The following is a 101,391-nucleotide window of genomic DNA, read 5'->3' on the forward strand; positions in this document are numbered from 1 at the left end:
CTCTCCCTCTCTCTCATTCTGCCCCTCCCTCCCTCATGCTTGCTCTCTCTCTCAAAAAAAAAAAAAAAAACTATAAAGAAAATTACAAAAAAAAAAAAAAAAGAAAAGGAAAAGCTGTCAGTTGACCAATTCCTGGCCTTCCAAGGGTTGAGTTGTATCCAAGGCGGGGCAGTGGTGGGGGTGGTGTTGCAAAGCAGGGGGCGGATTCTCTGGATGAAGGCAGAGAGGGCATCCCAGGGCACCTCTGTTGCCCTGCAGTTTGTGGTTTACAGATCTTTCGAGGCGAAGATGGCACCTGAGCTGTCTTTCAACTCTAGACTCCTGAGGGAGCTTTGCTTATTTTCTGGTCTGTTCTTAGCTACCCCATGTTCTTTCAAAAGAGAAGTCATGCAGAATCACACAAATAAATAACTAAGAGAGGAAACATTCTGATCTCTTCCTTGGGAGCTGCCAAGGGCAGAGGCGTTGTCTTGCCTTGACCCAGGCCCCAAAGGCAGAGCTCTGCTAAAGCCTGCCTCTGCTGGTTATTCTTCCTGCCCTGTCCTCAACTCCAAACACCTGTAATTTAATTTTCAACACCTTTAATCATCTGGCTACTTAAACCACCCCCTCACAACTTCCCAGCCTGACTCACATCAAGGCAGGCATTTCCGGTGCCTTCTCTTTCCCCTCCTACGGCTTTCCTTCCTATTTATCCCAGACAATGCCCTTCTGCTCAGCCTCATTTTATTGATGAAGAAACTGAGGCATATAGTGGCAGAGCAAGTCCCTTATTGATCTTCAACACTGGTTCCCAGGCTTTTGGCTTTTGGAATTACTCTTGTGTAGGGAGAACATCCTGAGACAACCTACACTTACTTGCATTTGCAGTAACTTCCCACTTAATGGAGCCTGGCCAAGGTGGGGAACAGCCTTCTGTGGCTCTAGGCCAGGACCTGTCCGGATAATGGGGAAGGAAGTATCAAGGGTGAGGATATGCATTAGGAAAGGCCTCTGGGCTGCCAGGAAGTTTTGTCTGCCGGCATTGTGAGGTTCTTTACTCTATCAGCCCATTTTCTAGATGAAGAAAATGTGGCTCCAAGAAGATTCGTGATCCGGCACCTGAGAGATGGCAGTGGGATTCACGGGTAAGTCTGTCGCCAGAGGCAGATTGGAGGTAAGAAGTACCTCAGGGGAGCTGTGGATGCCTCACCGAGGAGAGGGAAAGACTGGGTGCCCTGCCCTGCTCCTCGTTTGTTCCCAAATGACACCCTGTGAATCCTCCCCGGGTTGTATATGGACTTCCGCAGAAGCCATTGGAGCAGGCATGACCCCTGAGCCCACTGGTGATGTGTTCTCAGAACACCACAACTGGCTACTTTGGTAGAAATCAGTACCACTACTCTATAGTGTGTGTGTGTGTGGGGGGGGGGGGGGGCTGGGTGGGGATGGGGGTGCTTCAGGGCTCCCCAAACCTCGCAGAGCCTCAGAATCACCTGAGATGCTTAAAAAAGCATGTTTCACTGGGGCCCTGCTCCATCCTGGGAGATGTGACCTGCCTCCCTGAGCCACTCTGCAGGAAGACTGGCACAGGTGGGGCGTTTCCTAGCACCTTCTGCTAGCCCAGTGAGGCAAGTGTCACCCTTGTCCTCTGAGCGACAGTGGAGATGCAGGTCTGAGTGGCAGCCAGTGGCCACGAGAGAGAATGTGACAGAAGGGGACAAGCAGGGCCTTCCTGGACAGAGACTCCTGGGTTTGGATCCATTCACGTCACCTGGGCCTTAATTCCATCATCTCAATAATGGGTCCAGTAGTCCCGATTACAGAGCATTGAGGTGTGGTGCCCACTTCAAAGCAGGATTGAATTCACCAACCTGAGTGGGAGGCTGGCCCTGCGGGTTCTCACAACTGACAGCCAGTGACTGGAGGCCGCGCCAGTTGTGGGCGGACGGGCCTTTTGCTTCTGGGCTAGGTCCTTGACTCTGACAGACGTTGATTGCGAGGGACGTTCCCAGGGACAAGAGTGGTTTTCAGACTGGCGGGACAAAACTTCCGGATGAAGTGCCACACACCGGGGACCCGCTCTATGGCAGGAGTTTCTCACACAATTTCATCTCACGCGGACCCCCACCCTCGCGGTAGGCGTGCTGGGCCTGAGCCCGGAGCCAGGTCTGTGTGGACAAGAACCACGCCCTGGGCTCCATTCAGGGCGGCTTTTCCTTTGGTTTACGCCAGAAGCAGCCAAAAACTGATCAAAGCAGATAATCCAGATAATAATAGGTGTGTGGCTATAGCTCCCTACTGCCTCCCTCAGGGATCATGGAAGCCTGGGAGTTCTGCGGCCTTGGTGGCTGGCACCACCAGGCTGGTGCAGGGCAACCAGGTGGGAGAAGAGCAGATCTGTGGGCCTCCTGCCCCACATGCCCTCAGTCCCATTAGCGCCCAGGGGAGACGTCCACCTAAATGGCATCGCTACTCAGGAAGTCACTTCGCTCCAGTTGCACGGCTAGGCTTTGGGACTTTGACCCCGTGGGGAGCAGGTTCCTGCCTACCCCTGAGCTTCTGGGCCTAGTTGTCCATGCGCAGGCTGGGCTGGAACCGGACGGTCACCGTTCTCAAAACCCACTGATGTAGTCAGATTCACGGAACGCCTCTGACCACATCTCCTTCCCAGCAGCCGCCTATCACATCTGATGACGGTCAGATTTTGTACTTTTCAACTTCATTATCAAGACTTCTCACTCTCTAGTCCCATTTTCCATCGAAGGTGTGCCGTACTCCAGCCATATCAGACGGTTGCCCTCCTTGCCGTTCCAGCACGGGTCACGCCTGGGGGGCCACCTTGTGTGGTACGGGCACCTGAGCCAGGGAGACGTGCACGTGAATGCTGGCTCTCAGATTAGTCACCAGCGGAGTGACCTTGGGCAAGTCACTGTAACTCCTGTTCTTCTGGCTGAACCATGTCTAAGACCAGGGCACAGGCTTTGGAGGGAACGGAGAGCTGCTTGGCCTCGAGGAGCTTCTCCTTGATTTCAGCCTCCGCAGCCACAGCTGCATGATGGGAAAACCCCAACCTTCCTTGCAAGACCGTGGAAATGAGTGGAGCAGAACATCTGGTGAGGAGGGCCTGCCAGCTGTCTCTTTTTTTCTTTTCAGCAACCTACACCCGCCAGGGTCGAGCTCCAGCCTTTCTTCTCTGTAACCTTAACCCCTGGCCTCCGGGGTCCTGATCTCCTTCTTTCCCTGCTAAGCACCCACACCACCCGACTCGGTTATGCCCGCCCAGCTGCCTGTGAGCCTGGGGCTCTGTGGATGCCCCGTGGCAGGTACAGTTCATTCCTGACAGGGGCCTCTGGCCTTGTTCACTTGCTCTGGAACCACGGACTGGATGGACCTCAGACGAACCTTAAATATTTGTCAACCCTGCTTTCCTCAGAGCTTGAGGCCAGCAATGTCCCCAGCACAGGACTGGCAGTCCCTGCGGCCTGAAGTCTCAGCCAGCGCGTGCAACTGATGTGGCTGGAATGGGGAGGAACAAGGAGTTAGGAAAAGCGATTTCTCTAATTCTTTTCCTCCCCATCAGAGGTGTGTGCACTTCAGGCTTAGACTAGGTGGGTCCCCTACCTCGCACCCTAGCAGAGTGGAGGCTGAGCGCCAACGCTTCCAGACAAAATCTTTAGAAAAAGGAAGTGAGGAAGAGCCATTAGAACGGAGGAAGCGATTTCAAGAACTCTGATTACCAAAGACTTAAAGTAACAAATGCACTTTTAATTGATCTACAGATAAAAATTACTCAGAGCACGTCAGTAACCATTTCAGCCCCTACTCTGTTAGGGCCGTATCCTGTAGAGTCTTCAGGATCTAGGTTAATGGGCTATTTTCATCATTTCTCGTCATCCACAGCATTAGAAAAACAAGGCATTGTTATCAGTTTAGATGAAATGCATCGCCGGCAGCCAAATCCAGTTCCTTATATTCCATATTTTTTCTTTAGCTCTTCTACTTTGTTGATGTAAGCTTTCATGGCATCTTCCTTGGAAGTCCCTGGAAGGAGTCAACAGGGTTATTGGTCAGAGAGGCAGCACGGTAGGAAAGCAGCAGACTGGAGCCCTAGACAGCCCCCAGTCTTAATGCTCTGAGGCTCAATTTCCCTTGTAAAGTGGGGATTCCACTACCTGCACCTCACAGGCTTGGCCTGAAATACTTAAGGCGCCTGGCCCACGGTGAATGCTCCACAGAGCCCTGAACCCATAACGTGTATACAGCTGTCCTGAGGCTTGTCATTGGCCTGCCGGCCATGTGAGTCCCCCACTGCTGGAATGAGCGGTCAACCTGAGCCTGGGGAGAGAGGCTGGACACTCCGGACAGGCAGGAAAGCCTAACACGGGGAGCTGTAGTGACTTTAGTCGTCCTGCTTCCTCTCATGGTTGGCTTTGGCCTATCAAGTAGCCCTCTGCCGGGCTCTTATCTGCCAGATGTGGCCATGAAAAAGCAAAGCCAGATGCCCTCTTCTCCCCAGAGGGAAGCTGTGAGTAAAGTTTCATGAACTCTGAGTGAAAGCAGCTGGCTCACGGAGTGGAAGGAGGCAAAGTTTTGCCTTCGTGCTGCGGTCCAAAGGGCACTGACCGCAGCAGTAACACCCAGTTTCCTGGGTTCTGCGGCGAAGGGGAGATACGCCGGGAATCTGAGTGCTTTCTGGAGCATTGGAGAGTACACGGACACTGGGACAGAAATGCCCAGTGACAACGGGCAGTCAGACGGGCATTCCTGTCCCAGTTCCTTGCAAATCCTAGGAGTGTATTTATTGTATTCTGGCCCTTTTTGAATTCAAGGGTTTTCCATTTGCAGGAAGACAGAGGGCTTATTCAGAAATGAGCTAGCAAGAACACAAAAGCTGGCAGGCACTTCACTGCCAACTTGTGGGTCCTGCTGCTGCAGGTGGCACGTGATTAAGTCGGAGCCGGGCTCCTTCTTGGCTGCTGTTGCTTAGCATATAATAGCTCCATTCAGGGGCCTACGATGTGCCAGCAGCCTGCCATGCATTAGCTCATTCCTTTCTTTTATGTGCCTTTCTGGCTGGAGGGGAGCTGGGGAAGGCTGCTTGGGTAGGGGGTCACTACCCGGCCTTGTCGGGGAGAGGAAGGTGCGGGAATATACGGAAAACCCAGGCCAACTAATTACCTCCCAGCCTTTTCTCAGTAACCTGGTCCCCAGCCCCTCCTCTCCCAATGATGCCATTGCACAGAGATGGTGCTCTTGGAGGAGGCATACATGGTATTAGAAGAAAAAGTAGGTGGCCCAGTTTTTTTCCATTCTGGCTAGGTTAGGCCGGTTTCTAGCATGGGCCTCATCCACTTTGTTTTCTCTCCTCACCCCTAACACTTCATAATGAAGAGTGTTTCATTACTGGGCTTCACAAACCGGGGAAACTGATGAGAACAATCACCTTTCAGCTGATTCCAGGCATCCCACTTGGCCTTGCCTTTGAGATCCAACAGTCCAGGCCGTTCTGAAACAAGGGAAGAAAGGACATTAGATCCGCTTCAAGCCTTTTTAAAATGTTTTATTGATTTTTGAAAGAGTGCGTGTGCATGCGTGGGGGAGGGGCAGAGAGGGGCAGGGGCAGAGGATCTAAAGCAGGCTCTGCGCTGAGAGCAGACGGCAACCTGATACAGGGCTTGAACTCATGAACCGTGAGATCACGACCTGAACCGAAGTCCAAGCCTCAACCGGCTGAGCCACCCAGGTGCTCCGGATCTGCTTCAAGTTCTAACGGAGAACATTATCGATGTTCTTGCACTGAAAGCCATCTTTCACTTCATCTGTTCCTTCCAGGCTCTGTTATGGAGTTAAATGGGTCTAGCATAGTGGGTTCTGCCTTTAGAAACCCAGATGTACAGAAACCCAAATTTATGATCTAAAGAAAACAGTAAGAAAACTTTTCATTACTAGATGGTCTTTGTTTTAAAAGTTAAACAACTCCAAGATTTCTTTTTTCTTTTTATTTAAAAAAAATTTTTTTTAATGTTTATTTATTTTTGAGACAGAGAGAGACACAGCATGAGCAGGGAAGGGGCAGAGAGAGAGGGAGACACAGAATGTGAAGCAGGCTCCAGGCTCTGAGCTGTCAGCACAGAGCCCGACGTGGGGCTCGAACTCACGAACTGTGACATCATGACCTGAGCCGAAGTCGGACGCCCAACTGACTGAGCCGCCCAGGCGCCCCTCCAAGATTTCTTTTAAAAGGCATACTTAAAAACATTTTTTTTTTTTTTAAACAAGTACTATATCCATTTATATGGCTTAAAATCTGAATGCTATAAAGAGGGCTACTATAAAGTTTCCCTCCCACCCCTGCTCTCAGCCACCCGGTTCTTCTCCTTCATGCTATTATTGCTGTCAGTTTTCTGGGAGTCCCTTCCTGTGAACAGTCTGTTCATATCCTTGCCCCATTTTTCTACCAAATTGTTAGTCTAATTCTTGATGATTTGTGGGCAGTTGTCCCCCCCCCCGAAGGCAAAGCATCCTTAAAGTTATACCATGATTTTATGCTCCCAGGCCTGTCATCAGCTGCACGTGGGAAACACCCTCGCCACCTCCCCGCTGACCTATTTTACTGCCAAGCTGAGAGCAAAGGCAAAAGGAGCAGTGGCAGTGCTCACCGCCGGGACCACTGTGTCTGAGAAACATCAAGTCTCCGCAGGTGCTTTCAGGGAGGTATTCCCAGGGGTACCAGGAGGTGCACCTGCAGAGGGCGCACTCCAACAGCCCTTTTTGTGCGGATGGAGACATACATTTGCACTGACTCAGGGCCACCTGCCTCTTGTGGCACCTGATAGGTGACTTGTGCGACTGAGGACTGAGCTTTGGATTTTTTTTTTTTTAACTCTTTCTAATTTAAATTTAGATGGCCACACGTGGCTAGTGGTGACTGTATCTGGATGGTGCGGCCCTAGAAGGAGCCGAAGCCTCCGCAGTCAGGAAGTGAGAGTTACTCAAGCCAGTCTATGTGTGCTCCTGCAAAAGAAGGGCAGAGGCCAGTGTCTGTGAAAATCCTGTCTGGCAGAAAAGCATCTCAGCCCCTCCGGCCACCCCCACTTCATCTCTCCCCCCTCTCCCTGGGAGGATAGAGAATTTATAAACCTAGCATAAAACTCATCTTTGCTCCTAGACCTCTCTCAGCTAAGCCCTTCCTGTGAACTTTGATTTGGTGCTGCTCATGATCCTTAGCTCTGGGCACCATCTCCTGCTTCCAGATGGCTGGCAGCCACCGACTTGCTCCACCCTCCACCCCAACTGCAGTGGAACTGGGGGCCATGCCACCCTCCTGAACAGACAAGGGGGTGACCTCCTTTTGGGCTGCCATGGCCACCGCCTCTGAGCCCTTGCATAGAGTGAATCGTGCTGTTGCCTCAGTATACAGCTGGGTTTCAGGGACTTAGGGGCGGAATAAAAACCGTCCAAGGGGGGAAAGGCTGTCTTCAGACTATGGTAGTCTAGACTATGGCCTCAAAATCTGTACCAAGATTTTTTGATAGGTGAGAAATGGTCATCAGGGCTGTGGTCAGCAAAACGGCTTCTGACCTGCCACAGGAAGCCAGCTGCTTCTCTGCTCCCGATATCAGGCTGCCAAGTGCTCTGACTTCTGTCCTGACTGTCTGGGGAGGCATGCTACTGAAGCAGTGTGGTTCAACAAAGCTACTACTGAGTTGAGACCAAGTCTCTTCCAAGCTGGGGTCTTTGCTTCTTCCCAAATAGATGGAAAATGCTGGTGATACCCCGTAAAGTCCTCCCCAAACTCGGGTTTGAATTCTGTGACCTGAGCCACTGAGAACAGTGCAGGGTCTGTGAGTCCCATTCAGGAACGTGATCTTCATGAGGAGCGGGGGGAGCCCCATGAACTATTACCATGTCCCACGTGAAGAGTAGGGCTTCAGGCAGTTTTGAGAGTGCAGTTCCCACAGATTAGAAGAGCTCCAGCACCCATCAAGGCTGCTGAGCCTGCTTTGACGCGGGGCCTTCCCAAGCTCATCTCAGCATACCTGTGTTTATGTCACCCACAGTTGCTTGTTTGTAGTGGCCGTAGATGAACAACATCTCATCATCTGCTGGCTTGGTCTTGAGGTGCTTAACATCCTCAGCAGCTTTGTCAAACTCAGCCTAAACCGTGGGGGAGAGGAAAGGCCTAAATAGAGCTCAGTAATGGGGAGAGACAGTTTGGAAATGCAGCACTCCTGAGATGCCCCTGAGGAAAAGCAGTGTGTCTTCTCATCTCCCCAAGAGGGAAGCCAGAAAGATTCAGCAAAACAAGGAAGGGAAGCACATTGGTTCACTCATTCGATGGACAACTATGTACTGGATGCTCTCACTATTTATCAGGTGCTAGAAACACAGCGGTGAAGGAGGAAAGTTAGGAGTGCCTGCAGTAGGCATTCACTTCATTGAAAAAGCAGCGTGGCCAACTGCCTGACCACCCCTGGGCCAGGCCGGGGTCCCAGTAAAGCCTCGACTTGTGGATAGGACTAGCACAGCGTGTTTGAAACAGCTGAGATGGGTACAGTTTTGAGTGCGGCTGGCCAGAGGCCATTGGACCCCTCCCCCCCTGGGACCAGGCGTCCAGCGCCGACCTCTCTCCTGGTGTTCCAATTGGAGAGAGGTGATGAGTCAGAGGTCATTCCACACAGCTCGGTCTCAGAAAAGAGGCTACATTCCAAGGAGGGAAAGGCCTCTGGGTCACCTCTCCCCTTCTCGTACGTTGGACACTCGGCCCCTGAGTCCCCTGACCTCTAAACTGTTAACAACCACTTCCTTGCTTTCCCATTCTGCATGGCTTCCCTACTCTTGCCCTGACCTTCCGGATGGGGAACTCGGTCCCCTTGCTCCTTCAATCCATGCAACCCTCTACCTGACACCTTTCTCCTTAGGACCCTCTTCTCCAACTCCTGTTCCTGCCTCACCGCGGAGTCCACCCCACGGGCAACTTCCCAGCAGTTACCGGTGGGTAGCTAAGTCCAAACCTGGAAAGTTCCGCTCACAAAGCTCTGTGCAAAGAGTCAGAGCTGGGCACGGGTCCAGGAGGCACAGCGGGGCCGGGACGGGAAAGACTCTGCGGAGTTCTGCTTACGGGATAGTACCCCCCCTCGACCCCCCCAGTTTCTAGCCCCGCCGCACCTTGGCAGCCAGGCTAGGCACGCGCTATACCTGAGACATGCCGGCGGGGTTGCAAGGATTCCAGAGACTGAGCGGAGGCGGCCAAGAGCAGGAAGCAGTAGCACAAGACTCGACTGGCAGCGCCTTTAGAGGCGCAGCCGCAGGCGGCTCCAACCGGGCCAGGCCAGCGACAGGCAGCCAATCAGAAGCCAGCCTCACGCGGGGGGGCGTGTTCAGCCTCCGCCGCGCGGCCAACCTCTCCCGAACCCACGTGGGTTTACTCGCGCAGGCGCAGAGAGGAGCCGAACGGGACGCCGGGAACAGGTCTGGCCCGCGGAAGTCGGGCGTGCTTGTGGGTCCGTGCAGGCAGGTCCGAGCGGGGTTCAGCTCCGGGCCGCCGTGGGGGAATGCAACGCGGGGCAGAGAGGAAGGGGCGGTGGCTGAAGAGCAGAGGCTTTTAAAGTTGTTTTATTAAATCGTGTATCTGGAGTGAAGAGCCTGGAAGTTGCGGCTCTGGACTAGCAACCTCTCAGGCCTGGGGAGGGCGAGTGCGCTCCGCTCCTCTCGGGGGTCTAGAGGATACCCTCCGGGATCGGTCCGTGGAGAACTGCGCCGTGGGAAGTTGGACCGGCCCCAGAAAGGCGAAGCCGAGGCCTCTCCCTCTGAGCTTTGGGCGTGTCTGTGACCTTCCCGTGGCTTTAAGTTTGCGGTCCTGCAATGCACAGTTTTGTGTTGCATTTCTCCATCGGGTGCATTAAAAGCTTTGCCAGTGTCTTATTTGCCTTAACAAACCCGGCCCGGACCAGGTACCCAGCAAGTGTCTGTCAAGTGAATGACTCTTCATTGACAAATGTTTACTGAACTCTCTGCTACCTAACTTGCGCTCTTTTAGACCTTGAGGATACAGCAGTGAAGGAAACAGATAAATTCCTGCATTCCTGGAACATTGGGGATGCTGGTTAACAAAATAAGTAGAAAGTTTGTTAGGGGGATAGGGGGTTGGAAGTTTAGTTTTACATGGGAGGTGGAGGGCAAGGGAAGGTAACATTTGAGAAAGCCCCTCAACAGAATTTCCAGGCAGAAAGTAAGTGTAAAGGTGTGACCAGGGAGTGGAGGGAAAGAGAAGAAAGAGAGGAGACTGGAGAGTTGAAAGAGGTGGCAGGCTGGCTAGGTGACGGAGAGCGTGGCCTTTATAGGTACTATATGGTACTTTTATTTTGAGATGGGAAGTCAGGCTTTTAAGCAGAGGATGAGACTGAGAGGTCAGGTCTTTACAAAGTTAGGGTGATATTCTCCATGGGAACAGAAAGGAACAGCACAGGTGGATGGCAGAGTTTGAGGATGATAAGAATTTTCTGGTAGTGGTTACAAAGCTGGCTGAAGGGAGGGAATTGATGGAAAATTCTCATTTAAAAAAAGATGGGGCTCCTGGGTGGCTCATTCGGTGAAGTATCCGACTCTAGATTTTGGCCCAGATGATGTTCTCACCGTTGTGAGATTGAGCCCCATGTCCGGCTCGGCGCTGACAGTGGGGAGCCTGCTTGGGATTCTCTTTCTCTCTCTCAAAATAAATAAAAATAAACTTGAAAAAAAGGAAAGGAGATGATTCCTCTTCAATTCCTAATTTGTGTCAAGAGGACTAGACAACAAATCCACACCCCCCCTCCCCAATTTATGGCTATAGGAGTTTAGAAAAAAAGGTGGGGTGGAAGCTTTCGGAGGTAATTTCCTAACTAGTGGTAGGCCAGCCTTTATAAAATGTTTGGGAAGAAGTGGAGGCCAGTAGCAGAGAACAAATCTGGAGGCTTTATTTTAGTCTCTGTGTAATTTTGGTAGAGAAAGCAAAGCCAAACAAATTGACAAAAAGTTTGGAGTTACACTGGGGGAGATTACATTTGAATCTTAAGAAGTACAGTTTTTTTCCCAAAGTGACAATTCAGAGCTGTTTTTGGTTTTGTTTTTATTTTTATTTTTTTAAATCCCCTTCTGAGGCACAGATGAAGCCTGGATTCATTTGTGTTCCATCATGTAGTGCTTACAGATGGGCTAATGGGAATTCAGATTATTGCCTGTGTGGGTCAGATTTCTAGTCAAATGTATCTTAAAGTCACTAGGTTTTAACATTAAGTTATTATGTTTGGCACATTTGAAAAGATTAGGTAGCTCTGAGCATGTAACTTCGTATTCCTCAGAGATTGGTTGATGTGATTGAGTTTTGACTGGACACTGTAGAAAGCAGGGCTAGTGTTTTAACATGGTAGTCTCCAGTTTATCTTTTATTTTTATTTTATTTTTGCTAGAGCGTAAGCGGGGAAGGGGTAGAGAGAGGGGGACAGAGGATCTGAAGTGGGCTCTGTGCTGACAGTAGAGAACCTGATGCGGGGCTTGAACTCCCGAACCGCGAGATCATGACCTGAGCTGAAGTCAGACGTTCAACCCACTGAACCACCCGGGTGCCCCTCCAGTTTGTTTGTTTGTTTGTTTGTTTAATTTTCAAAAATTTCTCATTTTTTCCTTCAAATTTTTATTTAAATTCTGGTTAGTTAACATACAGTGCATTATTGGTTTTAAGAGTAGAATTCAGTGGTTCATCACTTAATATACAACACCTAGTGCTCATCATAACAGGTGTTCTCCTTAATACCCATCTAGCTCATCCCCCACCCACCTGCCTCCATCACCTTTGTTGTTTAGCGTTTAGAGATCTCTTGTGGTTTGTTTCCCTCTCTTCCCCCCACCCCGTATGTTCATTTGTTTCTTAAATTACACGTGTGAGTGAAATCATATGGTGTTTGTCTTTTTCTGACTTATTTCTCTTAGCATAATACACTCTACCTCCATCCATGTTCTTCCAAATGGCAAGATTTCCTTCTTTTTGATGGCTGAGTAGTATTCCATTGTGTATATATACCACATCGTCTTTGCCCATTCATCAGTTGATGGACATTTGGGCGCTTTCCATAGTTTGGCTATTATTGATAATGCTGCTGTAAACATCAGGGTGCATGTACCTCTTTGAATCTGTATTTTTGTATCCTTTGGGTAAATAACCTAGTAGTGCAATTGCTGGGCCATAGGGTAGTTCTATTTTTAACTTTTTGAGGAACCTCCATACTGTTCTCCAGAGTGGCTGCACTGATTTGCATTCCCACCAGCAGTGCAAGAGGGTTCCCGTTTCTGCTCATCGTTGTCAACACCTGTTGTTTCTTGTGTTACTTAATTAAAAAAAATTTTTTTTTTTTGCATTTACTTATTTTTGAGAGACACAGACAGCATGAGCAGGGGAGGGGCAGAGAGAGAGAGGGAGATACAGAATCAGAAGCAGGCTCCAGGCTCCGAGCTGTCAGCGCAGAGCCCGATGCGGGGCTTGAACCCATGAACCGTGAGTTCATGACCTGAGCCGAAGTCGGATGCTTAACCGACTGAGCCACCCAGGCGCCCCTGTGTTACTTAATTTTAGCCATTCTGACAGATGTGAGGTGGTACCTCATTGTGCTGATGATTTGTGTTTCCCTGATGATGAATGATGTTGAGCCATCTTTTCATGTGTCTGTTTGCCATCTGGATGTCTTCTTTGGAAAAATGTCGCTCTTGTCTTCTGCTCATTTCTTACTTGGATTCTTTATTTTTTGGGTGTTGAGGTTGATAAGTTCTTTATCGATTTTGGATACTAACCCTTTATCTGATATGTCATTTGCAAATCTCCTCCCGTTGTGTAGGCTGCCTTTGAGTTTTGTTGATTATTTCCTTTGCTGTGCAGAAGAGAAGCTTTTTATTTTGCTGAAGCACCAATAGTTCATTTTGCTTTGTTTCCCTTGCCTCGGGTGATGTGTCGAGTGAGAAGTTGCTATGGCCAAGGTCAAAAAGGTTGCTGCCTGTGTTCACCGCTAGAATTTTGGTGCTTTCCTGTCTCACATTTAGGTCTTTCATCCATTTTGAATTTATTTTTGTGTATGGTGTAAGAAAGTGGTCCAGTTTCATTCTTCTGCATGTTGCTGTCCGGTTTTTCCAACACTGTTTGCTGAAGAGACTGTCCTTTTTCCATTGGGTATTCTTCTCTGCTTTGTCAAAGATCAGTTGACCATATAGTTGTGGGGGCAATCTCCAATTTAAGTGGAGTTGATTTGTTGGTTGCTTGTTTGGAATATGCTCCACATTCCTAAAACATAGCACTTTTTCACATGATGGTTTTGTGCCCAGGTGAATCCACAAAAGTTGCTTAATGCAGTTGAACTATGGAACTAGTGAGGATTGCGGATCCCAGGGAGCAGGGTGCTAAGTGGTTTTTCGTGTTGCGGAGCCCCCGCTAGGCCAGGTTTGGAAACAGGTGAAGGCATGCCCTCCAGCCTGCTTCCTGCTTCCTTCCCTCAGGGACTCATTTTGGGTAATTTCTACCTAAGGAAATGGTGTCTTAAGGCCTCCACTTACCGCTTCTAGTCTATGCAGTTGGAATGACATTTAACTTTTAACCTAAAGAGATAATAGCAAGCCGGTAAATTTTAGAGTATGTTTGGGGGTCAATAAATTATATGAATTTTTTAAATGTTTTATGTATTTTTGAGAGAGAGCGAGCAAGCATGAGTCGGAGAGGGGCAAAGAGAGGGGATAGAGGATCTGAAGCAGGCTCCGCGCACTGACGGCAGCGAGCCTGATGTGGAGCTTGAACTTGCGGACCTTTGAGATCATGACCTGAGCTGAGGTCGGATGCCCAACCAACTGAGCCACCCAGGCTCCCCTAAATCATATGAATTTTTAATTCTAAATTTGGGTAGCATTGGAAGGGAAATTGCTTTGCACATTCCCCAGAAAGTGCAAGTTCCTCAGCTTTGTTTATATCCTTGCTAGCAACTAGCACACTTTGTAATTATTTTATTTACAGTCATTTTTAAAAATTTTTTAAATTAAAAAAAATTTTTTTTTTAAATTTTTTTTTTTTTCAACGTTTATTTATTTTTGGGACAGAGAGAGACAGAGCATGAACGGGGGAGGGGCAGAGAGAGAGGGAGACACAGAATCGGAAACAGGCTCCAGGCTCTGAGCCATCAGCCCAGAGCCTGACGCGGGGCTCGAACTCACGCACCGCGAGATCGTGACCTGGCTGAAGTCGGACGCTTAACCGACTGCGCCACCCAGGCGCCCCTTAAAAAAAATTTTTTTACATTTATTTATTTTTGAGAGCCAGAGAGGCAGAGCACAGGTGGGGGAGGGGCAGAGAGAGAGGGCGACAGAATCTGAAGCAGGCTCCAGGCTCTGAGCTGTCAGCACAGAGCCCGGTGCGGGGCTCGAATGCGCAAACTGTGAGATCATGACCTGAGCTGAAGTCGGACGCTTAACCGACTGAGCCACGCAGGCACCCCCATAGTCATTTTTATTTATGTATTCTTCTGTCTGATCTCCCTCCTCTACATAAGCCAAGGAGAATAGGGATTACCCTGTATTGGTCAGTTCTGTATCTCCAAGTGCCTGGCACTTCTTAGACACCTGAACAAAATGGCAGGTGAATGAACAGAGTCATTTGCTCTTTAGGAAATGTAGTCATTCTGATTAGCTGTGAACTTGGAAACTATTAGAACTGAATGTGCAACTCTAGGCTATGGTAAAGTAGATTAATTCTGGTAAAAGGACTATGTAACCTCTTTGTATCATAGCCAGCTGGAAACAGAACACCTGAAATATTAAGAGAAGATGGGGAACCTGATGAGCCAACTAGTCAGCCTAATCGGCCTTCCTTCCCACTTAGCGGAGAGGCTCTTGTCATTGCGCAGCCTGCCCTCACATCCTTGGGGTGCCAGTCTTGAGTACTCACAGGCTACCCTTGCTGGGTCTCAGCGTAGAGGCAGCCGGGCAAGATGCCTTAACAGAGGTTGAAAGCAGTGCTTGCCCAGTGGGTGTGAGTCGTAGTTTTATATTAGGTGTCTTGATGTAAACTAAACCTCTAATTTCTAAAAGGAACCTAGTTATTTAAAAAAATGGACTACAGTTACAGGAAAGCTTTGCTAGAAGGCAAAGGCTAGAGTGCTCACAAATGATGAATTATCTCCATTCAGTATTTATTTTCATTTCTTGGTATGTGATTCCTGAGGCACGGCTCAAGCAAAGCTGGGAGGAGATTAGTGTGTTTTAAAGGGAAGGAAGCACTTGGGAAATGCTTCTGGGGTAGGAGGTGGGCAGAGTCGGGGCGTTTGTTTTGTGAAGGTGGAGGAAGGAGGTAAGTGCTGAGATGGGGGGATAAGAATGCAGCGTGGCTTTTCTCTCTGTTCCCTCTGTTTTTTCCCCCCATTCTTTTCTCTTTCTGTGTCTCTCTTACTCTTCTGATGGCATAACTCGTTTTTGGTGTCCAGGCAGCTGGAGGTGTTAGCCAGTCCCTCCCCTTTGCCATTCTCTTGTTCTTGTGAGTGTTCATGTTCAGAGGAATTGTAGCAAGCTGGATGTGAGAGAAGAGTGTGTGTGAAACCTGTATGTGTATGATTCGCTCTTTGTCCTGTGTCTGTCCAGCTAACATGGTGGGGTGGTATTTTGGGCTGAGTTGAGACTAGGAGACCAGGGCTTGCGATCAGGGGGCTGTGGTAGGAAGTGTTCTACGTTGTCTAGGAGTAGGGAAGACTTTCTTAAGACTTATTTAAACGTAAATAAACACTGCTGAGATATTGCCTGTATCCTGTCTAGAAATACTTATGACTGGGGCGCCTGGGTGTCTCAGTTGGTTAAGCGTCCGACTTCGGCTCAGATCATGATCTCACGGCTCGTGAGTTCAAGCCCTGCATTGGCCCCTGTGCTGACCTCTCAGAGCCTGGAGGCTGCATCAGAGTCTGCCTCCGTCTCTCTCTGCCCCTGCCCTGCTCACATGCTGTCTCTCTCTTTCTCAAATATAAATAAACATTAAAAAAAAGGAAGTATTATATTTATGACTAGGGATAGGAATTAGAAATACTAAAATATGATGACAGGTGTTTTGACTGATAATTCCTTTGGAGACAATGCCGATTTTTTGGAGATTAAAAAAAAATTATTTATTTTGAGAGAGAGAGAACATCCATGCACGCACTTGCAGAGAGAGAGAGAGGGAGAGAATCCCAAGCAGGCTCTACACTGTCAGGGCAGAGCCCGATGTGGAGCTGGTTCCCATAAACTGGGAGATCATGGCCTGAACCGAAATCTAGACTCGGAAGCATAACCGACTGAGCCACATAGGCTCCCCGAAACAATGCCATTTTAAAAAAACAAATACTTTATTTTTATTTTGAGATAATGCACTAAAAAAAAAAAATCCCTAATTTTTATTTTGAGGTAATCGTAGGCTCACACGCAGTCGTTAAATAATGCAGAGATCCCTTGTACCCTTTACCTGTTTTCTCCCAATGGTAACATCTTGCAAAACAGTAATACCACAATTGAAATACTTAAGATACAGGACATTTCCATCATCAGGAGCCCTCCTATTATTCTGTAATAGCCACAACTGCTTCCCTTCAGCCCTAACCCCTCCTTAGCTCTGATATGATTGTGATTTTTCTTCTTTAGCCTTCTGCTGTGGTAGATTACACTGATTACTTTTGAAATATTGAACTAGCTTTGTTTCCTTGGAAGAAACCCCACTCGGTCATGGCATGTAATTCCTTGTATATATTGCTGAGTTCCATTTGCTAATAATTTAAGGATGTTTATGTTTGTATTCTTAAGACATGTTGGTTTGTAGTCTAGAATGATTCTGTCATTCATAACAAGTCTGGCCGGTGAGTTGATCCTGACCTGAATGTGTTGCGGTGCAAGGTGGTGTTACTAATCACTTTAGCTACAACTGGGGACAGATTTCTCAAAATAAGCCAAGTGAAAGAAGCTAGACAAGAAAGTATAATCCATTTGAGTCCATTTATTTAAAATTCTAGAAAATGCAGATTAATCTATCATGACGGCAAATTAGTGGTTACCTCGGGAGAGGACCAGTGATTATACAGGGGCATGAGTAAACTTTGGTCGGGAGGCAGGGGAATGGATATTTTCATGATCTTGAATGTTGTAATGCTTTTACAGGTGTATACAGGAAGTCAAAATTTAAATAATTTTGTAATATTAATTATTAAAGTTAAACAATTTTATTAAAATTAAACGATTATCAATTAATATTTATTAATAGTAAATATTTATTATGTAATTATTATATAAGTAACTCATTGTATGTCATTTATACCTCAATAAATAAAAGAACTAATACATGGAAAGAACACACCTGGGGACAGATTTCATACCACCTTTTCTAACTGGAAGACTGGTCGTAGGGAAGACTATCCATAGGACACACCTAAAGCAATGAGCCATTTAATCTTCTGGAAGCTCCCACTGAGTAACTAGATTAGTTTTGGAGTGATCACCTGTGTTGGTTACCCGAGAGCTTGCTTGTGGTGTTTTCTTGAAACACCCACGGGTCTAAGATGCAAATAACAGCACTTTTGAGAAGGAGGCAAGTTAATACTTACACACACACACACACACACAAATCACAGGCCTGGTGGTGCACATGGTGTCCTTGGAAAGAAATTTCTTTACAGTTTACCCTGGGAGCCTTGTGGCTCAGAGGGCACAGGTTGTCAAGGCCTCCAGTGTAACCTTTAGCCAGCTGGTGGACTGGAGGGTTTTCACTTGAGTACACATCATTGCATGTGGAACTTGCCTTTGGTGGGGCTGCCTGAGGGCAGTCAGTCCTGTCTGTCCTGTCTGTGCTACCAGCTGAGTGGCATTTGTCTGTGGGAACAGGCAGAGGAGACGCCTGGAAATGTTGACAAGTATTTTGCATGGGAGGCATCAGAGCTGGGATGTATGCGTCAGATAGACTTGTTGGTAACAGTGATCGTATGGTTGTCAGAGCCATCTTTCAGGGGTCGGCAGATTCAGGTGTCAGGAGATTGGAGGTGCTTACAGTAGTTTGGGGGGAAACTCAGCAGGGTATTTTGCCTCATGAGGACTATTGCAGGGACAGGCAGTTGTGAAAGACAAAAGATCTCTAAAGAGCTCCCTGCCTGTGTTTCCTGGGGTGTAAGTCGTTCTCTCCCTAGATGCTGAGGTTATCTCACTCCCTCCACCTGTACAGAAATCTGCGTGTTTCATTCCAGCATCTGTCACTTTCACCTTTCTTCTAATCAACTCCTACTCCCTGAAGAGAATTTTTTTCTTTTTAAATATTCTATTTTTAAGTAATCCCTATGCCCAATGTGGGGCTCAAACTCACACCCTGAGATCAAGAGTCGCACGCTCCACTGACTGAGCCAGCCAGGCACTTCCGCTGAAGGGAATTTTTATAAAACTCACAGAGATGCATTATGTCCCCTACTTTGGACTGCGGTGCATTTGAGTGGGTCATTATTCTTATGATCTGGGACTTGGTCAATTCAACAAGGGAATCCAGGCAGCTGAACCAGAATTCAAATCCCCTAAGCCCCTTTTGGCGACTTGTCACATGGAGGATGTACCAATTAGGCTGGCAAGGGGGTTTCTGCAGAGGAAAAAAAGAAGCATCTTACAAAGGAATGGCCAGTATAGAATCCCAGGATGTCACACTGGTCTGTGTCAACCCCCTCACCCCCACTTGCAATATTGTTTTTTCTGATCATTACCCAGGAAGCTCCGGAGAGAGGCTGATCCTTTTCCGGGGACGGCCACATTCAGGGGACAGACCATTGTACTTTGTACGTTATGTGCTCCAGGAGGAGATTAGGCAGGTAGGGTGAGAAATCGTTTTGGGTTGATTTCTCAGGAGCCTTTTTTCAGACGATGCCAGATGGCTGTGGATGGTAGGGAGGAGTAGATAGTCTATGGAATACCTTGACCGCTAGCCCTTCGTTCCTTAGCATTTGTGATGAAAGATGCACCATTGTCAGACTGCAAATAGTGTGGAAAACCAAACACATGGCACAGATTCTTTTCAAAGGTCACAGTGGTTTCAGGTGATTTGGGACATTAAGACTATAACCTGAAAAAAAAAAATGTCATTGGGAGTGTGGCTTCCTGAGAGGAGGTCAAAAGTCAAGTGTAAGCAGTCTGCCAGAAGCCGGTGGGGGCAACGGTCTGTGTGGTGTGGCCTCCCTTGCCACCGGACCAGCGCGTCGGCCTCTGGCTGGAGTCACAAGTCTGGCACGCGGCGGTGGCCTTGTATCAGAGGTGGAGTTCTTTTTGTTGTGCCCGCCTGCGAGGATGGACCAAGGCTGCCGTGCGGGCAGCCCGGGTGGTGTAGGTGCCATCAGTAGCTGGAGTGCGGCTCCACCAGATTTGTGGGCATCTGGATGAGTTGCCCCGCTGGTTCGGTCAGCAGCTGAGAATTGTTGCCACGGTTCACAGCCCAGCGGACAGTTTTCCAAGTGGCAGATCAAACCACTGGGCCTTTGGTGACAGCACAGGGGTCAGTACAAACATCAGATTCATCCATGGGAACATCAACCAGAGCTATGGCAACGGCCTTGAGTTCTGCCCACTGAGCGGAGGGGTCATGTGCATTTTCAGTTCTTCCTGGGGAGGGGATGCAGGGGAGCTTGTGGTGGTGTTTCTCTGCCTGTAGCTCCTCCCGATGAGGGAGAATCCCCCCTGGCACTACGGACAGGGAAGTAGAAGTAAGTGTAACCTACCATTTATACATTCACGTGAAAAAACAATAGTACTTTGGATTGGCCTGAAGGGCCCCATCCACTAGGTCACATTAGTCTCTCTCCCCCACTGCGAATCTTATCCAAACCCCATTGGCTGAATCTGAGTACCTCCTTACACAGGGCCAGGTAGGTGGTGACTTGGTACCTGTATCCACAGAGCCATAAAAGTTGGAGTCCTTCCCTTCCGAGAAGTCCCCCAGCATACTTAGGTGCATAAGGCTTTCTAGTCTCTCTTAAGGACAGGGAGACCTCAGACTACCCATAATTGTCCTCCTCCCCCTTTTTTTTTTAATAAAAAAATTTTTTTTTAATTTTATTTTTTACATTTCCATCCAAATGAGTTAGCATATAGCGCAACAATGATTTCAGGAGTCGATTCGTTAATGCCTCTTACCCATTTAGCCCATCCCGCCTCCCACAACCCCTCCAGTAACCTGTTTGTTCTCCATACTTAAGAGTCTCTTCTGTTTTGTCCCCCTCCCTGTTTTTATATTATTTTTGCTTCCCTTCCCTTATGTTCATCTGTTCTGTGTCTTAAAGTCCTCATATTGAAGTCATGATATTTGTCTTTCTCTAATTTCGCTTAGCATAATACCCTCTAGTTCCATCCACATCGTTGCAAATGGCAAGATTTCATTCTTTTTGATTGCCAAGTAATACTCCATTGTATATATATATACCACATCTTATTTATCCATTGATCCATCGATGGACATTTGGGCTCTTTCCATACTTTGGCTATTGTTGAAAGTACTGCTAGAAACATTGGGGTGCATGTGCCCCTGCGAAACAGCATACCTGTATCCCTTGGATAAATTCCCTAGTAGTGCAGTTGCTGGGTCGTTGGGTAGTTCTATTTTAATTTTTTGAGGAACCTCCATACCGTTTTCCAGAGTGGCTGCACCAGCTTGCATTCCCACCAGCAATGCGAAAGAGGTCCTCTTTCTCTGCATCCTTGCCAACATCTGTTATTGCCTGAGTTGTTAATGTCAGCCATTCTGACAGGTGTCAGGTGGTATCTCATTGTGGTTTTGATGTGTATTTCCCCGATGACGAGTGACGTTGAGCATTTTTTCATGTGTCGGTTGGCCGTCTGGATGTCTTCTTTGGAGAAGCGTCTCTTCATGTCTTTTGCCCATCTCTTCACTGGATTATTTGTTTTTCGGGGAATTGTCCTTCTTCTTAAAGCAGATCTCAGGGTGGAGGGTGAGGGGAAGGACTGGGGATGCAGAGCAGGAGAGGGGCTCTCTGCCAGGAAGCAAGGCACACTTTTAGTTCCGAGTGGCCTGGTGGCTGTTCATCGTCCAACTTAATGAACGTTTCAGTCACCCAGAGCTCTAGATCCTCATTGCGGACATCATTTGTTTAGGCTCTGGGGACTCCTTTGCTGTTCCAACAGCTACAGCCACATTGCCTCTCATCTGAGAGGTGGCGTGCAGCATTGCCAAGGATGGTGAGCCACAGCCAAAGCACCACTGGACAGCTTGTGTCAGTCCTACCCTTTGCTGCTCATCCTCTAAAGGTTAATCAGCCCTTACTCCCAACACCCACCTCTTGGACAAGAGCATTTGCTGCCAGACCCCAGGGGATCTTCTTATATCCCCAAAGCCCACGAGACCTTTGTCTTTTCTGTTTCAGAAAGCCATGTCTCTGCTAGCGTCCATTGTCAGCAGCAACTGCCAAGAACTGTGAAGAACCTGAAATTTTATCCTAGTTGAAAGCCGACAGTCAGTCCGGTTTGCTGGACGCCGGCAGAAGACATGGTAATCTGGGGTCAGAGACAAAGGACTGTCTCTACACGGCGCAGTCAGCAGCATGAATTGCGTGTTTGTGTCAGCGCCTCTTGGCCCATTTATCCCATGCGGGCAATGCAGAGTGGTCCAGAAAGATGCTGCCCACTCAGTGGGTTTGAGTCATGGCTGTGGAGCCCTGAGTTTAGGAAATCCCAATCTAGGTGCTGGCAGAGAGCATGAGACTCCTGGGTCACGGACAGAGGACTGTAGTACAGCACAGCCAATAGCATGAGTCTCATGTTTGTGTATTTCCTCCTCTTGCCCCATGAGTCTGCCGCTGTAGAACCCTGAGTTGAAGTAATACAGATTTTTTTTTTAAGTGGTACAAACAAACCTGCCTAACCTTAGCCTGGAAGGGGACTCTCCTTTTGTTCTACTGGACAGTAAACAACTCTGCCCTCTCCTCTGGAGGGAGAGGATGTCTGTGTTTCTAGGCTGTTTACCAGACACACATCTGTGTGTAGATAGTCCAGAATGAAAGCAGCCGTTTCCTCATAAGATGTGCAAAAGTGCGAGAGATCCCTGGAGAATTGCCTCCCAACGCATTGTACAAGGGTTAACATTCTCACCGAGGGCTGTGAATCCAAAAAAAGTAGAATTTATATTCAATATACCTTGTTTAAGAAGGAAAGTGTGTGGAATATTCTTTCCAAATAGTTAAGTGTCTAACCCTTTGGGAAACTCGACTGTCCAGGATAGTAGTTCTTAGAGAGTCTTACTTGTCTTGAACAGAGAACCCAAATTGTGATTTTGTGTATTTACCCCAACTTGAGGGTCACAAAGGCAGGTCTGTGGAATTACAGGTGTTGATTTTTCAGGGGGTGATATACTCACGACATTCAACATTTTATTTATTAGAATTGCTTATGACTCTGCCTCAGGGAAGGGCAGGTGCTAATGGCATTATGTAACAGAGTAGTTACAACACTGAGAAGCATTTTTGTAGTCATCAGATTTAGCTGATATTTATTTTGTACTTAAGGTGTTATGTAAACCCCTAAAGAAGAAGACTGTTTTTTTAACCTACCTAACAAATAGTTGAGGTTGGGGTCCCTGGGTGGCTCAGTTGGTTGGGAATCCAACTTCGACTCAGGTCATGATCTCACGGTTTGTGAGTTTGAGCCCCGCGTCGGGCTCTGTGTTGACGGCTCAGAGCCTGGAGCCTGCTTCAGATTCTCTGTCTCCCTCCCTCTCGCCTACTCGCCCTCTGTCTCTGTCTCTCTCTCTCTCTCTCAAAAATAAACAAACATTAAATAAATGGTTGAGGTTAAAAACTTCAAAATCATTCATAAGTTAATACATTGAAAATCTGTTTCTCAAATGTCTTATGTCCATGAAAGGTGAATAAACTGAGTTTTCTAATAGTGCTTTGATTTCATTTATACCACTAAATACTTAGAAGAAAAAGGCCAAGGGGTTTTCAAATGTTTATTTAATCCTCATACTTCAGCCAGGTCACGATCTCGCGGTCCGTGAGTTCGAGCCCCGCGTCGGGCTCTGGGCTGCTGGCTCAGAGCCTGGAGCCTGTTTCCAATTCTGTGTCTCCCTCTCTCTCTGCCCCTCGCCTGTTCATGCTCTGTCTCTCTCTGTCCCAAAAATAAATAAACGTTGAAAAAAAAAAATTTTAATCCTCATGTGGTCTTAGTCTATAAATGTATACTTAAGTTCATATTTTAAAAAATTATGCTTTCGAGAAAATTTAAAGCAAATTCCTGTTCAGTTTTTCTCTTTTTATTGTAATGACCAGCTTTTACTATTTCATTGTTACTGAGATCTATTTTTACAATAAAAGTTGGTTCTCCCTCTGGAGGTTAAAAAAACAAAATATGCTTTTGAAGTAGGCCAGAAGAGATTAAAGTGGAATGAGCCTTTCACTTTTAGTCATAGTCTTCAATGTGATGTGATTTAATTTATGAACTTCATAAATAATTCTTATGAACTTTAGTTACACTGAGATATTATATAAAGGTATTAATTTGCCAAGGTTAAGTTCTGTTTAAAAGGTGAACATTTATCATTCGCCATCTTAGCAGGATGCTAGGTGCTCAGTACTTTTAAGATTAATAAAAATAATGAAGGTATTTTTCCCCCCTCCTTCTGGTCTTAGGCACCCCACCCCCCGACTTTAGTGAAAGGACACATTTGGATGACATTTAGCAATGCATAGGATTATTTACAAGCTTTAAAGCAAACTTGATATATGGCAGCTTTGGTTCTATAATACTTACATTTAGGAAGTAGATATAACTTTACAAAGATGTTTAGTTTTTCAAAATGATGCACCCTAGGAATCTGTTAAAATTCAAGACGTAATACACCACTTCTCGGAAACCTGCTGGTTGCAGGAAGGAAGGTCACCCAGTGCCCTCTACTGTCTGGTGGTTATAGAATCTTCCCCTCGTTGACTGCTTCAATGTTGACTACTTTCATACTCTTAAAGCTTCTAATAGTTAACTCGTTCTGGATTCCATTCTTTTACAAAAAGGTCAAGAGCATGCCTTCTTCAAATGCTTTTAAAGGCACATGTACTTTTTTTTTTTTTTTTTTTGGTAAGAAAGTCTTCATTATTTGCGTATTCTTTATTTATGAATTCGCCAGCTCACTACAATTTATTTGTAACCCTGAAAGTAATACTCAGAGTAGTTTTTGGTGGAAATAACATGCGCAGAACAGTGAAAAATAGGAGTTCACCAGTGTTCATGCTCTCGGCTGAGGTCAAACAGGGGGACCTTCTTGTTTCAGCTCTCAGGTTGTAAACAAGTGGCTGGTTTACGTTCTGTTTAGTGCCATACTTTTCACATCGTTGTGCTTTTTGTTGGTGAACCCACTCTCCAAAATGGCTACGTGTAGTGCTGAAGTGCAGTCTGGTGTTTCTGAGTGCACGAAAGCTGTGATATGCCCGAAGAAGAAAAATACGTGTATGAGATCAACTTTTTTTTCCCAGACCCAAGTTACAGTGCCGTTGGCTGTGAGCTGAATGTTGATAATAAATCAACAATATAAAAGAGGCATCTTTAAGCACCAACACACATAAAACAAGGTTATATTTTGGTTGCTTGATGAAAATGTTGTGACCGGACATCCCAGGGACTCATGAGAACCTAACCCTGTATGTCCTTAGGGGCAGTGGTTCAATATTCACTGATTCACTTTCTAGACCTTGTCTACTGCAAATAACCGGAATCGGCTGTAGTTAGTTAGTTAGAGCTGATAGAGATAACTTAAAGTTAACAATGGAGTATTCTGCGAATATGCATGTTTTGTGCTTGTCCTAATGCTAGGCTCTGAGCTTTTATGTACCGTGTCTATTTTTTCACCTCGGGAGCCTGTGCCAACTGGTTTATAGTGCTTCAGCTCGGAATTTTGCCACGGGGGGGGAGCCGGCTTGGAAGGAGAACAGCTGGGCCTTCAGGGAAGCTGGCATGCAGCTTGGCTTGGCTTTCCCTGACCATTCCCTGCTGAATTTCCACCTTTGCTGGTTGTGCTTCTGGAGCCTGGGTCAGAAAAAAACAGCTCCAACCTATCCTGTAAGGACCCGGGGAATTCTGGTCCAGGAGGGAGGCTGCTGGGCTGCGTCCATTCTTGGCTCTGAATGATGCGCTGGTTACCTGTTAGGGACCTGGGAGCTCCAGGTGAGGGGGTTCCTACACACATTTTGTGTTTGCATCTTTGCTTTCAAGGCTTTATTTATTTATTTATTTGTCAGTTGATGGACATTTATTTAAATTTTTTTTTTAATTTTTTTTAACATTTATTTATTTTTGAGACAGAGAGAGACAGAGCATGAACAGGGGAGGGGCAGAGAGAGAGGGAGACACAGAATCTGAAGCAGGCTTCAGGCTCTGAGTGGTCAGCGCAGAGCCTGACGCGGGGCTCGAACTCACGGACCGTGAGATCATGACCTGAGCCAAAGTCGGCCGCTTAACCGACTGAGCCACCCAGGTGCCCCTAAATTTTTTTTTTAAATATGAAATTTATTGTCAAATTGGTTTCAACACCCAGTGCTTTCAAGAATTTAGTTTGCTTTGGATATGGCTTTTACTTCATGATCCCAAACCAGCTGGGGAAGTACCAGAACAGGTTTTTTTTAGGCAGGGAGGTTTAGTGACCTTCCTAAGCCCCAGGCACTGTTATGTTTCTTTTGTCTTGTCTGTCTGTCTGTCTGCCTGCCTGCCTTCCTTCCTTCCTTCCTTCCTTCCTTCCTTCCTTCCTTTCTTTCTTCTCTCATGCCCCTCACCCCTCGGCACTATAACATTTCAAATCCCCACCTTACATCATATAAAATGTACCCATATGCTACATAAAACCTGACATATAATTATGAACAGAGCCGAGTTGCTGTTGAAAGGTTATATGTTGTAGGTATTTGATTAAATGTTAATTTTGATTTTTTAAAACGTTTTCATATTCTGGAATAATAAGGTTTTTTGTTTGTTTTTGTTTTTGTTTTTTTTTAAGGTCTCAAACACTTTCATGGGCTGTGGAAAAGCTCATAGACCCTAGGTACCTTGACTGCGCAGGACTGATATGACAGGGTGTCCGTAGGAAAGGCTTCAGATTTTCCTCATTTCCTCAGCCCTTCAGCTGCACATTACTTCCTTCTCCTGACATCGTTGGGGGGCTCTGATGTGCCTCAGGCCACACGTATTGCTGGCTCTACAAAAATAAGCCATGGAACCTTCTTTCCCTCAAGGGGCTTGTACGCTAACCCGCTTTAACAGTTGTCTTCCCTGCGGCATGACCCAGTGCTGTGGGCGAGCAGAGGGGCTGTTGGCTCAGCCTGGGGCAGAGGCAGAGCTGGCAGCAGAGATGTCCCAGAGCAGGTGGTCTGGACTGAGTTTTGCAGGATGCTTGCTTGCACGGTGAGGCAGAGAGGCGAGGGGCAGAGGGAGTTTGGGGGCAAAGCCGGGGGGGTGGAAAGGTATGGCAGAGGCTTAGAAACAGCGTGGTATGTGTGGGAAACTATGGGCTGTCACTGATGTCCATGTCACTGATGCCCACTGATGGAAGGTGGACTGTGGTGGTGACAGGTAACATCAGAGAGGAGGGAAGGGCTGGGTACCCAGGGCCTTTGTGCCATCTTGGACAAGGTTAGACTCGTCCTGGGCATGTGACCTACTTCTGGTGCCTGGGCTGCGTGTGCTTCAGATTTATTTGGTAACCCTTAATGCATTATTGGTTGCCTAACTGAGTCTCTAGCCTCGTCTATCCTTGACAGTATTGATAAGTCCTGGGTTGTTTGCTTTTGTCCAGTTATCTCTTCTTAAAAGAAACGGAAATGGCTTCATTTTAAAAATACCTTTTTCTTGGTGCATACCACATGAAAGTAAGCATACAGGGAAACAGCTAAACTTAAAAACACATAATTGTTATTAAAACATCCAGCAATATTAAGAACATATAAAACAGGTAGCAGTCTGTGGTATGTCTACCATTCAGAGATAGCCACTGTCAGCATTTTGGTAAAGCCACTGTCAGCATCTGGACAGTGTCTCGCCGTGCTTATGGAGATACTACGCACCTGCCGTTTTCTCGCTTGTGTTTATTTTTATTCACTAATATGCCATAGGCAGCTTTCAAAGTTAGTGTCCCTGGAACCATATCGCCCTTAGTGGCTGCAGGGGATTTTATTTTACGGCAGCTGTGTGACACAATTTACTTAACCAGTTCTTCACTAGTGGGCCTCTAGATGGATTCTAATTTTTGTTAACTGTTGGAAGCACTCTAGTGAAAAACAGCTTCGTTGAATGTACATCTACATGTACTTACCTTTTCTTGAAATATTTTTCTTGTGAGAAATTTTAAACATAAAAAAATAGGATAGTATGACGAAGCCCCGTATATACCCAGCTTGAGCAGTTGACAATGTTCTAGTTCTACCATTCGTTTTTTTTTCCCCCCCAAAATTAAGTTTACTTATTTTAAGAGAGAGACAGGAGAGAGACAGAGACAGCACAAGCTGGAGAGGGGCAGAGAGAAGGAGAGAGACAGAATCCCAAGCAGTCTCCTTGTCATCAGCACAGAGCCTGATGTGGGGCTCAAACTCACAGATTGTGAGCTCATGACCTGAGCCAAGATCACGAGTTGGATGCTTAACCGACTGCACCACCCAGGTGCCCCTACCATTCTTCTCCTCCCCCTCCCCCTCCTCCTCCTCCTCCTCCTTCTTCTTCTTCTCCTCCTCCTCCTCCTCCTCCTCCTCCCCCTCCCCCTCCTTCTCCTCCTCCCCCTCCTTCTCCTCCTCCCCCTCCCCCTCCCCCTCCCCCTCCCCCTCCTCCCCCTCCTCCCCCTCCTCCCCCTCCTCCCCCTCCTCCCCCTCCTCCCCCTCCCCCTCCTCCTCCTCCTTCTTCTTCTTCTTCTTCTCTTTCCCCCAAATCTACACTCTCATACTTACTTTTCCTCTGTCAGGGTATTTGAAAGCAAATCATTCATACCATTTTGCCTATATATACATTACTCTTTTTTTTTTTTAATTTTTTTTTTAATGTTTATTTATTTTTGAAAGAGAGAGAGAGAGACAGAATGCAAGTGGGTTAGGGGCAGAGAGAGAGGGAGACACAGAATTGGAAGCAGGCTCCAGGCCCTGAGCTGTCAGCACAGAGCCCGACGTGGGGCTCGAACTCATGAGCCGTGAGATCATGACCCAAGCCGAAGTCAGACACTCAACCAACTGAGCCACCCAGGGGCCCCATATACCTTACTCTTTTAAGATGAAGACTCAGAGGGGGCGCCTGGGTGGCTCAGTTGGTTAAGTGTCCAATTTCGGCTCGGGTCATGATCTCACAGTTTGTGAGTTCGAGCCCCGCGTCAGGCTCTGTGCTGACAGCTCAGAGCCTGGAGCCTACTTCAGATTCTGTATCTCCCTCTGTCCCTCTGCCCCTCCCCTGCTCATGCTCCATCTCTCAAAAATAAACAAACATTAAAAATAAAGAAAACATTAAAAAAAATTTAAGATAAGGACTCAAACGTAATATCAAGTAAACAGAACTGACATTAATTCCTAATAAGGTCTAATATTATGCAAATCACAACCCATCTAAAATGTTGCTTTGGTTGATATATCTCTTTAACTCACTTTTAATTTATAATTTTCTACCCCTTCTTTATTTCTCATGTTATTTGTTGAAGAAACCAAGTCATTTATTGAGTAGAATGTTCCAGTCTGAACTTGACTGATAGCCTCCTTCTGGTGTCATTTGACGCGTCCTTTTACCTGTCGTGATAGCCCATAAATGGGAAGTCAGATCTGGAAACTAGCATCATTCATGAGGGTTGATTGTTAGTAAGTTCAGGTGCCATCAGCCCCTGATGTATCTGTTCTAAAGTTTCCCATCAATCTTGTGCCTCGTCATTTTGGCATCCCTTTATGATCTTTCCTTACATTTATTATTTCATAGAATTTTCAAAATGATGATTTTTAGCAACTAATAATTTTGGGATAATTGTAGATTCTCATGCAGCTGTTGGAAATGATACAGAGAGCTCCTTTATGCCCTTCACGCAGTTTCTCCCAGTGGTAATACCTTGCTTGAGTATATAGTCCAGCATCACAACCAGGGAATTGATACAATCCATGGATGGTATACAGATTTCACTAGTTTCACATGCACATGTATTTAGTTCTATGCAATTTTATCACACGTATTGATCAATGTGGATAACACCGCAGTCAAGAATCAGAGCATTTTTATCATAAGGCTGTCTTATGCTACCCTCTTATAGCTACACCTGCTCCCTTCTCTCCTCCTTTCCTGACAACACTAATCTGTTCTCCACTTCTGTAATCTTGTCATTATAAGAATGACATATAAATGGAATTCTACAGTATGATACCTTTTGTGGTTGGCATTTTTCATTCAGCTTTATTTCCCTGAGATCCACTAAGATTGTTGCATGTATTTATAGTCTATTCCTTTTTATTACTGAGTAGTATTTCATGATATGGATATACCACAGTTGGTGTAGCAATTTACGCGTTGAAGGATGTTCGAGTTGTTTCCAGGTTTTGGGTATTACAAATGAATATGCTACGAGCATTCTTATTCAGGTTTCTGTGTGAGCATTAAGTTTTCATTTTTCTGGCATAAATGCCCAAGAGTGCGGTTGACAGGACGGATGATAAGAGCGTGCTTAGTTTTGTAAGAAACTGACCTTTTCCAGAGTTGCATTCCTACCAGCAGTGAATGAGATGTAGTTTCTCTGCACCCTTCCCAACATTTGGCGTTATCACTATGTTTTATTTTAGCCATTCTGATAGCTATGCAAATCGTGATTTTAAAATTCTATCATTCTTCAGGCGCCTGGGTGGCTCAGTCAGTTGACCTTTCATCTTAGGCTCAGGGCACGATCTTGCGGTTCATGGGTTTGAGCCCCGCGCTGGGCTTAGTGCTGACAGCTCAGAGCCTGGAGCCTGCTTCGGATTCTGTGTCTTTCTCTCTGCCCCTCCCCCACTCTCACTCTGTCTCTCAAAAATAAATAAATATAAAAAAAATGTAAAATCCTATCATTCTTTCCTTTTTAGCTATAATTCTTCTAGAAAAAATAACTTTTCTTCATCAGCTGTTTGATAACCATGAAATGCAGTCTGTATAAGAAAAGCATAAAATCTGATTATTTTTCTCACTTCTGTGCCCCATCCCACCTTGGTAAACCAATTTTCAGAAAAACAAGTGCCATGTTAACTCCCAGAGCGACTGGCCTTTTAAAAGTATCATTATGAACTCATGGATTTATAAAATATTTGGTGTAATAATTTTCTCGGGGTAGATTAGAAGAGAAATTGCCATGTCAGAGGGCAGGTAAACTAAAAATTTTGATTACCTCACTCCTCTCCAGAAAGGCTGTGCCCATTTTATGTTGTTAGCCATAGTGTATAAAAGTATTTCTCCACATCCTTGCCAATACTGGTTTGGCCACTTTTTAAAATTTTTAAACATTTTACCAATCTGATGGCAAAATTGTTATCTTACTGTTTCTATTTGCGATTTGTCAGTTACTAGTAAAGTTGATCAACTTTTCACATTATTGGCTTTGTAAAGATAACCAAGTACCTTTACCCATGTTTCTACCAAGATATTGGTCTTTTCTGACATATTTCTGTTGTTATACCTATCAGCCTTTTTCTGGATGGTTGCTGATTTTTATTCAGTTAGGAAGGGCTTTCTTACCTTAAGATTATAAAAATATGTGCCCATTTTTCTTGTGCCTGTCTATGGTTTTACAGTTAAATGTAAATATTTGTTCCTTATATGATTTATTTTTGTATAAGGAGTGAGGTAAGAATGTAGCCTTACTTTTCTCCAAATGTCTGACCATTTTCCTAATGCCATTTGTTATATAAACTATCTTTTCCCCAGTAATGTAAAATACCACTTGTATCTTGTACCAAATTCTCTAACCTAGAGTCTGTTTCTGAGTTTTCTGTTGTGTGCCACTGATTTGCCAGGTTTTCCTGCTTCATTATCACAGCTTAAATTGCTTAAGTTAATTAAATTACTTAAGTTGTCCCTTAATATTTTTATTCTTGACTTTTGTAAGAATATGAATCATACCAGCTAATTCATGTATTACTATTATATGCCTGTTGCTTTATAATGTTTCAATACTTGGTGCTTTTTTTCATTTTTTATGACTTTGATGACCAAGCTCACAAATTTATTCTTTCCGATAGATTTTAGAAATATCTGTGACACGTTCCTAGAGCATCTTTTATACTTTGATTGAGATTTTATTCAGTTTATAGAATAATTTAGGGGAGAATTGATTCTTTTACAGCTTTGAGCCTTCATAGTTAAGAACGTGGTCATTTCATTTATTCAGATCTTTTGTCTGTCCTTGAGGATTTTTTATTAATTTATTCCCAAGTGTATTGTTTTGGTTTCTCTGTCCCTTCAGTGGAATGTCTTTTAAATTTGACGAGATTCATTTTTTTTTTTAAGTAGGTTGAACCTCTGGGAAAATGTCACGTTTTATAATCTGTAATATTAGCTTTCTAAACTGTCTCTTCACTATATCTGCATTCCTAAACCAACAAGCTGTAATTCCCGCAGTCCTTAAATCCGGAAATGGCTGGTTTCTGACAGTAGCTGTTATTCTTTAGTTACTGATACAAATAACAACAAATTTCCCGTGAAGATGGCAATGCATTGTGGACCAAATTAGGTATGAATGCAGACTTGCAACTTCAGCTATTTAAGTATGACATTTGGGAAGCTTTGTATTAAGGGAAAGAAACAAACCTGTAATTATAAAACAGTTTCATAAGGCATGCATGTGCCAGCCTGCCCAGCCTCCTTAGACCATTTACACGATTCATTTATGGCACCTGGGAATCTAGGATCTTCTGCTGCTGTCTAAATGAGCTGCCTTTATGTCCAACCCTATTTTATCCCAAGTTGACTATTGCTAAAAACAGCTACCACTATTCATTGAGATTCTACTGTGTGGGATCCAACTTTGTGTTACAGCAAAGAGGTAGAGGTGGTTTTTAGTTAGTTCTGTGTGTCTCTAAACTCTTCGGGCACTTGGACTACTCTGTAGGGCTTCCTGGCATGTGTGGCTTGCATGTGTGTGGGTGTCGTTTGGAGGGCTTCTTTGTTGTGGGAGCTTGAAGACAGGAGGAAGAAGTAGTCATGGTTTTTTTTTTTTTAATTTTTTTTTTTTAACATTTTTATTTATTTTTGGGACAGAGAGAGACAGAGCATGAATGGGGGAGGGGCAGAGAGAGAAGGAGACACAGAATTGGAAGCAGGCTCCAGGCTCTGAGCCATCAGCCCAGAGCCCGACGCGGGGCTCGAACTCACAGACCGTGAGATCGTGACCTGAGCTGAAGTCGGACGCTCAACCAACTGAGCCACCCAGGCGCCCCAGTAGTCATGGTTTTAACAAACCTGCTAACGCTGCTTCTAAAATACAGAAATTTTAGATGTATTTTACTCAGTTGATTGAGCATCCACCTTCGGCTCAGGTCTTGATCTCACGGTTCATGGGCTCAGGCCCCGCATCAGGCTCTGTGCTGACAGCTCAGAGCTGCTTCGAATTCTTTGTTTCCCTCTCTCCCTGCCCCTCCCCCACTCACTCTCTGTCTCTATCTCTCTGTCCCTCTCAAAAATAAACAAACATTAAAAAAATAAAATACAGGACTCTTTTATAATATCCCTTTTTTTTAAGGAGTTTGCTTTATTAAGTACTTCAGTGTATTTTAAATTGTAATTTTGTGGATGTCTGCTGAAGTGCTATTACTTGGTAGATTCTTGGATCAGAATTTGGGGAGGGAGCATTGTAATCCAGTTTAAGAAGAAATAATGTCATAGCTAATATTGGAATTATCAAAAGATTTGTTAATTTTTTTATGTTTATTTTTGAGAAAGAGAGCGAGCTTGAGTGGGGGAGGGGCAGAGAGAGAGGGAGACACAGAATCCGAAGCAGGCTCCGGGCTCTGAGCTGTCAGCACAGAGCCCGACATGGGGCTCGAACTCACGAACCGTGAGAGCATGACCCGAGCTGAAGTGGGACGTTTAACTGACTGAGCCACCCAGGTGCCCCAAAAGATTTGTTAATTTAAGGCCATTAACCACTGTGCAAGACTATAAGGTGAATCCTTAACTTTATTTTAGGGGGAGAAAATAATTTTCAGTTCATTAAGAACCATTCATTTAAATATAAACAATATTAGTTATAAATTATGTATTAAAGCAGCTTGAACCTTTACTTTTCATATATAATGGTCTATATATTCCCTCAACCTTAGTAAAATATTGTATCAGCATTTTATGATGCAGAAAGACTTTCTAGGCCAAATTAGTGTAGCTTGTGGTGTATATTATGAAGGAGTCCAAACACATTAAAAGGTGTAAAGAATAACGTACGACCCATATACCGAACACCTTGCTTAAGGTATAAACTTCTACCAATATAAGTGGTCTGTGTACTTCTTTCGTATTGCATACTCCTTCCTTTGGCTCATAAATAACAATTATCTCTTTTTTAAACGTAATACAAGGTATGTTTTTAAAAAAAAATTTTTTTATTTAAGTAATTTTTTTTTCAATATATGAAATTTATTGTCAAACTGGTTTCCATACAACACCCAGTGCTCATCCCAAAAGGTGCCCTCCTCAACACCCATCACCCACCCTCCCCTCCCTCCCACCCCCCATCAACCCTCAGTTCGTTCTCAGTTTTTAAGAGTCTCTTATGCTTTGGCTCTCTCCCACTCTAACCTCTTTTTTTTTTTTTTTCCTTCCCCTACCCCATGGGTTTCTGTTAAGTTTCTCAGGATCCACATAAGAGTGAAAACATATGGCATCTGTCTTTCTCTGTATGGCTTATTTCACTTAGCATCACACTCTCCAGTTCCATCCATGTTGCTACAAAGGGCCATATTTCATTCTTTCCCATTGCCACGTAGTACTCCATTGTGTATATAAACCATAATTTCTTTATCCATTCATCAGTTAATGGACATTTAGACTCTTTCCATAATTTGGCTATTGTTGAGAGTGCTGCTGTAAACACTGGGGTACAAGTGCCCCTATGCATCAGTACTCCTGTATGCCTTGGGTAAATTCCTAGCAGTGCTATTGCTGGGTCATAGGGTAGGTCTATTTTTAATTTTTTGAGGAAACAAGCTATGTTTTTGAACTTTGCATAAATGGTAATGTGCTCTGACTCTTCAGCAACTTGCTTTCTTTTTGTTTGCCATAATATATATTTTTAAAAGTTTACTTATTTATTTTGAGAGAGAGAGAGCACAAGTGGGGATCGGATGGGGAGAGAAGGAGAAAGAATCCTAAGCAGGCTCTGCACTGTCAGCACAGAGCCGTATGCGGGGCTTGAACCCATGAACCGTGAGATCATGACCTGAGCTGGAGTCGGACACTTAACCGACTGAGCCACCCAGCTGCCCCTCCTTTGCCATAATATTTTTGAGATTCATTTATGTTGGTGTGTATAGTCCATTTATTTTTAGTGCCTATACTGTTTCACCGAATGCCATAGTTTACTTACCTCTTCTGTTGATGGACATTTTGTTTCCAGTTTTTGGAATTAATAAACAATGTTCTTTTGCACATATTTGGGAGGTTCCCTCAGGTACCTATGAATGAAATTGCTGGATTGAAAGGAGCATATATCTTCAGTTTGACTAAATATTGCCAGATTGTCTCCAAAAGTGTACCTGTTTGGGATGCCCACCTTCCCTGATTAAATTCTCATTGCTCTACACCCTTGCCGACACTAGATATTATCAGATTTTTTAGTCTGTTAGTTCAGTAAGTGATCTCATTATTTTGAATTTCTCTGATTACTAGGGAGGTTAGATGTCTAATGTGTAGTATTACAGGTGTTTTTTCCCCAAATACAATTGTATATTACGGCTGCAAATTTTATGCAGAGTTGAAAGCATGAAGTACTTATTACTGGATAGAAGTAGACCATAATTCTCTCATTAGATCATAAGCAACTTTGCAGATTTTTGAGGAGGAAATAATTTGGTGTGATTTTCTGATAGTGTATGAGAGCATGGACTTTGGAACAGGTAAACAAGGGAGCCACGATTCAGGCATCAGTTTGGAATTAAATGTGGCTCCATTATTTACCTGCTTTACGGCCTTGGGCAATTTGTGCAGTCTCTCCAAGTCTGTTTCCTCATCTTTAAAATCAGTGTAGGGGCGCCTGGGTGGCGCAGTCGGTTAAGCGTCCGACTTCAGCCAGGTCACGATCTCGCGGTCAGTGAGTTCGAGCCCCGCGTCAGTCTCTGGGCTGATGGCTCAGAGCCTGGAGCCTGTTTCCGATTCTGTGTCTCCCTCTCTCTCTGCCCCTCCCCCGTTCATGCTCTGTCTCTCTCTGTCTTAAAAATAAATAAACGTTGAAAAAAAAAATTAAAAAAAAAATAAAATAAAATCAGTGTAATACCTCATGGTTTGATGATAGAGCTAGGGGAGATGACATTAACAGCTGGCACATAGCACGAGCATGTAGTTTTAGAATGAAGCGAACGTGCTTAAACAATAGCGTGAAAGAGGGAAAATACCACAGCAGAAAATGAAATCAGCACTGAAATCTGGCAGCAGTTGTGAGATTAAACCGTGACGTGTTGTTAGCTGACTCTGTCTCAGGACGAAGCGAGGGGACATCTGGCACAGCAAATCCCATTCAGTCATGTCTATGCCATGCATCCACTTGGAAACCCCACTTCTTCCCGTACACGCACCCACACACCTGTGTCACTTGTGTTCCTCTGGGCCCTGTTCGTTTTGTGCCAATCAGGACATCAGTGACTGTGACAGAGCTGTCCAGGGTCACAGTGGACAGATGGGGGTAACCTTGGGACCCTTTTGGGTGCCTGGGATCTGGCCTGGGTTTGGGGACTCCGTCAGTAACCATGCAGCGTGGGAACGATGGCCGGGCGCCCTGGAGCTGATGGTGGAAATGCACGCTTGTTGGGTAATTGTGAATGGTTGTTATTCAGACTGTTCTCATGTCCCTCGCCACAGGAATTTCTCCGCATGGCTTCCAGAGAAGTGACCATTACAGTACGCCTCATTCGTTCTTTTGAGCATCGCAATTTCAGACCTATAGTGTATCATGGAGTTAATTTGGACCAAACTACAAAGGAATTTATAGTATTTCTAAAGCAAGGTATGACATGTCTTAATCATTTCATTTTATCAATATTTTGAGAAAAATAGTTGACTACTGTATTGATGGTAATCTTTTAAAACTACTTTGAAAGATATTAATTTAGGTTCTCAGCCAGGTGGTAGGCCAGCTCCTGGTCTGGGCTTTGGCATCAGCCAGAATATCTTCCCAAGGCTCTTTGGGCATTGCGTGCGCCCTCCTCAGGAATCATTACCCTCATGTTTGGCTTCTTCCACCCCCTCCTGCCTTTTTTTTTTTTTTAAAGTGTATTTATTTAAATTGAGAGAGGGAGAGAGAGCCTCTGCAGGGAAGGGGCAGAGACAGAGGGAGACAGAAAGAGAGAGAATCCCAAGCAGGCTGTGTACGTACTGTTAGCGCAGAGCCTGACGTGGGGCTCGAACTCACAAACCATGAAATCATGACCTGAGTCGGATGCTTAACCGAGCAAGCCACTCAGGTGCCACTTCCTCCCCCCACCCCCGTTTTTTTAATTAAAAAAACTTAAGATCTCGGTTTGCTTATGGTGGGCTTATGGATTTGGAGATTGATTAACAAGGGAATGCGGTGTAGCTCGTGGCGTTACCGGCTGAGCACACAGAGGGCCTCATGCGGAGCATGCTCAGAAGGTGGCAGGCCTCCGTCTTTATAGCCGGAAAATCATGAGTGATGTGGGTCAGTGTGATCACAGAAATGACAGCCAGACCAACTGGTGTTCGTTTTTCATTTTGAGCTTGACGTTCGATAGGCATGAAGTCAGTGAAGGCTTTTTGTAGGACCTCGATGGGTTTCTAACCCCTGTTTTTAATTATTGAAGTGTTCCAATCATCAACATTTGATAAAACATCTAGAATAAGCTTTTATTATTTTAATCGAAATGTAATTTATATATGATGTAATGGACAGATTACATACAGTTCCCTGAGTTTTGACAAATGTATCACTTTATATCCAACTTAATTTTTTTTTTTACTTTGACATAATTTCAGACACAGAGAAGTTTCAAAAATAGGACAGAGAATTCCTAGATGCTCTCACAGAGGTTCCTGAAATGTTAGTGGTTTGTTACATTTTTTTTTTTTATCCTTAGCCTCCCCTCCCCTCCATCTTTGTCTCCTTTTCTCCCTTTTCTCTCTTACTGAACTTACCCCTTCATTTTTTTCTTTCTGAACCATTTAGAAGTATATTGCTGACATGATTCTCCTTTATCTCTAAATATTTAAGTGTATATTTCCTAAAAGCAAGAAATTCTCGTACATAATTACAGTACAATGATCAAAATCAGGAACTTAACACTGAAATATAGCAAAAGAAAATTCAAGGGCACATGCTACATTCAATTCCTTTAATCTGACTTTTTTTTTTTTAAATGTTTATTTTTCTTTTTGAGAGAGAGAGAGACAGAGTGTGAGCAGGGAAGGAGCAGAGAGAGAGGGAGACCCAGACAGAATGTGAAGCAGGCTCCAGGCTCCGAGCTATCAGCACAGAGCCCGACGTGGGGCTTGAACTCATGAGCCATGAGATCATGACCTGAGCTGAAGTCGGACGCTTAGCCGACTGAGCCCCCCAGGCTCCCCTGACATTGTGATTCCTTTAGTCTACAGTCTTCATCACATTGACAGCTTTTTAAAAAAAAAATTTTTTTTAATGTTTATTTATTTTTTAGAGTATGAGCGGGGGAGGGGCACAGAGCGAGGGAGGCACAGAATCCGAAGCAGGCTCCAGGCTCCGAGCTGTCAGCACAGAGCCCGACGCGGGGCTTGAACTCACAAACCGTGAGATCATGACCTGAGCCGAAGTCAGACTCTTAACCAACTGAGCCACCCAGGCGTCCCACGTTGGCAGCTTTGAATAGCACGGGCCAGTTGTTTTATAGAGTGCATCTGGGTTGGATTTTTCTGGTGTCTTCTCACAGTTGGGTTTAGGTTCTATGTTTGGCAGAGCAGTCCCGGACGTGATGCAGGCTTCTCTGTGCATCACACCAGGAGGCTCCACTGTCCATCAACACCAGTACTGGCAATGGTAACTCTGATCAGTTGGTTGGAGTGGAGTCTGTCAGGTTTCTCCACTGCAAATTTTAATCGTAATCGAAAAGTAGTTTGTAGGGATATATTCTGAGGCCATGTGAATATCCTGTTACTTCTCAAACTTTGATCCACCAGTTTAGTATTCTTTGATGATTCTTGCCGGGATCAGTGATTATGATGATAATTGGCAAATGGTGATTTTTCCTATTCTGTCCTTCCTCTTACATATGGTAGTTGTTTTTCTCCACTAAGGAACAGCCCCCACCTCCGCCATCCCATTTATTTATTTAATCATTAATCATATCACTGTGGACTCGCAGATTCTTACTTTAGTCAGAGGATTATAATTCTTTACTCTCATTATTTATTTTGTTGGTTTTTTAAAATTTTTAAAAATTTATTTTTTATTTTTATTTTTTGTTAACACTTATTCATTATTGAGAGACAGACAGAGCATGAACAGGGGAGGGACAGAGACGGGGGGAGATACAGAATCTGAAGCAGGCTCCAGGCTCCGAGCCGTCAGCACAGAGCCCGACACGGGGCTTGAACTCACAAACCGTGAGATCATGACTTGAGCCAAAGTCAGATGCCCAACCAACTGAGCCACCCAGGCGCCCCTCATTATTTGTTTTGATGCTCCAGGTATCCCCATTTTGGCTGGTGACAGCCCCTTCCATTGGGCTGCAGGCCCTTCTAACACGTCCCCATCATTCTCTGAGCACTTCTTTACTTTTTTGGTACAAGGTGTTCCAGACTTGTCCTGTTCTTTCCCTGCTTCAGCCCTGGAAGCAGCTATCTTTCTGAGGAGCTCTGATTCCATTACTGGAGAATGATATTGCAAAACCAGTATCTTGGTTTATATATATGCAGTGGAAATGTATATAGCTAAGTTTCTAAAATGTGGTAAATTCCTTTTTTTTTTCCCCACCATCATCAGTATTTTATTTATCCCTCACTGCTCTGAACATACATGTTGTCTCACACAGATGAGGACACCAGTCAGGACTGCAGTGCAGGTTGATTCATTTTTCCGTACCCTCCCCCCACCACCCGCAGCCTGGGATGGAGTCCCAGCTGGCCCTGTCCCGGAACATGCCAGATGTGGTCAGACTCTGGGCAAGGCCAGGCATCTGGCAGACCAGCCTCTTGGGGATCAGCGGTCTCCACTCGGGGGGCTTTTTCCATCAGGCTGGGTCTGAGCCTAGAGCGCATGCTCCAAATCCAAAATGTGGTGAATTCTTGACATTGTACTTCCTGATTGACTTTGTAAATCTTTTCAACTCTTCTCCCTCACATTTCCCCCGACCTCTAATTTTGGTAGTTTTACTACTCAGTATTACCTGTATAGGTCAAGGTGGGCGACATATACAGAAGACAGACCAGTCAGTTGGCTTCGTAGTGACTGTGAAAGATTTCATGAGAACATAATTGTTCGTGAAAGTAACTACAGGCTGACGTATAGAGTATGTGTTGTTGTTGTTGCTGTGTTCTTAATTCTTAGTGGGGAGTTGAGAGTTGGCACTAAGATATTGCCAATTGCAGAGTGTCCTGCTTTTGGAAAAGATAACACCAAAAAGCATATTTGGGTTTTGAAGTAAAAACAAACCCCTACATTGCTTACTTTAAAACCTGTCTGTATGTTATGGCTGACAGCGTTTCTTAGTGTTGACCTTGTAAGCGCTCTGATGTTCTTGGTACGGTGCAGGATAGGTTCTTCCTGAAGTCCTTGAGAATGAGGTGTGATCTTCAGGCTGCTGCAGTGGCAGAAAGAGACATAGTTCCCCCGGGGTCACTGTACTCTTCTCCTTCTAGGTACCCTAGGATGCCTTCTCCGTTAGAGCAGCAGTACCGATCACAGCTCGGTGCTCGGCCGAGCCTTCCCACATCTTTTACCCGTGTTAGTAACAACATGGCCTCTGCTTGTTTTAGTTGTGCGGGTCAGACACGTGCAGGTGGGACACTAAAAGGTGAACTTTTGGGGTGTGGGCTCTGTGCCCAAGCCTATCCGATTGGAAGCACTGTGGAACCTCTCTGAAAGGTCGGTGGGCCACCTGTCTACCTTTTACAGTTTTGGACGAAGACCAAAGAGTTTATTTCTGGGGAATTTTTCAAGTAATAATGATAACCAACTTTGTATGTGGTCCTGTGCTCGGAGCTTAAACTAACTAGGTGATCTCATTTCATCCTCACAGAATCCTTCTAAAGTGGGATCGGTTATGTCCTCATCTTACACGTGAACCAGCTGAGGGACAGAGAGGTTAACACACTTGCCTGCGGTGACGTGGCTAATAAAAGCCAAAGCTGCAATTCGACACAGGCAGTTTAACTGTACAACGCGTGCTCTTAAACACCGCGCTAAGTTGCCTCCTTTCTGTTCTCCTGCCTCACTTGCTGAGGTGGGATCTCTGAGCTAAATGGACCCACTGTCCGTGAGTCTTTGCATGGAGTTCACCTTGCGCTAGCGTTTTGAACATGGACAGCGAGCAGAGAGGTTTGCCACCGTGGCACAGTGAATTTTGCACACAGCCAAAAGTGGTCACTGTGATGAATAATCTCTTGGGGTTATTTAAAACATTTTTTTAAATGTTTATTCATTTTTTAGAGAGAGAGTGAGAGTCGGGGAGGGGCAAAGAGAGAGGGAGACACAGAATCCGAAGTAGGCTCCAGGCTCTGAGCCATCAGCACAGAGCCTGATGCGGGGCTCGAACTCACTAGCCATGAGATCATGACCTGAGCTGAAGTCGGATGCTTAACCGACTGAGCCACGCTTGCGTGCCGTGATCTTTTGGGGTTATTTTAGATGACTTCTTGCCTTTCTAACTGTTCTTCACTTTTTTGCCGTCCTTCATCTAGTCTCCTGCTTTGTCTGTCTGTATTTCTCCCTCAGCCAAGGAACTTTGGTTAAATTGGATTCATTCTCCATTGACAATCACTGTTCCACAACATCATGCTATTAAAACCTAAAGTTATATAAATGCAGTAAATATAAGCTCATTTATTTATAAATAAGTATATAAATACAGATTATATTTATGTATGAGTATATAAATAAAATAAAATAAAATAAAATAAAATAAAATAAAATAAAATAAACCTGTTATTAACATATGGGGGATGGATGTTATTCAGATATTCTGATCACAGAGGTACTGTATATACTACCTTATATAGATGACTTTCTAGATTCAGAATAGTGTCCAAACCAGCTATTGAGCTAATATAAGACCTTTTCATTAATCTTTGATTTGGAAGTATTTAAATATTTTGTAACACGTGAGATCTTCTAAATGTAAAATCATTTCACCCACAAAACAGAAAAAAGCTGTGGAGGGTTTGTCCAGACTTGCAGTTCAGAACTCCTTCATCCCTCGTATACCATCTCTGCATGTATGTGTGTTTTGAGTACTTTCTTACTTTCTGGCACTATAAGATGCTTCAGGCTCATTGTGTAGATTTCCTGTCCCTGTCCCAGAATCAGCCATTTCTCAAAGGATCCCTGGTCCCTGAACGCAGATCTGGGTGTGGTCATTACTCCTGGGGTATTGTTCTTTAAAGCTCTCTCAGCTGAGGGGCACCTGGTTGACTCAGTGGGTTGAACGTCCGACTTTCGGCTCAGGTCATGATCTCACAGTTTGTGAATTTAAGCCCCACGTCGGGCTCTGTGCAGACAGCTTAGAGCCTGGAGCCTGCTTCGGATTCTGTGTCTCCCTGTCTCTCTGCTTCTCCCTTACTCACGGTCTGTCTCTCCCAAAAATATATAAATATTAAAAACAAAAATAAAGCTCTCTCCACTGAAAGGGCAGCCTGTGCGCATACACACATCCCCAAGTGTTTTCATGTCACCATCTGTATCTGTGTGGTAAACATGAGTCCTTCCTGATGTTTTCCAGTCCATCCCAACATGTCTCCTTCTAGCTTCCTCCCCTGGCGGATTTGTGTTTCCACTCCAAGAATGAGAACTCTGGCTCCCATCCTCTGCCATCCACTTACTTAATTCTTTAATTCCAGTTTACATGTCTAGCAGTATCAGAGTTTTTCATCTATACCCTCTGGGAAGCAACTTGATATTAACTAGAGCACAGTGCTTTTGTGCAGCTCCTTTTGCCTTGGTCTTACAAGAATCTCTTCATTGCCACGGTTAATTAGATCAGCAGCCTTTCTTTCACTGCCTTCAGGAAGGTTGCTTCATACATTGGCAATGCAGCTGGATTCTTTGGTCACTATCTGCAATCTTTCCTGGGATCTTCCGCCCTCCTAAATGGTGGTTTTTCACTCTGCACACATTCAAGCTCACTCTTTGTGCTCTAAAGTTCTGTGGGCTTCAACAGATGACTAATGTTGTGTAGCCACCATGACACTGTTGTACAGAATAGTTTCACCACCATAAAAATCCCCCACGGTTTGCCTGCTTATCCTCCCCCACAAGCCGCAGGCAACCACTGAGCCCTTTAATGCCTCTAGTTTTGCTTTTTCCAGGATATCATGTACTTAGACTTACACAATATATAGTCTTGGCGGACTGGTTTCTTTCACTTAGAAGCATGTATCTCAGGTTCCATTGTGTCTTGGCACGCCATGTCTTCTTAATTCCTTTTGATCTGGAGCAGTCCCCCCACCTTTTATCTGTCACTATATTGATTTTTTTTTATCTAGATTTATTTGATTGTTTTCTCATGATCAGATTCAGGTTAAACATTTTTGGCAAGATTACCGCCTAGGTTGCAGGTGGACAAGCTACGACAAGCTAAGTCTGACCTGCCACCTGTTGCCACCTGATTCTGTAAACGAAGTTTATTGGAACACAGCCATGGCTGTGACAGACACCGTGTGGCTCACAAAAGCTAAAATGTTGACAAGCTGGCCTTTACATAAATAGTTTGCTGACCTCCGATGGAGGTGACTCATTCTTGTTTGCATCATATCCGAAAGCGCTTGATGTTGCTTTGTCCTGTTACTGGTCATACAGATTTCAGTCATTTGGTTAAGGCACTGGCTGCTGGATTTCTCTGTTGTAAAAGTATCTTTCTAATTAATAAGTAGCATATGGAGTGATAAACATTGAGACCATATACATATCTTGTTTCCAGCAGACTTAGTATTTACCAGTGATCCTTATCTGAATTGCTGATATTGCTAGAAATCAGAATGTTTCTTACTGTGTGGTTCTTTCTACATTTATTATTTCACATGCTGCTGTAAAGAAGCAGTCCCCTGGTCCCCCCCCCCCTTTTTTTTTAGAAAGGAACAGGGTAATTTTGTAGTAGCATAGTCACAGCACATTATCACCTTGTCACAAAGAGACCCGTCCTTCAACACTATGTTGAGGTGATGCTTTCTAGTTTGTACTAAAAAATATACTGTAGATCCTTTAGTTTAATTTTTTTAACTGTATATTCATTTTTTGAGAGAGAGACAGAACACGTGCAGGGGAGGGGCAGAGAGAGAGGGAGACACAGAATCTGAAGCAGGCTTCAGGCTCTGAGCTGTCAGCACAGAGCCCCACATGGAGCTCGAATCCATGAACTGCGAGATCATGACCTGAGCTGAAGTCGGATCTTAACTGACTGAGTCACCCAGGTGCCCCTAGATTCTTTAGTTTAAATTCTGAACTCTGTAAACTTAAAACACAAAATAACACTCTGTTTTCTGTGGCTGTGACTTATAGAATGAGAGTATAACAACATAGGGGATATGATAAGTTAGGGGCAGTTAGCGCTTACTTCTAGGAAAGGAGAGATAAGGGGACTAGGGAAAGACAGGTTTCAGCTGTATCTATATTGTTTTATTTCATAAAAAATAGAAAAGGATCTGAAGCAGTCATGACAGTATGTTAAATTTGGTTGGTGGGTTAAAGGAATTTTCCATTTTCCACACTTTTTATGTTTAGAGTATTTCATAATTAAAATGAATAGCATCTCGATAGAACTGAACCTTGGAATCTTACTATTATATAGACAGGACCCCTTGTTAAGTTATAATATTGGACATTATTCTGATTAATGGTGGGTGTTTGGTGTTCTTGCTTATACTGATTAGTCCTTGAACTGGTCACTTCTTTCCCTTAGGTGTTTGTGCTTTCCCAAAAGTCTAAAAATAAGTTACAAACTGTACTCCTATTTTTATAGCCTTTACTATGAGGTAAAGAATTATTTTATTGCCTGTTGATATTTTAATAATTTTTGAGACTTTATTGATTTTTATATTGAAATGTATGTTTTAACACATCAGACTTCTTTGGGGGGCATCCTAACTGCCAGCAGTATATTTATTAAGTTGCCTTATTTTGCTTATTAATTTTTCTATGGATGCCTTTCATGGAGACCTAAGTGAATGAGGAAAGTTAGTGGTTACCTTCTCATCAACTTTCCAATAATGAAATATTAAATTAATTTTTGCAGAATTCATTCTGTAATCCCAGATTCTCCTGTAAAAGTTCATTAGGTCTCAAAGTTAAGTTCAAAGGTGAGGAAAGATAAAAGAAAAACTCTGTGTAAAGTTGGACATCCTTTTCAGAATGTAATAGGTAGGCCCCAGACTTTTCCTTTCAGCTAAGGTGAGCAACAGGAACTGAACTCACTCTTGCCTGGAACAACTGAAAAAAAAAAAAAAAAAAAAACCAAACTATGCAAAATTTATGCAACAGTGGTTTTCAGATACCGGACATCAGGCAGCATAAGACAGTGGTCCCTGGGATAGGGGAAGCAAACAAGGTGACCCCTGTGATTGTGCCACCTTACCACCTGGAGGGAATCTGTAGGCTACAGAGCAGGTAGAACTTGGTGAGTTCCATGAGTTCAGCTCAACAGCTGGCACACTGGAGGGGAGCCAGGAGACTTCATAGGACAGAGACCTGGAACGGAGAGGGCTGTGCAAAGGGAATGCTCTGAAGATTTGCAGAGCGTGTGTCTTCAGTTGAATACAGTCAGCACAAGGGTATAAGGAAACTACCGGAAGTCAAGGTGAAGAACAATCTGAAGGAAGCAGAAGGCAGCATGCTCAGAGCTCAGACAGGCCTGAGAATAGTTTTTCTTTTTTTTTTCTCCACACCAGCCAGAATGGAAGAGCTTGTAATTCACAGGTTAGCAGGCAGAGTACCTAAAGGGGTATTGCTGAAATTGTAAGGCACAATGAGCCCTAGGGTAAATTCCGCTCTGCTCTCACCTGACAAAGCTCGAAAGCAAGACTCGGAAGGATCTAAGTTTCCAAGTAGTTTAACAAAGCTCAGGATGTTTATAGAAACACACAAATATCCAGCACTCAACAAGATAAAATTCACAATGACCTGAATCAAATCAGAACTTACCAGGCATGCAAAGAAGTGAGAAAATATGACCCATAATTAGGAGAGAAATCAATCCAGTAAAACCAGCCCAGAAATGCTGCAGATGACAGAATTAGTAGACAAGGACAGTTGAAAATTATTATAACTATACTGCAAATGTTCAGGAAGGTAGACAGACAGTTGAACATGTTAGCAATGGAAGATATGAAAAGAAAAAAATCCCAAATTGAACTGGAGATGAAAACTACAACGTCTGAGATGGATATTCACCGAATAGGATTAACATGTAGATCAAATGCGGAAGAAAAGATTCTTTTTTTTTTTTTCAACGTTTTTTTATTTATTTTTGGGACAGAGAGAGACAGAGCACGAACGGGGGAAGGGCAGAGAGAGAGGGAGACACAGAATCGGAAACAGGCTCCAGGCTCCGAGCCATCAGCCCAGAGCCTGACGCGGGGCTCGAACTCACGGACCGCGAGATCGTGACCTGGCTGAAGTCGGACGCTTAACCGACTGCGCCACCCAGGCGCCCCAGAAAAGATTCTTAAACTGAAAACAAAGCAACAAAAACAGTCTAAAATAAAGCATAGAAAAAAACCCGAAAGAAAAATAAATAGAGCGGTAGGGAGGGGTGGGGCAGCTGCCATTAGCCAGATATACGTGTAATTGGAGACCATGAGGAGGGGAGCTGGGATGGGGACAGAAGATGTATTGGAAGAAATGATGGTCGAAAATTTTACAAATGTGATGAAAACTATAAACCCACATATTCAAGCAGTTCAACAAATCCCAAGCAAAAGAAGGATGAAGAAAGCTATACCAAAGCATATATAATGAAGTTGCTTATAGCTGGTGATAAAGAGAAAGTTTAAAAACAGCCCCCCCCCCGCCAAAAAAAAGAACACATTATATAAGGAGGAACAAAGAGGAAAGACACAGACTTCTCATCAGAATGAGTGCATGTCAGAAGATGCGGAGCGACATCTTTAAAGTATCGAAAGACAAAAAGTCAATCTAGGATTCTATTCCCATCTTTCAGAAATGGAGGCATAAGAAAGACTTTTTAGACGTACAGAAGCTGAAAGAGACCATCACCAGGAAACATCAACTATGGAAAATGTTAAAGGGCCTTCTTCCAACAGAAGGAAAGTGATACCAGATGGAAATTTGGAGGCACACAAAGAAATGAAGACTATTGGAGATGGTAAACATGGGTCAATGTGAAAGGCTTTTTTTCCCCTTATTTAAAAAATTTTCTTAAAATATGTTTCATCACGTAAAGAAAAACACTAACCATGTTGTGGCGTTTATGGAAAATATATGACAGAACTAGTACAAGGCCTAGGAGGGGACAAATAGAAACATAAGATCCTTTTTATTTTAAATTTTTTTATTAAAAGATTTCTGCAATGTTTATTTTTGAGAGAGAGAGAGACAGAGACAGAGTGCGAGTGCGGGAGGGACAGAGAGAGAGGTGAGACATAGAATGTGAAGCAGGCTCCAGGCTCTGAGCTGTCAGCACAGAGCCCAATGCAGGGCTCGAACCCACAAATCGTGAGATCATGACCTGAGCGGAAGTTGGATGCTTAAGCAACTGAGCCACCTGGGTGGTCCTCTTTTTTTTTTAATGTTTGTTTATTTTTGAGAGAGAGAGAGCGTGCACACAAGCTGGGGAGGGGCAGAGAGAGAGAGAAACAGAATCCAAAGTAGGTTCTGCGCTGTCAGCACAGAGCCAGATACGGGGCTTGAACTCATGAACCGTGACTTCATAACCTGGGCCAAAGTCAGTTGCTCAACAGGCTGAACCACCCAGGTGCCCCTGGAAGCGTTAAGATTCTTTCACTCTCTATAAAGTGTTACAGTGTCGCTTGGAGGTAGACTGATAAGTTAAAGCTGTTTACTGCAAATCTTAGAGCAACCACATGTTCGGGCACACACACACATTACCTGAGTTATAGATAATAGGCGAACAGAAGGGTTAAAGTGGAATCATAAAAATTGTCAGAGAGCCATTTGTCAAAAGAAGGTAGAAGAGGAAATAACGGATGGACAAAACCAAACCCAAATAGCAAAGTGGTAGATTTCAATCCAATCATATCAGTAATCACATTAAATGTAAATGGTCTGAACTCCCTAATTAAAAGACAGACATAACAAGCAGTCCTAAATTATGTGTTACCAATAAGGCATGCACTTTATTTATTTTTTTTTTTTTTACTGTTTTTATTTACTTTTTAGAGAGAGAGAGTGGGAGAGGGGCAGAGAGAGAGAGAGAGAGAGGGAGACACAGAATCCGAAGCAGGCTCCAGGCGCTGAGCTGTCAACACACAGCCTGATGCGGGGCTCAAACCCACAAGCCGTGAGATCATGACCTGAGCTGAAGTCGGACGTTCAACTGACTGAGCCACCCAGGTGTCCCAGGGCATGCTCTTTAAATATAACGATAAAAATCAGTTAAAGGTAAAAGGACAAAGAAGTTATACCATGCTGATACTAATCAAAAGAAAACTGATATCAGATAAAGTAGAATTCAGAGTTAAGAATATTGCTGGGGATAAAGACTCTCATTTGATAATGGTAAGACACCGATTAAGATGACATAAGGATTCTAAATGTTTATGCACCTGACACGACAGAACTTCAAAAATGTATGAGGTCAAAGCTACAGAACTGCAAAGAAAAATAGGTGATTCTGCAATTATTGTGAGAAATTTCAGCACTGCTCCCTCAATAATTGATGGAACACAGAGAGAATCTGTAAGGATACAGAAAACTTGAACAACACTTATTGGACTAAATTGGCTACATTGACGTTTGTAGAACACTCCACCGGACAACAGAATACACATTCCTGTCTCGTGTACACAGAACGTATACCAAGAGACCATATTGCAAGCCATAAAACAAGTCATGATGAATGTAGAAGGATTAAACTCGTACAACGTAGGCTGTTTATTGACTACGGTGGAATTAGATGAGAAATCAATAACAGAAGTATCTCTGGAAAATTCCCAAATATTTGGAAACCAGATAGCATACTTCTGAATAATCTACGTGCAAAAGTAGAGGTCAAAAGACGCAGTATCGTAAACTGAAAAAAAAAGAATGCACAACTTTGCAAAATGTATGGGAAGCCGGTAAAACAGTACTTAGAGGAATGTTTATAGGACTAGAAGTGCCTAAATTAGAGAAGAGATCTCAAACCAATGATTTCAGCTTCTATGTTAAGAGACTAGAAAAAGAAAAATGAAAACCAAAGTAAGCAGAATAAAAAAATAAAGATTGCAGTAGAAAATAGAAAACCACAGTGAAAATAGCATCCAACGCTAATTCTTTTTTCTTCATGATTAAAAATGTATTTATTTATTTATTCACTTATAATTTACATCCAAGTTAGTTAGCATATAACATAGTACAATAATATTTTCAGAAGTAGATTCCAGTGATTCATCTCCTATGTATAACACCCAGTGCTCATCCCAACAGGTGTCTTCCTTGATGCCCCTTCACCATTTACCCCATCAGCCCCTCCAGCAACCCTCGGTTCTCCATATTTAAGAGTCTCTTATGTTTTGTCCCCTTCCCTGTTTTCATGTTATTTTTGCTTCCCTTCCCTTATGTTCATCTGTCTTGTATCTTAAAGTCCTCATACGAGTGAAGTCATATGATATTTGTCCTTCTCTGACTGACTTACTTCGCTTAGCATAATACCCTCTAGTTCCATCCATGTTGTTGCAAATGGCAAGATTTCATTCTTTTCGATTGCTGAGTAATACTCCATTGTATATATATACCATATCTTCTTTATCCATTCATCCATTGATGGACCTTTGGGTTCTTTCCATACTTTGGTTATTGTTGATAGTGCTGCTGTAAACATTGGGGTGCATGTGCCCCTTCGAAACAGCATACCTGTATCCCTTGGATAAATACCTACTAGTGCAATTGCTGAGTCATAGGGTAGTTCTATTTTTAACTTTTTGAGGAATTTCCATACGATTTTTCACAGTGGCTATACTAGTTTGCATTCCCACCAGCAGTGTAAAACAGAGCCTCTTTCTCCGCATCCTTGCCAACATTTGTTGTTGCCTGAGTTGTTCATGTTAGTCATTCTGATAGGTGTAAGGTGGTATTTCATTGTGGTTTTGATTTGTATTTTCCTGATGATGAGTGATGTTGAGCATTTTTTCATGTGTCTATTGGCCATCTGGATGTCTTCTTTGGAAAAGTGTCTATTTTGCCCATTTCTTCACTGGATTATTTGTTTTTTGAGTGTTGAGTTGGTAAGTTCTTTATAGATTTTGGATACTAACCCTTTATCCAATATGTCATTTGCAAATACCTTTTCCCATTACGTCGGTTGCCTTTTAGTTTTGTTGATTGTTTCCTTTGCTGTGCAGAAGGTTTTTATTTTGATGAGGTCCCAATAGTTCATTTTTGCTCTTAATTCCCTTGCCTTTGGAGACGGGTTGAGCAAGAAATTGCTGTGGCTGAGGTCGAAGAGGTTGTTGCCTGTTTTCTCCTCTAGGGTTTTGATGGTTTCCTGTCTCACGTTTAGGTCTTTCATCCATTGTGAGTTTATTTTTGTGTATGGTGTAAGAAAGTGGTTCAGTTTCATTCTTCTGCATGTTGCTGTCCAGTTCTCCCAGCACCATTTGCTAAAGAGACTTTTTTCCATTGGATACTCTTTCCTGCTTTGTCAAAGATTAGTTGGCCATCCATGTGTGGGTCCACTTCTGGGTTCTCTATTCTATTCCATTGATCTGAGTGTCTGTTTTTGTGCCAGTACCATGCTGTCTTGATGATTACAGCTTTGTAGTAGAGGCTAAAGTCTGGGATTGTGATGCCTCCTGCTTTGGTTTTCTTTTTCAACATTACTTTGGCTAGTTGGGGTCTTTTGTGGTTCCATACAAATTTTAGGATTGTTACAAACGTATATTCTTATTTTTCCCCCATTTTACTCAAAACGTGGCTTACTTGAAAAATAATGGTCAGCCTTATGCTTTCTTTACCTTTAACATATCTTGAATATCTTATATTAGTAGAGTGCTTTCTTGGCCTCTTTTGTTTTTTTGTACAGTTGAAAACTATGTCTCATTGTTTGGGCATATTATAATTTATTTGCAAAACCCCCCACCGGAGGACATTTCTTTGGATTTTCCTAAGCATTTGCTATTGCAACCAGTGCTACAGTTAGTATCCTGGTATATGTGTCATGTTGAACACGTGTGCAGAGTGTGCAAAGTGTATCTCTGTGATCAATTCTCCAAGTGGAATTGCTAGATCAAAGGGTATATGCATGTGTAATTTTGATATAAGATTGCCCTCTGTCGGTATTGTAGCGTCAGATGTTATTAATGAAAACTAACACTGGTATTTGAAATACTCTTTAAAAAAGAATATTTAGTTAGTTTTTTTTTTTTTTTTTTGCATTCTTTGCTGAGGTAGAGTAGTTATATTGTAGGTTGTCTGAATTTTGGGAAGAGTAATAAGACTGTTCTAGATCATTGGTTTCCACTATTGGCCAAAGACCCTGAAGGGGTCATATGCTAAACTAACATCAACTGTATAGAAAATACTACCTCACACATGAATGCTATATATTTCAAATGTGCATAGATGCTGTTGTATTGAATAAAATGCCAGTGCATTTAAGAACGTTGCTGAATTCTTAGTTCAGCTAATAACGGCTCAACATCTTCTCAGTGGTTCCATTATTTTAGGTGACCTTTGGATTTTGGTGGCATGTTAGCTTCATTTTGTGTTCTATTGACCTTTTCAAAGTAGCTTAGTCTGGAGGTCTAGGAGAACAGAGCAAAAGACTATGCATATACTATGAGTGTCTATTTGAATATAATAAAAATAATATTTCTTTTATAGATATTCCTTTGAGGACCAGCCTGCCACCACCATTCAGAAATTATAAATACGGTAACTAATTTTTCGTATTCTTTAAAAGTGTATATTAATGTAGTTTCACATTAGTTTTACGTTGCTAGCAATTTGAATTTGGTTTTTATTTTTTTTTTAATTTTTTTTAAACATTTATTTATATTTGAGACAGAGAGAGGCAGAGCATGAACAGGGGAGGGTCAGAGAAAGAGGGAGACACAGAATCTGAAGCAGGCTCCAGGCTCTGAGCTGTCAGCACAGAGCCCGACGCAGGGCTCGAACCCACGGACCGTGAGATCATGACCTGAACCGAAGTCGGACGCTTAACCTACTGAGCCACCCAGGCGCCCCTGAATTTGGTTTTTAAAAATTAGTTTACTATCTGTAAATAAAAACCAATATGGAAGTTTATTTAGAGATCTAGGAATCCTGGTGTATCATTAAACTGTAATTGTGTATGAAAGTGGCCTATTTATGAGGAATAAATAGCATATTTGGCAAACCATGTCTAAAATGAATTTCTTGGGGCGCCTGGGTGGCTTAGTCGGTTAAGCATCCGGCTTCGGCTCAGGTCGTGATCTCGCGGTTTGTGAGTTCGAGCCCCACGTTGGGCTGTGTGCTGACAGCTCAGAGCCTGGAGCCTGCTTCGGATTCTGTGTCTCCCTCTCTCTCTGCCCCTCCTCCGCTCATGTTCTCTCTGTCTTTCAAAAATAAATAAACATTAAAAAAAAATTAAAAATTAAATGAATTTCTTTGTAAGGTAACCCGAAAAGAAAAGTGATTAAAGACTGGGAATTAAAAGAAGAGATTAAACATTAATTTAAATGCCAGTAACTTGTGCATATTACCTAGCAGTTTTGTATGTTGCAGTGTTGTTTAAAAATGTAGTAATGAGGCAGGAAGTTGGGTTTCATTATTTGGTAAAAAGATGGCATGGTTATTAACCTTCAGCAGAATGACACTCATCAAACTTTGAGTCTGAGACTTCACTTGAAAATTATGACGCACCTAATAAATATTTCTGTTAATTGGTACAGACATTTTTTGAAGTATAAATTTTTTATTACCTTAGATCATTTTTTTTGGAGTGGCTTTTAATTCTGTTCCCATTTGGTAGAGCAACTTATGACCTAAAATACTTTGAAATCACAATCTTCACCGTGTGTATGCATTTTAATATCCAGAGACTAATTGTGAGGTCATAAGGGGTAGTCAAGCAGAAGTTGAAGGCGCTGAGTGGAAAGTACTTTGATTTATTGGGCTTAAAGAATTTACATACTAAATATTGAATAAGAGAAAGGAATAAAAAAGCATGGTTAAGTAAATATGAAGCTTCTCATTTCTGGCTTTCATGGCTTTCAGAGTATAATCACTTGCAATATAACCTTAAACTTGAATCAACCTACAAATGCCGTTTCCTTTTTTGCATGGTGCGTGCGTGCCTCTGTGTGTGTGTGTGTGTGTGTGTGTGTGTGTGTGTGTGTGTGTGTGTATGTGCATGCATATGCATACATACTCAAACTTGTGTTCCATGTAAGTTATTTTGAAAAATAACTTTTAGATACTGGCATTAGAATGTCTGACTGTTAATCATCATGGTGGTAGATCATGTGCCTTTTATATTTTTCCACCTTTTTAACACTGCTTTGTTCTAGGATTTGTGTACTATTTAGGTGAATTGGCAGAAGAAGTGAATACATTTATCTGTGAAATTAGAAACTAGAGAACTAGGGTTTTGATAGACTTCCAGGGACTTAGTAACTCAGTCTGGGTTTGGCTTTGTAACAATCTGCTGCTTTGTGTTCACTAAGAACAGCCAAACATTACTTTCTCACCTGTCATTGTCCTTCGATATTGCTACATACTCTGTGGGAATAGAATCCATTGGGTGATGGGGAGTGGAAAGGGTGCAGAGTCAGACTTCCACTCTGTTGGTTGCGGTCTTTGTGCCCTTGGGCAAAGGGCTGGCTCACTCGACTTGAGAGTCTGAGATTTCTCATGGGCTCTTCTCCCATTTAATTGTCATCTACATCTATTATTGATTTATCCTGACCAGACTGTGTGTTCTTTTTTTTAAAAAAATTTTTTTTTTCAACGTTTATTTATTTTTGGGACAGAGAGAGACAGAGCATGAACGGGCGAGGGGCAGAGAGAGAGGGAGACACAGAATCGGAAACAGGCTCCAGGCTCTGAGCCATCAGCCCAGAGCCCGACGCGGGGCTCGAACTCCCGGACCGTGAGATCGTGACCTGGTTGAAGTCGGACGCTTAACCGACTGCGCCACCCAGGCGCCCCCAGACTGTGTGTTCTAAAGCACATCGGATGCTGTCTTATTTTTAAATCCTTGTCACCTAGACACTGTGCATGTGTGTAATAAATATTGGTGGCTGTGCAGCATGGAGCTTCTAATACTGTTGTTTCATGAGGCTGTGTGAGATTAAACAATGTTCGTGTGAACACGTCAAATACCTAACAAGTTTTTTATTTTTATTTTTATGAGGTTATGTTCCTCAAGGAATTTCCATTAAGGGTGCAATACCCATAGATGTTGTTTCTGTTAATAATGCAGATATTTTGGGGGGTACTTGGGTGGCTCAGTCGTTTAAGCATTCAACTTCAGCTCAGGTCATGATCTCGTGGCTTGTGAGTTTGAGCCCCACGTCGGGCTCTGTGCTGACAGCTCAGAGCTTGGAGCCTGCTCCAGATTCTGTGTCTCCCTCTCTCTTTGTCCCTCCCCTGCTTGGGATCTGTCTCTGTCTCTCTCTCAAAAATAAATAAACATTAAGAAAATTTAAAAAAATAATGCAGGTTTTAAACATTTTTTAATTTTTAATTTTTAAAAATTGTTTAATGTTTATTTTTGAGATAGAGACAGAGCATGAGTGGGGAAGGGGCAGAGAGTGAGGGAGACATAGAATCTGAAGCAGGCTCCAGGCTCTGAGCTGTCAGCACAGAGCGCGACGCAGGGTTCGAATTCATGGGCCGTAAGATCATGACCTGAGCCAAAGTCAGACGCTCAACCGACTGAGCCACCCAGGCGCCCCAATGCAGGTTTTTTAAAAAAAAGAAGTAAGAACAAGTGAAAAAAGATTGTTTAACAAGAAAGGGACATTATTATTAATATAGTATATTTTGCTAGCTTGTTGTTTCTTATCACATCTTACCCGTTTCTGTTGGAAAAATCTATAAATTTCTGTTCACGTTATTTCTTCTTCTGCTAAAAAACATATAGCCCTCTTATTATGGGTTTGCAGAACCCATTAGAACAAAGCTATTTGTAATTTAAAGGCTCATTAGCAAAATATATAGAACATAATTAATATTTGGTAAGACCAAACTACAGTTTTGCATATTGATTGTAACAGGCTTTAAGTGGGATTCTTTTTTTTTTTTAATTTTAATGTTTATTTATTTACTTTTGAGAGATAGAGAACACACATGTGTGCACATAAGCGGGGGAGGGGCAGAGAGAGGGCGGGAGAAAGAATCCGAAGCAGGCCCCAGGCTCCGAGCTGTAAGCACAGAGCCTGACCTGGGGCTCAGACCCACAAACCATGAGAACATGACCTAAGCCGAAGTCAGATGCTTAACCAACTGAACCCTAAGCAGGATCCTTTTACTTAAAAAACTGTTACTGGCTTTTCTAACTTGTCTCTAATAATAAACCAGTATCTGTCCATAGTGAGAAAAAGAGAAAAGGGAACTTGGAATAATAGGTAATCCAAAAGCTAATTTGTTTATTTTCTTGTGTACCTTATAAGCTTATTTTTAGCAGTTCTGGTATATTTACATTCCTAATACTCAGTTTTCACTTAGATTTAGTTTTAGTTCTTAACAATACATAGAGTTTTAGGATTAGGCTGACCTTGTATTAAAAATTGCAATTGATAATTGAAAGCTGACTTTAAAATAATGGGTAACTCTGAGTGCTGGTTCTTAACTGGATAGCTACCCTATTCTTTTGTGTTATTAGAACAGAGTTAAATCAGGGCCTGTTTTTTTAAAGTAGATCCTTTTGTTTTACTATTGGAATTCCTTATGGAATCAAACGGCATGATTGATAGAAATAAATTTTAGTTTAAGCTTAAGAGTTTATCCAGATATAATAATACATGTAATCACAATACACTAATTAAATGGTGAAATAAAACCAAGTGAAGAATTGGAAACTTTGTGACTTTAAGCCTGTTGAATGCTGAGCCTATTTATAGTTAAGAGGTCATTGTTACAGAGTCAGAATTTGCCCAATGCGGAGAAATTACTTCTTGGAAAAGCACAGTGTGGCCTGACTTCAAGGTAAACAGATTAAAGAGTGAAGGAGGATTGAATAAAGCAGATTAGATGGTGTGAGCCTGTGCATCATTTGAAAACCAGGAGGCAAATACTGGTACTCTTTGGGCATTAGCAGCCTTGGCCAGATTACCAGGGTGATCCTTTGACCTCCTGCCACTTGTATGCATTCTGAGAGCCGGGTAGATTGTTTTGAACTGCTTATGTTAATGTCCGATCATTTTTTTTACATTATTTGCTCGTCGTAGCATTCTGCAAGTCCCCCCAGGAACAAGACAGAGTGACATGATCCATCTGGCTCCTGTTCTAAGGGGAAGGTGTGCCAAGGTGACTGCTGGTTACGGCATATAGTTGTGTGTGCCAAAGGCCACGGCTTTCAGATATCGTTAAACACAGTGATCTTTAATGGCCTATAGTGGTGCTTTTTCTTCTACTGCACTACATTTTTAAGTGAACTGGTCGTAAGGCAAGGACGTAAGTTTCTCAGTTCTGTAGCTGTATCTTTCCATTGCAAATTGTTAAAATGAAGTTTTAAAATAATCTTTGTAAAAATACTTCTTTCTTTCTTTCAGATAAACTAAAGATTGTTCATCAAGCACATAAATCAAAGGTACGTTTCATATGTACGGCATCTGGCACGTAGAAAGTAATCGCTGTCGGCTGTCTCAGTGAATAAGGGAACAAACACATGCACTCCTAAAATATTTTCCATTATAGTAGCATTTTTTTATTTCATAAGTACCCTTCCTACAGCCTTACTTTTCCATTAAGGGAAAAAAAAAAAAAAAAAACCTCACCAAGTCATATCCCTGTGAGTAGTAGATCTTGTTAAAAAGTGTTAATTTTTAAAAAAGCATACATGGGGGCGGCTGGGTGGTTCATTTGGTTAGGAGCCCGACTTCGGCTCAGGTCATGATCTCACGGTCCGTGAGTTCGAGTCCCGTGTCGGGCTCTGTGCTGACAGCTCAGAGCCTGGAGCCTGTTTCGGATTCTGTGTCTCCCTCTCTCTGACCCTCCCCCGTTCATGCTCTGTCTCTGTCTCAAAAATAAATAAACGTTAAAAGAAAAATTTATAAAAAAGCATACATGTTATTTTTTTTTAATATTTATTTATTTATGTAAAGAGCGAGTGCGTGAGCCAGCATGAGCAGGGGAGGGGCAGAGAGAGAGGAAGAGAGAGAGAATCCCAAGCGGGGCTCAAACTCATGAACCGTGAGATCACGACCTGAGCCAAAATCAAGAGTCAGATGCTTACCTGAGCCACCCAGGCATCCCAAAGAATACATGTTCTATATCAAGCGAATATTTAAAATAAAATAAACATAAGCATAAAACTTGGTAAAGTAAATTTAGGTTACAAAAAAAAAAAAAAAAAAAGAGGAAACCACTTGTTATCTGGCAGTTCAATATCTTTGATTTTCTTAATTGTATACCAGAAGAAAAGAGCCAAAAGCAGGTAAAAATAATTTGCTTTTTCTGACCTATCTCTTTCTGTGTGTAAGAGAAGGTCCAGGACTCTGGCTCTTGGGAACATGCCTTCAAGTTGCACACAGGGCATGGCCTGCAGTCTTAATGGTATCTTACCTGCTTGGAGAAAGCTGTTTATTTATCATGTGTTTACATGTCTGTTTTCTTACTTTTTTAGAGTAATGTATTTATAAAGCCACAATCAAAGATTTGCTTCTCATACAGGCTAAAGCGATCTTTTTTCTTGAATGTCAATGACTTTGTATCGACTCCTCATTAAAGCTGTAACCTTAGTCTATTATACAAACTAGTCAAGGATGAGGGACCATAATCTGTTCTTCATATCTCCAATATCTAGCACAATGCCTCATTCATAAGAGTGTTTTTATAACAATTTAAAAAAATTTGTTATGTTTATTTATTTTTGAGAGTGAGACAGACAGAGGGTAAACTGGAGAGAGACAGAGAAAGAGGGAGACACAGAATCCAAAGCAGTCTCCAGGCTCTGAGCTGTCAGCCCAGAGCCTGATGAGGGGCTCGAACTCACAGACCACAAGATCATGACCTGAGCCGAAGTCAGATGCTTCACCGACTGAGCCACCCAGGCACACCATTGATTTTTGAATTAAGTATTTATTTTTGAATTCACCTAATTTCATTGTCTTCTCTAGTCATAGATGCCTACCATAAACTCAGCCTTCAAATAAATGTATACCAGACATTACAAAGAAAATGGCATCAGGGTATGGCTATCAATTGTGAATTAGTACCTTCAAAAAACATTTGTTTTTTTCTTGTAGCTTAAAATAACACACATTTATTCTCTTCTAGTTTTGGAGGCCAGAAGTCCAAAATTAGTTTCACTGGGCTAAAATCAAGGTGCTGGTGGGACTAGTTCTTTCCAGTAATTTTACTTTTTTATACCACGGATTATATGTACCAATTTGACGTTACCCCTTGTCAGATGCTTTAAAATTCAGTGCCACATGTGTCCGGGCTGCGGTGTGGAATCTGCACTTTGTGTGAGTGCTAGAATGTCCCTCCACTATGGCCGCCGACTTCATTCTTTTTCTGGGACAGGAGGGTTTACAACCTTGTCTCTAAAATGTGGAGAATAGGAAGTTTGGGCTTGTCGTAGAGGGAGAAAAATATATACGTATACATATATGTGCGTGTGTGTGTATACATACATACATATGTACATGTATACATATGTGTGTATACATACATATGTGCATGTATACATACATATGTATACATACATACACGCACATATATATATAATAAAGTTATAAGGAAACAATATGCTCTTTGAAAAGGTTGTGAAATAGAGTGATGTCATTCTCCATTCAGTGTTGCATTTTTACATTGTTGGACTTGTCCATATGATCGTACGATTAGGTACAAAGACCTGATTCATAATATTCAAATACTCAATATCATGACATTTAAAAAAAAATCAGGAAATTTTCCTCTTGTAGTTGGAAATCTATTAGAATTGTTTCTTATGTTAAAAACGGTTTTTAAGTTTATTTATTTTGAGAGAGAGAGAGTGGAGCAGGGGCAGAGAGAGAGAGGGAGAGAGAGAATCCTGGGCAGGCTCCATGCTGCCAGTGCAGAACCCACCATGGGACTTGAACTCATGAACTGTGAGATCATGACCTGAGCCGAAACCAAGAGTCTGATGCTTAACCAACTGAGCCACCCAGGAGCCCGTTTCTTATATTTAAAACACATGTTCCAACCTGGCATGTTAGAGTTATACAATTAGAGCTTATCTTTCCAGTTGAACAATGTCTTTATTTAAAGAAATAAAGTTGCGTTAGAATGTTTCTGGAATCTGGCTTTATAAATTTTCATCTAAGCCATAACCATTCTAGTTAAGTACAGACTATACACCCCAGGGATGGTTCTTCCACGTTTACTCTTCAGGAAAAGGGTTAATATATTTTTATAGATACAGATTTAAAACTTAAGAAAAACTTTACCCCAAAGCCCTCATTTGTGCTTTATCCAGATTCCAGTCATTTTTCTCATTTCCCCATCTGCATTCTGTTTTCCGTTTTCTGTTCCTCGTCTGTGGGGCTTGTAAAGCAACCCTGGACCAGCGACCAGCCCATCAGTTTTCCAACAACCCAGCAACCCAGCTGTAGTTTTAGTCTCCTTCCTCAGCCAGAGGAAGAGACTTCCAACTGTCTTAATGACCTTGATCACAAAGGCATTTCCCCCATTTCCTCAATTTTCTACTTTTAGAGACTTCTTAATTACCAGGTATCTACAGAAATTTCTTCCCACTATTACAATGAAACCATCTGGATACCTTCCTGTGAGAGCCTCCTGTTTGGAGGAGTCTACTGTTTGGAGCTCACAAGCTCAATTTTTTGTTTTTTGTTTTTCCCAATGTTTATTTATTTTTGAAAGAGAGAGAGACAGAGCACGAGCAGGGGAGGGGCAGAGAGAGAGAAGGGGCGGGGGGAGACACAGAATCCGAAGCAGGCTCCAGACTCTGAGCTGTCAGCACAGAGCCCAACACAGGGCTTGAACCCATGAACTGCGAGATCATGATCTGAGCTGAAGTCAGATGCTCAACTGACTGAGCCACCCAGGTGCCCCCTGAGCTCAGTTTTTGTTGAATGAATGAGTCAATCAATAGTACAGTGTAAATAATTACCGTAATATGATTTATGGTTATCAAGAAAATGTACCTGTGTGTGTATTATGGGGCTGTTTGTAAAGTCACAATAATTCCTATTAAAGAGTTTTAAAATGAAAACTCTAGGGGTGCCTGGGTGGCTCAGTCGGTTGGGCGTCCATCTTCGGCTCAGATTATGATCTCGAGGTTCTTGGGTTTGGGCCCCACATCGGGCTCCGTGCTGACAGCTCAGAGCCTGGAGTCTGCTTTGGATTCTGTGTCTCCCTCTCTCTCTGTCCCTCCCCTACTTGTGCTCAAATAAATTAAAAAATAAATAAACATAAAAAATTTTTTTTTAAATAAAAACTCTAATTTCTCCTATTTTGTGAGTTTGGAAACCAGGTAACTATTCTTGTTAAAAGTTTATGAGAGGAAGAAGTCATACCCTGCAAGACATTTTTTAAGAAATGTGCAAGATCTTTAAGAAGAAAACTTCAAAATGCTAGTGAGGGTTATTCAGTTGTCCAGGTCCGTTGAACTGAACTCCCCTTAAGATCTTTGCATTTTATTTATGTGAAATTCTACCTCAATTTAACAACAACAAAAAATAGACACACCGAAAGGATCCAACATAAGACTTAAATGGAAATGCTTAGGGTATTTGGATAGGAAGGTGCACCAGCTTGAAGATGTCTGTTTTCTCTTAGTTAACTTATGAATTTAATGTCACCCCAATAAAATACAGCAGCAGTTGTGTATATATATGAATTAAAGAAGCTGATTATAATACTAATATGCAAAAAGTAAGAACAGTCAGGAAAAAGAAGAGAAAGAAGAGTGGCCAGCCCTGACATGTATTGGCCATATGATTAAACTAAAGTAAATAAAACAGCGTAGTACATGAACTGTTAGGTGAATGGCACAGAATTAAAAGTACAGAAAGAGACCCAAATATATATGGGAATTTAGTGTATAGGAAATCCAAAGCTGTAGAGAAAATATGGAGGATTCTGTAAGTGTTACTGGGACAACTGGGGAGACGTCCAGAAAACAGCTAAATTGAATCCGTATTCTTTTCTTCATGCCAAAATAAATATCCATCGGGTTAATGACTTAAGTGTGACAGTAGAGCCCACAGGTAAGAATGTAGATGAAACAGATTGAACATAGGTAGATCATTTGTTCACGCCGGGTGATGGGTACGTGGAGGGTTCAGTATGCTGCTCGGTATACAGTGTATGTTTGAGATTCTCCATAATTAAAAGCTTAGAAGAAATGAAATTGATGAACATGTTTGAAGAAAACGTGAAATTTTAGAAGGAATTTTGGAATTAAGGCCGTTCTAAGTAAGATGTAGAAAACCCAGAAACTGTAAGAAAAATTGCTAAGTTTACTTCATGTATTTATTCAACAGGCATTCAGCACTTTTACTAGAAAAAAAAACATTATAAGAAAAAAATCAAGGAAGGAATGAACACTGGGGCAAAATTTTCTTTTTTTTAACTTTATTTTTGATTTTTTAAAATTTACATCCAAATTAGTATATAGTGAAGCAATGATTTCAGTAGATTCCTTAATGCCCCTTACCCATTTAGCCCATCCCCCCCCCCCCCAACCCCTCCAGCAACCCTCAGTTTGTTCTCCGTATTTATGAGTCTCTTTTGTTTGGAGCAAAATTTTCTAAATTATATTACAGACAAGGCCTAATTTTCTTAGTGTGTGTGTGTGTGTGTGTGTGTGTGTGTGTGTGTGTGTGTATTAGAATTCTATTTAAAAAATTATCATTTGAGGGGCATCTGGCTGGCTCAGAATAGCATGTAACTCTTGATCTCGGGGTTATGAGTTCAAGTCCCATGTTGGGTGTAGAGATTACTTAAAAATAAAGTCTTTTTAAAAAAATTATCCTCTGAGCCCATTAAAAAACAAAATATTTATGGCTTTACTCAAAATAAATACAAATTAAGACTGCACATAATCTTCATCTGTTAGGTTGCCAAAGATCAGACAGTGTTGATAATACGCCATGTCAGGGGGGCTGTGAGAAACAGGTACTCTCAGCAATTGGTAGCGTTCCTGTAAAGTGGTACCACTTCTGTGAAGCATAATTTAGCAATATCTGCCAGAAAAAAATTGTGTGTATTCTCTGACCCAACGGTTCTACTTCTAGGAATTTATCTTACACATAAAACTTGTGCAAAATCTATCTTCGCCATAAAACTTGTATGTATGCAAAATGACACATGTATGAGAGGTTATTTGTTGCAGGGTTCTTTACGGTGGCAAGAGATGGAAACAATCTAATGGCCATCCATCAGTGAGGACAGAGTGTGTGTATGTGTGTTTGTGTCTCTTCAGTGGAATACCCTGCAGCCTTGCTAAATTATGAGGCATCTCATATAGCGATTTGGAATGATTTTAAGCTATGTTTTAAGAGAAAAAAGCAAAGTGTTAGAATATAGCGTACAATATGCTGTTATTTGTTTGAAAAATTTTACATGCCCATTTCTGCCTGCATGAACATATACAGAGACAGTGTCTGGAAGGATACACCAGAATTAGTAGAAGTTATTTGTAGGAGAACTGGGCACCTGGTAGACAGGGATTGGAAGGAGACGTACTTTACACTCCATCCATATGCACTTGGAGAATTTTGTATTATGAGTTTGTTACCTATTCTAAAATGATTCGTTTTAAATAACATTCCCCCGCCCCCCGCCCCCCCCCCCAGCCGCCGCCCGTTTAATCTCTGTGCTCTGGAGATCAAGCCCTGTGCTCTCTAGTAGGTGAAGTTGTGGACTGTGGAGCATGGCTTCTGGGCCTTCTATTTTGGCTGCTGGAGTGGCCTTTCTGTTGACTCTCCCTCTTAACCATATTCTAGAAATAGACTATGTTGCTAAGCAGCTGCATTCTGGTTGACAAGTGGACTGTGTGTTCATCTCTGTGCTTTTGGGGGGCAGATATCAACTCAAAGTCTTCTCCTATAGTTATAATATTTAACTGGATTTGTAAAAAAAAAAAAAAAAAATCATTGGAGGACAGATTCATCCACTACCACCTGAAACCTCATCGTGAAAGGTTACAGTCAATATCACATGGGATCAAGTTAATATGACATGGGATCATGTGTTTACTCGATAGGGCAAGGTTTTTAGATACATGGAGGTAAGCTTGTTTTTCCCTGAAGTCAAGCTGGCCAGAGCTCAGGCTTCAGTTCCATGTACTCTGGGTCTGTTTCGTAACCTCTGTTTCTTGAAATACTGTGAGGATGAGATGATGATGATGATGGTGATGGTAGTGGCGGTGATGATTGTGGTGGTGGCGGTGGCGGCAATGATGATGGTGGTGATGATGATGATAATGGTGGTGGTGATGATCATGGTGGTGGTTGTGATGTGATGATGGTGGTGGTGGCAGTGGTGGTGGTGATGATGATGATAATGGTGGTGGTGGTGGTGATGGTAGTGATTATGATGGTGGTAGTTGTGGCGATGATGGTGGTGGTGGTGGCAATGATGATAATGATGGTGATGGTGGTGATGATGGTGGTGGTGGTGATGATGGTGGTGGTGGTGGTAGTGATGATGGTGGTGGTGGTGGTGGTAGTGATGATGATGGTGGTAGTGGTTGTGGTGATGATGATGATGGTGGTGGTGATGGTGATGATGATGGTGGTGGTGATGATGATAATGTTGATGGTGGTGGTGATGATGATAATGGTGGTGGTGATGGTGGTGGTGGTGATGGTGGTGCTGCTGATGATGATGATGGTGGCAGTGGTTGTGGCAATGATGATGGTGGTGGTGATGATGGTGGTGGTGATGATGATGGTGGTGGTGGTGATGATGGTGGTGGTGATGATGGTGGTGGTGGTGATGATGATGGTGGTGGTGGTGATGATGGTGATGATGATGATGGTAGTGATGATGGTGGTAGTGGTTGTGGAGATGATGATAATGATGATGGTGGTGGTGATAATGATGGTGGTGGTGGTGGTGATGATGATGATGGTGGTAGTGGTTGTGGCAATGATGATGGTGGTGGTGATGATGGTGGTGGTGGTGGTGATGATGATGATGGTGGTGGTAGTCATCGTGGCGATGATGATGATGGTGGTGGTGATGATGGTGATGATGATGATGGTGGTGGTGATGATGGTGGTGGTGGTGGTGATGATGATGATGGTGGTGGTAGTCATCGTGGCGATGATGATGATGGTGGTGGTGATGATGGTGATGATGATGATGGTGGTGGTGATGGTGGTGGTTGTGGCGATGATGATGATGATAATGGTAGTGGTGGTGGTGATGATGGTGATAGTGGTCTCCTGGAATACTGTGAGGATGAGATGATGATGATGATGATGACGATGATGACGACAGCAACAACAGAATAGCAGCAACTAACGTGGAGAGTCCTTGCTCTGTGACGGATAACCTATTGACGGTTTCATCTCATTTCATCTTCACCACAGGGCAAAAGAGAAGATTCCTTCCTCTCCCCTTTTCTACAAAGGAGGAAACTAAGTCTTGGAGAGGCTGTGTAGTTTGTTGAGAACACACAGCGGGGCATTGGTGGAAACCAAATTTTAATCTGGACCTGGTGCCAAAGCCCTGTGCTCCCCAGCCCTTGCGGAGCGAGCACACATAATGGGTGTTCACATGTGTGTGCTTCTGCCCTGTTGGTGGTGGGAACAGCATGTGACTCCGGTTATTGCCGTGACCCAGGGTAACAATCCTGTGTCTTCAAGAAGTCTTACCAAACACAAAGCACCTATAAGTACTGGTAAGATACAGGTTTTCTTTCTTTCCAGACAAATGAGCTTGTGTTGAGTTTGGAAAATGATGACAGACTCATGCTGAAGGAAGACAGCACGCTGCGAGCCGCTGGAATCGGTGAGCGAGAGGGGCCCTGCGGTGCTGGAGGGGCGCTCGCTCCCCCAGCCTCTCTGCTGACGCCCGACTGATGTTTGGATAACTCACCGCAAAGTAAATGCTACCCTGGGTGCTCTTTACACTCCCTGATAATTATTCAGAGGAGGAGGACGAGAATGATGTACATTCAGATCATTTGACTGAGGGCAGGAGATATCTGCTCTCCAAATGTGCAGAATGCAAATAGTTCTTTTCAGCAGGTATGCTCAGAATTCTGCTGAGAGTTATTTTAAGTGATTGACAGGTTATTACTCACTTAATAACCTACTTACTCTTATCAGCATCATTTGAACTGACGGTTTGAGAGAAACGGACCTGGTAGAAGTAACGTGGAATAATGAAGTAAGATGTTGTTTGTATAACGCGCAGCGCAGTTTCTAATAGTCTTCTGGATCACTCAGGGCCACCAAGCCGTGGAATTTCAAGCAGGAGCCTAGTGTGTGCGGTTGAAAAGGGGCCCCACCTAGCTCTTCAACCTGCGTGTGGTTCTGTTTTAAAGAAATACCATGTGACATGTTTTGTGACCATTAGATGTCACTCTAATTCTGTGTATGTACACCTAAAGATCATCTGGCAATAGCAGTGAAGATTTTCAGAGGTGTGAGCAGTTAAAGGCACTATGCCTCTGACGTACCTCTGCGGTCAGTGACTCTAATGAAACAGCACAGATCACACTTCCTTCATAATTATTTACATGTACTGGTTAAGGGGTACTCTAAGTGAGGTCCCTGTTAGGAAGCTTTCCATCTTTTTGGCAGGTGTTCTCTTGAGTCATTTTAGTGACATATGTCAGGAATTCAGTTTCGAAGGATCCGTGTGGCTAAGGTAAGTTCCTGACATGTCTTCTAATTTAAGTAGGATTTTGAATAACACGTTACAAAATCTTAGACTGACTTTCCCTGTTTGTTTCCACTATTAGCTGGATTTAGTGTCTTTTCATATTATAAATAGGTAAGATTGCTATTGTTTGAAAACACAGTTTTTATTTTGGCATTTATTTCTTCAAATGCTATTATATTATTACAGCAAGTGGCACCTGTGTTATTGACGCATACAGCACCTAGAAGTTAGCCCCGCTTGTTACTAACGCATAAAGCTGTAATTATTATAACAGATTGCTGTGGTATTAATGTACGGATTGAAAGCTCCATGGAAAAGATCAGAAGCAAACTAAAAAAGAAGTCAGAGTTCGCAATATGAAACAGTTTTGACATCTCAAATGAGTGGGGAAAGAGTGAATTAGCTAGAAAATGATGTCAGGCCCATTGCCAAAGCATTCAGGAAAATAAAATTTAAATCCTTATCTCAATCTTTATTCCAAAATAAGTTGTGGATTGATGAAATGTCACAATGTAAAAAAAAATTTTTTTTTTAATTTTTTTAACGTTTATTTATTTTTGAGACAGAGAGAGACAGAGCATGAACGGGGGAGGGTCAGAGAGAGGGAGACACAGAATCTGAAACAGGCTCCGGGCTCTGAGCTGTCAGCACAGAGCCCAACGCGGGGCTCGAACTCACAGACTGTGAGATCATGACCTGAGCCGAAGTCGGCCGCTTAACCAACTGAGCCACCCAGGCGCCCCCCCAAAAAAATTTTTTTAAATAAAATGTAGCTTAGTAATTTCATAATCATGGGGAGAAGAGCTCTCCAAGCATGACTTTGAAGGCAGAGCCATAAATCGGGGCGAAATGATATATTTGACCACGTAAAAACTAAAAATTGTAAACAGAGTTAAAGCAGAAGCACCAAACTATGAAAAAATACTTTGTATATGACAAAAAAGTTATTAGCCTGAATTGATAAAAGCTCTTATAATTAGCTTGAAAAAGATAAGAAATCCTACTGGTGGAAGAAATAGCTAACATATGAAAAATAGTTCAGCCTTATTAGTCCTGAGAGAGAGAGATACATGATGATAGATGCTATTTTATGTAGTAATAGTAATCTAGTGGTTAAGAATTAGAGACTGGAGCCGGAGCGCTTGGGTTTACAACCTCATTCTGCCACTTACTGGCTGGGTGACCTTGGACAAGTACCAATTTGTTATTTATTATTTCTTTTAAACATTAAAAAACATTTTTAAAAAATATTTATTTTTGAGAAATAGAGCACGAGCAGGGGAGGGGCAGAGAGAGAGGGAGACACAGAATCCGAAGCTGGCTCCAGGCTCCGAGCTGTCAGCATACAGCCTGACATGGGGCTCGAACCCATGAACCGTGAAATCATGACCCGAGCCAAAGTCGGCCGCTTAACCAAAGTCGGCAGCTTAACTGAGCTGCCCAGGCGCCCTGACAGGTAGTGGTTTCAAGACTAGCAGACATGAAGAAAAGTGGTATTATCCAAGAGAATGTTGGGAAGTGGATACTCTTTTGTACTACTCTTGGGAATGTATATTACCTCTAACTTCCTGTAGGTCAGTTTGGCCAATGAGACTTTCTCGCTCCTTAACTTTGTCTCGTATCTGTTACCAGGCCAACAGGAGTACGCTTCCTCCAACTCTGTGACTCCCCGGAGGTTGAGATGTGCCTTCAGAGGGGTGGCAGGGGTTCTCTCACCTTCCCTGTTTGTGAAATCACTGGTGTAGAGCTTTCTTTATTGAATGGAAATAGAATATATTGTGTGATACCATTACTGTTTAAAATATATGTTTACACATCTGTATGTGTATATGGAGAAAAGATCATGTAACAAAATTTTAGAAATGGTTCTTCGGGTGGCGGCACTTTAAACAATTGATTTTTTTTTTCCTCTCCATATTGTCTAATTGTTCTTGTAGTGGAAAATTTTTATACAGTTCACATATACTTAATTTGTAAATTAAGGAACCAATTTTAAAGAATAGACTCCTGAAAATTGGTTTGAGTGAGGGCTCTGCATTTCACTCATTTTGTGACCTTTGGGAAGCCATTTAGTGTTTTTGAATGTTCTGATCTCTATAACACAAAACAGAACCAATTAGACCTGTGTCAGACTGTTGTCTTAAGAGTTGAATGAAAAAAATCTATGAAGGCATCTGGAACGATGTCCGTAGACACCCTCAGAAATACTTGTTTGGAAACCATTTTGGAGAAGGCAGTTGGCAAATGTGAGTTGTTGGTTTAATTGTCATTAATCTCAGACTCCTGTATGGGCACCTGGGTGGCTCAGTCGGTTATGTGTCCGACTTCGGCTCATATCATGATCTCATAGTTTGTGACTTGGAGCCCCACATCAGGCTCTGTGCTGACAGCTCGGAACCTGGAGCCTGCTTTGGATTCTGTGTGTCCCTTTCTCTCTGCCCCTCCCCTGTACAAGCTCGCTCGCAAGCGTGCACGCCCTCTCTCTCTCTCTCTCTCTCTCTCTCTCTCTCTCTCTCTCTGTCTCTCTCAAAAAGTCAATAAATAAACATTAAGAAAAATTAAAAACTTTCAGACTCATGTAATGAACCACCTGTGAAGGTAAGCATCAAATCCACCTTTTTGTCATTCCTGTTTTAAAGCCATGGGTCTTTGGCGAGAATCAGATCCTTTCCACGAGTCCCAGGGTGGTACAAGAACCTTGCAAGCCCCTAGCCCTGCTCAGGGGTGACGCTAGGCCCAGCCTGAGTGGCTCTCCTGTCCCACAACGTCCCTCCGTGTTGCCTGGGGCCGTGTAGCTGTACCCTGGAGAAGCTTCATTTAACACCTAGAGGAGGAGGCGACGGGCCCTGGAGACCAACCAAAAATTCTAAGTGGGAGTAGAGTTGTAAAAACGACCCTTGAAGTGTGCGACTTTTCTAGGGAATTGCCGCTCCCTCAGTGCTGTGTCTGGTTAGGTTTTTAAGAGGTTTAAGGGAAAAATTCGAAGTCGTCCCTCTCCCTTTGTACCACTTGATCTTGCTGTAGAGCTGTCACTCTGCCATCACAGCCAGTTGCCATGGGAATAATGCCAATGTAACAAATTTATCATTAGGACTTTTCTGCAGAATTCATGAAAGGGAAAGAAGGACTGTGTGTGTGGAGGGGAAATTAGGGGAACAAACTTGTTTGAAGATCTCTTTTCTCACGGAGAAATTCTCCAGTTCCTGCTCCGACCTTTTATCTGCATTGCAGATCCCAATTGTATATTCTGCGCCTGACGTCAGGGCAAATTTTCGCTTGCGGACTCCGAGCTAAAAGACAGAAGTAAAAAGATTTGCTTTTTGGAAGGAAGAAGAAAGCTTGGCTCAGAACTGTTATTTGTAATCGAAAGATTTTTACCTTGTTATTAACGATTGTGGTTTTGTGCACTGATTCCCCTAAGTGGTAGATTTGCATGTAAGTATTTTGGGGGTATCTCTTTCCTTTTGCAACACTCTGCCACTATTATCTTTTGAGTCTTCTTTCCTTAGGAAAGAAATGGTGGCAGGGTAACTCTTTCCAACCAGTTGTGTTTTGCTGGAAATATTTTAAGACAAGATACAGTGGGCCAAACCAGAAGTGCTGATCTGAGGGAAGAGCTTGCGTAAAACCGGATCGTGTGATCCTTCCAAAGCTCCCTTGTGGTCTGTTTTCCTCCTGCGTGTCACCTCTTGGTGCCTGCCCACGACCAGATCCCTGACTCTGTGCCCAGCACCTTCTGATGACCTCACACGTACAGCTGATGTTGTGGGATTCTTTGGCTTCCATCCCTTTATCGGGCTCGTGTTTGATTTGTGTTTCCTGAAGGTTTGGGTCCCTTTCCCATTCTCTTCTGGGTAGTAATATCTTCGGGCGGACATGCTCTCCTCCCTTGACAGCGCGGGAAGGGGGCTGTTCTGTACTTTAAACATCAACACAGTGATAGTCTGGTACTCAGGGAAGTAGGTGCTAGACCCAGGAAATTGGGCTTCCAGAGCAAGAGGTCGGGACTGTTTCCTTTCTACCTTCCCCTCACCATTGTGGACATCACAGGCCTGCGTCCAGTCTGTCAAAGGTCAGATTTCTTTTACTATTCGTTTTCTTCAAACTGTAGCTTGAAACCCTCTCTGCCAGCTGATCTCAGGAACACCAGACGCTTGAAGCAAACATAAAATAAAAACCACTGTGTTTGGGAACTTTCTGCCGGATCCCTTTGCTGCAAAGTTAGAAATATAACTCAGCTGTGAGCACAGTTTTGAATGATTTGTACATTGGGATTTTGTGAACCTTGCAAGGGTAAGATGTATTCCTGGACCAGGAGAGAGGGCAGAACTTTGTCCTTTTGGTCTCAAATTGCCGCAGAAACCAAACCTCGCTCTTCCCGTATTTTGTGTGTGTGTGTGTGTGTGTGTGTGTGTGTACGTGTGCCCATAATCGCAATTATTATCACATTACAGACTGCCTTGATCATTATCTGTCCCACAGAGCCAGCGCACAGGTCTCTGTCTCTCTTCTCAGACAACAGTTACTGTGCCTTATGCTACATTGGTGCTGATGAGTACAGGCCAGGGAGTTTGAAACTGCAATAAATCCTTGTCGATGGGTGAGTTTTTTGAAATAAGCTAGTTAAGGAGTTTAAGCAGATTGCCTTGAATTTTCCTTGAGATTTCACATTTAAAATTGGTTTTTCTTACATCCTTTTATATAAAGGCATTATTATTTTCTTTTTAAAGGTGAATGTATATGGTGTCTGACCTGTTTGGACACATGGTATACAATTATTCATTTCATTTTCAAAGTTTGAATGTCCTGGCTTATGTTCATTTCAGCAAACTTGAAAGTCTGCATTAAATTGGTGCGTGGTATTTGAAGGATTCTTACTTGATATCATTTGATAGTAAGACAAAGGATGAACTGGCAATGTATTTATTGGGTTTTAGATTTTACATTCATTTCAGATCCACTTGCCAAGGCGCTCTGCACCCGAGTGCCCTGTCGCCTACAGCACATTTAATTTAAAATCAGGTGCCCTGGGGGACTGGCACACAGTAGCCTTCCCGAGGGTTCTTCTAGAGCCATTTTAAATAGAATTGGAGGAGCAAGAATTTAAGGGATGATGGTGCGAAAGGGTGATTATGGAGAGGTCTTGAAAATCTTTTGTAATTTGTTTTCATTTTAAATTCACAAGTAAATTTGCATCCTCAATACAGGAAATCGTTGTCTCAAACATTTTCAACAGAATTTTATTGATTTTTAAAAAACATTCCATTTTGTTTGAGGACCACATTACTAAAGTTTACAATACATCTTAAGTCTTACTTTTTTTTTTTTCAACGTTTATTTTATTTTTGGGACAGAGAGAGACAGAGCATGAACGGGGGAGGGGCAGAGAGAGAGGGAGACACAGAATCGGAAACAGGCACCAGGCTCCGAGCCATCAGCCCAGAGCCCGACGCGGGGCTCGAACTCACGGACCGCGAGATTGTGACCTGGCTGAAGTCGGACGCTTAACCGACTGCGCCACCCAGGCGCCCCAAGTCTTACTTTTTTTTTTTTTTTTTTTTATTTAAAAAAAAAATTTTTTTTTTTTCAACGTTTATTTATTTTTGGGACAGAGAGAGACAGAGCATGAACGGGGGAGGGGCAGAGAGAGAGGGAGACACAGAATCGGAAACAGGCTCCAGGCTCCGAGCCATCAGCCCAGAGCCCGACGCGGGGCTCGAACTCACGGACCGCGAGATTGTAACCTGGCTGAAGTCGGACGCTTAACCGACTGTGCCACCCAGGCGCCCCAAGTCTTACTTTTTAATGTTCCGAGTAACCTGCTTTGAATTTGTGTCTTGTTTTCCAGTTTTTTAAGGGTGTCAGTTTTACCAGCCTGAAGTTTTTGAGCGTAATCCATTTGTCAGTCTTGTTGTTTTTTTTGTTTTTTGTTTTTTGAGGAAAAGTATTCATCTGGAAATAAAATCTTGATCTTAGGAGGATCTCATTTTGAGCCTGTATTATGGGAGAAGGTGTAAATACTTTAGATAAATAATGAGTTGATCTGTAAGTTAATTAAACCCGAGCAAACCTGCATGTCAAAACAAAAATGCTTCGTCAGTGTTTTCTTTGCATCCGCTTATTCTGAACCTGTTACTGCGGTACTGAGGAACCATACGATGCATCCCTTTCTCAAAAGGGGTACAGATAAATGTCAGCTGCAGTAAGTGAAAACCGTAATTACAGTTAGTGTGTATTGAGCAAAGTGCTGTGTGGGCAAAGCACTGTGTAAAGTTCTGTATGTAAATAGCACATCCTAGATAACACTTTGCATTGTGATTATTAAGAACAGGGTGCCTTTTGCCCATTCTCCATTTGAAGAACGATTAGCATCGCTTGTAAATGATATAGGTCTACCTTTGGGCTTGCTTCACTTCAAAAAAGGAAACCCCGGGAGCTTTTTGTAGAAAGGACAGACCCCAAAACATCTTCTCTTTGAATACTGAATTTTCTGAAGCCCCCTTGTCAACAGTTTACTGATTCCAAGTGCGGGGCCTCTTAGCCATTCTTTTAAAGGCTGTTTTCTTGTAAAATGTAGCTATACGTGAGCTTCTGGTTTGCCTGGGCTGCATTTGTTTACAGCCCCTCCTCACCCATTCTCCGTTTCTCTCTGCCCACCTCCTCCCCACCCCCAGGCTCATTGTGCCCAGATTGTAATCTGATTTTCATCAAGATTCATCTTCACTTAATCTTGAAGATGCAGTGAGACTGGAATGAGGATCTGAGACTATGGGTGTCTTTATTTTCTTCTTTCCACATTTCTGTGTTTTCTGTAATGAGCACAGGCAACCCATGATTGAGAAACAATAAATTTGATATTCTTAAGACCAGCATTTTTTTTTTTTTTTAACTGAAGTGCTGTGCCAAGCTCCTTAATTTCATTCTTTTGTGGTAAATTCTAGCGATGAGATGAGTTTGGTAAACTAAGAGACCCGGGGGTGGTAATCCTTGGCATCTTTCCCTATTATCCTATTTATTTGGCTTGAAGAGTTTTACTTGTCTGTTTTTAGAGGATATGTTAATTGAGTGATCAGTATTCATTACAAATAATCTTGTCTGTTTTCTTGTCGAGATTCTGAAGGCCCTTTTGCTCTTTCTGTAAAAGCTAAGCAGACTGTATTAACTTCTGGTTTAATTTAAAAAACGAATGTGGAACTTGTTGGCGCACACCTTAAAGAATTGCATGTTTAATAATTGGAAGGCTTTCCATCAGATTTGTCTCCAGTCTGAATTAATAATGTTGCTGACTTATTGTTTTAGAAGACGGAGTCCTTGACCTGCTGGGTTGAAAGAATGTGACTGCTTTGCCCCTCTGTGGGTCCTTTAGCTGTGCTATATCCCCTGTGAATAATTAGAGGTGTTTGAAGGTATTGCGGTAGAAGCCAATTTGTGTCTTTCACTTTGCATATTGTTGAAGCCTCATGAATTAGTCATAAGCAGGCAAAAAATTAACTTCTTCAGACACATATTTTGATGGGTCATGAGGGAGAATGTAAAGTGATCTGTAAAGTATTCTACTGATCCTCTAAGTATTAAATTATTATACCTACAGGCTAATTTCAGAGAGACAAAAAAAGAGCATTCTTCCTCCGCCTTCAGTAACCGAGCAGCAAATTTGGGGAAAAAAAAAATAAACGTTAATTTTCTAGGACTGTTAAGAGGTGTATAACATGAGCAATTTTATGGTTTCCTGGACACCAGAGTCTTGTACGAATTCTTGTTTTTAAATGTTTTCTTGGGTATTTTTCTTTTTAATTTTAAATTATTCGAGTTCAGGATTCTTACAACAACCGATACTTCTTGTTGATTTGATGAAATGTGAAACCAAACAAGTAGCTCATTTTTCTCACTTTCAGCGTCTGAAACACTGAATCAGTAATATGGATTTCAATACTTGCTTAAAAATCTAGTTTTACATTAACATTTTTTTTTCCATTGTCTTTTTTTTTTTTTTTTTCCAGCTCATGAAACTGAAATTGCATTCTTCTGTGAAGAAGATTATAAGAACTACAAAGCTAATCCCATTTCATCCTGGTGAAAACCCTTTGGGGGCTCCCTTTTTGCATACCTGTCTTAAGCTCTTTATCCCACTAGTGAGTTTTTTTTTTTTGAAATTGATAAATAAACCTAAAAAATTAATCGTAGGCTCTGCGATTTTTGCTGAAGTCTGTGGTGTTTTCTGTCCCTGCAGGTCTGTACTTTTTTTTTTCTTGTTGTAAAATAATGTATTTATTTATGAGAAAAAAACATACGATTTTTTTTTTTTTAAGTGAAAGAAATGGTTATCCAAAAATCATCATGGACGATTGGTTCTCTAGTCATAACTTTTTTTTCTGAAATTAGGGGTTATTTGGGTGGCTTGCATGTTGGGTTCCTTAAAAAGATTGGAAGATGGGGCGCCTGGGTGGCTCAGTCGGTTAAGCGTCCAACTTGAGATTCTCTCCCTGTCTCTCTCTCTCTCTCTCTCTCTCTCTCTCTCTCTCTCTCTCTCTCTGCCTCTCCCCTACACGTGCTCTCTTGCATGTGTCCACCCTCTCTGTCTCTCAAATAATAAATTTCAAAAATAATTTTTTTAATAAAAAAAGAATATAAGACTAAGGTCATTCTGTTCATTTTGTGGTCTTCCCATGGTTTCCATTAGAGCCACTGTGGACCGTTACCGTCTTTGGTTAGCAGAGATTATGAGTCTCTCATGACCACCAGTGGCATCTTTTTGGCCACAGTGAGAGGTTTTCTGATGTAAGAGTGTTTCTTTTCTTTTCATATTTCAGCCCACACAAATAACACGACTGATTTCCCACCCCCCGAGCTGTGTTTCCTTACTTCAGGAGCAAACTATAATAGAACCAAACTCATTTCTTTGGAGAGAAAAGGTAGCAGGATGTTTGCACTTCTGGAAGAAAATTGTTCACTGAGAACAAGTCTAAGTCATGGAAGGTACATTTTTTTTCAAAATAATATAATACTCTGGGTTCCCTATAATGGCTACTACCAGTTCCTAAAGAGTCCTGATTTCAAAGGGGCCTCTCGGACAGCATGTGGATCTAATGAGAACTCCTACGAAGTTAGTTGGCCCTAGAATTATTCCAAGAACCCTCAAAATTGCTAGTAGGACAAATTGGTTTCATTGTGGTAGAGGCCAACTTAAAAAAAAAAAATCAGCTTTGAAAGTCTGATTAACATAATCAAAATATGGTTTTTTGGGGCTTGTTGAAAGATTTAGTATAGTAGAGCCTCATTTAAAAGAGAAAGTTTATTCATGGTTTCATTCATTAAAAAAGGGCTGAATGGACCAATGACCCAGGCTCCCGAGGAGTGAATAAACACTGAAATAAGACACAGTTTTTGCCTCAGCAAGTGGAGAAAGATATTTAAGCAAGTAATTTTAATATAGTAACAGTGGAAGCTGCCATGGGAACAATGGATGATGGGATAGTTAATTCTATATTCTGTGCAGGCTTAGTTTTTATTTTTATTTATTTGTTTTTTTTTTTAAAGTTTATTTTGAGAGAGAAGAGAGCTGGGGAGGGTAGAGAGAGAATCCCAAGCAAGCTCCATGCTGTGAATATGGAGCCCGAAATAGGGCTCTGTCCCACAAACTGCAATCATGACCTGAGCCAAAAGTAAGAGTTGAACACTTAACCAACTGAGCCACCCAGGTGCCCTTGGTTAATTTTTATTAAAAAAAATTTTTTTTTAATGTTTATTTATTCTTGAGACAGAGACAGAGCATGAACAGGGGAGGGTCAGAGAGAATGGGAGACACAGAATCTGAAACAAGGCTCCGGGCTCCGAGCTGTCAGCACAGAGCCCGACGCGGGGCTTGAACTCATGGACCGCGAGATCATGACCTGGGCTGAAGTCGGACGCTCAACCGACTGAGCCACCCAGGCGCCCCTAATTTTTATTTTAAAAGAAGTATCCGTTGAGCTTTTTCTTAAAAGATTAAATAGGAATTTTTACTTAGTAGAAAATAAGGGAAAAGCTTTTAGGAAGAGGGACCAGCATGTATAAAGGCAAAATGCTGTTAAAGAACTTGGGATTTTCTGCAGGAAGTTACAGATTTCAATGTACTAGAGTGGAAGGCCCTTGCACCAGAGGGGAGGAAGAGAAGGCCAGAAGGGAGGTTGAGCTAGGCTTTATCTATCACGCTAAGGAGTTGGAACTTTACCTAGTAGGTAGTAGGGAGCCAATGGAAAGATTTAAACAGATAAATTATAGGACTAGATTCGTATTTTAGAAAGGGAGCTTTGGCCGCAGCATCTAGAAGGCAGAAAGACAGTTGTCATGGACCAGGCAAAAGTCTGGATGGCCTGACCTCCAGAGTTCGGCACAGGGGAAGGGGAGGGGAGGAGACTTTCTCGCGAGATAGTGTTGCCATTTGGTCACGAGTTACATGGCAAGCATCTTGTGGGGTACTTTACATATATTATCTCATTCACTTTTTACCCCAGCTCTTCAGTCTAGATAGTATCATATCTATTTATGGATAAACAAATTGGGGCCCAGAGAGGTAAGGTAGTTCACCCAAAGTGATGCAGTCGTGTACAGTGGGATTGGACCTGGGTGTATCTTGAAGTCCTGACCTTGCCCTGTCAGCCCTGTGGCCTCCAGTTAGAGGTGTGGGGTGGAGGGACTGGGGGAATCTGGGGCTTGGTGAGGGCTGGGTGTGGAGGGTGTAGCAGAAGGAGGAGTGGGGACTTGGTGATTCTTGCCGGAGCGAGTGGCTGGCTTGATGGCGAGGGCGTTGACCCAAGTAGGGGATTTGGTGAGGAGAAGAACAGGTTAGAGCACATTACATTTGCTCATTTTGCACTCAGTTTACACACCAGTTTTTCATTTTTTAAAAATTTTTTTTATGTTTATTCGTTTTTGAAAGACAGAGACAGAGCACAAGCAGGGGTGGGGTGGAGAGAGAGGGGGACACAGACTCTGAAGCAGGCTCCAGGCTCTGAGCTGTCAGCACAGAGCCCAATGCGGGGCTCAAACCCATGAACCGTGAAATCATGACCTGAGCGGAAGTCGGATGCTCAACCGACTGAGCCACCCAGGCGCCCCGAGTTTTTCTTTTCTAAGAAAAATGAAGCCTTTTTTTTTTCACCTGTATATTTTCTTTTTTAACAAATAATGCAAAAAGATGCATACAAAGTCCTTTGTTTTGGTGTGTATTTTCCTGATTAGACAGTTACATATAGTTATAAACACAGGTGTGGAAATCAAAACTAGAAATGTCTTATGACTGAAGAGGGCTTTTACCAGGAATGGAAGATTGGTTCAAAACTACAGAAAACCTATCAAAGTAATTCACAAAATCTGTAGATTACAGGAGAAAGAAATTACGCTTCTCTCAGTAGCTGCCAAACAAGCATTTGATGATCTGCAACCCCGGGCGTAAGTGAAAGGCAGGAAAAGGATGTGCCCTTCGCTTAGCGAAAGTTGTCCACAGAGAACCCGCTTACTGGACAAGTGTTCTAGGCAGACCTATCAGAGAAGATGCAGGACCAAGGTGACCACTGCTGCCGGGACTATCCAGAATTGTTCTGAGGGTCTTGTTGTAACCAATACAATAAGAAAAGTGATAAGGAGCACAGATACTGGAGAGGAGGAGGTAAACCATCCCTTTGCAGACAACAGGATTCCAAGCGTATCAAGTGACACATTAGGAGAAGTAACGAGAGACTTCCAGAGCACCTGATGACCAACCTACTGAGACGTGTGCACACAACGTTCCTAGAGGATATAAGAGACCTAAGCGAAGAGGGATCACATGTTCATAGATGGAAACCCCGGTGTCATAAAGACATAGGTTTGTACCGAACCTGTAACTTAGTGTAACCTCCATCAAAACCCCCAAGGATTTATATTGGCGTTTGACAAACTGGCTTAGAGATTTTATTTGGAAAAGGAAATGTGCGAAAAGAGCCACGATCAACTGAAAAAGCAAAAAGGAAGGGGGGTTACCCACCAGGTGTCAAAATGTGCTTTAAATGTGTATAATTAAAACAACTGGGGAGTGATACAGAAATAGACCCAAAAAAAAAAAAAAGAGAATAACAAGTAAAACTAATGTATGTGGAAACTTAGTATATAATAAATGTATTTGTAAGAAAAGAAGGATAATTATATGCTAACTAATTTGGATGTAAATTAAAAAAAATAAAATTTAAAAAAGAAAAGGATATTTTTAGCAGCTGGCTAGGCGTGACAAGAGTGAGTTAGGGTCCTACTTGCTACCATTCACATAAATTTCAAATGGATTAAATAACTAGACATGAAAAACAAGACGATGAGCTTATTAGGAAAAAAAAAATGGATTATATATATGACCATGGGATAGAGAAGTCCTTAAAACACAAAATGCAAATACTATAATTTGCTAAATTTTATGTGTCTCTATGAAAAACTAACTCCCTCCCTCAAAAAAAAAAAAAAAAAAAGGTTGAAAGACAAGTGAATGGGAGAAACTACTTGCAGTTATTTAAAAAAATTTTTTAATGTATTATTTTTGAGAGAGAGAGACAGCGTGAGTGGGGAAGGGGCAGAGAGAGACAGGAAGACATAGAATCCGAAGCAGCTTCAGGCTCCGAGCTGTCAGCACAAAGCCCAATGCGGGACTCGAACCCACGAACCGTGAGATCATGACCTGTGCTGAAGTCGGACACTCAACCGACTGAGCCACCCAGGTGCCCCATATTTGCAGTTATAAAGTAGACAAAGAATGGGGCTCCTGGGTGGCTCAGTCGGTTAAGTGTCTGACTCTTGATTCCGGCTCAGGTCATGATCTTACCGTTGGGTTAGTGAGATCGAGCCCTGAGTCAGGCTGTGCACTGATAGAGAGGAGCCTGCTTGGGACACTCTCTCTCTCTCTCTCTCTCTCTCTCTCTCTCTCTCTCTCTCGTGCGCGCGCGCGCACGCACACTGCCCCTTCCCCCCTCAAATAAACATGAAAAAAAATTTTACATAGACAAAGGATTCGTTTCCTGAATATGTGAATAACTGTTATTATAATAAGTCTATGAGAAATGGACACACATGCCACAAAAAAACAGACACATTTTATGGAGGAGTTCATGAAAAAGGAAACCTGTATGGCTTATAAACATGTGAAAAGGAGCACATGGTGTTATTCAAGGAGATTCAAAACAAAAGGATACATTTTCATTCGTCAAGTTGGCAAAAAGTAAAAAGGTTTGGTAATAAATATTGGCAGTGATGTGTACCCACGCTGTCAGTGGGAGTAGAAATTCGTGTGCAGTCCCTTAGGTGTGGTATCTATTAAAAAACCAAAAGTGCAGATTCCATTGACCCAGAAGTTCCACTTCCCAGAATCTGTCCCAGGGAAACCCTCTCGTGCCTGCAGAAGGAGGCATTTATAAGGGAATCTACTGCAGTGTTATTTGCAATAGAAAAACACTGTAAACAACCTAATTAAAGTCATAGCAGAGTAAACAAAGTACAGTGTTTCTGGATTCTCAACTACTTAATTTGAAACAATGAGGGGCACATATATTATTTACTGACACGGGACCGTCTTCGGGACATCTTGATGGAATTGCAGAGGGACTCAAACTGATGTCATTTGTTTAAAGGCACAAAATAATACCTATAATGTGTCTATATATGTACATATATATGAATATACACATTGTATACACATATGTACATGTGCAAGAAACAATATACACCAAATTGGTAACTCTGATTACCTCTAGGGAGGGGACCACAATTGGGAGGTGAAAGTCCTAAAATCGTAAAAGCCTGTAATGTTTATAAGGAGAATGTATTTGTGTTAAGAATTACTAATAACTAATATCTGTATAGAAATGAAAAGAAATAGGGGCGTCTGGGTGGCTCAGTCAGTTAGGCGTCTGACTCTTGATCCCAGCTCAGGTCTTGATCTCAGGGTTGTGAGTTCGGGCCCCATGCTGGGCATGAAGCCTGCTTAAAAAAATTAATTTTAAAAAATTAAAAGAAGCAAGGAAAAAAACTCAGGCAATCTCCAGTAACATTTTGGTTATCCCATCTAGGGTTATTTCTTCTATATAGGTTTTTTAGTGTTTCTGATCATTTTGGTGTGTTTTTTTCTGTTGTTGTTTATTTTATTATTTTATTATTTTTATTTTTTTGAGACAGAGACAGAGCATGAACAAGGGAGGGGCAGAGAGTGAGGGAGGCACAGAATCCAAAGCAGGCTCCAGGCTCTGAGCTGTCAGCACAGAGCCCGACACGGGGCTCAAACCCACAAACTGTGAGATCATGACCTGAGCCAAAGTCAGACGCTTAACCGACTGAGCCCCCAGCCTCCCCAATTTTGGTTAATAAGCAGGTAACATCTGCTTGTTAAAAACAACCAACTTTTAAGGTAAGTAAAAATCCCCTTCTTTCAAGATCATTCCTTTGCATAGCCCGATATGCCATACTTTTTTCTGCATATATCTCATTATTTACACATGCGTTCTAAAGTGCTATCATTTGATATTTAAAATATTCTCATTCTCTTAAACACGGTTCAGGAGTATCCTTTTCCTTTGGAATCATCACTATATTCCAGACACTGCAGGTGTCGTAAGTATGATCTCATAAGTCCTCAAGTTGTAAAGAACTCCGAGCAGAACCCCATCTGTAGAATGAGAAGCCAATGCCCACCTCACAGAGTTTTGGGGATAGAGCAAGACATTGCCTACGGGGCACGCAGGGCTAGCACAAAGGTAAGTGCACAGTGTCTTATGCTTATTATGAGCACTGCAGCAGCCATCAACTTTATTTTGGCACCAAGAACCTTGATGCTCTCAGACATGAAGACACTCGCCCAAGACCTAAAACCTGAGAAGTCACAGAACAGGTTCCTCCTGGCTTCAAATGCCACACTTAGCAATATTGGGCCCTTGGAGAAACATGGTAGCAAGGGTGTCGGCCAGGAGACGCTGTCCCATTGTTATTGGTTGGCACCCCTTCTACATGGTTCTGTGCCCTTTTCAATTGTTCTTGTGCCACAGGAACATACAGGCCCTAGTCCCACATTTAGTCCCACATTTAGCTAAGCCTCGCTGTATGTGAGTTTGAGGAGCTTTAGTTGCTTTGTTTTAGTTGCTTTCCTTTCTGCCTCCTCCACACACAGGCTGGGGAGGTGAGGATGTTCCTGCCTCGTTGGGACACCCAGAGAGGCGGCTTTGCCTGGGCCCCTTTGGAAAACTGCCGCTGCATATGGAGGCAAGGAGGGGGTGTCTGAGACTGTGGACTCGCATCTGTAGCGGGAAGAGAAGTCTGAGGGTGACGGTGTTTGAGGTACCGACCCTTGTCATCTTTTCTTTGTTGTGTGTGCATGCGTGTTGGGGGCAGGGCTCTGATTACTGGTTGCTCGCAGTTTCCCTTACTTTCCTCAGAACTCTTCTGATTCATTAGATTAGCATAAGTAACTGAAGCTGGCAGAATAGTTACTTAATTGGTTGGAGGTTAATATTTTGAACTCCACCGTCAAGGCGGTGGGTCTTGGGTTCTGGAGGCCCGGGCAGCCCCCATCGCGCACGTTGGACCCACACTATCAAACTCATTGCCACCCTCCACCTCTCTCTGTGCCCCGCCAGCATTTGTGGGAGGGGAGTTTGTGGTAGGAGCCAGAAAGATCACGAGCTCTCTCCTATCTTTTCAGTGTTAAATTCTGTTTAGCGAAAAACAAACAAAAAAACTCATTTAATTTCCTAATCCTTGTCCTTCCTCCTCCCTCTAACCCCCAACTTTGCTCCCAGTGCCATCAGACTATGCACTGCCTACCTCCCACCCCCCATTGCAGACTCCTGCAGGCCCCCGGCCGCCCGCCCCCCATTCCTTCACCATATTAGCTCCTGGCTCACCGTCACCTCTCCAGTACTGCTCTGGTCAGGGTTCAGTACAGAGAAGCCTCACAGTACCGCGGGGCTCTCAGGTCACTGACCAGCCTGGCTGTGATGTACTGATCCCGTACTCCATCTCGGCCTCCTGCTCCCGCCGTCACACCTTAGCCATGGTCATCATCAGTAGCCACACCCCAGTAGGCAACATGGTCTTCATAACTACACCTCTCGTTTTCCAACCGTGGCCCCCTGCCCTTCCGTCCCTCCCCCTCCATGCCCACCCCCTCAGCGGTTCTTCAGCCTCGCCGGGCCTAGAGTTTGTGGCCCCTACCACCTTTTCACTGCCCCTCCCCTCCCCAGAGATTCTCTGGTCCTCATCCGCCATGCCCCTGGGTTTAGTCCCACTCTGTGCCTGGAATGCCTGCACATGGCTGGATACAAGCATGTGGACTGACAAAGCTTTGGTTCATGAGTGCCGGGCTCCAGTAAGTTCCTAATGCTGCCCAGCAGCCCCGCACGTCCCTGGTTTCTTCGTCCTCCAGTGGACATTCTCCTTGACCCTCGACCCTGACCCCTCCTCTCCTCTTGAGGGCTGCTCCTGTTGTTTCCTGTTTCACTGAGAAAACAGGCCATCGGCGGGTGGCTTGCTCCTGCTCCCACTACCGTGTCCCCCTGCTTGTGACGGTGGTGAGCCAGCAGCAGTGCCCCTTTCCAAGTCTGTCCCCCGTCTGGGCATCCTCCCCGCCCCCGCCCCCGCCCCCAAGCACCACCACAGTGCTGTCCTCGCCCCTCCTCCGGGTCATTCCCACCGGCATGTGAACATGCTGGGGTGACTCCCATCTTCCTGTTAACACAAACCCTTGACAGAGTTCTGCACACCCTCCTTTTTTCCACTTCTCAGCTTCCCTTGAACTCTCTCTGGTTGGGCTTCTGTCCCCCTCGGTCTACTGACACGGCGCCGGGCAGGGTCACCAGTGGTTCCCCTGTTGCCGGAGGAATGTGCTTCTCCGTGTTTGAGTCCACCTGTCAGGGACATTTGACACAAAAGCAACGGACACCCTCCTCTTGCAAACCCCTGCTTCTTGTGGCTTCCTCGCGCTCCACTGGCCGCTCAGCTTCATTTCCTCCGCCCGCCCTTATCTCCTCCAATACTGGAACGCCCAGTCCCCCTGGCTTCTGTAACTGCATCTACCTCCGTGATGAGCTCAGGCATCTCACAGCTTTCAACACCAACTACGTGCTGCCGACTCCTCATTTTACCCCACAGCCCAGATCTTCCCCCGAGCCCCACACTCGTACCTCTAACTGGCCACTCTATATCTCCATTAAGGTGGCGAATGAGCTAACAGACATCTCAGACTTTAACATGTCAGAGAACAAGCTTCTGAGCTCTCTCCCCTCCCCTGGTCACCCCTCGGTCTTCCCCACCGAAGGAAAGAACCCTCGTCCGTTTGTGTAGACCCAAAACTTTGGAGACATTTTTCTTTTTCCTCTTCTACCCCGCATCCAGTCCATCAGCCAGCCCTGTCAATTCCACCTCCGAAGTATATCCAGCCTCCAGCCTCGACTCGCCTTTTTCCCTGCTACTGATTGGCCCAAGGCATCACCATCTCTCCCCTGGATTACTGCAAGAGCCTTCTAACTGGGACCCCCTGCTCCTACTGCTTGCCCTGCTATGGTGTCCCTCCCCCAGCAGTCAGAGTGATTGTTCCAGAACCTAAATCTTGTCATCCTTTGCTGAGGAAAAAAAGCCAATTTCTTGCTGAGATTTGTGAGGTCCTATGTGATCAGCCCCTAAGCTTATGTGACTTCAACCAGCATCTCTCCTCTCTCTGAATAGCCGCTTTGGCCTTGCTTCTCTTCCTGGTGCATGCCAAACACATTCATAGCCCAGGGCCTTTGCACTCACTCTTCCTTTTGCCTGCAATGCCTTTTCTCCTCGTTATTTTTGTGAGTTGCCCTTGTTTCTGTCAGGTGTCTGCATAAATGCTGTTAAAGACTTCCCCGCTCACCCCATATAAAATAGCAAAAGCCTGCCCCCTGCAGCGCTCCCTGCCCCTCTAACTCTAAAAAAAAAAAAAAAAAAAAAAAATCTTTTTCTGGTCTGTCTCCTGCTGCTAGAATGCCCCCAGTGTATAGAAGTCTGTGGCACTTAGTGGGGCAGCATAAATATTTCTTGAATGAATGAATGACCTTGAGATTGTATTTGAGCCTGAAAGCAAAACTTTATAGATTCTTGAAGCTCATTTCATAGCAAAGGAGACCCGTGTCGATCGGACAAACTCGAGAAGCTTCTGCACTTGAAGAACGGCCATCCGCATTTATACACGGACGTAGGCTGTAATTGGTCAGCAGTCCTGCGCGCATATGTGTCTCGGATGGAATTGAGGAATTGAACGTGAGATGAAACATCTCATCGAGAGTTAGCTGGTTTTTACTGGCCTGAAGCTGGGTGCTGCGGCACCTGTGGCTTCCCTCTGCTGCCAGGTGTTTTCTGCAGCGGGGTTCTCGCGTGAGCTGGAAAAAGCGCCGTGGTGGTTATTCACAAGAGGCAACATAGGTGGCCTAGACTGTCATTTGTTTCTGTTTGCACTGTCCCTGGAAAGCTGTACTCGGTTTCTGCTGGAACTGAACCGTGGATCCTACAACTGTACAAATTACAGCAGGATCTCCCCCCTCCCCCCCCCCGCCACCCACTTACCTTAAAGCAAAGTTGCTTGTTTTACAAGTGACCCAGAAGTGAACTTGTGGTGACATTTTGAAATGACACAAATTCAAAACGGCCAGTGGTGCACTTTGGCATGGATCGGAACTGTTTCTCCCCCAGTGTTTGGTTTTGGTGAGCATGAGGAAGGAGGAAAGAGGAGGGTTTTTGAAGGCAGACGGCCCTGGGTTAGAAGAATGCATATGTTGTCACTAGTTGGGAGGTGTGACCTCGGGCCAGCCACCCAGTCTGTCTGCGTCTCAGTTTCTTTCCCCATTAAATGGGGTATGATAGCACTGACTTCACAGAAGGGCTCTGAGGTTTTGGTCAGATGACCTGGCTCAGTGCCTGGCACACACATACTCTATTTTGGGGACAACTGTCACGTTGCTGTTGCACAAAGAAGATTCATTGCACAGAGGGAAAGTTTAGGCACAGAATGAAAGGTTATCCCACATCAAATATTGGGAAGTGGGGTGCCTGGGTGGCTCAGTCAATTAAGCATCAGACTCTTGATTTCAGCTCAAGTCATGATCTCAGGCTTGTGAGATCGAGCCTCACATAGGGCTTAGTCCTCGGCATAGAGCCTGCTTAAGATTTTCTTTCTCTGCCCCTCTCCCACTTGCTCAAGTGTACGGGTGCTCTCTCTCTCTCTCTCTCTCTCTCTCTCTCTCTCTCTCAAAAGAGAGAAGCACATTGGGAAGTAAAGCCAGGCCTTTTCCTACAAGTCAGGTATTTTCCACTGCTTGTGAATTCTCTCCCTTCCACCTGCACCTGTCATCTCCCATAATACTGCCCAGTACTGCTCCTGGGACCCAGGCAAGGACTCAACTTTTCATTTTCCACAAAACCTTCCCTCCCATTCCCTTTCCTTGGGTGCCTTGCCCTTGGATGAAGCTAACGCTCGGCATGTTACTTGTCAAAATGTTACCAGTCAAATGTTTCCTGTACTTGTCCTCTTTCTTCTGGTTGGAGTTTTTCCCAATTAGGGTTGAGTTCATTAACAACAGCAGAGCCATTTAAATTTCCTTTTTGTAAGAATAAGGCCATTCCTTTCTGTATTCTTTGGCTATAAAGAACAGGAGCAGGGGAGGCGTGGTAGAATGAACAGATACAGAAGTGGATTCAGAGGTTGCTCAGACAAATATCTTTGGGAAGAACAATTTTGCAAAGGCAGGCTTTGCAGTGGTACCTGCCCAGACTTCTTCAGTGGTGCTAATGCCCCGCTATTAATCTTTAGATCTTGTAGAGCAGCTCTTCCTCCACAAAACACCTTTCTTGCTGTTTTAGCAGGTGTTCGTTACACGGACTAGAAATCCAGGCAGCGGGTCAGGTGGAGGGAAATCAGCTTTGAACTCACGGTCTGCCACCAGGTGTCAGCAGAGTCTGCCTAGGCCTCGGAGTCTCAAGGGCGAGAGGGCTGGACGTTTGTCAGTGACTGTGCTTTGCTGGGGAGGTTTGTCTACCTGTCAGATCAGCCTTGGAGTCCTTTAGCTGAAAGTCAAAGCCTTCAGCCTGTAAATGGTATGGAATGTTGTACTCTTGTTCGAAAGTGATCATGGGACAGCTACTGCCTCAAATTCAGATTTCTTTCAAAAGTCAGTGCCTGATTACTTCAAAACCAATACTAGCTTTAATCGGTTAGACTTCAATAATCTTACTTATTTCTAAAGTGAATACCAACAACGCATTAATGCTTTGGAAAATTCCCCTGCTTATTTGTCGAGCATTACTTTTGGAAGCTAAAGATTGAAAATTGGCAAGCAAGTTTTAATAGATCCTTTGTTAAAGCTTCCAAGGATACTGCATTGTGTGCAACTCCCTTTGTTTAGCTGAGCTTAGATGCTTAAACAAATCCCTTTCCAAACCAGTGATGTTAGAGAAGACATTGTGCTTGGCAGAGGGGCTTGGAAACAATCCTTCTGCAGGTGACAAGGTGAGTTTGCAGCAGAGCCCAGAGCTTTGGAAGCAGGGTGACTGCCGCCTCAGGGACATGGCAGTTGTTTTGCACGAGGTAGTATCTCGTCCCTTCTGGAGGCTGGAAGTGCTCACACGTGATAAGGCGGTACCATTAACCCTTTGAATAGTTTACAGAAAGCCTTGTTTATTTCTAGATTATTAAAGAAATACAGCCGTTAGGTAGCGAACAGAATAGAGAACCAGCCTGCCACAATGCAGAACTTCCTCTGCATGTTCTTTTCATGATTCAGCTTGAGTCTGACCGATGGAAGAAAACTCTAGGGCGGAGGACAGGGCCCGAGATGGCAGGGTCTCTGTATAGCTCTGGGGACTCTCTTGGGGTCTAACTGCGGTCCTCAGTCCTGTCAGTGCCACTTAGCTCTTTTTTTTTTTTTTTTTCAACGTTTATTTATTTTTGGGACAGAGAGAGACAGAGCATGAATGGGGAAGGGGCAGAGAGAGAGGGAGACACAGAATCGGAAACAGTCTCCAGGCTCTGAGCCATCAGAGCCCGACGCGGGGCTCGAACTCCCGGACCGTGAGATCGTGACCTGGCTGAAGTCGGACGCTTAACCGACTGCGCCACCCAGGCGCCCCAACCACTTAGCTCTTTAATGCACACACCGTAGCTGGTAGACGCTTGCAGGCCAAGATGCTGAGGAGAGGCTTGGTCACATGTGACAGTCCTAGGAAGGCCCGCACCAGGCGGGAGCTCATCAACTCCTTCCCAGCTCTTCCTTTTCCAAATGGTTACAGCCCCTGGCAGAATGCGGCTCACGTGACCTCATGAGCAGTCCCTGGTCTCAGGTCTCCCATGTGTGACAGAAACATGTTAAGACCCGTGTGCAAAGGTTCTGCTGACTGGCCTTCCTCAAGTCTCCAGACCAAGGGGACAGAGTAGTTTATTGAGATAGGAATTTGTATGCAGTTCTCTGTATTCTTTTCTCCCGTCATTCCAAGGTGGTCAGGCTCTTTGGTGTTTTCGCCCAGGGGTGCTTTAAGACTGAAAGCAGAAGAGTTTGAAGACAGATTCTTTCAGTCTTTCCTGGAGCCTTAGCTGGTCAGGCAGATTTTGCCGTAAGTCTTGAGATGGAGGGGAAGGAGGAGCAGGCCGGGAGGCTGGAATGATTCCACAGGGCAAGTTCTACCACTGGAAGTTTTGTGTGTTCTGGGGAGGAAATTGCTACCCCCAACTGGACAAGCCCTCCCACTGTACTCAAGACTCCAGACCTCCATTCCTCATAGGATATGCCCGGTTGCTCAGCTTCTTGGGACCACATGGATAGCAACAATAGTTTCCTCTGGGAAAGCCACTGTGAACTGATGACTAAAAGAGAATCCTAGAATACTTCGCCCCAGGACCTTTGCATAACCTTGCGGTAGAGGATAAGAAAGGTCAATTAACGGCTGAGATTGAATTTCACGCCAGATGGGGACCTGGAATCAGACTTAAAAAAGGAAGAAATAGGATGTATACCTGAAACTAATATTACATTCTATGTTAACTAACTGGAATTTAAATAAAAACTAAGGACAGAAAGGAGAGGAGAGGAGAGGAGAGGAGAGGAGAGGAGAGGAGAGGAGAGGAGAGGAGAGGAGAGGAGAGGAAGGAAGGAAGGAAGGAAGGAAGGAAGGAAGGAAGGAAGGAAAAAAAGAAAGAAAGAAAGAAAGAAAAGAAAGAAAGAAAGAAAGAAAGAAAAAGAGAAAGATGTCTTTTATACATGTGTTTGTTATCACAAATTCATATACAACATGCTAGGGTTGGCCCAGTTTAATATTTAAGGAAAGATAATATAGCCACTCAATTTCTGTTACCAGCCATAAGGATAAGTTAATAAAAGTAGAGAACAGAATGAAACTCTACTTCCAAATTATCAAAAGAACCCATCCCTCTTTTTTGAGAATTAAAAAATGGGTGTAACTTACCAAGTTAAAAAAAAAAATCAATCATACTGAAAGACTTTTACCACTGTTTCCTGACCTAACTCCTCTCTCTTTGGTGAAGGGTGTGTTTTAGATTTGGGGGACTGGGCATTTGGGAGACACTTTTAATTTGGAAACTCGTATCTTTGAGTTTGGGGAAGTTTTCTTGTATAGGCTCTTTAGTGATTTCTTTCTTCTCTGTTTTGTTTGTTCTCTTTGGCATTTTCATTAGCCAGATATGAGACTCCCAGGATTGTTCCTCTAAACTTTTAACTTTTGTCTTTTGGTTTTCCTTCCTGGGAAGTTTACTCAGTTTTATCTTACTATTTAAAGAAAAAAAAGTTTATTTATTTAAAGTTTTTTTAACGTTTATTTATTTTTGAGATAGAGACAGGGCATGAACGGGGGAGGGTCAGAGAGAGAGGGAGACACAGAATCTGAATCAGGCTCCAGGCTCTGAGCTGTCAGCACAAAGCCCGACACGGGGCTCGAACTCAAGGACCATGGGATCATGACGTGAGCTGAAGTTGGACGCTTAACCGACTGAGCCACCCAGGTGCCCCTATTTATTTATTTTTGAGAGAGAGCAGGGGAGGGGCAGAGAGAGAGAGAGAGAGAGAGAGAAAGAGAGAGAGAGAGAGTCCCATGCAGCCTCCACACTGTCAGCACAGAGCCCAATGTGGGGCTTGAACTCATAAACCTTGAGATCATGACCTGAGCTGAAGTCAAGAGTTGGATGCTTAACCAACTTGAGCCACTCTGCCACCCCCTTATTTTTCTATTTTTAAATATTTCTGCTATCATATTTTCAATTTCCTTCTTGTTCTGTATTTCTTTTCTATCGTATCCTTTCTTTGTTTTATGGGTGTGATATCTTCTCTTTTCTTCTAAAGATATTAATAATTGCTATTTTATTTAAATGTTTTTTTCTGCTCCTCATAGTGTCTCTGTTTTTTCTGCATTCCTTTTCCCAGTTGTTGGCTTTGGGTTCTTTCTTCCATCGTAGAGGCATTCCCTAAATGTCCACTTATATTTAACCTTGAGGTGTTTATTTATTTATTTTAATTTTTTTTTAACATTTATTTTTGAGAGAGAGCACACGCACAAATGGGGGAGGAGCAGAGAGAGGGAGACCCAGAATCTGAAGCAGGCTCCAGGCTCCGAGTTGTCAGCACAGAGCCCGACGCGGGGCTCGAACTCACAGGCTGTGAGATGGTGACCTGAACCAAAGTTGCATGCTTAGCTGACTGAGCTACCCCAGTGCTCCTAAGCTTGAGGTGTTTAAAAGCTCCATACAAGTGCTCTGTGTTTGGGTGAGACTTGTTCTTCCAGAATGTTCCAGGTCCCAGAGCCCAGAGAATAAACCTCCAGTCTCCTGCCTGGGAGTGACATGTACATGTGCACACACTCTCTCTCTCTGAGAATAAATACATAAACTTAAAAAAAAAAAAAAAAAAGAAAAGCTTCAAGTAATCAAAAAGATCCTTAATGTCTCTGAACAAGCATCATGTCCCCTTTACAGATCTTCAAGGTCATAATCTTCTTTGTTCTTCTGAACAAAAAATGAAATTTTGCTTGTTTTTGACCGTGTGTCTCAGCTCTTATGAAAAAAATATATGATTAGCCATCCTTCCAGTACCTTCTGAAGTGTGTGCACTCAGGCGCACAGGGGTGCAGTGCGGGGTGGGTCTTGGGCGGGGGGGCATGTACATAGAGGGAACCTGTGGCATCTATGTGTTAAGAACTGGGGTGTGCTAGTTGCTTGGGCTGGTGGCTGCTCCCTTCATGTAGACCTCCTGTGAGTGGCAGAAGCCGCATTTGAAAATGCCACGTCTGAGTATCTTTCCCACAACCAGGGTCAGCAACCTCTGCAAGCCAAGCCAAGCCATGAAAAGGGAGACCATGCAATAGTGTAGTAACAGCTAATGTAGTCACAGCTAGTACTTAATAGCTAGTATTTAGTGAGTGTGTAGTCCGTGTGGGGCCTCACCAGAGCACTTTACATAGATTTACTCAGTTACCCTGCTAGTAAGTGATGGAGGGGACGTTTAGAGCCTGCTCAGAGCCAACTACCACACTGTCTTTGTAAGGAAGCCAGGAGGGACTCTAAGCGTAAAAGGGAGGCTTCTTACACTCACTGGGTGTGCTAGAAAAAAATTCCTCATTGTAACTACCATGAGTGGTATCTTCTTTGCTTCTCACTATTTTCTGATACCTCCTCAGGATGAGTCAGCTCAGAATTCCTGGAATTAACACTGCATAAGAACGCCCTCCGCTTCTCTTTCTACTGCTACTGTCCTGATTTGGGCCCTCCTCATTTCTCATCTTGACCACTGAGACACTCTCCTGTCTGGTGTCCTTCCCTACAGACTCTCATCCATCGGGTCCATCCTTCACACTTGCTGCCGGAGTGATCTCTGTTTTAGAAAAATGCAAGTCTGACTGTGTCCCTCCCTGTTTATTTATTTTTTTTAATGTTTATTCATTTTTGAGAGAGAGAGCAGGGGAGGGGTAGAGAGAGGGAGAGAGGGACAGAGGATCCGAAGTGGGCTCTGAGCTGACAGCAGTGAGCCCCCTGATGCTGGGCTCAAATCCACCAACCATGAGATTGTGATCTGAGCCGAAGTCAGACGCTCAACCAACTGAGCCACCCAGGTGCCCTCTCCCCTCCACCCCCTCCCCCGTTTAAAAAACCACCTGATGGGTCCCCATTTCCTTCAGGATAAAGTGCATGCTCTAGCATGGCATTGGGGACTTCTTGGATTAATCGCAAAGCACATCTCCAGCCTTTTCTCTTGCTAGTGATTCGGCGACCCCTTCCTCTCTCCCAAAGCCCTCCTCTGTTCCCACCACCTATTCTCTCTGGACACAGCATGCTTCCACCTACCTCAGGATTCTCACACTACTTTCTGGAATGCTCCACCCCCTCTCCACCCGACTGCCATTCATCTTGGGAGGCAGTCAAGGACCGCTCGTCTCCAAGATCTCTGACCCCCCTGTCCTATCACTTCACAGTCAGTAGACTCAATTCTGCCCTCCTTTGTGTCCTCACCATGTCCTGGCCAGTCTTCTACAGCACTTCTAGCACACTGTTGCCTTGCTTTTCCATATGTTGATCTTCCCCACAAGATGGGGCTCTCCCCAAGTTTGGGGCTCAAGTCTTACTGTTGTAGCTCCCCTGCTTGGCACATATCAGGACTTAATAAATGTATAGGTCTATTTATTTGCATACGAATGAATGGATTCACTTTCCCTATTGCATCGTATAATCTTCTAAAAGCTATTGGGCTTTCTGGAACTTACATTAAGGAAGTCACATACCAGCAATAATATCCAGATAACTCAGCCTGTGCCAAAATTGCCTGACGAGATTATCTGTGCCTCACAGCTAGGACCACAATTTTCTGCGTCTTTTATATTCTCTCCGTGTCCTGACATAGTGTTGGATATGCACTATCTGTTTAAAATGTTTTTGTTGATTTGAGTTGGCTTGGCTAGGGGATACAAAAGAGAAAATGTGGTCCCTGCCATTATGGGCCTGACACATAAAAAGGGAGACAGGATAGGTCCTGTGCGGGGAAAAAAGCCTCATTAAAACCAATTACTGAGACTTTCCTTCAAAGTCCCCAAAGATGCCTGTACATATTCCCAAAGAAGCCCTTACGAATTACATGACCCTGGTGAAGGTCTTCCTTCACCGTATGATTTGTTGCAGGAAAAATAAGGACTTTCAAAGCAGTTAAGGTCACTTTGTACTAAGACAGTGGCACTCTATCACGTTAAATAAAATGTCAGTGGATAGTTACTGTGTCATTCTTTTCACATGATTTTATGCACAGCGGATAATTTTATTATATATAGGTATATATACGTGAATTGGGTATGACTATTGATTTTTAAGAATTTAGTAAGGCTGTGCAAACAAATGTGTATCCCTTATTTAAGGAAACCTGGGAAGGAAATGACAAGGTACTGATGTGTCGTGAGGGCTGCGGTGGGCTTTTTGTGTACGAATGCCTTTATGTGATGTTGTGCACAACCCTGGATCATAGACGTTGCATCCCCTCCTTACAGATGGGAAGACGGAGGCTCACATACACCAATCTGCCTAAGGTCTTTATGGCCAGTGTCACAGAGCGTAGGCTCGAAATTTTAGAGGCTTTCACATTATACTACCTATAGGTACTCAAATCTAAATTCATTCATGTGAAATTCCATCTAAAGGATGGATCCTTAGAAAATTGTTAACTGCTGAGATTCTGTTGGCAAATACCTGAAGTATATTTATTTTTTATCTGTGTACATGTATTTGAGTTTTAAACATGAGAAATATTTTAGCCATTAAATTACCAAAAAAAAAAAAATGATGCATAGTATACAAAATGAACACAGGCTGATGTACCTCTGTGTTTCCATGTAGTTGTTACTACAGCAGGAGGAAACCTGGAACGGTATTTTCAGGGTGGAGGTAATTTGACAATATACCTAAATTAGTATCACACAAACCCAGTGATTCGTTGAAATCTCTTTGGGAATTCTTTTTCTTTTTTAAAGTTTATTTATTTATTTTGAGGGAGGAGGGGCAGAAAGAGAGGGAGAGAGAGAATCCCAAGCAGGCTCCACACTGTCAGTGCAGTGAGATCACGACCTGAGCAGAAATCTAGAGTCGGACGCTTAACCGACTGCCCCTCTTTGGGAATTCTATGGGCACAGCGACATGGTAGTTAAGAACAGAACCTCCGGTGGGGCGCCTGGGTGGCTCAGTCGGTTAAGCGTCCAGCTTCGGCTCAGGTCATGATCTCGTGGTCCGCGAGTTCGAGCCCCGCATCCTGTTTCAGATTCTGTGTCTCCCTCTTTCTCTCTCCTCCCCCGCTCATGCTCTGTCTCTCTCTTCTCAAAAATAAATAAACGTTAAAAAAAAAAAAAAAAAAGAACAGAGCCTCTGGGGGGTCTTTATGACTCTGCACAGTTTACTTTGAGCCCCATTTTGCTCATGTGTAAAATTAGGCCAACAGCACCCATTGCCTGGGGTGTCATCCAGATTAAATGACAGGATGTCTGTCAGGTGCTGGGCAGGGGCCTGCCCGCAGTATGGCTCAGTGATGGGTAGGTAGCTGGATATGCACACTTTTTACCTGATATCCTCCCCTGGCACACGCACTAGGGCTGGGCTGTACATATTCTGGAAAGTTCTGGAAAGGCCATAAGATATTAGCGAGATGAGTTCTTCTGGTCATGAAGATTGAGAGGGCATGGGGAAATTGAAGTTGGGTGCTGCTTCATCATGGGGGGCTTCTAGGAACCCCAGTGTTTGGGGGGAGAAAAGGATGTGTGGCTCAGAGGAGGCATCAGCACGATGTCTGAAGCTGTTGTCATATCATGGTGACATATCATGGTGACGGGGTGGAAAAGCTGGATTCTACCAGCTAGCCAACTCTGTCTCAGCCGCGCTCCTCAATGTCTGTGGGCGTTTCGTCATGCAGTCACATAGAGCTTGTATTCTGGACTTTCTGCGAAGTTTCAGTTTCCAAGATTCAGTGCCATTGTCAAAGCCCAATTTCTGTTTTCCAGATTTGGCAATTATTGTACCCAAGAGTGGGAAAACCCTCCAATCTCGGTCTTTAAGCACTAAAATAGAAATGGGGCACGGAGAAGAGAAAGGGGAGAAAAAGGAGTGGGAGGGAGGTGCACACGAAGGATGGAGGGAGGAAAAAGCACCAGTATAAACCCTGGGCTCGCACCCAGGCGTGCTGGTGGAGAGGGCAGGGGTTGGCCGAACATGTTACAGAAAGCAGGGCACGGGAGGGCTGGCAGGTGGCCAGGTGTGAAATCCCTGTGCACCCCCGACCCCCCACTTGCCCATGCTGCTCCTGGATACCACCGCTGGCACCCTGCCTGAAGCCAGGAGGGAGATGGTTGCCGGCATCTTCCAGGGACCCTGTGGAGAGAGCTCCGGGGTTTGGGGGGGGCGGGGGGTCTCAACTTCTCGATCCACTGTGAGCTGGCCCAGGGAGTTATCCTGACACTCGCCTAGAGTGGCCAGCCCCCGCAGTTTCTCCACTGAGAACATCACAAGTGGGCACTCTTTCAGAAGGACTTAAGGTAATTCTTCTAAGGGCAGGAATGTTGTTTCCTACCTCTGCCTCGAGGTTTTAAAAGACTCAGATGAGAGGGTTTTATGATTCTGGGCTTTATGCTTTCACCGGATTTCCCATTCCATCACACCCCTCAGGGCTATGAAATTTGGATTACTTTTTAATCTTCCCTTCCCATTTTCGTTGTTCTGGTGTTGAACTGATTATGCAGAACTGTGTGTTGATGGCTCTGTGGCACCTTCCCTCCAGGGATGGGATGGAGCTCTGCTTCCTAAACGTCACCCTTAATCCTCTTGGGGTGGGGGGGCACTGTGGCGGGGGTACTCACCCCGTCCGTCAGGGCCCCGCGGGGACTGACGCTTTGCAGGTGCTGGTAACCGTGCTGCACAGAACGGGTTGGGGGTTGGGCAGGGTCCCCTGCTCTTGCCTGCCCTCTCAGGTGACACTGGTGGTTAAAAGAATAAATACATGACAATTGAACCGGCTCTGCCCGTGAAAGAAACTAGGAGGCAAGTTGCCTGTGAGGTATCATCTGGAATCACCTACCTACTGGGAAGGGAGGTGGTGAGTCACCGGAGAGGAGGATGGGTGGGTGACGGTAGCCACCCCCCCCACCCCCCACCCCACCCCAACCCCCCCCCACCCCCACCCCACCCCCGCCCAGCAGCGCCTTGTACAACAACTTCAATTCAAAGTGAAAACAGATTCTCCACCTGGGAGCCAGCCTATCAGTATAAGGTATTTCGTTCTCAACTCAGGACAGGTTGGGGGGGGGGGGGGGGGTTATGATAAATGGATCAACACAGGGGTTCCTGCTTCCTCTCTCCATTTATATGTGCTCCCTCGGCATGCCTCTCACTTTCCCAACTTTTTACGTCCGATTGGCCTTTCCAGAGTAGGTAGAGCCTACTCGTAGTGCAGCAGGGGATGATTTCAGGTGGTAGTACATTGAGAAAGTTATTCTTGTCTTCTCCTCCAGGTCTTCTGCCTCAGTTTACTGGCACGTCTTGAAGATTTCCTCAGCCTCATGGCGTCCTCTGTGTTTTACGTTAAAAACAATTTTTTTAGGGGCGCCTGGGTGGCGCAGTCGGTTAAGCGTCCGACTTCAGCCAGGTCACGATCTCGCGGTCCGTGAGTTCGAGCCCCGCGTCAGGCTCTGGGCTGATGGCTCGGAGCCTGGAGCCTGTTTCCGATTCTGTGTCTCCCTCTCTCTCTGCCCCTCCCCCGTTCATGCTCTGTCTGTCTCTGTCCCAAAAATAAATAAACGTTGAAAAAAAAATTTAAAAAAAAAAAAAAAAAACAATTTTTTTAAACATTTTATTTATTCTTGAGAGAGAGAGAGACAGAGCATAAGCAGGGGAGGGGCAGAGAGAGAGGGAGACACAGAATCCGGAGCAGGCTCCAGGCTCTCAGCTGTCAGCACAGAGCCCGACGCGGGGCTCGAACCCACGAACCTTGAGATCACGACCTGAGCTGAGGTCGGATGCTTAATGGATTGAGCCACCCAGTTGCCCTGTTTTTCATTTTTAAGAAGACCAGGGCTACTCCACTAAGTGTTTTAGCAGGTAAATATCTAACTAGAATTTAACAACACCATTTCGTTTTTATCTTTAAAATTTTATTTAAGACTTTACGGCAAGTGATGCTGGTTTTCCCACTGACACTAGAAGTACTTATGTAGCCAACTTATATGGCACTTACTCTCCGGAAGTCTCATTTTAAAGGCTTCTAAAGAGGGGCGCCTGGGTGGCTCAGTCGGTTAAGTGTCCGACTCCGGCTCAGGTCACGATCTCGCGGTCGATGAGTTCGAGCCCTGCGTTGGGCTCTGGGCTGACGGCCCGGAGCCTGCTTCTGATTCTGTGTCTCCCTCTCTCTCTGCCCCTCCCCCGTTCATGCTCTGTCTCTCTCTGTCTCAAAAATAAATAAAACGTTAAAAAAAAAAATAAAAAAAAATAAAGGCTTCTAAAGAGAGAGTGCTGTGATTCGCATAACCTAATTATAAACCTCTGAGATAAGAATGACGATTGCCCTCATTTTATAGATGGGGAAACTGAGGCACGAAGGGGTTAAATAAGGCTCCAAAGCGGTGGAGGCAGTGTCGAAACCCTGACAGCTTGGCCCTAGACTCTGTGTTCTTCACCTCTGTGCTATGCTGCTTCTCCACAGGAGCGCTTTAAAAATTAATGTATTCAAGGGAGAAAGTGAGTCACTTTGCAGAAAACGTTGATATAAAGGCAGTAAGGCCCCGGCACCGCCTGGAATGGCAGAGATGGCGAAGGCGGGCTACATAAAATGAGTGCGGGTGCTGGCTCCCTGGCCGACAGGATAAAGAAGGGCCCAGCCAGTTACGCACCTGACCTTGGACACCGCTCACTCCACCCAAAGGATCGCTGGAGCTTCAGACAAAACTCCTTGCAGGCTGGCTCTGTAATGGAGACGCCCGGCAGGACTAGCTGTATTTGTAATAATATGCGCAAGCATATACACGATGCCCGTATATATACACACCCACGTGTAAGTACACGCATGGATGCTCTTAGGTGCCAGGAACGGAGCCAAGCAGTGCTCTCATGACAGGTAGTCTTTCCTTTACCGTCCACGTATTCTCTCTGTACTTGTCACAACGGCCTGTGTGGTGGCTTTCACCTCCCACTGCTGGATGAAGACGCCAAGCCCAGGAGGAGAAGCTGCTGAACTTGTCCACCCTGACGGCCGTGCTGGGGGGTCAGCCCAGGCCGCCCCTGACCCCAGGCAAGTTCTCTCCCACCGCGTGACACTGTCGGTTCCTTGTTATTGCAGAGTGAGCCCACTTTCCCTACATTCTCTTCCAGAAAAGTAAGCGTTGGGTTCAAATACAACTCTGGACAACAATTCTGCGACTCTGAGATTTAAATAATGAATACTTTAAATCTTGGAGATTGATTTGGAATCACCAGGTCTTCATTCTACCAAGTAAGGCACATTTAAAACAAAACGGTGGGGCGCCTGGGTGGCTCAGTCGGTTGGGCGTCCGACTTCGGCTCAGGTCATGATCTCGCGGTCCATGAGTTCGAGCCCCGCGTCAGGCTCTGTGCTGACAGCTCAGAACCTGGAGCCTGCTTCGGATTCTGTGTCTCCCCCTCTCTCTGACCCTCCCTCCCTCACGCTCTATCTCTCTCTGCCTCTCAAAAATAAAGAAAACTAATAAAAAAAATTTTTAAACAAAACGGTACTTCTCCAAAGTATAACAAAGCCTGGCAACTGTCCATCATCATTGTCAATAGATAAATGAAAGGAGATCCTAACTCAGACATGGAGGGAGGACATAAATTTGGAATAATCTGTGTGTGTGTGTGTGTGTGTGTATGTGTATTCTATTTTCTTTGAGTTTTTTAATTTATTTTGAGAGAGAGAGAGAGTGCAAGTGAGAGAGGGGCAGAGAGAGAGGGAGAGACAGAGAGAATGCCAGGCAGGCCCCACACTGTCAGCACAGAGCCCAACTCGGGGCTGGAGCTCTCCAACTGTGAGATCATGACCTGAGCCAAGATCAACAGCCAGATGCTCAACCAATGGAGCCACCCAGGCGCCCCGTGTATATTCCATTTTTAAGAAAGTTAAAATTTCCTCTTGGAACCAAGTCGGCAGTGTCTGGGAGCCGCTGTCTTGGAGCGCCAGTCTGACCTTTCTGCTGTTTCGTGTTGGCTGTTTAATTGCCTTAATTTGAAAGCCACCTCTGTCAAGGGATACCAGGAAGGTATCTCCCACTCCTCCTGACACTGATTTGCTGACTGTGGATGCTGCTGGCTCTTCTGCGGATGTTGAAAAGCCACTTCACGCTCAGCACCATCTCCAGTCCTTGGAGGTTGGGCTCCCCAAGAGGGTAGCAGCAGTGTCTTTTCACTGCCCTGCCCTTGAACCTCGCCCGGTGCCTGGCATACGGTAGGCACACAACAACTATTTGTTGAGTGGCTGAGTGAATGAGCAAATGGCTGATAAAGGGAAGAATTACATTTTCATTTTTTTCCTCTTCGTGTGCAGATATGATAAACTCTTCACGAAAAAAACATATTTGTAAATTATGAAACCATAATGGGAGGTGCACTGCGAACCCACCACACAGCTTAAGAAGAAAGTTCGTGAGCGCCTACATTATCTCATCCTCGTTGCTTCCCTGGAAATAAAAAGCATACTGAATTTTGGGTTTCTCGTTCATTCTCTTCCCATTAGAATGTAGTTTAAAAAGTACTGTATGTGAGTATTCCTTCCTAAATTTTGTATTTACCACCCGTGCTTCCCTAAAAGAATTTTTATTTAAATTTTTTTCATGTTGATTTAGTTTTGAGAGAAAGACACAGCGTGAGCAGGGGAGGGGCAGAGAGAGAGGGAGACCCAGAATCAGAAGCAGGCTCCAGGCTCCGAGCGGTCAGCACAAAGCCTGACGCGGGGCTCGAACTCACAAACTGCAAGATCATGACCTGAGCCGAAGTCGGACGCTTAACTGACTGAGCCACCCAGGCACCACCCGCCCCCCCCAAAAGAGTTTTTAAAATCATATATGTCTGTATACTCTAAACAATGTATTGTATAGCTTTTGCTTGGTTTCTGAAGTTTCTAAAAATGGTATCCCATGGCCTTTTTGTTTGTTTCCTTTTTTGCGACTTGTGTTTTTCAGTCTATATATTGTTTCTAAGTTTCACTAGAGCAAGGCATATTTTATTTTCATTGCTGAATATTCAGCCATCATGTGAATTGTACAATTTATTCATGCATTCCCCTGTCAGTGGAGTTTGGGTTGTTTCCATTTTGAAGCAATGATGAATAATACTTCTGTAAACATTCTTTTTTTAAAAAAAGTTTTGTTAAAATAACGTTATATGAGCACACACATGTATATGTAGCATAAAACAAAATGAAAGTTAATGAATTAACAAGGGGATGCATTTAAACACCCCTGTGGCAAGGAGACTGACTCTGACCTCATCAGCCTGACACGGTCCCTTTTCCAAACACAGTACTCTCCCTCCTCCAGCCTGATTTTTGTGCTGATTACCTCTGTTCTTGCTGTATTATCAACCATTCCTAAATTCTATGATTTAGCTTTGCCTGTTTTTTTCTTTTTAAAGTGTCTTTTATTAAAAAAAAATTTTTTTTAATGCTTATTTATTTTTGAGAGAGAAAGCACCAGCAGGGCAGAGGCAGAGAGAGAGAGACAGAATTGAAAGCAGGCTCTAGGCTCTAAACTGTTAGCACAGAGCCCAACATGGGGCTTGAACTCCCAAACCGTGAGATCATGACCTGAGCCGAAGTCCAATGCTTAACTGCCTGAGCCGCCCAGGTGCCCCTCAAAGTGTCTTTTTAATCTCCCTTAATCTGTAGGCTCCCTTTGCATCTCCTCTCCTTCTTCTTGCCATTTTGAAATATTAGGCTACAGTTTCCATCTGTGCGTGTCTCTGGACTGCTTTCATTGTCCACAGGGATGTGATTCTGCTCCTTTTTGCTTGAATAACGGTATGGGATTTGATTTTTTAACTATGACTTACATTTACATAATACTAGATTTCCTGAACTTATAGAAAGGAGGTATAATATAAGAGTTATTCTGGGGTGCCTGGGCGGCTCAGTCGGTTAAGCCTCTGACTTCGGCTCAGGTCATGAGCTCATGGTCCATGAGTTCAAGCCCCGTATCTGGCTCTGCACTGACAGTGGGGAGCCTGCCTGGGATTCTCTCTCCCTCTCTCTGCCCCTCCCCCACTTTGCTCGTGTGTGTGTGTGTGTGTGTGTGTGTGTGTGTGTGCGCGCGCGCACACTCACATGCTCTGTCTCAAAAAAATAAACTTTAAAAAAGGAGTTATTCTGGGGTGCCTGGGTGGCTCAGTCGGTTAAGCATCCGACTTCAGCTCAAGTCATGATCTCTTTGGTCCGTGAGTTCGAGCCCTGCGTCGGGCTCTGGGCTGATGGCTCAGAGCCTGGAGCCTGCTTCCGATTCTGTGTCTCCCTCTCTCTCTGCCCCTCCCCCATTCATGCTCTGTCTCTCTCTGTCTCAAAAATAAATAAAACGTTAAAAAAAAAAAGGAGTTATTCTAATTTCGCAACTTTAGAGTACCTTCTGTCATTTAGGTTAAGTAGTAAAGAACAGCAGCACCTCACTTTTTGAGTAACTCTGCCTCTGCTACTTTTATCTGGATCTTCTTTTTCTTTTCTCTATTTTCCTGACCTGCTCCCTTTGGATTCTGTTCCTAGCCATTGTGCCTCACCTGGGGGTTTGTCCTGGTGGGGAACCTGGGCTGGTCAGCTCTGAGTGTTTTTTGGACTCAGTCTTCCCGGGTCCCTTCACACTCCACCCCTTGGACTCACCCGCTGTCAGAGAAAGCAGATCCCTGCCCATGTCAGGTGCCCTTCTCTAACTGGCCCACTGGCTTTCCCATGGTTGCCTGTTGGTTTATTTTGAAGTTCTTAGGTCTGACGCATACTCTGTTGCTTCCTCTGACTCAGCTGCTGCGCCATGCAGGGCTGGTAGGTGTGTTTCTACCCGTTCAGTTTTAGGTTTGCAAGATCTATGTGATCGTCTGTCATAATTATTGCCCAGGGGATTTTAGTTTTGCAATCCTGGCTGCCCTGTGTCTTTATGGGGAATTTGGAGAGATTACACATTTACAACACCAATGTTGCTGCCTTCCCAGAATGCCCATGAATTCTCGTATAGACGTTTGATCTTGTACACCTACAGGAAGGTTTCTAAGTATAGCCAGGGGGGAAAATCACAGATTGTTAGTTGGCAAATAGTTGACATTACAAGGTAATGCTAAATTGTTTTCTAAAGCTGTTGCATCAATTTATGCGGTCACTGGCAGAATACGAAAGTCTTCACAGATCCACATGTGTGCCAATACTTGTCAGACGTCTTTTCCACCTTTGTTCAGTGGAAATAGTTTGCTCTTTGTTGTGGTCTTCATTGGCATTCTCCTTCATTTTCATTTCTTCTTCATAGGTTTATTTCCCCCCCATATATCTTTTTCTATGAATTGCCTGTTCACGTCTTTTCTCCAGTTTTCTTTTTGGGTGTCACTTTTCAAAAATTGATTTTAGTTTTTGCAAAATATATTTTCTCTCTTTTTTTAAATATGAGACTTTAATTAATGTTAAGTTTTTATTTTAATTCCAGTGTAGTTATTATTTAATATTATTTAAGGTGCCTTTTGATAAACAAGAGTTTTTAATATTTTTCCTGAGGTAAACTTCCTATAGTATAAAGCTCACCATGTTAACATGTACAATTCAGTGGCTTAAGAAAATTCACAGTGTAGT

At 43.8% G+C, this 101,391-nt stretch overlaps 2 protein-coding genes across 10 annotated transcripts; one reads left to right on the forward strand and one right to left on the reverse strand.

Moving 5' to 3' along the window:
* Positions 1–747: 747 nt before the first annotated feature.
* CC1H2orf76 (chromosome C1 C2orf76 homolog) lies at positions 748–77,659 on the forward strand. 9 transcript variants are annotated; one of them, XM_086718431.1, is made up of 7 exons: positions 748–900; positions 1,049–1,156; positions 36,052–36,196; positions 51,386–51,436; positions 56,260–56,297; positions 64,597–64,678; positions 73,558–73,740. In XM_086718431.1, the coding sequence occupies exons 2-7, from the start codon at positions 1,109–1,111 to the stop codon at positions 73,632–73,634; spliced, it is 441 nt and encodes a 146-aa protein (XP_086574557.1). In that variant the 5' UTR covers positions 748–900; positions 1,049–1,108; the 3' UTR covers positions 73,635–73,740. The 9 variants fall into 9 exon arrangements, 8 of the variants coding, with proteins under 8 accessions (XP_086574557.1, XP_025768349.2, XP_086574559.1 ...); XM_086718433.1 differs by lacking the exons at positions 748–900; positions 1,049–1,156 and adding exons at positions 9,404–9,453; positions 21,402–21,526; XM_086718432.1 differs by lacking the exons at positions 748–900; positions 1,049–1,156 and adding exons at positions 9,431–9,499; positions 21,402–21,526.
* Positions 3,727–9,338, reverse strand: DBI (diazepam binding inhibitor, acyl-CoA binding protein). Its single transcript, XM_025931363.2, has 4 exons — positions 9,181–9,338; positions 8,022–8,139; positions 5,426–5,488; positions 3,727–4,023 (listed from the first exon to the last, which is right to left on the reverse strand). Exons 1-4 carry the CDS (start codon positions 9,187–9,189, stop codon positions 3,950–3,952), a joined length of 264 nt encoding a protein of 87 aa, XP_025787148.1. The 5' UTR covers positions 9,190–9,338; the 3' UTR covers positions 3,727–3,949.
* Positions 77,660–101,391: the final 23,732 nt, after the last annotated feature.

The sequence above is a fragment of the Puma concolor genome, chromosome C1 (assembly GCF_028749965.1).
Source record: "Puma concolor isolate L17-30 chromosome C1, mPumCon1.1.hap2, whole genome shotgun sequence".
In the NCBI taxonomy this organism is placed as follows: Eukaryota; Metazoa; Chordata; class Mammalia; order Carnivora; family Felidae; genus Puma; species Puma concolor.

Coding starts and splice junctions, on each gene's coding strand:
- CC1H2orf76 (XM_025912565.2), top strand. CDS start 24,979: ATGCAGCTTGGCTTGGCTTTCCCTGACCATTCCCTGCTGAATTTCCAC. Junction 25,084..36,051: donor AAACAGCTCCAACCTATCCT/GTAAGGACCCGG, acceptor CCCTCGCCACAG/GAATTTCTCCGCATGGCTTC. Junction 56,298..64,596: donor ATCAAGCACATAAATCAAAG/GTACGTTTCATA, acceptor CTTTCTTTCCAG/ACAAATGAGCTTGTGTTGAG.
- DBI (XM_025931363.2), bottom strand. Junction 5,489..8,021: donor TGTGGGTGACATAAACACAG/GTATGCTGAGAT, acceptor CCCTTGTTTCAG/AACGGCCTGGACTGTTGGAT. Junction 4,024..5,425: donor TGCCTGGAATCAGCTGAAAG/GTGATTGTTCTC, acceptor GACTCCTTCCAG/GGACTTCCAAGGAAGATGCC.